This window comes from Oncorhynchus mykiss, chromosome 30, assembly GCF_013265735.2.
Source record: "Oncorhynchus mykiss isolate Arlee chromosome 30, USDA_OmykA_1.1, whole genome shotgun sequence".
NCBI classification, from domain to species: Eukaryota; Metazoa; Chordata; class Actinopteri; order Salmoniformes; family Salmonidae; genus Oncorhynchus; species Oncorhynchus mykiss.
The window spans coordinates 36,632,199-36,751,454 of NC_050570.1; the positions used below are offsets into that span (position 1 = coordinate 36,632,199).

At 42.2% G+C, this 119,256-nt stretch overlaps 6 protein-coding genes, 2 long non-coding RNA genes and 1 other non-coding gene across 22 annotated transcripts; 4 read left to right on the plus strand and 5 right to left on the minus strand.

Annotated features, from left to right (window-relative positions):
• Positions 1 to 1,319: 1,319 nt before the first annotated feature.
• Positions 1,320 to 11,727, minus strand: LOC110521779 (protein mago nashi homolog). Of its 2 annotated transcripts, none has more exons than XM_036969163.1 (5): positions 11,305 to 11,727; positions 3,864 to 3,922; positions 2,193 to 2,303; positions 1,760 to 1,842; positions 1,320 to 1,543 (listed from the first exon to the last, which is right to left on the minus strand). In XM_036969163.1, the coding sequence occupies exons 2-5, from the start codon at positions 3,876 to 3,878 to the stop codon at positions 1,444 to 1,446; spliced, it is 309 nt and encodes a 102-aa protein (XP_036825058.1). In that variant the 5' UTR covers positions 3,879 to 3,922; positions 11,305 to 11,727; the 3' UTR covers positions 1,320 to 1,443. The 2 variants fall into 2 exon arrangements, with proteins under 2 accessions (XP_036825058.1, XP_021455307.1); XM_021599632.2 differs by lacking the exon at positions 11,305 to 11,727 and adding an exon at positions 4,307 to 4,512.
• Positions 11,728 to 12,357: 630 nt separating this feature from the next.
• Positions 12,358 to 28,637, minus strand: LOC110521780 (uridine-cytidine kinase 2-A). 3 transcript variants are annotated; one of them, XM_036968880.1, is made up of 8 exons: positions 28,485 to 28,598; positions 24,643 to 24,735; positions 24,206 to 24,365; positions 23,516 to 23,612; positions 23,291 to 23,433; positions 22,989 to 23,086; positions 16,247 to 16,295; positions 12,358 to 15,751 (listed from the first exon to the last, which is right to left on the minus strand). In XM_036968880.1, exons 3-8 carry the CDS (start codon positions 24,342 to 24,344, stop codon positions 15,615 to 15,617), a joined length of 663 nt encoding a protein of 220 aa, XP_036824775.1. In that variant the 5' UTR covers positions 24,345 to 24,365; positions 24,643 to 24,735; positions 28,485 to 28,598; the 3' UTR covers positions 12,358 to 15,614. The 3 variants fall into 3 exon arrangements, with proteins under 3 accessions (XP_036824775.1, XP_021455309.1, XP_021455308.1); XM_021599634.2 differs by lacking the exon at positions 24,643 to 24,735 and having other exon boundaries at positions 28,485 to 28,637; XM_021599633.2 differs by lacking the exons at positions 24,643 to 24,735; positions 28,485 to 28,598 and adding an exon at positions 27,322 to 27,483.
• Positions 28,638 to 38,001: 9,364 nt separating this feature from the next.
• On the minus strand, positions 38,002 to 43,579 carry LOC118945788. 4 transcript variants are annotated; one of them, XR_005040899.1, is made up of 5 exons: positions 43,314 to 43,579; positions 42,825 to 43,127; positions 40,630 to 41,389; positions 39,115 to 39,640; positions 38,002 to 38,725 (listed from the first exon to the last, which is right to left on the minus strand). It is a non-coding gene; the product is annotated as an uncharacterized LOC118945788 (long non-coding RNA). The 4 variants fall into 4 exon arrangements; XR_005040898.1 differs by having other exon boundaries at positions 40,630 to 41,375; positions 42,825 to 43,579; XR_005040897.1 differs by having other exon boundaries at positions 42,825 to 43,579.
• A 379-nt stretch (positions 43,580 to 43,958) lies between these two features.
• On the plus strand, positions 43,959 to 53,733 carry LOC110521781 (aldo-keto reductase family 1 member A1-B). 2 transcript variants are annotated; one of them, XM_036968902.1, is made up of 9 exons: positions 43,959 to 44,105; positions 45,161 to 45,262; positions 45,424 to 45,543; positions 49,564 to 49,715; positions 49,966 to 50,161; positions 52,063 to 52,262; positions 52,717 to 52,789; positions 52,974 to 53,060; positions 53,378 to 53,733. In XM_036968902.1, the coding sequence occupies exons 2-9, from the start codon at positions 45,167 to 45,169 to the stop codon at positions 53,441 to 53,443; spliced, it is 990 nt and encodes a 329-aa protein (XP_036824797.1). In that variant the 5' UTR covers positions 43,959 to 44,105; positions 45,161 to 45,166; the 3' UTR covers positions 53,444 to 53,733. The 2 variants fall into 2 exon arrangements, with proteins under 2 accessions (XP_036824797.1, XP_021455311.1); XM_021599636.2 differs by lacking the exon at positions 43,959 to 44,105 and adding an exon at positions 44,192 to 44,573.
• Positions 53,734 to 59,217: 5,484 nt separating this feature from the next.
• On the plus strand, positions 59,218 to 73,291 carry LOC110521782 (histone-binding protein N1/N2). 4 transcript variants are annotated; one of them, XR_005040896.1, is made up of 15 exons: positions 59,218 to 59,420; positions 60,833 to 60,877; positions 61,048 to 61,161; positions 65,402 to 65,482; positions 65,811 to 65,929; positions 66,280 to 66,651; positions 66,999 to 67,039; positions 68,293 to 68,360; positions 68,463 to 68,536; positions 68,752 to 68,940; positions 69,410 to 69,579; positions 71,890 to 71,994; positions 72,132 to 72,209; positions 72,637 to 73,016; positions 73,072 to 73,290. XR_005040896.1 is itself a non-coding variant. In XM_021599639.2 (15 exons), exons 1-15 carry the CDS (start codon positions 59,362 to 59,364, stop codon positions 73,131 to 73,133), a joined length of 1,680 nt encoding a protein of 559 aa, XP_021455314.2. In that variant the 5' UTR covers positions 59,218 to 59,361; the 3' UTR covers positions 73,134 to 73,291. The 4 variants fall into 4 exon arrangements, 3 of the variants coding, with proteins under 3 accessions (XP_021455314.2, XP_021455316.1, XP_021455315.2); XM_021599639.2 differs by having other exon boundaries at positions 72,637 to 72,762; positions 73,095 to 73,291; XM_021599640.2 differs by lacking the exon at positions 59,218 to 59,420 and adding an exon at positions 59,503 to 59,867 and having other exon boundaries at positions 72,637 to 72,762; positions 73,095 to 73,291.
• On the plus strand, positions 69,172 to 69,307 carry LOC118945913. Its single transcript, XR_005041066.1, has one exon. It is a non-coding gene; the product is annotated as a small nucleolar RNA SNORA16B/SNORA16A family (small nucleolar RNA).
• Positions 73,292 to 75,704: 2,413 nt separating the features above from the next.
• On the minus strand, positions 75,705 to 88,465 carry ccdc17 (coiled-coil domain containing 17). 2 transcript variants are annotated; one of them, XM_036969186.1, is made up of 13 exons: positions 88,075 to 88,465; positions 87,874 to 88,008; positions 87,552 to 87,756; positions 86,619 to 86,763; positions 83,715 to 83,822; positions 83,330 to 83,466; positions 81,871 to 81,993; positions 81,468 to 81,664; positions 81,305 to 81,381; positions 80,922 to 81,137; positions 77,994 to 78,216; positions 77,660 to 77,770; positions 75,705 to 76,021 (listed from the first exon to the last, which is right to left on the minus strand). In XM_036969186.1, the coding sequence occupies exons 1-13, from the start codon at positions 88,273 to 88,275 to the stop codon at positions 75,875 to 75,877; spliced, it is 2,025 nt and encodes a 674-aa protein (XP_036825081.1). In that variant the 5' UTR covers positions 88,276 to 88,465; the 3' UTR covers positions 75,705 to 75,874. The 2 variants fall into 2 exon arrangements, with proteins under 2 accessions (XP_036825081.1, XP_021455320.2); XM_021599645.2 differs by having other exon boundaries at positions 81,468 to 81,670.
• Positions 88,466 to 92,056: 3,591 nt separating this feature from the next.
• Positions 92,057 to 109,351, minus strand: LOC110521784 (fibronectin type III domain-containing protein 7-like). Its single transcript, XM_021599646.2, has 14 exons — positions 109,232 to 109,351; positions 108,859 to 108,874; positions 108,350 to 108,607; positions 107,737 to 107,997; positions 106,781 to 107,038; positions 106,260 to 106,514; positions 105,699 to 105,953; positions 103,541 to 103,798; positions 103,100 to 103,357; positions 102,654 to 102,908; positions 102,084 to 102,344; positions 101,718 to 101,747; positions 101,526 to 101,563; positions 92,057 to 92,460 (listed from the first exon to the last, which is right to left on the minus strand). The coding sequence occupies exons 1-13, from the start codon at positions 109,283 to 109,285 to the stop codon at positions 101,532 to 101,534; spliced, it is 2,451 nt and encodes an 816-aa protein (XP_021455321.2). The 5' UTR covers positions 109,286 to 109,351; the 3' UTR covers positions 92,057 to 92,460; positions 101,526 to 101,531.
• On the plus strand, positions 103,727 to 108,358 carry LOC118945805. Of its 3 annotated transcripts, none has more exons than XR_005040947.1 (6): positions 103,727 to 103,833; positions 105,701 to 105,768; positions 106,262 to 106,558; positions 106,795 to 107,527; positions 107,701 to 108,043; positions 108,215 to 108,358. It is a non-coding gene; the product is annotated as an uncharacterized LOC118945805 (long non-coding RNA). The 3 variants fall into 3 exon arrangements; XR_005040946.1 differs by having other exon boundaries at positions 106,795 to 107,350; positions 107,450 to 108,043; XR_005040945.1 differs by having other exon boundaries at positions 106,795 to 108,043.
• Positions 109,352 to 119,256: the final 9,905 nt, after the last annotated feature.

Below are 119,256 nucleotides of genomic sequence, written 5' to 3' on the forward strand. Positions count from 1 at the left end.
AGCTGGAATTCTTCATTTCTACCTAGATTTTTGGACTTGTGAATTAATATACCCATTGATTCTTGAATTTAACTTATAAAGCCTCATGAGCTTAGTTCAACTGTCATACGTACTGCACCATAATCTAAAATACAAGCTTGTTTTACTGCAATGTTTGTTAAACATGTAAATTGAAACATACCGTATAGCCTAAAAACATGGTCATTTTGATACCATGGGTGGTCATCCTTGCATCCATAGCTCTAGCTCTGTCTATTAATTTCTCCAGGCTCATCTCTCAGCTTTGTACCAAAACATAAGCGGGGTGACCGCATTGTTTTCTACGTAATAAACAACTTCTCATGTTTAAAACAGCCTGTGGCATCAATGAGTCAAACATTTATTCTAGTGTCAAAATGTACTACAAGGTGTAAATAGAATTTGTCAGAAAATCAGTCTCGTCCTAAACGGAAATTTGCAAGACAATTAGGAAAATATGGTTTGTCATGGAATGAAGGGTACCGTAAGTTTTCCTTTGGTTGGGTTTACTTCAACCCTGCCCACAGCTGGCAGCACCCAAGTAATCATCAATTCAGTGCGCAGCTGCACGTGATTTGACATTCGATATCCCTATGGAGCTAAATAGAGATCAGTAAATTATACTTTTTAAAATGTCAATAGCTCCAAATGTCAATGACTTAACCTCCAACTATAAATGGTAGAAAGTCATATACAAATATTAAAAGCATTTGAGAGAAAGGTGTACAACATGAAGTCTCATTTACATTGCATTATTTATTGACGGTCCTTAACTAGCTCCACAGACTCCACAGAGGCTATTCAAAGTCTAAGTCGCCCCACCCCCAGCTGTGTAGTGCTAGGACAAATCCAGAACGTACACCCAGGGGTGAGTTTGGGAAACCCTGGTCTAGGCTACTACCAGACAAGACCTGGTTAGACAGTTTCAAGTTATCTAGAAGGGTGACTGACTGTGTACTGTTTTGGCAGTGAAAATACAAACGCTTCTCATATTTGAACACACACACACTTTCAAGTGACACCCAGACCAAAGGACACAAAATCTCATTCTCAGTCACATTTCCTAATGAGAATTGAAACAGAGGCCAAATCAGGAAGTTCAGCCCACCTTTAACAACTTCCTGTTCATGTGTGCTCAGCTAAATGCTGAAATAAACTGACCTCTGTAAGACAAGAGCAACAGAGTGTAGTGTGCAATTTTCCAACCTGTTTTTCATACTATCAAGATCAACCAAACCACAGCTATGGCTTCCAGTAAGTAACTTTAAAAATGTATAGATAACCAAGGCTATTAAAACATGCCATTTTTCCAATCATTTATTTAAAATTTAAAAAAGAACAGATCGACCAAAAGCAAATGTACAAATGTTGTAATCGGCGCAAACATAAAACATTTTCCAACAGAGAAAAAAACATCCACTCCTCTTAGATGGGCTTGATCTTGAAGTGTAGCCCGATGAGACTGAAGACAAGACATTTCAGATCCTGGACCAGGTAGTAGAACACGCGGAGGCCTTCTGGGTCCCTGGAAAACACAACTCGTTTTTAGGAAGCTGGCCCCCAATTCCACATCAACCCCACTATGCAGAACTGAGAGCATTACATAGGTGTAAGCTAGGTATAATTTACACTATTCTGCTTATATCTATGAAATCTTCAGTTCTCAACCAGTGTCTACTAAATAGAGGCTAGGGGTCAAATAGGAAATTCCCAGATCATTTGAGGTAGTATTATTACTTACTTCGACTGGTTGACATCAATCAAGGAACCAATCTTGGAAGTTGTGAAGGAAATGTGCTCATCCCCAATGACGATCTCCAGCTCCTAAGAGTTCAGAAAAGTTAACTCTCCCCAGACACGATTAGTAATTCAAGCCACGAATAAAATAACTTTTACTAAATCATTGTAACTTTCTGGGGTTATGCCCAGGTCCCATCTTGTGCTGAAAGGGTCAGAATTGAACACCGGTTACATTTATTTTGTTGGACAGATTTGTTTAAGTCTGATGAGGACCGAGGTCACAACCCCATGAGGGCTAAAATCACTAAGTAAACAGGCGTGGCTAGACATTACCAAGAGCACAATAAGTAGGAGACGCTCTGCTTTCCTCAACATACACCATGCTTTTACAAGTATCAGTATTTATTTAGGTATGTGTGAGTGAATGGACAGACCTGTCTGCCCACTCTGTCTGGGGGTGGCCACAGTGCATCATCTTCCTTGGTGATCTCACTGTCATCTATGATCCTCTTCAGTTCCTCCATCACACTTTTGTGTACGTACGCCTGTAGTGGAGAACAATCCCAATAAGGTTTTGATGGCATTTTCAATCGTTTTAAGCAGCATCCCACATAGAAATTGGATTGATGGGCCATACACTGATCAATGTAACCAAGAATTCCTTTAAACACGAAAGAAAAAAAGCTACATGTATAGTGTTGGTCCCATGTTTCATTAGTTAAAATAAAAGATTCAAGAATCGTTCCATAGGCACAAAAAAGCTTATTTCTCAAATGTGCACAAATGTGTTTGCATCTCTTAGTGAGCATTTCTCATTTGCCAAGATATGCCACACCTGTCACGTGGATGGATTATCAAAAAGCTGATTAAACAGCATGATCATTAAAACAGATGCACCTTGTGCTGGGAATAATAAAATACCACTAAAATGTGCAGTTATCACAACACAATGCCACAGATGTCTCAAGTTGAGGGAGCATGCAAATGGCATGCTGACGGCAGGAATGTCCACCAGAACTTTTGCAGAGAATTTAATGTGCATTTCTCAACCATAAACCACCTCCTTTGTCATTTTAGAAAAATGTTTGTAGGTCCAACCAGCCTAACAACCGCAGACCACGTGTAACCACACCAGCCCAGGACCTCGAAATCCAACTTCTACACCTGCAGGATTGTCTGAGACCAGCCATTGACAGCTGATGAAACTGGGTTTGCACAACCAAAGAATTTCTGCACAAACTGTCTGAAACCGTCTCAGAGAAGCTCATGTGCGTACTAGTTGTCTTCACCAGGGCCTTGAGTTGACTGCAGTTCGGTGTCATAACCAACTTCAGTTGGCAACTGGAGAAGTGTTGCGCTTCACAGATGAATCCTGGTTTCAACTGTACCGGGCAGATGGCAGACAGCATATATGGCGTTGTGTGGGCAAGCGTTTTGCTGATGTCAACTTTATGAACAGATTGCCCTATGGTGGTGGCGGGGTTATGGTATGGGCGGGAATCAACTACAGACAATGAACACAATTACATTTTATCAATGGCAATTTGTATGCACAGAGATACCGTGATGAGATGTTGAGGCCCATTGTCGTGCCATTCATCCGACACAATCACCTCATGTTTCTCCATGATAGCGAACGGCCCCATGTAGCAAGGATATGTACACAATTCCTGGAAGCTTAACATGTCCCAGCTCTTCCATGGCCTTCATACTCACCAGACATGTCACATATTGAGCATTTTTGGGATGCTCTGGGTCAACATGTACGACAGCATGTTCCAGTCCCCACCAATATCTAACAACTTCGCACAGAGATTGAAGAGTGGGACAACATTCCACAATCAACAGCCTAATCAACTATGCGAATGAGATGTATCGCGCTGCAAATGGCAGTCACATCAGCTACTGACTAGTTCTGAGCTATGCCTCTACCTTTTTTAAAGGTTTCTGTGATCGATACAAATCTGTATTCACAGCTATGTGAAATCCATAGTTAATGGCCTAAGGAATTTACTGATTTCCTTATGAACTCTAACTCCGTAAAATATTTTAAATTGTTTCATGTTGCGTTTATATCTTTGTTCAGTGTAAGTTTGATAAGTTACCTCTTTCCTGATCATGACATCATTCTTGTAGTTGCTGTTGTTCGCGTATCTCAGCTTACCTGAAAAGATAGTTACATTTATTGCGTTATCGTCACGTTTGTTGTGAATGCTGATACACTGCTATTGTTGAATAGTAGTTATTTGTTTATAACTAGTTAACGTTAGTTCACAGAAGTTTTTAAACCTACTGTAAACTAATCAAGCATTTTGGATACATTAGTTTGCTAACCAGCATCATAGCTAGCTGGATACAATAAATGAGTGAGGTTATGGTTAACTATGCAACTGAAGTATTTCTGAGATCATGTTATAAATGAACACACGAATACAAAAACTAGCTAATTGCGATAAAATCAATTAGGAAATGCCGCTAGCAAGCAGTCGTTTGCATGCTTAGCTAGCTGGCTAATGTTGCTAATTAGTCAAATTGCCGCCTAACTTACCGTCTGGTCTAAACTCAAATTCCAAGAACTCGTGTCCAAACTTTCCCTTGTGCCCGACATAATATCTCAAATAAAAGTCACTCGTTGACATTTTAAACTGCAAATTCAGTGTTTGCGCGGTCCTTGAGAATCAACGAAAGCACACTGCTTCCTTGACGGTATTTTAGAAAATCTGAACGCGCATGCGTGAGTGGGCGCTTCTTTGTGATCTCATACGAGTTGTCGCATTGCAGTGATGTCATCTTCTTCGATGAGGTTTAACAGAGGTTGGCATCCAATACATTTTTTTATTTTTTTATTTCACCTTTATTTAACCAGGTAGGCAAGTTGAGAACAAGTTCTCATTTACAATTGCGACCTGGCCAAGATAAAGCAAAGCAGTTCGACAGATACAACGACACAGAGTTACACATGGAGTAAAACAAACATACAGTCAATAATACAGTAGAAACAAGTCTATATACGATGTGAACAAATGAGGTGAGAAGGGAGGTAAAGGCAAAAAAAGGCCATGGTGGCAAAGTAAATACAATATAGCAAATAAAACACTGGAATTGTAGATTTGCAATGGAAGAATGTGCAAAGTAGAAATAAAAATAATGGGGAGCAAAATAAATAAATTCATTAAATACAGTAGGGAAAGAGGTAGTTGTTTGGGCTAAATTATAGGCTATTATGGGCTATGTACAGGTGCAGTAATCTGTGAGCTGCTCTGACAGTTGGTGCTTAAAGCTAGTGAGGGAGATAAGTGTTTCCAGTTTCAGAGATTTTTGTAGTTCGTTCCAGTCATTGGCAGCAGAGAACTGGAAGGAGAGGCGGCCAAAGAAATAATTGGTTTTGGGGGTGACTAGAGAGATATACCTGCTGGAGTGTGTGCTACAGGTGGGAGATGCTATGGTGACCAGCGAGCTGAGATAAGGGGGGACTTTACCTAGCAGGGTCTTGTAGATGACATGGAGCCAGTGGGTTTGGCGACGAGTATGAAGCGAGGGCCAGCCAACGAGAGCGTACAGGTCGCAATGGTGGGTAGTATATGGGGCTTTGGTGACAAAACGGATTGCACTGTGATAGACTGCATCCAATTTGTTGAGTAGGGTATTGGAGGCTATTTTGTAAATGACATCGCCAAAGTCGAGGATTGGTAGGATGGTCAGTTTTACAAGGGTATGTTTGGCAGCATGAGTGAAGGATGCTTTGTTGCGAAATAAGAAGCCAATTCTAGATTTAACTTTGGATTGGAGATGTTTGATATGGGTCTGGAAGGATAGTTTACAGTCTAACCAGACACCTAAGTATTTGTAGTTGTCCACGTATTCTAAGTCAGAGCCGTCCGTTTTACTTGTATTTAAGAGCAATTGGAGGCCACGGAAGGAGAGTTGTATGACATTGAAGCTTGCCCTCTAGGGTTATTAACACAGTGTCCAAAGAAGGGCCAGAAGTATACAGAATGGTGTCGTCTGCGTAGAGTTGGATCAGAGACTCAACAGCAGCAAGAGCGACCTCATTGATGTATACAGAGAAGAGAGTCGGTCCAAGAATTGAACCCTGTGGCACCCCCATAGAGACTGCCAGAGGTCCGGACAGCAGATCCTCCGATTTGACACACTGAACTCTATCAGAGAAGTAGTTGGTGAACCAGGCGAGGCAATCATTTGAGAAACCAAGGCTGTCAGGTCTGCTGTCGAGGCTGATTTGTAGGGGTCCAGATTTTGCAGCTCTTTCAGAACATCAGCTGAACGGATTTGGGAGAAGGAGAAATGGGGAAGGCTTGGGCGAGTTGCTGTGGGGGGTGCAGTGCTGTTGACCGGGGTAGGAGTAGCCAGGTGGAAAGCATGGCCAGCTGTAGAAAAATGCTTATTGAAATTCTCAATTATGGTGGATTTATCAGTGGTGACAGTGTTTCCTATCTTCAGTGCAGTGGGCAGCTGGGAGGAGGTGTTCTTATTCTCCATGGACTTTACAGTGTCCCAGAACTTATTTGAGTTAGTGTTGCAGGAAGCAAATTTCTGCTTGAAAAATGGCTGTGTATAATGGTTTCTAGTTTCCCTGAACAGCTGCATATCACGGGGGCTGTTCGATGCTAATGCAGAACGCCATAGGATGTTTTTGTGTTGGTTAAGGGCAGTCAGGTCTGGGGAGAACCAAGGGCTATATCTGTTCCTGGTTCTACATTTCTTGAATGGGGCATGTTTATTTAAGATGGTTAGGAAGGCATTTGAAAAAAATATCCAGGCATCCTCTACTGACGGGATGAGATCAATATCCTTCCAGGATACCCCGGCCAGGTCGATTAGAAAGGCCTGCTCGCTGAAGTGTTTCAGGGAGCGTTTTACAGTGATGAGTGGAGGTAGTTTGACCGCTGACCCATTACGGATGCAGGCAATGAGGCAGTGATCGCTGAGATCTTGGTTGAAGACAGCAGAGGTGTATTTAGAGGGCAAGTTGGTTAGGATGATATCTATGAGGGTGCCCGTGTTTAAGGCTTTGGGGAGGTACCTGGTAGGTTCATTGATAATTTGTGTGAGATTGAGGGCATCAAGTTTAGATTGTAGGACGGCTGGGGTGTTAAGCATGTTCCAGTTTAGGTCGCCTAGCAGCACGAGCTCTGAAGATAGATGGGGGGCAATCAGTTCACATATGGTGTCCAGAGCACAGCTGGGGGCAGAGGGTGGTCTATAGCAGGCGGCAACGGCGAGAGACTTGTTTTTAGAGAGGTGGATTTTTAAAATTAGAAGCTCAAATTGTTTGGGTACAGACCTGGATAGTAGGACAGAACTCTGCAGGCTATCTTTGCAGTAGATCGCAACACCGCCCCCTTTGGCAGTTCTATCTTGTCTGAAAATGTTGTAGTTTGGAATTAACATTTCAGAATTTTTGGTGGTCTTCCTAAGCCAGGATTCAGACACAGCTAGAACATCCGGGTTGGCAGAGTGTGCTAAAGCAGTAAATAGAACAAACTTAGCAAGGAGGCTTCTAATGTTAACATGCATGAAACCAAGGCTATTACGGTTACAGAAGTCGTCAAAAGAGAGCGCCTGGGGAATAGGAGTGGAGCTAGGCACTGCAGGGCCTGGATTCACCTCTACATCGCCAGAGGAACATAGGAGGAGTAGAATAAGGGTGCGGCTAAAAGCAATAAGAATTGGTCGTCTAGAACGTCTGGAACAGAGAGTAAAAGGACGTTTCTGGGGGCGATAAAATAGCATCAAGGTATAATGTACAGACAAAGGTATGGTAGGATGTGAATACAGTGGAGGTAAACCTAGGTATTGAGTGATGAAGAGAGAGATATTGTCTCTAGAAACATAATTGAAACCAGGAGATGTCATTGCATGTGTGGGTGGTGGAACTAATAGGTTGGATAAGGTATAGTGAGCAGGACTAGAGGCTCTACAGTGAAATAAGCCAATAAACACTAACCAGAACAGCAATGGACAAGGCATATTGACATTAAGGAGAGGCATGCTTAGTCGAGTGATCAAAAGGCTCCGGTGAGTGGAGAGGTTGGTTGGGGGTCACGGCGATTTAGACAGCTAGCCAGGCCATCGGTAGCAAGCTAGCATAGGATGGAGGTCTGTTATTAGCCACCTCTTGCGTTCGGTCAGTAGATTAGTGGGGTTCCGTGTGGTAGAGGGGATTAATCCAAATCACACAACAACAACAAAAATAAAAACAATAGATATAGTTATAGAGGCCCAAGAAGAAAACATAATAATAATAATAAAAATAAATAACTAAATTGTCCGATTGTCTATTCAGATAGCAGCCGATAAGACAGCTAACGGTTAGCAGGCCGCAGATGGGCGTTCAGGTAACGTCGCGACGGAGGAGCCAGCCGGATAACTCCTTCGGGTAGATAACGTCGGCAGTCCAGTTGTGAAGGCCCGGTGGGGCTCCGCGTAGGCAGTAAAACGGGTCCGGCGGCACACAATGCAAATAGTCTGGGTAACCATTTGGTTACCTGTTCAGGAGTCTTATGGCTTGGGGGTAAAAACTATTGAAAAGCCTTTTTGTCCTAGACTTGGAACTCCGGTACCGCTTTCCATGCGATAGTAGAGACAACAGTCTATGACTGGAGTGGCTGGGGTCTTTGACAATTTTTAGGGCCTTCCTCTGACACCGCTGGGTATAGAGGTCCTGGATGGCAGTCAGCTTTGCCCCAGTGATGTACTGTGCCGTACGCACTACCATCTGAAGTGCCTTGCGGTCGGAGGCCGAGCAATTGCCGTATCAGGCAGTGATGCTCTCGATGTTGCAGCTGTAGAACCTTTTGAGGATCTCTGGACCCATGCCAAATTTTTTTAGTTTCCTGAGGGGGAGTAGTCTTTGTCGTGCCCTCTTCACGACTGTCTTGTTGTGTTTGGACCATTCTAGTTTGTTGTTGATGTGGACACCAAGGAACTTGAAGCTCTCAACCTGCTCCACTACAGCCCCGTTGATGAGGATGGGGGTGTGCTCGGTCCTCTTATTTCTGTAGTCCACAATCATCTCCTTAGTCTTGGTTACGTTGAGGGATAGGTTGATATTCTGGCACTACCTGGCCAGGTCTCTGACCTCCTCCCTATAGGCTGTCTCGTTGTTGTCGGTGATCAGGCCTACCACTGTTGTGTCGTCTGCAAACTTAATGATGGTGTTGGAGTTGTGCCTGGCCATGCAGTCGTGGGTGAATAGAGAGTACAGGAGGGGACTGAGCACGCACCCCTGGGGAGCTCCAGTGTTGAGGATCAGCGTGGCAGATGTGTTGCTACCTACCCTCACCACCTGGGGGCGACCCGTCAGGAAGTCCAGGATCCAGTTGCAGAGGGAGGTGCTTAGTCCCAGGTTCCTTAGCTTAGTGATGAGCTTTGAGGGTACTATGGTGTTGAATGCTAAGCTGTAGTCAATGAATAGCATTCTCACATTATCACTTTTGTCCAGGTGGGAAAGGTCAGTGTGGCGTGCAATAGAGATTGCATCATCTGTGGATCTGTTTGGGCGGTATGCAAATTAGAGTGGGTCTAGGGTTTCTGGGATAATGGTGATGTGAGCCATTACCAGCCTTTCAAAGCACTTCATGGCTATGGATGGGAGTGCTACGGGTCTGTTGTCAATTAGGAAGGTTGCATTTGTGTTCTTTGGGCACAGGGACTTTGGTGGTCTGCTTGAAACATGTTGGTATTACAGACTCAATCAGGGACATGTTGAAAATATCAGTGAAGACACCTGCCAGTTGGTCAGCACATGCCAGGAGGACACGTCCTGGTAATCCGTCTGGCCCTGCAGCCTTGTGTATGTTGACCTGTTTAAAGGTCTTACTCACGTCGGCTACGGAGAGCGTGATCACACAGTCGTCCGGAACAGCTGATGCTCTCATGCATGCTTCAGTGTTGCTTGCCTCGAAACGAGCATAGAAGTGATTTAGCTCGTCTGGTAGGCTCGTGTCACTGGGCAGCTCGTGGCTGTGCTTCCCTTTGTAGTCTGTAATAGTTTGCAAGCCCTGCCACATCCGACGAGCGTCGGAGCCAGTAATCATTGCAATAAATGCCAAAAATCTAATCTTACTGAAACATATATAACTTGTTGGTTTATCCCTTTGTACAGGTACAGATCTACTACTCACACCACTCTTCTCAGGATCCCTCCCCCTTAACCCATCTTCCTCTACTTTCTTCACCACCTCAGCATATGACAACTCCTGCACTACTCTATCCCTGGAAACCTCAGCCTGCCTGTCTCACACGGGACATTTGTGAATCCCAGCCCCATGGGCACCCCTACAATTAACACATACAACTACTTTCCCCAATGCTATACATTCCTTTGTCTCATGACCTTCTGCACACTTCTCACACCTAGGGACCTCCCACCTACATACACACTGCTGCCACATGTCCATAAGCTTGACACCTGTAACAACCTAATGTATTCGGCACAAAAGCTCGCACAGGATAACTTATATATCCTAACATCACTTTGTCGGGCAAAGACTCAACATCAAAACTCAAAAGAACATTTTTTTAAATTTCACCTTAATTTAACCAGGTAGGCCAGTTGAGAACAAGTTCTCATTTACAACTGCGACCTGGCCAAGATAAAGCAAAGCAGTGCGACAAAAACAACAGCACAGATACACATGGGATAAACAAACATACAGTCAATAACACAAAATAAAAATTATCTATATACAGTATGTGTAAATGTAGTAAGATTAGGGAGGTAAGGCAATAAATAGGCCATAATGGCAAAATAATTACAATTTAGCATTAACACCGGAGTGTTAGATAATGACTTCTGTTTCAACACTCATGCCACACTGCCTGCGTCGCACCAAACAACGAGCATCAAACACTGGGAATCTTCCCCTTTAGTTGGTCAGCTTTCACAGTTACCGCTACCCCAGTATTCACTCCTTTCAATGGTGCACTTTTCTTGAGAGCAAAACAATTCACATCTCTTGCCCCCATTCCTTGAACACAGAGCGCCTGCGCCGTCTGACCAGCAAAAAGACAAACAATTATTACAACACCACTTCTGGTTACCTTCACCGATTCCACAGCACTCAACTCTGTTTTCACCCACCCTGACACCACAGGGTGGTATTCCAGCAGCATACCACCCTGCATCCCACTGCTGGCTTGCTTCTGAAGCTAAGCAGGGTTGGTCCTGGTCAGTCCCTGGATTGGAGACAAGATGCTGCTGGAAGTGGTTTTGGAGGGCCAGGAGGGGGCACTCTTTCCTCTAGTCTAAAACATATCCCAATTCCCCTGTGTAGGGTGCTGTCTTTCGGATGGGATGTTAAATGGGTGTCCTGACTCTCTGAGGTCATGGCACTTATTAAGATCCCATGGCACTTATTGTAGGGGTGTTAACCCTGGTGTCCTGGTTAAATTCCCAAGCTGCACCTCATACCATCATAGTCACCTAATCATCCCCAACTTACAATTGGCTCATTCATCTCTCCCCTGTAACTATTCCCCAGGTCATTGCTGTAAATGAGAACATGTTCTCAGTCAACTTACCTGGTAGAAAAAACGTATCATTCAAAAGGCAAGGGTCCACTTTTTCCAAAAACTTCACTCCGACTGCCACAGACTCATCTTTATCCTGACCCTCGGTGCAAGCCTCCAGCTCCGAGAACTTCACCACACCTACCACCTCCAATATTTCTGCAATGATGTCAGGATCAGCCGTGTGTTGCTGCGTTCAAAACAACTGGTTGCATGGAACAATATGAGGTCAAATCATGACGTCAGTGATCTTCTGGTCGTAAAGTCCGAGCTCTAGAAATAGCACCGAGTTGCAAATTCCGAGTTCAAAAAGATTTTTCAGAGTCGGAGCTAGTTTTATTCCAAGTTCCCAGTTGGTTTGAACGAACTGAGGTCGGAAGTCAGAGATTTCCATGTTCCCAGTTGTTTTGAACGCAGCATGTGGATTTGAACAGATACTTAGAATGGAGGAAATAGGAATCCCACCAGCCGAGAATAGAGACGTATTACGCCCCACCCAGCCGACTGTTAACCAATCGCGTTCCCGTGGTTATGCTGTGTCAGGCGGTTGCTAAGAGAATCGTCACGCAATTCCTTGCCTATTTTCTTCGAAAGTACGCAATGTCACGATTTTAAAGCTATATTATTTTACAGAAAACAAGTTAATTATCTCACATCTCGGAAAATATTCGAAATATTGTAGTTATTGTTGAGGTAATACATGCTAATGTTGTGTTTCTGCGCAAGCGCCCAATTGACTCCCATTTACTGCTTGAAGGAGTGCACTCCTTGTCCCGGAATCGCAGAATGCAGCGCGCAGCCCATTGACGACGCGTGGGCAACGTTAATATGATTTCTAATTGAGTTTCTCCATCTCCTCAAAACGATCTCTGATTTTAACCAGCGATGTCACTTAAACCAAAGTAATAGATCGATCTTTCCATGACTAAAACATGTTATTTCATGATTGGGTTTCACTGATCTTTTATATTACTCTATTCTGCATATTCCATATTACTGGCAATCCAATTCTATTGTTTTCTCCATCTCTGAATCTCGTAAAGAAAGCACATACACATAGCATACATAGTACAAAAACTTTATTTCATTATTTGATTGCAGTTTCTTGATACACAACCTGTTTGATAATACATGTACATTATAATACAGTTATGAATGCTCTTGTATTCATGTAGTCATATCCAGGTGTGTCAACCAGAAAATCTATCCCTACTTTTTACTGTTTAATAACTTCAACTTTCAGGTAAACCAGTAAAGTCATGGTCATCACAACTTGATAGGTAACCTGGTTTTCTGTTTTACTTGTTGGTCTGGTAACAGTTTTGGTTATAGTCATACTATTTATTCCTCTCTCATCACAGGTCTCTTCCATGCTAGAGCCATGTACAACAATGCCTGAGCTATGTGTCAAAGGCCTCATTCTTCACATACTGTATAGCAGTGGTGTAAAGTACTCAAGTAAAGATACTTTAAAGTACTACTTAAGTCGGTTTTTGAGGTATCTGTACTTCACTATTTATATTTTTGACAACTTTTACTTCACTACATTCCTAAAGAAAATAATGTAATTTTTACTCCATACCATACCTGACACCCAGAAGTACTCATTACATTTGAAATGCTTAGCAGGACAGAAAAATGGTCCAATTCACACAGTTATCAAGATCTGCCTCTGATCTGGGGGACTCACTAAACACAAATGCATCTTTTGTCAATTATGTGTGTTAGGAGTGTGCACCAGATCAGAGGCAGAAGGGATGGGGTACTTTTTCCACCACTGCTGTATAGCACATTACTATTTTCAATGTGTTTGATTCTAAAATACATACAGTTAGTGTTCACACTGAGGCAGTTGACATTACTGTCTCATTGATTCACTGTTACACCCTGATCATGGAACAAATACAGTACAATAGCTAGCTAGCTCTTGCAAGCAAGTAGCACATATGGTATCATGTCATTGAGTTAAATGAGCAGACATTTACAGCAGATTTCATCACCAACATTGAAGCTAAATGTATGCAATAATACACAAAGCAACATTTGATTGACATAAATACAGACAATCCACAGCCTTTCGGACTATAATATATTTGAGCAAGGGAATTAATTTGTTACTGAACGTCTGCAAGATGGCTGCCTATGATAGATACTACTTGACTGACTTTTTGAAGGCCTTTAAAATTAAAATTAGGCCATTTCCTCCACACTTAAGTGAGGCATCGTATTACTAGTGTTTAGGGTTATATTCATAGTCTTCTCTTTCTCTTCAAAGGCAAAATCTCAAGTTCCTGTGCTGTGTGAATTAATAAGTTCACTTTCTCTAGTTCTACATCTCACAAATTAGATAGCTAACTCATGGAGTGAACACAGTACTTTAGAAACCATTTCTCATTTCAATGATCAATCAATTTGAAGCTAATAATAAAAGTATTGATGATGCACTGATGGACAACATTGTGACATGCCCATCATTGGCCCTAGAAATTAGAAGAAAAAAAAACTACAGTATACACTTTGCATACAGGTATCAAATATGTTGAGGTAGGAAACATCACAGCAGTCAGGACTTTTTAAAAATATCTATGTCTGAAAGCAAAACAATCTATTGTAACCGTAGACTACCCATTGCAATACAGTACAACCTTTAGTATAACACTATTAGCACAATTCAGTGAGTGAATGTTAACAAGACCATAACCTCACTTTTTATATCAGTCTGGGAATATTGCAGTATATTTTGATTGACTTGAACACATCACTGATAAATGAAACAATATATGGTGGGCAATTTGATGTGGAATTAAAGTATATGAATGGCCCGAGAGAGAGCCTACTCCTAAAGGAAAATGTTTTGGTGGTGCAAAATAGTAGAAAAAAAACAAAGCAGTTGTACGTTGATGAAATACACTGTTAATTAGTTCTAAAAGAGCAATTATATAGAATGTTTGTTGAGTCAATTGTTACTAATGTGGACAATCACCATCTTTTTTAAAGTGCAAATTTACCTCAAATCCTGCAGTTCAAGACAACCTACAATATTTGTAGGCTTAAAACACCACTATCAAATGAACCCTTTCAATGATAGAATATTATGTAAAGAATATGTACTTCACTGATGTTCAGACAGAGGCATTCTAGTGATCTCATCATTCAAGAGCTTTAAAATAAAAAAATGTTACAAGTAGGAACCCTGAAATAATTATATTGTCATGGGGGCATTACAAACTACAGCGTAACGGTTTCAGAGGGGCCATGTGACCAAGTACAGAACGCGGTTTATTTATTTGGTGGGGTTGTCAGCCACCATACACAAAACCGGTCGAGGTAAAGATTAATTTGTCTTTTTCAATCTCAGTTACGTTCTGAAATGTAGGTTGTTTGTTCCAAGATGCATGGTAACAAGCAAATACTGTGAAAACACTGAAAAATGATTGAAAAAGTACAACATCAGGAGGGTAAATAATACTACACTATGTACAAACTAAGAACACTGCTTTGATTTGTGAAGTCAAGTAGTTCCGTTTTTTTTCTTCTTTCAGATGGAGAAAACATTAAGTTGCTTTGACCCATTGAATTGGTGAGCAAAGGCAGATAATCTGTGTAGGGCCTGAACATTTCCCCTTTCACTCGCTCAAGAGTAGGCTTGTAACACTGAGGCAAAGGATAAAGGGGGATAACAGAGTAAAGGAATGTGAGAAGTGGTATCCTATACCATGTCAAACATGATTAGTGCTCTAAGGTACATACATGTACGTCAGTTAATCAAATAATTGCTAAATCAGAATCTACAGAGGTGAATTGCATTCAGTTTTGCATCTCGGTTCTTGGATAGTTTCCAAGATCATGTAGTGTGTGTCTTGGAGTTCCCTCTGTAACAAATAAAATCTGTCACACGTCCTTCCTTCCATTCCAAACCAACAGTACAGAAAGACAGACAACATGACCAATCAAAATGCACTGACCACTGAACACACAGCAAGGTCTCAAGCTCAACCCAACTTCCTCCTCATTTATTAACATCTGCAAGCTCAAAAAGGGGCCAGAATATCAAATAAAAATACATAAATAAAATAACTGCTTCACCTTTGAACTGAAACAGTTCCTTCCTCCCTTACAAAACATTTCATCATCCAGTCAAAAAAAAAACTAATCAAATGAAGGCCTTGCATATTCTTGCTAGAGAGTTTTTTTTTTTAAGTTGTTTTTTTTTTATATATATTTTTTTTAAATACAGTGTAGCAGACAGGTGGTAGGTATGTACAGATGAGCCCTCTTCCATCGATCCCTAGCTCCCTGGTGTTCAGAGAGGGCCGGTGCGGTTAGTGGGGCCGACTGCTAGACTCTGACACCTGCCGTTTCCGGGGAGTTCCGTAACCGTTAAGGCTGCCGTTAAGGCGTTTGGTCAGACCACCGTTCAGAATGTCCTGGATGTGCTGAACTATAAGGTTTATGGCAACTGTTAAGGAGAGAGAGAGAGAGAGGGGGCACATTCAGAGGACATTGAAGGATAATCTGTAACGGTGTTCCATTCCTCTTTTATTCAGATAAAATTTAAGCAGAACAAGTTCGAGAGTTTAAAAGCACCACTCTTTGCAAATACATGTTGTTTTGAAAAATCTACAATTGACCTTGCCATTCCAAAACAGAGATAGCTGTTTTGTCCTGGGAATGTTTCAGACTAATCTAGTCTGCTTCCCATGTATAGGTCTCACCAATCACAGACCACAACAGCTATCTCAAGACAGTAGAATAAACAAAACAGCCATCACATTCACATCCGCCTTTAGTAAGTTTACCATCGCAGGGTAAGAGACTGGACTGATTAACAATGTCAATGACAGACTCTCTATAGGGAGATGTGTCCAAGAATGAGTCAGTGAAGTTTGTCACATAACAGCCTGCTTGCTTACATAAGGCAGCAATCTTGAGAAACAAACAGCCAGAAACTCACCAAGATTATCTGCTCCTCTAGGAATGATCACATCAGCACACTTCTTGGTCTACAGAGGGAGAAGAAATAAACATGTTTAGCAATACGATCTGAATCACATCTTAACCAAGATGGTTAGCAGTAAGACGTGTTTGTTTTTTGTCCCATGTAAATATTAATTTTCTTGTATACATTTCTTCCATTTTCAAATTAAATATACCTTCCTGCAACCCGCCTCACCCAATGTGGTAAGGATCTGCTATTTTTGAGACCTTATAACTGGATCTCCATCAAAGGCTAGCCAGCCGATTAGCTATTCGCTATTTAGTCATTGTTAGCCACTGCTAGCGGCCTTTACCTTTAGCGCAGACACCAGACGCTTTAGCCCTGCCAGTCTGCATACCGCAACACCTGCCAGTCTGCACAGTGCAATATCAGCCCTGAGAATATCGGACTGCTTTTTTCCACTACATCACCGGATTCTTGCTGCAAGCTCTGGACCATTACACCGGATCACCGCACCTAGCTATCTGCTACCGAGTGGTTATTGTGGCTAACGCCCTTGTCCAGAAGCAAGCACCAGTTAGCTTCAAGCTAGGCCCATCTTCCGGCTAGGAAATGAAGTACAGCAAATACAATAACGCTTGCCAATTGGCCTGAACCCTTTGTCGACACGGAGCCCGGCCGATCCATCACGACTGGTTTGCTGACGTATTTCGGCCGATGTGCTCTCAACCGGCCTCTGCGTCGTGGATGTCGGTGAAGACCCTTCTCTGCTAGCCCCGGCCCGCTAGCTTCCTGAACACCGCGTCTCCCGCTCGCCTAGCATAGTAACGGCTACCGAACGGCTCCCTGTTTCATCTATTGCTGCTCATTGGACCCTATGATCACTCGGCTACACAGCTGATGCCTGCTGGACTGTTCATTAACACGCCATTTCATTTTGTTTATCTGTTGGCCCCAGCCTCGAACTCAGGCCCTGTGTGTAGCTAACTGACCCTCTGCCCAGTCATCGCCATTTACCAGTTGTTGTTGTCTTACCCGTTGTCTAGCTCTCCCACTCAACACCTGTGATTGCTTTATGCCTCTCTCAAATGTCAATATGCCTTGTATACTGTTGTTTAGGGTAGCCATCACTGTTTTATTTTACTGCGGAGCCCCTAGTCCCGCTCAACATGCCTCAGATAGCTCCTTTGCCCCACCCCACATGCGGAGACCACATCTAGCTTAACTGGCACCTCCAGAGATGCAACCTCTCTCATCATCACTCAATGCCTGGGTTTACCTCCACTGTACTCGCACCCTACCATACCCTTGTCTGTACGTTATGCCCTGAATATATCCTACCACGCCCAGAAATCAGCTCATTTTTTTGCTGTTCCCAATGCACTAGACAACCAGTTCTTATAGCCTTTAGCAGTACCCTCATCCTCGTCCTCTGTTGATGTAGAGGTTAACCCAGGCCCCTTGTGTCCCCAGGCGCTCTCATTTGTTGACTTCTGTAATCATAAAAGCACCATTACAACATTTTCTGTCAAGATAAAACTGCTAAAGGGGGCAGAGTTGCAATCTACTGCAGTGCCTGCAGTGTTCTGTCATACTATCCAGGTCTATGCCCAAACAGTTAGAGCCTCTACTTTAAAAAAATCTCTCTCCAGAAATAAGTCCCTCACTGTTGCCGCTTGTTATAGACCCCCCTCAGCCCCCACCTGTGCCCTGGACACCCTAAGTGAATTGAACTGGGATATGCTTAACACCCCGGCCGTCTTACAATCTAAATTAGATGCCCTCAATCTCACACAAATTTTCAAGGAACCTACCAGGTACAACCCCAAATCCGTAAACATGGGCACCCTCGTAGGTATCATCCTGACCAACCTGCCCTCTAAACACACCTCTGCTGTCTTCAACCAGGATCTCAGTGATCACTGCCTCATTGCCTGTGTCCGTGGTCAAACGACCACCCCTCATCACTGTCAAACGCTCCCTAAAACACTTCAGCGTGTAGGCCTTTAATTGACCTGGCCCGGGTATCCTGGAAGGATATTGACCTCATCCCGTCAATAGAGGCTGCCTGGTTCTTCTTTAAAAGGGCTTTCCTCACCATCTTAAATAAACATGCCCCTTTCAAAAAATGCAGAACTAAGAACAGATAAAGCCCTTGGTTCACTTCAGACTTGACTGCCCTTGACCAGCACAAAAACCATCCTGTGGCGTACTGCACTAGCATCGAATAGTCCCCGCGATATGCAACTTTTCAGGGAAGTCAGGAACCAATATACACAGTCAGTTTGAAAAAGCTAGCCTTTGCTTTCCTAACAGAAATGTGCATCCTGCAGTACTAATTCCAAAAAGTTTTAGGACACTAAAGTCCACGGAGAATAAGAGCACCTCATCCCAGCTGCCCACTGCACTGAGGCTAGGAAACACTGTCACTACCGATAAATCCACGATAATTGAGCATTTCAATATGCATTTCTCTACAGATGGCCATGCTTTCCACCTGGCTACCCCAACCCCGGCCAACAGCTCTACACCCCCCGCAGCAACTGGCCCAAGCCTCCCCCACTTCACCTTCACCCAAATCCAGAAAGCTGATGTTCTGATAGAGCTGCAAAATCTGGATTCCTACAAATCAGCTGGGATAGACAATCTGGACCCTCTCTTCCTAAAATAATCTGCCGCCATTGTTGCAACCCCTATTACTAGTCTGTTCAACTTCTTTCATATCGTCTGAGATTCCTAAAGATTGGAAAGGGGCCGCGGTCATCCCCCTCTTCAAAGGGGGAGACACTCTAGACCCAAACTGTTAGACCTATATCCATCCTGCCCTGCCTTTCTAAAGTCTTTGAAAGCCAAGTCAATAAACGGATCACTGACCATTTCGAATCCCACCGTACCATTGCCGCTATGCAATCCAGTTTCCAAGCTGGTCATGAGTGCACCTCAGCCACTCTCAAGGTCTAAACGATATCATAACCGCAATTGCTAAAAGACAGTACTGTGCAGCTGTATTCGTTGACCTGGCCAAAGCTTTCGACTCTGTCAATCACCGTATTCTTATCGGCAGACTCAATAGCCGTGGTTTTTCTAATGACTGCCTCGCTTGGTTCACCAACTACTTCTCAGATAGAGTTCTGTGTGTCAAATCGGAGGGCCTATTGTCTGGACCTCTGGCAGTCTATGGGGTGCCACAGGGTTCAAATTCTCAGGCCGACTCTTTTCTCTGTATAGATCAGTGATGTCGCCGTTGCTGCGTGTGAATCTCTGATCCACCTCTACACAGACAACACCATTCTATATACTTCTGGCCCTTCTTTGGACACTTAACAAACCTCCAAACGAGCTTCAATGCCATACAACACTCCTTCCGTGGCCTCCAACTGTTTTAAATGCTAGTAAAACTAAATGCATGCTCTTCAACCGATCGCTGCCCGCACAACCAGCATCACTATTCTGGATGGTTCTGACTTAGAATATGTGGACAACTACAAAAACCTAGGTGTCTGTTAGACCGTAAACTCTCCGTCCAGACTCATATTAAGCATCTCCAATCCAAAATGCAATCTAGAATCGGCTTCCTATATCGCAACAAAGCCTCCTTCACTCATACTGCCAAACATGCCCTCGTAAAACTGACTATCCTACTGATCCTTGACTTCGGCTATGTCATTTACAAAATAACCGCCAACACTCTACTCAGCAAATTGGATAGTCTATCACAGTGCAATCCGTTTTGTCACCAAAGCCTCATATACTACACACCACTGCGACCTGTATGCTCTCGTTGGCTGGTCCTCGCTACATATTCGTCACCAAACCTACTGGCTCCAGGTCATCTATAAGTATTTGCTAGGTAAAGCTCCACCATCTCAGCTCACTGGTCTCCATAGCAACACCCACCCGTAGCAAGTATATTTTACTGGTCACCCCCAAAGCCAACACCTCCTTTGGCCACCTTTCCTTCCAGTTCTTTGCTGCCAATGCCTGGAACGAATTGCACTTTTTTCTTTTTTTTTTAATCACTGAAATTGGAGACATATCTCCCTCACTAACTTTAAGCATCAGCTGTAAGAGCAGCTTACCGTTCGCTGAAGCTGTACACAGCCCATCTGTAAATAGCCCATCCAACCAACTACCTACTCCATATTTGTTTTTCTGCACACCAGTATTTCTACTTGCACATCCTCATCTGCACATATCACTCCAGTGTTAATTGCTAAATTGTAACTACTTCGCCACTATGGCCTATTTAGTGCCTTACCTCCTTACTTCATTTGCGCACACTTTATACAGATTTTTCTATTGTGTTGTTGACTGTACGTTTGTTATCCCATGTGTAACTGTTGTTTTTGTAACACTGCTTTGCTTCATCTTGGCCAGGTCGCAGTTGTAAATGAGAACTTGCTCTCAACCGGCCTACCTGGTTAAAGAAAGGTGAAATATATATATATTTTTTTTAAGAAATCAGGGCCAGGGTGTTCAATACCATTCAAGAGGAGGTCAGAGACAACTGACAATAACCAGGTTCCCTGCCAACCTTTTTATGTGAGTATAGTACATGTCAGAAAAAAAATTGTCACTACAGGCCAGATGGAAACAACAAATGTCTGTAAACTTTCCAACTGTCAACAAAATAAAATACGCTTGTCTGTAAAATGTATTGTGAGAAATGGTGATGGAAACTATGGGCAAACATTGATATAATAACCATCATATTTTATATGATAAACTTGGAGTCACGCAATGATATGCTGTGTGGTCCTCCCACTATGACTCAGGAAAGCATGCAGTTTATTAGGCTACAATTTAAATAAGCTACGATGAACTTCACAGGGTGGTGAAAATGCAGCTTGATGCTTCTTTCCAATAAATATCGAGCGTCTTATTCTGCTGACATGATCGAGTCTTGGCTGCCGTTTGACAAATAAAAATAAAATCATACTTTTTTTAATCCATAATAACTCATCATGTAGGCTATACCTGCACTGTATCTGAGAGCTGTTGGCTAAAGCGCACGTGCCAAGACCAGAGTGGGTATATTCGCTAAATAACTTTTGTAGCGACAAAACCATCAGTAGAGTTGAAAATGCAATGGAAACCCATTGAACTTGTATTTTTTATTTGGTACATGGGAATTTAACCGCAAAAGTAATTTTTATGTGCACTACATCACGCACAGCCTTTTATCCACAACAAGTCAATTTAACTTCTTTGGGATAGGGGGGGGCAGTATTTTCATTTTTGGATGAATAGCGTGCCCAGAGTGAACTGCCTGCTACTCAGGCCCAGAAGCTAAAATATGCATATTATTAGTAGATTTGGATAGAAAACACTGAAGTTTCTAAAACTGTTTGAATGATGTCTGAGTAGAACAGAACTCATATGGCAGGCATAAACCCGAGAAAAAAAATCCAGACAGGAAGTGGGAAATCTGAGGTTTGTAGTTTTTGAACTCAGCCCTATCGAATACACAGTGGCATATGGGTCAAGATGCACTTCCTAAGGCTTCTACTAGATGTAAACTGTCTTTAGAAACTTGAATGAGGCTTCTACTGTGAGGTGGGACCGGATCAGAGCTCTTTGAGTCTGTGGTCAGGCAGAGTGTCACAGCCTCATGACGCACGGTCACGAGAGAGTTAGCTCTCGTTCCATGGCTTTTCTACAGGCAGTGGAATTCTCCGGTTGGAACATTATTGAACTTTTATGATAACATCCTAAAGATAGAGACTTGTCAAACTAAGTATAGAATCTTCGAACTGTAATATAACTTTTTGAACGTTTCGTCAGACTGGACCAGATCGCTCTTTTGGATTTGTTTACCAAACGCCCTAACAAAAGAAGCTATTGGACATAAATTATGGACATTATCGAACAAAACAAGCATTTATTGTGGAACTGCGATTCCTGGGAGTGCATTCTGATGAAGATCAAAGGTAAGTAAATATTTATAATGCTATTTATGAATAATGTTGACTACCCAACATGGCTGATATTTCTCTGGCTGGTTTGGGCTCTGAGTGCCCTTCTCAGATTATGCTTTTTCCGTAATTAAAAAAAAAAAATCTGACACAGCGGTTGCATTAAGGAGAAGTGTAACTTAAGTTCCATACATAACACTAGAATTTATCAACATTTATAATGAGTATTTCTGTGAATTCATGTGGCTCTCTGCACAATCACCGCATGTTTTAGAACTACTGAACGTAACGTGCCAATGTAAAATGAGATTGCATTTTATATAAAACACTTTATTGAACAAAACATACATAAATTGTGTAACATGAAGTCCTATGAGTGTCATCTGATGAAGATCAAAGGTTAGTGATTAATTGTATCTCCATTTGTGCTTTTTGTGACTCCTCTCTTTGGCTGGAAAAATGGCTGGGTTTTTCTGTGGCTTGGTGGTGACCTAACAATCGTTTGTGGAGCTTTCGTTGTAAAGTATTTTTGGAATCAGACACTTTGGCTGGGTTAATGAGAATTTTATCTTTAAAATGGTGCCTAATACTTCTATGTTTGAGAAATTTGATTTATGAGATTTGTATTTGGCTCCCTGCAATTTCATTGGCTGTTGGCGAGGGGTTCCGTCAGTCCTAGACAGGTTAGTGGAAACATATCTTGCAGGAAAATGCAGATTTGAGAATACTTGCATGAAAATCTGTCAACAAGTGGATGGAAACCTAGCTATTGATATCATTTGGTTGGTTGGTCCAAGGCTCTTAGAATACGTGTTGTGGCAGTATCACAGCTAGGTACTCACTGGCAGACAGAACTCTTCAAAGGCGGGCTTAACAAAGGTTATGTATTGCGTTAGCACCTGCTCCAGGTCCCTTCCTCGCTCGCTGATGTCTCGGAGCACTGGGGAGTGAACACAGAACAGGAGTGGAGCTTTCAGTATGATTTCACAGAAAATATTCTTACAAAACTAATAGACTTCTACATCTGGTTCCCATTCATGCCCTCCAGGCCCTGTATTGGAAGCCCCCTGGTATTTTTGTTCAACTCACAAGTATGATGCGTTTCATCCAATGAAATAGTGAATATATATGTCTAAGATTTCACCCCTGCGTGAGAGCCGTGTGTCTGCGTCTGTGTCCACAAACAGCTTCATCTGGAACAGGTCCCTAATCTCCTGGGAGTAGAACATCAGGATGCCCTCGAACAGCACCACATCTGCTGGGTACACCGTCACCGCCTCTTCCTTCCTGACACACACACACCAGAGAGAGGACAATGTGTATGACATGAGATGAGTGAGTGAGTGGAGTGAGTGTCCTAACCACTGACCTGGAATGGGTGACAAAGTCATACACTGGGATCTGCACTGTTTGGCCCTCCAAAATGTCCCACAACGTTTTGACGATGAGCTCATTGTCAAATGCATCTGAGAAGAGAGAGAGAGCAAAGGCACTCAGAACAATGTCTACGTTTCTGCTGGTGCCACTGTGTCAGGCCATAGGATCTAGATCTAATCCCACAAGGTGGCAAGTTGTTATGGGGGATAGCATCTGTGCTGATATGCAACCTATTTAGTGAACTACTTTTGACCAGGGCCCAAACATTATCTACCACACTGTCTGAGACCGACAACTCTGCTACCAGACTACAATCTACCAGAGGCACCGCTGCTAAGTATGTACTCTGAATGAGACAGATTTTCAATACAGCAGTCATTGGCCCCAAGGCAGGACATGTAGAAACCTTTAGTTCTCTCCAGTTCTCTCCATTATGGTAATTATATTTCTAAGAACTAGGGGAAAAAGCCCAACAGAAGTATCCTTTGAGTATAAACTCAACAACGCAACTATTTATCTTCAATGAGAGAGCAAAGGGATGTGAGAAACTATTCGTAATTTTTTTTACACTGGAAAGCAAGCAAGGGATAAAGCTACATTTGCCAGTTGTTAACATATACCATATGACTACGATTTAGCGATTGACACAGTATCCAGATAAATATATAGATTAGATAAATACCTGGGTGGTCGAAGTTGAACTGTCCCTTCAGTGCCTTGGCCTTCTGGTCCGGTGTGAGGACCCTGTAGAAGCTGTCTTGGCTGAGAATGGCCACCTGGCGCTGGTGATGGTCAATCTTGTTCTGGCCAAGCAGCTCCATGATCTTACCGCAGACAGACGACTGGCCATGGGCAGAGGGAGGAGCGAGAATGACAGTTAAGTCTGTCAGATAGATAACACTATCTGAAGTAAATTGTAACCCATAAAGATGTAAGAGTGGAGTTGTGTTCACTGAGCTATGGAGATATTGAATATATTGGTACCAGACTATTACATAGACGTACAGACAGTACAGAAGAAGCCAAATCTGCAGCAATGTGCAATAGCTCTCATTTAAAAATTTTCTTAGATGTTTGCAATACTCTCTGACCTATTTTATAACTAGAATCCTCACTTACTCATAGGGCCTCTCTATGACTTAGGGCCCCTGGGTGTGGTCACCTTGCTGGCTTCTAGTTGACTACGTCACACGTGGCTAACCTCTGCACTTCCTAAACGAACAAGGAGGAAGTGACAGCGTTCTTTTACATTGGAAAATAAACGAATATTAATAACTCCAAAAGGGCACTACCCCATCCCTACTGATCTCGCAGTACAGCCCAAAAGACATGTCGCTATGGTTCATTAGCCAATTCAAGGAAGAGGAGAGTGGGCCTACAGCAAATAGGATAATAAGATCAGTAAGAAAGATCTCACATTATGACAACACTGTTGAATGGAACTTTAAAAAATAAAATGTTCAACACATGAAGTCTTGTAACATTATTTAACACATGAAGTCCGAACCAGACTTGTGTCATTGAGAACAGTAAGGCTGCTACTGACCAAGTCTGAGGCACACCACAGTAGACAGGATGTCGGTCAGTCAATATCGAGGTGCTATTCTTAGACCACTGCACCTACACGTGTCACCAGCCATGATAATCTAACTGCTTGCTCCAGGCCTAATAGAGAACAGAATAAGAGATGACTGGCAACAGATATTAGGGTCAAGTTGAACTTGTTGTTAGAGAAGGGAAAATGTATGCCAGCAACCAGTGAAAAATGCATTAGTGTCTCCTTGAAAAGAGCTCAGACAGGGTAAAGATAATACAAGACGATGAAGCAGAACACATTTGTCTGGAGTCAATCCACGTTTATAAATGAGAATACAGTCAGAGGGAATAGTTCAAGGATGACAAAGGGGCATTACAAGATGTTCATGCAGCCACAATGTTATTTGATGAGACTCACTGTACTTAGTCACCAGTCCGGGTCACACTCAATCCATTTAACTAATAATCTGCAAGTTGGGCCTGGGCCCTACAGACTTCATACACACAGCCTAAACTGAAACTGCATTGTCTCTCCAGACTTCCCAGAAAAGTGTGTCAGAAGAAGAAAAAAACACTGTCGGATAACCAGGTGGCTCTACTGGTAGTTTCTCACTTTCGTTTGTTGTGGGGTATGATACCAAGAAATATTACACGCAAAGGAACGTCAAGTGGACCACAATTCATGCTCTAGAACAGCCTTTCATAGAGGATGTGAATTACTCAATTTCTTATCTGCATTTAATTTCTTCCCAAACTTTCCTACAAAAAATTACAAAGCAAACAAATGTTAGCGAGATGATTGTCAGGTTAGTGCTTGTGAGGTTTCTGAGAGCTCTAACTCTCCCAATACCAGACCCCTTTGTCGTTTCACATTTCTTCCAAGCCCTTAACAAAACAGTGATTGCCGAAACTGCTCTTGGTTACAAAAGACCAGGCCAGGTCTCTTACCCAAGCTTGGGTCAGTCAGACATACATTCAAAGTCTGCCTCTTCTATTGCCAACGCTGACTAAACATTCCCCTGCCCCAGTTAAAAATTCTATTGTGTCCAAAAAAGCTAAACTGCAGTTTACCCAGCAATCCTACGTCAGAGGTACATAAAGACAATTGACAAGCTATGTCATGATCAGTTACAGTGGGTATAGAAAAACGTTTTTAGGGGAGAAAAATCAGGACATTTTTTTTCTCTACATGGTTAGCTCATTGGCTGTTATGACAAAACACAGCTGAAGGTCAAATAAACATCACTGGGAAGGAACAGTAAAATTGTGCCTGACTGACAGTATGCCTACTAGTGATGGGGGATTATTATTTCTGATGACAAAAAGTATCATTTTGACCATATTGCAATATTATTTTTGCGCTGGTTTACTGTACTCCAGTATTTTTCCTTCATAGCTTGTACTCCATCTTATTTTTTAAAATAGGGAGCCCATTTGTTTTCAGAACTTTTATTTCTCTCGTCACTCTGCAGTAGACATATGGTGAGCAATATGTTTGGAACATCGAATCGCAATAAAATTACAGAATCGAATTGCTATATATGGTATTGCAATACATAATGTATTGGCACCTAAGTATCGTGATGAGGTCCCAGGCAATTCTCAGCCCTAAGGCCTACTGTGCTAACCCGAACTGTAGGCTATTGTGCTGGCTTGGATATTTCAGGAAATATGGTGGATGCATAACCAGGCTAGCAGAGTGAAGCTCTCCCCAGCTCAGTAGGCCTATAGTGTATACAGTTCCACAATATGACTCGTGACAAGAAATGGGTTTGACCATAATAAATCCTCCCTTTTCTTATTAAATACTATTCAAAACATTATTTAAAAAATAACGTATGCAACCTTCGAAAAAGATAGAGGGATACTCATTCAAAACTTTGAGACAGCAGACTACACAATACAGCAGAGGACATAGCTGCAAGGCCATCAGCCATTTCAGGGGACTGTTTAGGACTATCTCAGGTAGACAGTGAAAAACAAAAATAGAAAAACAAGAGATAACAGTCACTTTCTTCAGAGGGGTGGGGGAGGTGCATTTGAAAGGCCATATGTTTAGACTACCGGTTTACCTAACCAGACAGACAATTGTGAATATAAGTGTGCTAGATTATAAAGTGATGTCTGTATTATTCACAATATGACTTTGGCATGGTTGAATTCTTGATTCTTGAGAGAAGAACACTTATTATTTACTGTACCATGATGAACAGTAGCATACATGGAAAAAGCGGCAACACATTGACTTAGACTGAGGCTCACCTCCTTACACGTTATGAGGTAAGATGTGACACATATTACGCAAGACAGTAGGCTACCGTATGAAGACGGGCTAAAACAGCTTTTCCAATCGAAACTCCAGTTTACACTAAAGGCAGTGTCATGGCGACGCTGGATGGCTAAACGCATGCGTAGTTACACGTCATCTGGTCTAACGGTCGTATCGCGCATGTGCAAGCCGTCAACTCAGACACTCCGGACCGACGCTGTTTGACAAAAATGTTTGTCCCTTTGGAGTAATAACATGTTCAAATAAAGACATTACCTCGAATCTACCTTCGTGCCTTTTGATTTCTAGAAAACTAACTACTAAGATGTTTTTTTTTACTTCTCTCATCGACTTTTCAAACCCTGACCAAGTCTGTTTGGCAAGCGTACCCGGAAGTCTCGCGATGTTGCGCCTCTGGGTTTAGAAATTTTATTTATTTTACTGTGCCGCGAATTATGCGCATAGGCAGTTTTCACTGCTTTGCCAGGTGTAATCAGCTGGTCCTGTCGACGCATTAGAAAGTGAATATTAACAGTGGGCGGACTGGAGCTCGACGTCACTTTTTTTTATGAATAAGAAAAGTACTGATTTCAGCACCCGTTCTGAAATCAGTAGTTTTGTGATAAACTAAAATGGTATATGCTGTTTTAGCTCCAGTCCGCACACACTAGTCGCCGCTCAACTCCATCGTAAATCGTTGAGTTTAGTTGGCTAAGCGAAGTATTGCTTTTCGGTTGTCGGTTGTCATAAATGCCCTTTCTGAATTGAATAAACCACAGGAGTAGATTCCTCTCAAAATCCTTGTTTCATATAGGTTTATATTAATATTTAATTATTTGTACACGAATTGATAGGGCTATAGATGTTATAGACAAAGACATGAATGCAAGTTGGATTAAGGTCAGTTCTCTACAGCCACATAAGTGGGATAAATTATTGCCAAACAGGGCCTATTCCTATACACGCTTTAAAAATGTCAATGTTTTTCCAGAAATGATTAAAAAACAAACTAGCTTTAATGGAACTAATTAATTCATTGGTCTGTCATGACAGGAGCCACGCGGTCAATGAGTTCTCATCTTTCAACCACGTTGACAATTCAGTGTTTCAAATAAAAACATGACATTTCTAATTCATTCAAAATCACAATGCCAACCTTGCCGCTGGCAGTCCCTCCGGCTACCCCGATGAGGAAAGGTTGCCGAATAGCATTCTCGTTTTCGGCTTGACTGTCCACCCTTGTCTCGCTGTCGCCTGCCATGCTTGCTATAAACGCATACAGAAGCACGGAGGTGGTTTTGCTCCAATAGCGCTCCTCCCCTCTTTTCAGTTGTGCGTTTGCTTTGATGCTATGAGTAAGCCTGGATATCAATCCGTTATTTTGTAAACTACTTGAAATGCAGAACCTTCACATCAGGTTATGTGTTATTGCAATTCAGTTATCAGACTCTAGGCCCATATATCAGATTTCTGGAAATTTTGTGGCCTACATTTATATCAGCTCAGTTAAAGATGCACTCCGGGATCTTAAAGGTGACAGGCAAAGGGCTCCATAAATACCTTAACACTTAATAACAATGCTCATGCAGGCTTCATTAAAAAGTCCTCAACAGCATTTTTGTGTATCACAAAACTTTTCATTCCTAGTTTTTGGTGAAGATGTCATTTTCTGGGCATAAATTGCAATGATTATTAGGCAAAAAGAAAGAACAATGCCCTTACTGCAAGCAACACAAGCTACAGACATGGCTTTTGTGAGCCCTTTTCTGGATCAGAAATTAAACAAATTATACTGACACGATGTGAAAAGACACTTGCACATCTGGGGAAAATACATATATGTCAACACCGATCACTCATATACAGATAATGAGATCTGGCTAGTTAGCTAGCTATAGCCAGTCAGTGAATTCCCAATCAATCTGATGTTGTGGCTGCAGTTCTAACAGCCAATACTAGCTAGCTAAAGTTTTGAGTTGATAATAAATTATTGGATGACACAACACATGTATAAATTGGCTAGGAAATAAATTTAGCAGAAATAGCTATTGCTTCCCTAGAATATAACTATAGGCTATAGCTAGCTAGCTAGCTACAATCATTGATGCTGTGGCAGCTAGCTAACTAACTAACCAAAACGTGGCTAACTACCACATGAAAATAATACAGCTATGGTAATTCTGGTTAGCTAAATGTTACCATATAGCTAGACCCTTTCTGTTAAATGTACTGGTTAGCTTGCTAGCAAATGTTAGCTAGCCCAAATGTGTATAGATTATAGTTAGCTAGCATAGAAATCCCCAACAATAATCCATGTGCCTACAATAAATACTCAGTTTAATTCACACTTAATAGACAACCAACAAATTTGAATTTGTTTTGTGACAGCAATATTACAGACACGACAAATTGTAGACTATAGCATGGGATACAACATTACAGTAACATCTAGATAAATACATTAGATACAGTATATTGTCAAAAGTAGGATATTTCACGTATTTATGTTAGAAATGTGGATCACATGTAATGATCTATGTAATTAGATAAGGATGTAAGGATAAACATGTATTTAAGCTGTAAATAGTAATCCACCCAAAACCGTTAACATGCATTGATAATAACCAATGATAGGTGGCCACATCAACTATTTATGAGCATGTAGTTAGTGCCTTTTGCTTCCAAGAAAACAGAATAAGGTTGTCTCCCACAATGCTTTGGCTCCGACTTCAAGTTGTAGTTGGTGAGGAGCAACAGCAGAAATTTCCAGTCGACTGCAGTCGAAATATTTTGCAGGACATTCACTGGACAGTGTAGCCTACAATAATATTTTGGGGGGGAAGCACCCCCCATCCCAGACACATAAAAACTGCACTGAACAAGCTAATGGAAGAGCGCCTACAGGCTACTCCCTTGCCTTGCGAAAAATGTGGTCATGTAGGAAATATGGGAGGAATACTTGTCCAAGGAAACAGTTCTGGTTGGTCTCAGGGAATGTAAAACAGTTAGGAAGGCAGTCTTTGAAAACCAGCTTGAGTGAAGTAGCAGCAAACATGTTAAATTAGCAACGAATGAGCATGGAGAGCCTCACAAGTTTGACAAAATCCACCATATCTTTTCAGTTTAATCACATTATATATTTTTTCAGTCTAATACAGCTATTTATTTACTTTTGTAAATCTTCCATAGAAGCATGCTTTTTTAACTGTCCTCTCCAAGTTTAGCTGGAATTTAGACCGAAAGGATTTTACAAATGTGATTGGTTGATGATATGACATTGGCCTATGAATCGCTTGGCGAAATATCAGATCTCAATGATTTGGGAAGTGTTTAACATCACCAGTACCACATCCTTATGATATATATATTTTCAAAAAAGCAATGTGACTGTAAACAGAGATCTGTATAAAATGACGAAATGCAATTTTCTCCGCCCTAACAATGGGAGTCGTTATCCCACAGGCAGGAAGGCAGGCGAAAACGTTAGGTCCAAAATTAGCTAAAAGAAACGCAATGGGAACCTCTCGCTTCACCTCATCCTCTCTGCAAAACAGACATGAGCCTGAATGAAATACAGAACAAATCTACCTTTTTTTTAGAAATTAGTGGTGTTTTTTAAAATAAAAATGTATTGATTGAATTGATTAGACAATTTAAAAAAGTATAATACATAAGGGCGCTCCAGCTGGTGACGCCTCCACATACAATTTAAGAAAATCATTAAGGACTTCATCACGTCATCCAAAAAACATGGCGGATGAATTTAAAATGTTAATATCTTCAGCTGTCAGTGATGAAAATCAAATTGGCCTTAATTCAATGGATGTTTTGTGCACAAAGGTAATGACTAAAGTGTCTTATTATGAAGTTTCAAATCTGTCTTCTCTATGTGGCCATGTATGGAAATTGTCTTTCTGGGCCAGGTGTCAGTTAAACTGGAGTACCGAAGAAAAACTGTAGGAGCAGTCGAAACCATGCTTCTAGACCGGAACCCTGTGTCATTGGTCATTCAAATCAAATCAAAGTTTATTTGTCACGTGTGCCGAATACAACAGGTGTAGTAAACCTTACAGAGAAATTCTTACTTACAGGCTCTAACCAATAGTGCAAAAAAGGTATTAGGTGAACAATAGGTAAGTAAAGAAATATGCAGTCGACATCACTGAGGTATAATAAAAACTGGAGACTGCATCCAAGATGTCTGACCATTGTTTTCAAGATAATCTACTAACATTCACATATGCCGATTCATGGACCGTCTATATCCGGGTTACATCTGGTTTATATGGACCAACATCACATGCTCACAAGCACACAGGGAGCAGCGGCGACATCAACACTTCATCCAAAAACATGGCAGACATTGTATGAATATAACATGTTAATATCTTCAGCTGTGAGTGATGGAAAACAAATCGGGCCCCAGCTACAATTATTTGAATAATGAAATGTATGTCTTGTGCATATGTTTTATTTGCATATTTCCATTAGGGACCGCCTCATCTGTGAAGTGTGGGTGTGCAGAAATTCAATTCGACCTTGCACTCCTAGGAAACTTTTGCAAAGCATCAAGTCTATAAAACGTAGTGCACTGTCTTTGTAACAGATTCTAGTTTTGTGAACATAAAAATGTATTGAGATCAGATTAGGTGCATACATCGCCACCTACTATACTGGTGTGTGAGGCCATTCACAGCCTACCTACATTAAATTATTTGAAACAATAATTCAAAACTAACAACTATTAGCACTCAAAAAAAAACGAACACCACATTTTGCCATTTAACCAACGGTCTGAGAGGACATAACACTGTCATTCAACACCCCCTGCAGCTGTTCTGCTGTAAATCCTTGCAATCCCAAGTACTTCTCTGCCACTACAACCTCTATTTTCTGTTACTTTCAATCCATTTCTGCAGATCAATTGACAACCATGGCTATAAATGCTACAATGCCCACCTTACATAAGCACATATTCATCCCATCACTCTCTTGGTCTCTGCCTACTCTCAGGATCCCTCACCCTGTACCCACCTTCCTCTGCCACTCTCTTCACTGCTTCAGCATACAACACTTTCTATACTACCCTAATCCGGCAACCTTGGTCTGCAGCCCCATGGGCACCTCCACAACTAGCACACATAACTTTCGGCACCAATTTAACAGATTCCTTCGTTTCATCCCCTCCTGCACACTTCTCATATCTAGGCATCTGCCTCATACACACTGCTGCAACATGTCCATAAACTTGACACTTAAACCACCCATTGCTGCACCCCTGCCCAGTCCTGTGAAATCCATAGATTTAGGCCAAATTTATTTATTTTAATTGACTGATTTCCTTATATGAACTGTAACTCAGTAAAATCGTTGAAATTGTTGCATGTTGAGTTTATATTTTTGTTCTATATAGACTCAGCCGCAGGACAATTTCTTCTTGAGGGGATGGTCGGGGGGCCAAGACACAATTACAAATAGTTGTAGACGACAATTTGACTACAAGAAGCCCAAACAAATATAATTGTCACGCCTACTCCCGCTCCCCCTCTCTGGTGCTCGAGGGCACCAGGTGGGCCATCATTACGCGCATTTGCTCTCCATTGGACTCACCTGGACTCCTTCACTTTGTTGATTGCCTACTCTAAATCTGTCTTATCCTCAGTTTGATCCTTGTGTCAGCATTAATATTGTTTTGTTCCCCCTGTCCAGATGCAGTCCGTGTTTCGTTTCATGTCCTTTATTCATTAAAATGTTCACTCCCTGTACTTGCTTCTTGTATGCCAGCGTCTGTCCTCACAGAATGCAGACACCAATATTGGAAGCAACAGGGAGTTTTATTTTTTGGGGGGGTTGGTGACGTCGGGTTCAGGTGCCGCTGCCGAAGGAACCGGGGGTACCTCAGCTGGCTCGTCAGGCTTCCAAGCCTTAGCTGGCTCAAGAGTTTGTTTTTTTTGCCTCGGTTGGCTTATCATACTCCCATCCCATGACTCAGCCGGCTCGTCGAGCTCCCACACCTCAGCTGGCCCATCAGGCTCGCCCAAGTGGAACGGCGGGTGGTGCCCCTAAAGGGGGGGGGGGGGTACTGTCCCAGACGACCCATCATAACGCACACCTGTCACCATCATTACGCGCTTAAGCGCTTCATTGGACTCACCTGGACTCCTTCACTTTGTTGATTGCCTCCTCTATATCTGTCTATTCCTCAGTTTGATCCCCATGTAAGTGTTAATGTTGATTTGTTCACCCTGTCCAGATGCTGTCCTTGTTTCATTTCATGTCCTTTATTCATTAAATGTTCACTCCCTGTACTTGCTTCTCATCTGTCCTCACAATAATGTTTGACTAAAACATAATAATTTCAAACCTTGCTTACATTTGTATACGATCACATAGCTCTCTCTATTATGTGTGGGAATACGTTGGAACAAATGTCTTATATTAAAATCACTTGGAGCTGATTTCCTGGTGTTTTTAGTCTAATATGTCCAACAATAAAAAATACATTTTTTTGCTCAGAAAAGTTAGGTGGCCAAATAAAACCGCCAGTTGGGGCACACTGCATTACAGCCATGACCATGTAACAAAAGACAGACAACACACTTTGAAAATGGTGACAAATGTTGGTCAACAACTGGACAAGTGATCCACACTCACAATGAAGCCTATTTTCTCAGATTTCCTCTCCGTTTGCACTGTGCAGTTGATAACCAAAGTAATAAATGCTACAAAGTCCACCTTCTTAACATGCAACATGTCAGGATCCCTGTTGACATGAAACATCATCTTGTATCGCTACTCCTACTACTTCTTCAACTTCACGCCTTTCTTCCACTCTTCTCAATTCCTCCGGACAGGAGGAATTCTATACAGCCCTTATTCTTGCCACCTCCGTCTCCTTCACCCTAACAGGACACTTCAGAAATGTGGGTGCGTCTCCCGAGTAGCGCTGCGTTCTAAGGCACTGAATTGCAGTGTTCGATCCCAGGCTGGGAGGGTTTGGTCTGCTGGGGTTTCCTTGTGCCATGGCGCTCTAGCAACTCCTTGTGGAGGGCTGGGACGGCCGCCTGCAAGCTGACACTGGTGGTCAGCTGGACGATGTTTCCTCCGACACATTGGGCTTCCGGGTTAAGCGAGCAGTGTGTCAAGAAGCAGTGCAGCTTGGGAGGGTCATGTTTTGGAGGATGCATGGCTTTCGACCTTCGCCTCTCCCGAGTCCGTAGGGGAGTTGCAGAGATCAGACAAGACTGTAACTACCAATTGGATATAACAAAATTGAGGAGAAAAAGGGGTAAAAGCTCAAATAAAAATAAAGAAAGGAATGCGGGTGCATGTTCACCACCACAATTGTAGCATTTAGGCTCAGCTGGCATATAATACTCCTACACACACTTGACACATGCCCAAATAATTTACATTCATCACACTGCATGGGTTTGGGCACAAAGGCTCTCACAGGTAATCTCATATAACCCAAATACACGTGAGAAGGGAGACCCTTCATCTAAAAAACAATAGAATGGTTGGAGTGGTCTTCTACACTCCATCTACCATGCGGGTCAGTCATTGTTCACCAACCACTTGATCCAATTCTTCACATATATCCTTTGCATTTACTTCTAGCGCCACCCAAGATATAACACCCTTGATAGGTGCCCTGCTTCGAAGATCCACACACGACACATTCCAATCTGACATCTTCTTGAGGCGCAAAGCATGCTCCTTCAGTTCCATAGAAACACAAAGAAACAAAATAAGCCCACTTCTCGTTATTGTCATCGACGCCACCTCATCCAACACATCCACAATTTTAAGAGACTTCAAACGGATCTCCCAGGTAACAAGATCGATCCAAAGATTTACTCGTTTCCACTACCACTTTACTTCTCTTTTTACTTTTTTCATTCGCCACTGTAATCCAATTCTTCTCCCTCTCATCTACACTTGACACGCCATCTGAAACAGAACATCCGCTTCCGCCATTTTCCCAAAACACCCCCCTCAAAACATCTGAGATGACCAGCTAGCTAGCCTTGCACAGAATAGAGATCCTACTAAATTACTAAAGGGGCTATGTCATGAACCCAAAAAGCTCCATACTGGGGCGAAAATGGTAGCCATCTTGGTCAAGGAGAAATCCAAAACCTGTCTAATGGCGAACGTGCATAAAGATGGCAGAATTCACTTTGTTATGTAGCACAATATTGGATCACTCCAACATGGTATCCGTCCGCGTGGCAGGATACATTCTGAGTAAGAATTTCCGATTAGTCCCGTATACTGGGTAGTGCTGCGGCGGACCCCCTTAAATAGCTGCCATCGCACTACTTCGACCTATTCCTTTTCTATGATCGTTCCAGAGTGGATTCGCTTGATAAGAGGTCTATGGTAGTGTATAAGCGCGGACATAAACCCGCAGCTATTCAGTAGCTCGGTGCAGATAGCTAGCTAGCCCCACCAGCCACTCCGTCTGGGTGTTCTGCTGTCCCTCAACTCGGTTTGGCTTGTGCCATCTCATTTGGGTTTTGTCTTAGTTTTTATTACTGGTGACAGTGAACCAAATCTGGGCGACACTCGGTTTGGTCTACCAGTATTGGTGCGCTGAGGGTTTGTCTTCATTGTTTGTGACTTGTCTGTCCACCGGAACCCTCAAGTTTTTAGCCGTAGGGGGACCACGCCTACCATGCACTATTGTAAGATTATGTTTCGCTCCAGCGGGTTTGCAGTTCTGCCCTGAGAGTGAGTTAGGTGTCGCGAGGCGCACCACTTTAAATCTCGCACAGGCCACAGCCATCTTGCCTAGACTCTTGTGTGTTCCATGGTGAATGAGCTATGCAAAGTAGCTAGTTTAATGAGAAGTGACCATTGCAGGACTAAGCATGGTTATTAACCCGCCTTCCCCAAGTCCTGCCAACCTGAACCCCCGTGGATATAGCAAGAGATGAGCTATACATGTGGCGTGAGTTAGTCGACCCACATGTATAAAGCAAGAAATGAGCTAGAATGCCCTGCCTTTAACAGCCAGGCAGTTTACACAGTTGGCGTAATTATTTTTTCCACAAGAAAAAGCTACTGCCAGTCATATCTCCTTTCCTTCATTGAGTTTATGATGTCAGGAAAACAACCTCTCACTCAACGTCAACAAAACAAAGGAGATGATCGTGGACTTCAGCAAACAGCAGAGGGAGCACCCTCCCCATCCACATTTAAGTTCCTTGGCGTACACATCACGGACAAACTGAAATGGTCCACCCACACAGACAGTGTGGTGAAGAAGGTGCAACAGCACCTCTTCAACCTCAGGAGGCTGAAGAAATGAGTCTTGTCACCTAAAACCCTCACAAACTTTTACAGATGCACAATTGAGAGCATCCTGTCGGGCTGTATCACCGCCTGGTACAGCAACTACACCACCCACAACCGCAGGGCTCTCCAGAGGTTGGTATGGTCTGCACAACGCATCACCGGGGGCAAACTACCTGCCCTCCAGGACACCTACAGCACCCGTTGTCACAGGAAGGCCAAAAAGATAATCAAGGACAACAACCACCCGAGCCATTGCCTGTTCACCCCACTACCATCCAGAAGGCGAGGTCAGTACAGGTGCGTCAAAGCTGGGACCGAGAGACTAAAAAACAGCTTCTCTCTCAAGACCATCAGACTGTTAAACAGCCGTCACTAACACAGAGAGGCTACTGCCTACATACAGACTTGAAATCATTGGCCACTTTAATAAATAGATCACTAGTCACTTAAATAATGCCACTTTAATAATGTTTACATATCTTGCATTACACATCTCATATGTATATACTGTATTTTTATACCATCTGCTGCTTCTTGCCTATGCCGCTCAGTCATCGCTCATCCATATATTTCTATGTATATATTCAAATTCCATCCCTTTACTTAGATTTGTGTGTATTAGGTAGTTGTTGTGGAATTGTTAGATTACTTGTTAGATATTACTGCACTGTCAGAACTAGAAGCACAAGCATTTTGCTACACTTGCAATAATATCTGCTAACCATGTGTATGTGACCAATAAAATGTGATTAAGACAGATATTTCACCACATGTATAAATGTGAAGCATCCGGTTGGCTTTCCCATTCACTACCTATGGTGGTGAGAGGAAGACCAGTGGTCGGCAGTGGGAGCAGATGGAGCGACATTTGATCTCAGTACAGTTTTCTGTTTCCAAAACTAGAATCTGTTACGAACATAGTGGACCAGGTTCTGTAGACTTTACCCTTTGCCAAAGTCTCAAAAATGGCATTCTTTAAAAGGAGTGCACGGGCAAATCGAGTTTCTGCACAAGCGCACTTCACAGAACGAAAATATGCAAATACTCTTTGGTGTCGACTTGTTAACCCTTTCCCGCTCTCATTAACGTCAGTATTATACACACCTGGCATGGTACATCAGGTGAGCGGAAGCACTAATTAAGGTTATACGACATACAGTTAGTATGATAACAAAGGGAAAGGGAAACCTAGGGTCCATGCAAATAGTACAGTTTACCACCATGTTCACGGGCCTGACAAAATACAGGTGGAAAAAAAAAAAGAAATATGAAGAGAATGTGTTTTATACTTTCATTTTGTCTTAGATCTGCAAAGGTGTAGGGAAGAAATAAGCAGATTAAGTCTAAATGAGATATTAATAAACAACAACTGACTTTGGAAACATAATTTAATAAGTATTCAAGTACAGGAAAGAACATGACAGGTTTTTTTTTTAAATGTAACTATTGAAAGAGGTGTATGTGCGTGTAAAAAAAACAATTAAAAAAATGAATGTGTAGCCTGTAATTTGTAAGAGAACAACAAGAGCACAACTGCAGACCGATACAGGGACAACTCATTAAGCCTAGACATAGTCGGGGAACTTCAGACATGGCCATAAAGAGAGAGAGGGCAGGGCACTGGAGATCTGAGGTACAGAGAGGAGTGGAGGAGAGGTGTGTGTGTGTCTCCGTCTCTGAAAAAAATAAAAATAATGTGTAACCATAACACAGCTAAACAAACAAATGGCCCCTGGACGTCATGGACCAGTCGATGGAACATAACTTCACATACAGGTTCAACATCCTGGTTTTCAAGTGGTTTTAAATTAAAGAAATATATTCACCATTAGTCTTGTAAGAGACCAACAAGAGCATCTGTGAATTCTCCGGTGTATGCGTTTCAATTCTGTCAATTCAGAAATCTATGTAACACTAATAATGGATGTTATCCTAAGACTTTATAAACAAATTACTTTATGAATTGACTGAATTTAAATGGAACTGACATGTGTGAAAAGAAAGGTACAATGAGGGAGGTCAAGACAACAACCAGACAACTCATCTCTTCTTCCTGTCCTTCCTGTGAGCTGGTCGGCTAAATTGACTCCATTTCTGATAGGGAAGAGAAAAACAACACATTCAAGCTTAACATAATATAACCCCATAAAAGGTGAGATTTATGTTAACTAAATACTGCTTGTATAGCGTAGTTAGTGGCATAAATATTGGAACAGTGTGGTAAAGTTGGTAATACTTGCTGTTTACTCATGGAATTTGTATTTCAGATCAAAAGATGAATATGACAGGCAAATATTTAGACAGCAAACTGTTATTTTAGGATATTTTCTAACCCAGAAACAACAGCTATTCATTTGCCTCATATTAATACTTTGATCTGAAATACCAATTAGCCTACATGACTATACTGTAAAAATGACCTACTTTACTTCACTGTCGCACACTTATGACACTACCTGTGATGTGGGGAGAAAAAAACGTACCATTGAACTCGGCTTCGAAAAGCAGCTGATACATTTGATCCTTGACTGCTGCTTTTCTTTGCTGAGGCAGCCTCTTCAGTGTTGGCACCAGGCTCATGGCAAAGAGGGTCTCTTCATCCTCCTTCCTGTGAGCATCAGGTTGGGCTGCATCCCTCTCGACGGCTTGGAGGAGCCTCTGCTGAAATGAGTTGAGTGGATCTGGGGGGCTAATACCTCCGATGACGCCTGGTGTGACGTTGTTCCTCTTCGTTTCTCTCTCTGTTTCTCTCCACGGCCACATCCTGTTCAACAAGGTCCTCAGTGGTCACTTCCGTGAGGTTCATAATAATCTCAGGTGGTCCTAGATCCAGAGGTGCTTCCTCCATTTCATCATCTTCCATGGCTGCACCGGTGGTGGTCATACTTGTGGATGATGTAGACGTTGTAGAGGGTCTCGCTGCACCGGTGGAGGCGATGGTCGCACTTGTAGGTGACGTTGAGGGTCTTGATGGACCGGTGGCGACAACACTTGTGGATGTTTCCTGTACTAGAGAGGAAATGCACATTTAGGTTCCACCTCCGAAGAATGAGGTTACCACAAGCATAAAGTAAAACATTTGCTATATCGTCAAAATGTGTGCAAACAAAAATGTAAGGTTATGGTTTATGATTGACTTTTTATGACTTCGGAAGAATGATGAAGGTTACTTCACAGGAGGTTTGTGGATCTTAATTGGCATAGGCTGGCTCGTGTTATTGACTGGTGCGGAATTAGTGGAATGGTATCAAATACATCAAGCACATGGTTTGATGCCATTCCATTTGCTGTATTTGATACCATTCCACTTGCTCGGTTCCAGCCTTTATTATGAGCCATCCTCCCCTCAGCAGCCTCCACTGCTACTTATACATATTCACAAATTGAGTGTGGGAATCTCCACATGGAGTTGATAAACATCAAGTAGGGCACTGACAGCTATCACTGTAGCGAGCTAGCATTAACCTTATCTAGCTAGTTATCTGGCTAACCTTATCTAGCTAGTCATCTGTTGTTGCGTGTTTTTTTTTACTACACCATATTCCAAAGATGAACCAGCTTGATCTATGGCTGGCTCTGGAGCTGGATTTGTCATAAGCATTGGTTTAGGGAAAACTTCACCACAGATGGAAACCACTGGCCTTGCCAGAAGATACCAACTCTACCGTTACGCTTGTTTACACTGAGCTGCATTGGGGTCGGAATGCAATCATGGTTACATTAAGACACCATCAAATTTGGAGTATAGTGGCATATCCCATCCCTGCATTGAGGTATGTTTTCCAACCAATATCTCGCACCGGCTCCACGGTGTCACAATGTAACCATGATTGCATTCCGACCCCAATGTAAAATGCAATTTTATGGACAATGGTGGATGGTTCTTAAAATAATCTTTGTGTTAGGGGGCTCTTAGAAGAGCAGTTTCACTCCACGGCATACTGCCAATGGACTTCACTTTCTGGCGATGAGAAGTAGGTGGTCAGCTTCTCCCTCACCTGGAGTTCCTGTCTAGGGGCGTTGTTAGACATCAGGTAGGTGACCATTTGGCGTTCCCATCTCCATCCCAAACGGCTCCTGAAATGACCTCCGCAGGTAGTTGTAGACAACACATGTGGCCTTCACGCAGGCATTGACATTTGAGAGGCTGAGACCAAGCACTCTCCAATACATTCTCCACCGGGCTGCCAGAATCCCAAAGGCGCATTCAACAACTAACCTTGCCCCGGACAGTCGTTTGTTAAAGATCCTTACAGGCTTTGGCAATGGCAGTTGGCGTCCAGTGTAGGGCCTCATGAGGTTGGGTCTCAAAGGGAAGGCCTCGTCATCGACGAAGACGTGGGGAACAGGTCCCAGGTCTTCAGCCCCAGGGAGTGATGCGGGTGGTAGAATCTCCAGGGTGCGATCCTGAAGTGCCTGACCGAAGGCAGAGTCCCGGAGGGTCCCGCCATCACTTCCCTTGCCGTAAGCACCAACATCAACAACACGGAAATAGTAGATTGCGAACCCGAGCACGGTGGAGCCTGGATTACTACATGTTTCCCGTCAATGGAGCCAAGACAGTTGGGGAAATTCCACCTCTCCAGGAACTCAGCAGCGATGGCCCTCCAGTCTTCCTCCTTGGGGACAGGCATGTATTCACCAACCAGACAGTCCCAAATGGCTTGTGCCACAGAGGGGACAATGCCTGCCACTGTGGACCATCCAACTCGGAAGCTGAATCCACTGGTACTGTAGGAGTCCCCTGTCGACAAGAATCTAAAATATAATTCCAAATAATTATCAATATTGTGTGTAACTTGAATTCCACCCACATATTATATCCACCCACTGGCTCCATGTGATCTACAAGACCCTGCTAGGTAAAGTCCCCCCTTATCTCAGCTCACTGGTCACCATAGCATCACCCACCTGTAGCACACGTGCTCCAGCAGGTATATCTCTCTGGTCACCCCCAAAACCAATTTCTTTCTTTGGCTCTCCTTCCAGTTCTCTGCTGCCAATGACTGGAACAAACTACAAAAATCTCTGAAACACTTCTCTCCCTCACTAGCTTTAAGCACCAGCTGTCAGAGCAGCTCACAGATTACTGCACCTGTACATAGCCCACCTATAATTTAGCCCAAACAACTACCTCTTTCCCTACTGTATTTATTTATTTAGCTCCTTTGCACCCCATTATTTTTTATTTCTACTTTCCACATTCTTCCACTGCAAATCTACCATTCCAGTGTTTTACTTGCTATATTGTATTTACTTTGCCACCATGGCCTTTTTGCCTTTACCTCCCTTATCTCACCTCATTTGCTCACATCGTATATAGATAGACTTGTTTCTACTGTATTATTGACTGTATGTTTGTTTTACTCCATGTGCAACTCTGTGTCGTTGTATGTGTCGAACTACTTTTCTTTATCTTGGCCAGGTCGCAATTGTAAATGAGAACTTGTTCTCAACTTGCCTACCTGGTTAAATAAAAGGTGAAATCTTTAAAAAATAATAATATTATATCTACTCATATAGCTACCTCATTACTGTTTATTATGCTATACTAATTATATTGTAATACCTATCAACCATCATTAACAATTCCATGAAACAGTACAATTCAGTCTATGACTATATCAATAAACTGGAGCCCAGGCCAACTCTACTCTTAGAAAGAATGGTACTGTCTACTTAAAAGGGTTCTCAGACTGTCCCCATAGGAGAACCCTTTTAGCTTCCAGGTTGTACCCTTTTTGGTTCCAAGTAGAACCCTATTGGGTTCCATGTATAAACTTTTCCCCAAAGGGTTATACCTGGAACTATAAAGGGATTTATCCTATGGGAAAAGCAGAAGGACACTTTTGGAACCTTTTTCTCTAAGAGTGTATGTGAGTCCAATAGGAATGTAATGAATGACTGTAACTGTCTTGAACAACAATGGGTCCTGGAGAAGACTAGCCTACCTTCATCAGGGCATCAACTTTATTTTCATTTGGTAACATTGCATAATTAAAAAAGGATTATAAACCAACTTTGGGAAAAGTTATAGTCCTAATGAACATTCTGTAAAAGGATATCGGATGTCAAATAGGGCCTATTAACTGGAGAGCCCTTTAGCTAGCTAGGTTGCACATAAAAACAATGTATCAAATATCAATCAATTATGGTAACAAATGCTTTAAAAATGTACTTGAATTTAGCTTACCGGAGACAAATCGTCAGGAGTTCAACTGGGCTGATGGACTCCCGGGCGATCTTGGCTCCAACCATCTGGAGCAGGTGATCGAACTGGCTTCGGTCCAGACGAAAGTAATGTCGGAATTCCTCTCCAAACAGTCGAAGCTCTTGAATGAGACCGTGGAACTCCCCTGCCTGCTTTCGGGACTTTAACCATCTCTAGACCTCTGCTTTCGGCGGGGCTGGTCCCGGACCAACAGGCGCGATCAAGACCAACTTCCTCAACGTTGGTCTCATTGTGGACTATTTATTATTGCATTTCGCTCCAAAACTGCATTTTGGGGGAAATTATATTATAGGCTCTCACAATTAATTTGTGGATGTCATCGAATAAATGATGTACTTGGCAAATAAATGAATAAAACATTTAAAGAAATTATACAGTCAAACTGTTTTTATTATATGTTATCCCACATGTGTTTACTGGATAAGTGTGCATCAAAAATTCAACACTCACATTTTGCTGCTTTCTGTCAAGTAAGTCCACGCATACAATTTGATGCATTGGTTCGATAAATCCATGCTGCAAGGCAAACGCAGGGTTCCATTGGAAATGAATGTACTTCTGGTGAATCAAAACGTAAAACACAGTCGGTGTGTTCGAAGCGTAAAACGAAAAGTCAAATTTGAAGTTAATTTGACAAATATTGGATCCTTTCTAGCAAAGACAAAAGTTGGATCCCGTCTACCCATGACCACTTCCTGTTCCTTGCACAGCGGAGACAAATGAGCCCTATCTGTGGACAGTCAGTCTACGATCGTTCTTTATGCCGCATTCAAATCAACTTGGAACTCGAAAAATCGGGGAAAAAAATAACTCCGGCTGGTAAAATCGTTTTAATGATCATACAACTCGGAAATCCAAGTCGGGAACTCTGGCCTCTTTCGAGAGCTCCAACTTTCCGGCCTGAAGGTCACTGACGTCATGATTTGACCTCGTTTTTCCGATTTTAAATCAGTGATCTTCAGGTTGGAAAATCGGAGCTCTAGAAAGAGGCTCGAGTTGGATGACAGTTCAAATCAATTTTCCCAGTCGGATCTCGCTTTCTGTGAATTCCCAGTTTTTTGAACGCGGCATTATAACTCAGTGTAATACCAACGACTGCATCAGGAGAAAAATGCGATCAAACCCCGGAAACGGAAATCTTAGCAAAATGAATTCAGATTTTTTAAACAGCTAATTATTTTATATTTGTGACCGGGCCGTTGAAGATTATATAGGTTGTTTTACAGATTGATACCTGTAACAGTAAGTGGGAACTGTTTGAATACAGCTGCTTGTCGTTTTGTTATGGCAGTGTATTGTTTTGATATAAATTACTGTAGGTGGAAGTGGGTAGAAAATCTGCAAATAAAATATAATTGGAATAGATTCTGTTCTCAATCGTGTCAAATGTAATGTAAAACAGGTGAGATGATTAAAGAGATACATTACGTTAAACGTAATGTAGGCGAAGGGAATGTCAGTGAAATGAAATCGAAAACATTTGGGTTGCTTATTCCAGTATTCATGGTTATTGCACGATGCAGTGCCATTGCGTGTCCGTTTGTTGGAGGATTGCCTAATAACTGGCATTGTAAATCTGACAGACCGCAACAGTTATACAGTTGTCCACCCTACCTCGTTTATTGCAAGTTGATTGCAGACAGGCCTTGTTTAACTGCAGCCGGCTTCCGATTGCACACCTTGATTTTTAAGAGTCACCATGTCTACTGGGTAAGTGGAGCGATTATTGGACTAATTTCACTGTGACTTTAGTTCCATCTATTAGAAGCGGGTCTTATTTCGAGTATCGAGTATTAGCTAAGAAAAGGTGCAATAGGCTAGCCTATTGTAGCCAGTGATTCTAGATGACTAAACTCAACTGCATGGCGAAGGAAGTAGTTCTTAGACCAGTGACTGAGAGGTCCAGGTGTGGACTCAAATCTCGTGCGTCTGTGGAAACAGCAGCTCGCTGACAGTTACTCTCTTGTGGACCGATCTATGTAAACCTAACTGGTACCATGGAACTGTAATTAAGCAGCTGGCCAATTACGCAAGCCTTTAGTTCTGGTTAATCGAAATGAGCTGACAGTCAGAAGTTCTATGAACCAGAGGCAGGAGGATCAGGCCAGGGGGAGTGCTGGGCAGGATATTTGGTTCCTTTCATTGTCTCCCTTTCTTTACCACCCGCAGATGAAGGTACTGGTTAGGTTTTCAGCATGATCATGGAGACGACACAATAATAGCTACTTAACACTATTGAGATGCTCAATGTGAATATCCCAACGGCTGTGGCATCTGTCATCTGCCCTGTCTTTCAGGTACACATGGCAGTGGCAGGTAAAAATGACTTTGCAGTTCTCAACACCGGGCGGAAAATGCCTCTCCTCGGTCTAGGAACATGGAAGAGCGAACCTGGCAAGGTAGGTGCCTCACACGTGATTGATTAACCATTCCTCTTTTGGATCAAATATTTATCCCGACTAATTTAGGTTTTTATCAAAATGGAGTGTACTATCAATATGGGCTTGCTGTTGGGGTCTTTGTAACAATGGCTGTCGTCTTGGGTTGTGCTGTATTCCAGGTAAAACAGGCAGTGGTTTGGGCTTTGCAGGCTGGCTACCGTCACATCGACTGTGCTGCCATCTATGGCAACGAGGTGGAAATTGGCGAGGCTCTGCAGGAGACACTTGGCCCTGACAAAGTAAGCCAACAGCAAGGAACATGGTAGCTCTGGTCCAGGGCGTTACATGCGGCTTGAGTCGTCTTCTTATTTAATGGTTGTTGAAGAAGGCTCAAGCGAACACTTAACAACCTGGCCCAGAGCTATGAGTATGGTATCTAAGGCTTATCAATGTGGACACCATAGACATCATCGGGAGATACTGAGAAGGACAGAGATGTGCTAGTCCAGTGGTAGCTGCTGATTGGCTGAATACCCGGGGTGTGAGGTGGTTGGAGTTGTCAACAAAGCAGCATGACAGAATAATGGTGCCAAGTTTTCAAACTACTGGTAGTTTGAGAAGATATTTTAATTGATCTGTGCATTTGAACAACAGCATAAATACACATATTTCACTTTGAATGTCAAACTGAATGACAACTGCAGCATTTGCTGCCACTGTTTTGAACAGATTAGATTATACTATTTAGAATGAACAATATTCAGACCCCTTGAATTTTTCCACATTTTTTAAAGTTAGTCTTATTCTAAAATGGATTCGTTTTTTTCTCCCAGGATGCACCTGAGCTCAATTGAGTCTCATAAGCAAAGGGTTTGAATACTTATGTAAATAAAGTATATAATTCTTTTTTATACATTTGCACAAATTTATAAACTGTTTTTGCTTTGTCATTATGGGGTATTGTGTGTATATTGCTGAGATTTTTATTTATTTAATCCATTTTAGAATAAGCCTGTAATGTAACAAAATTTGGAAATGTCAAGGGGTCTGAATACTTTCTGAAGGCACTGTACATATCAAATTGTATTCGTCACATGTGCTGAATACAACAGGTGTAGTAGACCTTAAAGTGAAATGCTTACTTACGAGCCCCTAACCAACAATGCAGTTTCAAAAAGTACAGATAAGAATAAGAGATAATAGTTACAAGTAATTAAAGAGCAGCAGTGAAATAACAATAGTGAGACTATATACGGGGGGGTACCGATACAGAGTCAATGTGCAGGGGCACTGGTTATTTGAGTTAGTATGTACATGTAGGTAGAGTTGTTAAAGTGACTGCACAGATGACAACAGAGAGTAGCAGTGGTGTGAGGGGGGGCACTGCAAATAGTCTGGGTAGCCATTTGACTAGATGTTCAGGAGTCCTATGGCTTGGAGGTAGAAGCTGTTTAGAAGCCTCTTGGACCTAGACTTGGCACTCCGGTACCGCTTGCTGTGTGGTAGCAGAGAGAACAGTCTATGACTAGGGTGGCTGGAGTCAATTTTTAGGGCCTTTCTCTGACATCGCCTGGTATAGAGGTCCTGGATGGCAGGAAGCTTGGCCCCAGTGATGTACTGGGTCGTTCACACTACCCTCTGTAGTCTGACCGCAAGGTACCCGATGGTGCAGCTGTAGAACCTTTGAGGATCTAAGCACCCATGCCAAATCTTTTCAGTCTCCTGAGGGGGAATAGGTTTTGTCGTGCCCTCTTCACAGCTGTCTTGGTATGCTTGGCCCATGTTAGTTTGTTGGTAATCTGGACACCAAGGAACTTGAAGCTCTCAACCAGCTCCACTGCAGCCCTATTCATGAGAATGGGCGTGTGCTCGGTCCTCTTTTTCCTGTCGTCCACAACCATCTCCTTTGTCTTGATCATGCTGAGGGAGAGGTTGTTGTCCTGGCACCACACGGCCAGGTCTCTGACCTCCTCCTTATAGGCTGTCTTGTCGTTGTCGGTGATCAGGCCTACCACTGTTGTGTCATCGGCAAATTTAATGTGTTGGAGTCGTGCCTGGCCGTGCAGTCATGCATGAACAGGGAGTACAGGAGGGGACTGAGCACGTACCACTGAGGAACCCCTGTGTTGAGGATCAGCATGGTGGATGTGTTGTTATCTAACCTTACCACCTGGGGGCAGCCCGTCAGGAAGTCCAGGATCCAGTTGCAGAGGGAGGTGTTTAGTCCCAGGGTCCTTAGCTTATTGATGAGCTTTGAGGGCACTATGGTGTTGAACGCTGAGCTGTAGTCATATATATGTGTGTATGTGTGTGTATATGTGTGTATGTATGTGTATATATATATATATATATCAGCGTGCTGCTGCTTCCAAACACACACACACACACACACACGTGTGTATCGAAGTATGTGAACACCCCTTCAAAAATGGGTTGATTCGCTATTGCATTTGCTGACAGGTGTATAAAATTGAGTTCAGTGACTTAACGTGGCACTGTCATAGGATGCCACCTTTCCAGGAGCAGGAGCAACAACGGCTCAGCCACAAAGTGGTAGGCCACACAAGCTCACAGAACGGGATCGCCGAGTTCTGAAGCGCGCAGCGCGTAAAAATCGTTGACATCAGCAAACCCCTCACCCACAGGACTCCCTACACGCCGTCTGTCCAGTTAAGTTGAAACTTGGATTCATCCGTGAAGATGCATGCCAGTGGCCATCAAAGGTGAGCATTTGTCCACGGAAGTTGATTACGACACCAAACTGCAGTCAGTTCAAGACCCTGGGGAGGACGATGAGCACGCAGATGAGCTTCACTGAAATGGTTTCTGACAGTTTGTGCAGAAATTCTTCATTTGTGCAAACCCACAGTTTCATCAGTTGTCCAGGTGGGTGATCTTAGACGATCCCGCAGGTGAAGAAGCCAGATGTGGAGGTCTTGGGCTGGTGTGCTGATGCGTGGTCTGCAGTTGAGGCCGTTGGACATACTGCCAAATTCTCTAAAAGGGCATTGAAGGCGGCTTATGGTAAAGAATTTAACATTTAAATTCTCTGGCAAGTGCTCTGGTGGACATTCCTGCCGTCAGCATGACAATTGCACATTCCCTTAACTTGAGACATCTGTGGCACTGTGTTATGTGACAAAACGGCACATTTTAGAGTGGCCTTTTATTGTCCTCGGCACAAGGTGCACTTGTGTAATGATCATGCTGTTTTATCAGCTTCTTGATATGCCACAGATTTTTTGGTGCGTATGGAAAATGTCTGATCTTTTATTTCAGCTCATGAAAAATGGGACCAACACTTGTTACATACATACATAACTAAAAAGGTATGATCTTTGTCCCCATGTGCAGTTGCAAACTGTAGTCTGGCCTTTTTAAGGCGGTTTTATAGCAGTGGCTTTTTCCTTGCTGAGCAGCCTTTCAGGTTATGTCGATATAGGACTCGTTTTACTGTGGATATAGATACTTTTGTACCTGTTTCCTCCAGCATCTTCACAAGGTCCTTTGCTGTTGTTCTGGGATTGATTTGCACTTTTCGCACCAAAGTGTGTTCATCTCTAGGAGACAGAACGCGTCTCCTTCCTGAGTGGTATGACGGCTGCGTGGTCCTATGGTGTTTATACTTGCGTACTATTGTTTGAATGTGGTACCTTCAGGCATTTGAAAATTGCTTCCAAGGATGAACCAGACTTGTGGAGGTCTACAATTATTTTTCTGAGGTATTGGCTGATTTCTTTTGATTTTCCCATGATGTCAAGCAAAGAGGCACTCAGTTGAAAGGTAGGCCTTGAAATACATCCGCAGGCACACATTCAATGGACTCAAATTATTACAATTAGCATATCAGAATTTTCTAAAGCCATGACATCCTGGGGATTTTCCAAGCTGTTTAATGGTACAGTCAACTTAGTGTATGCAAACTTCTGACCCACTGGAATTGTGATACAATGAATTATAAGTGAAATAATCTGTCTGTAAACAATTGTTGGAAAAAGTACTTGTGTCATGCTCACAGTAGATGTCCTAACCGACTTGCCAAAACGATAGTTTGTTAACAAGAAATTTGTGGCGTGGTTGAAAAATGTTTTAACGACTCCAACGTAATTTATGTACATTTCTGACTTCAACTGTATGTATGTATGTATATTTATTATATATTTCTTTTTTGGGACAAGTTATCCTTTGTGCCACTAGCCCGATGATGGGGTCAAGTAAAGGGGTGTGTGTGTGTTTCTGTTTACACCACTAGCCTGATGATGGGGTCAAGTAAAGGGGTGTGTGTGTGTATTTCTGTTTACACCTGTCTCTGTTTACAGGCCCTGAGGCGAGAGGATGTGTTTATCACCTCTAAGCTGTGGAACACACAGCATCACCCAGAGGATGTTGAGCCCGCTCTGCTTAAGACACTGAAGGAGCTGAGGCTGGAGTACCTGGATCTCTACCTCATCCACTGGCCCTACGCTTTCCAGTGAGTAGCCTCCATCATGGGTTCTGGAGAGTCACTAGCCTCACTGAACATGATACAGTAAAACATTTATAGGATTGCCAGACACTAGCAGAATTTCCTTTTTAAATTCATTTCAATCTGGGTATTAAACTTGCTATAATAATTTTAACAATGATCAATTCACATGACAGGGGTTGTGTAACAAACTGTATGGGCTTCCTACTGTTCAGTGGTAACATTGTGCCCGTACTTCTCATTACCTTTCCCACAGACAAGGTGACGCTCCTTTCCCTAAGTCAGAGGACGGCACCCTGCTGTATGACGACATCGACTACAAGCTGACTTGGGCTGCCATGGAGAAGCTGGTGGGAAAGGGCATGATCAGGGCTATCGGCCTGTCCAACTTCAACAGCAGACAGATAGACGACGTGCTGTCTGTAGCCAACATCAAACCCACTGTGCTTCAGGTAAGGAGAAGATGTGTTGACTGTGCGTACATTGTACCTTGCTACCAGGATTTCCATTATGAAAATGCATTTTAATTTACCGGACAGTTGAGAAATGTACCAGACCCATATACATTGGGTGCGTAACCTGATTAGGGTTTCCACCCACGGTGCTCAGAATGATAGAAATCACATTTGATATAATTCATCTTAACAGAACATGTAAGTCAAGGATGCAATGAGGTGTGTCCTTGCTGCACATGTTGAAGATGGTATAACTGTCCATTTACTTTTCCTCAGCCAACAAGATGAGTAACAAACAGAAAAATCACTAGCCTACTTACTGTATGCTTAGGCGGCGCACGGCTTTCACGTTTGGGGAAGCAATTTTCCATCCATCTAAACTGGAGGAGGAAATTATTGTCCAAAAACTTAAGAGGCACTGACCCAACAATAACGATTGAGTATGCGCAGTGCACACTCACCGGGGATATAGCCGATGCTCTCAGTTGGTGCCAATAAGATGGGCTATAGGACTACTGTTGTTCGCTCAATTAAGTTGAGAATTTTTATTACTAAAAGACATGTCTTTTCATTCATCTCCTCTTTACAGCAATAGCCATTTACTTTCCAAACTGTCTGGCTACTGGACAATGAAAGAGAAATTAAAAACAAAAGAACATGAGAGAAATAGGCTACTGGTTTCAATGCAATATGGAAGTCTATATAAAATAATTGCCTCCTAATAAAATAAATAAGATTTTGCCTAAGCTACTTTGAAGCAAGGTAAAACATGCCTCCTAATATTTTGTAAAACATTCAAGTTTCAAACCATTTAAGTAGCTATATGTTTTAAAAATGCATACTGCCACCAGCTCATCCAAAGAGGTGTGATGCGCTGATGAAGCCTGCCTTCCGTTGACTATGCATTTGAGTGGCGAATGGGAAGAATGCCTCAATTACCGGCTGAGAAATACAAATATTAGCTATTTTTAACACACAATTGCAATTAGAATTATTGCACTTAAAACCATGTCTGACAGATTTTCTGCTTGAAGTATCTGTATGCAGTGCATGAGATACATAAGATGCATAACGAATAAATATTCCACAAAAATTATGCAAATTAACCCATGACTGGTCAACTGGTGTTCCAATCAATGAATAGGCTAAAAAGCATTAAACGGCTTAAAGCGGGCTGTTATCAGCTAACGGAAACCCCGCTAGCTACCTAGCTGAAGATCAGTTGAGAAACTATTTTTGTTTATTTAACTAGGCATGTCAGTTCAGAATTTCAGTTAAGAACAAATTCTTATTTACAATGACGGCCTAACCTGGCTAATAATTGTAATTGTAGACCCCTACCCTAACCCGGATGACGCTGGGCCAATTGTGCGCCGCCCTATGGGACTCCCGATCACGGCCAATTGTGATACAGCCCGGGATCGAACCAGGGTCTGTAGTGACACTCGGGAGCAAGGAGTCAAATCTAGAATGTTCTGATCCGTAATCAGGCGCGCTATCCATTGCGCCACTAGCCCGCTGAAAGGGGTGGCGTTTGTATGTTTGTCACTACCACAACCAGTCTTCTCACAGTCCATCGCTCCTCCAATATCCTTGCATACAACCCTCCCCCTACTGTCTCTTCGTGTCCCTGTCAGAAATACAGCAAGTGTTTGTTTGTTGACAGTTAAATATTAGAACATACGAGTTTGTTTTTGTTTGGTTTGAGTTTTTCTAGGTAGGGAGATCTTGATATGTGGCATGTGCTGTGTGTACATTATTCCTCCTTACCTAAAGATCAGTTGGTAAAATATTGAAAAAGTTTAAGCGCTAGACAGGAGTCAAACCTAGAATATTCGGCTCCATAGTCATCCATTGCTAGCCCGCTGACAGTTGTGGTTTCTGTTTCTGTTATTCAGGTGGAAAGCCATCCGTATCTGGCTCAGGTGTTGTTGCTGCAACACTGCCGGGACAGGGGCCTGGTGATGACAGCGTACAGCCCACTGGGGTCACCGGATCGGGCATGGAAGCATCCTGACGAGCCCGTCCTCCTGGATGAACCAGCCATCGGCACCTTGGCCAAGAAGTACAACAAGTCCCCAGCACAAATTATCATTAGGTGAGTAATGTTATATAATGTTCTAGCCTAGTACTCTTTACTCAATGATAACCCAGCATCCCCATCCCCAGAGGTGATGAACCCATCCTCTTGCATCTGTACAGTGAAACGGGTGTAAAATAAATAAACAAACAAAACCACACACCTTGCCTTGACCCAATCTGGGGGCTAGTTGAGCCAAATGTGGCACAATGGATAACAATGTGTCTGATTACGGATCAGAAGATTCTAGATTCGACTCCTGTTTAAATCGTAACTTTTTTCAAAATCGCAATTTCTCTTTAGGTAGGCAGAATAAATGTATCAGTACGATATATCAAGACCTCCTGAATTTAGCACAATAATTCCTAAAATAAATTAATAAAACACTCATATGGTCTAGTGATTAGATCTTGCTTTTCATGTAACCTCTTTGGCCTCAAACCAAACCATGTACATCTTGTCTCTTTGCTAGATGGCAGACGCAGCGAGGAGTGGTGACGATCCCTAAAAGTGTGACAGAGGCTCGGATCAAAGAGAATATCCAGGTGGGTTATTCTGTTTGATGACGATCTATAATTGTAAATTGCTGCACAATTCAGTCTACTACTGCAAGAAACCACAGCTCTATTACTACTATTTCTACCCATCAAAACTGTTTTCATAATTCCCATCGTGTAATTATTTGACTACTGAGTGGACTCGTAATCTAAAATGCGTGTGTATCCTCAGGTGTTTGACTTTACCCTTGCAGCAGAAGAGATGAAGTGTATAACAGCATTGAACAAAGGCTGGCGCTACATTGTACCAACCATCACAGTGAGTGACTTTAGAGCTCCCTCTACTGGTACATGTGTACAATGGATGTGAGACCAGAGAATGTTATTGAAGTTCTATGGGTTATGTGATAGCCAGCTCACAATGGTTAAATGTTTCATAGAGAGCTAATACTATATATGCTGTATGTAATCAGTTGGTTGAATTAAGCAACCAAAATGTAGTGTCTCTGTTGATATTCTACCATAGAAGTTGTCAGTGGGCTAGTTGGGCAATGGATTACACGTCTGACTACGGATCAGAAGATTCTATGCCCGACTGCTGGCTAGCTTGTGACATTTTTCCAATTGTTGTTGCAGGTTGATGGGAAGCCCGTCCCCAGGGATGCAGGACATCCACACTACCCCTTCATTGACCCCTACTGAGTAAATCCCCAACTGCTGCCCACTTGTGCCTTGGGAACCCCCCCCCCCCTTCCTCAACCCCATCCTAGGCTGTGTCCCAATTAAATAGCTTCATTTTGTCATAATCCTCCTGAGTGACAACTGATTTGAGAAGTATTATTTTTAGGGGAAAGAAGGTTGGTAGAAAAAGTCCAGCTCCTGTCAGATCAGTTTTCATGGTGGTGAGGTGGCGGGGAAAGAGTGCTTTAGAGTGTATTAGGACATAGCATCTGTGTTCTTCGTAATAAAAATGTTTTGTTACTGCCCTTGAATTATTTGCTTCGACTGATTGGTAATTAAAATGCATCTTTACTTGGAGGGAAAACTAGTCTAAACAATAGTGTAAATACTAAACTAATTTACTTTCTGACTCGGGCTGCACAAAAGCTGACGTGAAATGTTTATGGAAATGCAGTGTTATAAACCATTTTACAGCTGTGTTTTGTAATGTATTTATCCCATCTTTCACCAAGCCCAGTACCTACATCCCACTAACTCAACATGTGTAAATAACAATGTATATGTAGAGACTAGTATACAGCTGCAGCAGTTTTATGCTCTTGTCCCAGACAGAAGATATCCCAGCTAGACAGACAGATATCCTGTTGGACTTCCTGTTGCACACCACAAACCCAGACCACCTGGATGGAAAGAAGGATTCTGATTATGAGTTGTTTTGATTAATTTTACTAATCGTGCTAGGTGGGGAGCTTTTTATATAAATGTTGCACGTTCAAAAGTACATTTTGATTATTCCTATCTACCTAAAGACCAGTTGGGAAGTGAAACATGTATTAGATTAGGAGTCTAATCTAATCTAATTAGGAGTCTACAATCTAATGATCCATAGTCAGCCGTGTAAAATTACGTTGTCGGGGCGCCAATATGGGATCAATATCATGCCAAATGTAAATTGCTATCCACATGCAATTCACTATCCACAAACAACTTTTGATTTGTAAATCGAGGGCCTTAAGTAAAATGAATGCCATAAAGATTTGCACATAGGAGAGATATGTGCAAACATGACATATGGCAAACCTGCAACTCCATATTTGGAAGCGCTTAGGTCACCTAACTTTTGGCAGGAATTTGACAAGAAAAAAGAGAACGCCTAGACAAAGTTCTCACACAATTGTTTCTATCCCGGTAGAAAGTGTTAGGGTTGCATCAATTCGAATCTGGTATCAGGATAAATATGACATTGGTCACCGATTGTATACAATGTATTTTTTATTAGCTAAGCAATAAGTGGTAAATGCAATTTTCGTATATACGGGCTCTCTGTCCCACCTCGCAGGGCAAACAGAACTGAACCGTTCCTGACAAAGATATTATAATATACTCTGAACAGAGGTAGTTCCTGCTTCCGAGCCGGCCTGTCAGAGTAGAGACTGGGTGTGGTTTAGACTCACCCAGCCTATCGTTGATTGTTGGCGTATGAGCTGGTACCAGCCCCCGGGCGCTCCAGTTGATAGATGTAACTGTTGCTGTGTAGAGTATCTATGCGCTCATTCCCTAGATACCGTTATCACATATCTGGTTTCTGTTATTAAGTTTGAGTTCTAACAAAAAACAGTCTGTTTAACTGCCTACGTGCTGTACGTGTCTCCCACAATTCATGATAGTTGCCTATACCTCAAGGCCAGCCACAGCCTTTCCGCTAGTCACATCATATGTTGGAAAATGTTGATTTTAACATACACAGACACCCTCATGATAGGCCAAGCATATTTTCAATCCTCACGAAAGCGATTTGTAGTTTAAAAAAATGGTTCTCACGTGTAGTCGTATAAAAAAAGTTGATCCCATTGATGCTGGTGACCCGGATCACTGGTTGATGCGGAGAGAAGGGGGTGAGTGTAACCGGTGTGAAATGGCTAGCTAGTTAGTGGTGCAGAAATGCCCTTGACCACAGAGTGAATTGCACACTGCAGTCAGGGGTACTTGGCTGTGCGCGCCAATAGCGTTTCAATCGGTGACGTCACTCGCTCTGAGACCTTGGAAATAGGTGTTTCCTTACTATTAAATGATACAGTTAAGTTTGAGGTTAAAGATCTGCTTTCACACTTTTGGTAAAGGGCTTGTGGAGAAAAATCTTATTGCAAGAACTGGGAGCTCTTTAAATTTGAGGTGTCCAAATACCTTAGAAAATATGGTAGTAATCTTGCTAAGACCAAAAGAGGTGAGGAGGAAAAGGTGATCATTAAAATAACTCCCCTTTCTCAGAGGTCCCCAGTCGGCCTCTCGGGGAGGAGAATATGGAACTAATTAGGTTACAAAATAAACTGGATAATATATATCGATTAAAAGCAGAAGGAGCCTTTATTAGATCTAGGAAAAAAATGGATTGAGGAGGGAGAACAGAATTCATCCTACTTCTTTAGACTTCAGAAATGTTATTCGAAAAATAACACTATCCATAAGTTAAACATCGATGGTGTTATTACAGATGACCAAAAATGAATTGCAAAATATTGTAGCAGTTTTTACAGAAAGTTGTATAGCTCTACCTACTGTCAGGAATCCATAGATATGTTTTTTGACTCACTGAATGATGTTCACTCTATCAGTGATATAGAATATAAACAGTGTGATGAACCCATCAAAGTTGAAGAGATTATAGAGTCTATCAAACATCTAAAGAACAATAAATCACCAGGTGTTGATGGAATTATATCAGAATTTTACAAATTACTTCCTGAACAAGTAGCTCCCTATTTGAAGTATTTTTAAAGAGTATTAAAAACAATGTTCTCCCTCACAATGAGTCAGGGGTTAATAACACTGACACCTAAGCCTAAAAAAGAAGTGCTGCTCATCGATAACTGGCGTCCAATTTGTCTTTTTAATTAATAATGACTATAAGATATTAGCCTTACTACTTGCAAAAATAATTAAAGAAGTCCTGAATGCAATCATTGATGAAACACAGTCTGGCTTTATGAGGAACAGACATATTTCTAACAATGTCAGACTAGTATTAGACATACTTGACTACTCAGACCTAATAACCGAGGCTAGCTTCATATTATGTTTAGATTTTTATAAAGCATTTGACACAGTAGAGCATCAGTTCCTCTTCTACTCCCTTGAGAGACTTGGCTTTGGGGATTTTTTTCTGTAAGGCTCTATACAATGGTAACAGCTCTATGGCACCTATATGGCACCTCACCTAGATTTGAGTTAAAGAGAGGAATTAGGCAAGGTTGTCCTATCTCTCCATACCTGTTTTTATTAATCACCCAACTTCTTACCAATTCTTTAAATAATAGTCCTGTACAAGGTATTTCCATAGCTGGTAAAGAAATTATTATAAGCCAGCTGGCTGACGATACTACACTTTTTCTGAAAGACGCTAACCAATTCCCATATCAATCAATGTGATACAATCCTTTTCCAAAGCATCTGGTCTATATCTTAACATTAATAAATGTGAACTCATGGCTGTCAAAGATTGTGTGACACCTTCATATTATGATATTCCAGTAAAAGAAGAACTTACATATTTAGGCATAACCACTACAAAGGATCAGAAGTCTAGAGGCTTACTAAATTTTAATCCTCTTATTAAAAAAAACCAGAAGAAGCCAAATCAATGGCTACAGAGGGACTTATCTTTAAAAGGAAGAGTCCTAATAACCAAGGCTGAAGGTATCTCTAGACTAACATGTGGCGCTCTATCTTTATATCTTGACAGTAAAATAAGCAAGGAGATAGACCAGATGCTTTTCAACTTTCTGTGGAGAAACCGTAAACATTACATTAGGAAAACTGTTGTAATGAACACTTACGAGATTGGTGGGCCGAATTTTCTGGACTTTACTACCTTAAATAATACTTTAAGATCAATTGGATAAAACAATTCCTAAGAAGACCCACTTCTATGTGGAATTGTATTCCTCATCATGTCTTCTCTACTTTTGGTGGCCTTAACTTCATGTTGGTTTGCAATTATAATATTGGCAAAGTTCCAGTGAAACTTTCTGCTTTTCATCAGCAGGTTTTCTTGTCATGGTCCTTAATTTATAAGCATATTTTTTCTCCACACAGATATTATATATGGAATAATCGAGATATATTGTATAAAAAACACTTTGTTTTTAGAATATTGGTTCCGAAATACTATCCTATTGGTGAGACAACTGGTAAATGCAGAGGGTCTTTTACTCAGTTATAAGGAATTTGTATCACTTTACAAGGTCCCTGTAACACCTAAAGATTTTGCAATTGTTTTAGATGCCATTCCCTCAGGTTTTGCTTTATTATTCAGGAACGTGTCAAGACCTGACCCTCAGAGCCTACTTTCCGTTGACCCTGTTGACTCATCAGTAGGAAAGATTTGTTTCTCTTTTGGTCCATTCAACAACAGAGAGATATGAACCTTGTTTCAGCAGGATGTTGTATGTATCTATATACCTTATGTCATGCCTTATTGGAATGGATTTATTTATAATATCTGTTGGAAAAGAAGTTTGGATGTTGGTTCACACATACCTACTTGTTAACAAAATGAAGGAAGTTTCCTTTAAAATTATTCATAAATATTATCCTGACAACAACTATATGAAGAATTTTAAGGTAAACATAATTGCTCCTTTTGTAATGACCACCCAGAAACAGTGTTGCATCTTTTTTGGCATTGTATTCATGTAAGAAAACTGTGGCAAGACATCAGTAGATTTATAATTGAACACATTTATGAAGATCTTAAACTATTGTGGAGAGATGTACTGCTTGGATTCTTGACCTATGATAGAAATAAGATGAAACATTTTTATGTAATTAATTTCATTATTCTTTTGGCCAAATTTCATATTCACAAATGTAAATAAAAAAAATAAAAAAATAAATGTTCTTAACTTACAAAAATAAATTGAACTATATTTTAAGACAATTAAATACTCTACTAACAAAAAAGCTGTTCGAATTATAAGTGTATGTACGTCCCTTAAGGTCCTTGTGTAATGTGATATTGTACCCCCTAGCCCAATTGTCCATAGCATATTATTCATATATACTTGTGTTTCCACATGTACTTCCTGTATTGATTTGTTGTTAATAAAAAATAAAAGGTGTTTCCCTACCCTGCAAGGGCCGCGTCTTTTTTGGAGCGATGGGTAACGATGCTTCGAGGGTGACTTTTTGATGTGTTTAGAGGGTCCCTGGTTCAAGCGAGGAGAGGGACGGAAGCAATACTTTTACAAAGTCTGACCCCATAACCTACACCACCCCTCTACCTTTTGCATGCCTCTCCAGGGGAAAGTCCCATATGTAACGGATGTGAAACGGCTTTTGTGGAGCGATGGGTAACGATGCTTCGAGGGTGACTGTTGATGTGTGCAGAAGGTCCCTAGTTCGCGCCCGGGTATGGGCGAGGGAACGGTCTAAAATTATACTGTTACACATACAGGGGAAGAAATTCACCCGTTTTAAACAAAGTCCTCTACATGCAATGGATTGATTTCATTTTTATTATTACCAGTTGAACGGCATTCTTTCAGATCATTTAAGAACGTTACATTCGCAGGTAGCCTAGTGGTTAGAGCGTTGGGCCAGTAAACCGAAAGGTTGCTAGATCGAATGCCCGAGCTTACAAGGTAAAAATCTGTCGTTATGCCCCTGAACAAGGCAGTTAACCCACTGTTCATAGGAAGTCAATGTAAATAAGAATTTGTTCTTAACTGACTTGCCTGGTTAAATTAAGAAAATACAAAATTGTATCATGTTACTTTCCCTTTAATATTTTCTCCCGCGTTTAATCAAGTTGAAAGTTCAACGGAAGTGTGCACGGTGTCAGCAAACGCGCCAACAAAGAATAGTGTCAGTGAAATAAAGAACCTGACATTTTCCTAAAAAATCTGTTCATTTAGCTAGCTACACAGTTTACACCACGTTGTATGCTGAGTCAGTTACGTAACATGACAGAGGAAACAGCAGTTGCTTCAAGCTCAGGGAGGTGAGACATTTTGTAGGACATTTGTTTGTGTGCCTTCTCCTATCCCTCTGTGTTAGCTAGAAGCTAGCTCACTTGTGTTTTGATAACTACCTACAGTATATAGCTAATCACCAGTGTCTTTAAGCCGTTGTGTACTAGCTAGTTAGCCGAAACTTGTTCATGTTCCCATTCAATAAACAATGCAATATATAGTAAGCTAACAATAAGTTCCGCTCCAACACCCAACCAGCTACTTAAGGTGCGTTCGTAAATTCGCTCTAGCTACACTCCAATTTCGGAGCAGTTTCGTCAGTGCCAGACAGAGCGCAGAATAACTTAATTTACGAACGTACAACACCCGTTGAATATAGCCGGTGTCAGTAAACGTCGTCAAAGCTTAATTAAATTGCTGCCAGCAACACAGTTAGTCGCCAACACTCGGGATAACATGGAACCAGCTCTGCTAGGGTGAGTAAGAAGGTCAGTGAGCCAACGTTAGCTTGACTGCCTTTGAGGTCAGAACGCTCGGATCTACTCCTCGGCTAGAGCGTCTCGTGTGCGCTCCAATAGCGAAATAGTGTGAATTTTACGAACGGACAACATGACAATGCTCTGAATTTACGAACGCCCACAGCGCACTCCAGATTGACTTTACGAACACACCCTTAGTTAGCTCAATTGATGCTATTCGTGGGTGGTTAACCGTAGCCAGCTAATTGTCGTTAACTGCGTTACACTATCCTCTAGCTAACGGTACCGATTATTAGTTAGCTACCTCGAATTGAACGTGACGATCTGTTGCACTTGCTAGCTAATGTTAATTTTCTTCGCCAAGGTAGCTAGTTAGAGCTAACTAGTTAGCCCAAAATTGTTAGATAATTGGCTGCGTTGCTAATTGGCTAGTGAAACTAGCTAGCAAAGCATGAATCAATTCGCCTACTTCCTGGTACTCAAGAAATGCACGTGCTTGCTGGCGTGACATAGCTATGATGCTAACTAGAAACATTTTTCCAAAGCTTTCTATATCTGAACGAACGCCAATTTGTTTTGCTATCCAGTTCACCAGTTCAATTCAACGTTATTGTCAAGACACGCCAGTGTCAACTTGCAAAACGTGTTTTTTTTCTAACACTAACGTTACCTGGATGGCTCCTATCTCCTAGAAGCAACACTTCCGTTCGAAACAGGATAGAATAATAGTCACTGGCATACTGAGATTACCGGGGGGGCGGGGTGTCTGACTAAATTAATACAGTTACGTTGCTCGAAGGACATTTTAACCCCTCCTGCACTTGGAGGTTTAACCCTAGCCTCATGACCTCTGCAAAAACAATTTAACGTTCACAATAATGTAAATGTACCTAAACGGTACTTGACTAGACAATGTTTTGTAGCCTTTATTCTATAATTCACTGCATGTGTCACTGTTTCAGCATGGATGAAAAGCCTGGGTCATCAAGTGCTATGGCAGCAGACAGGTGAGGAGGAACTGTGCTTTTTGATTTTGCTGGTTTGAATTTATACAGCTTTTATGATAAGGTTCCTCTTGTACCTTTTTTAGTCTCAATTCCACACTGATTTATCATGCAATAGGTTTGTTTGAGTGAAGTACAAAATATGTATTGTGGCTGTCTTGTCTGTACCACAGCTCTGTCGACGTGATGGCGGAGGCAAAGAAGCTGATCGGCGCAGGGAACAGGCACCTGGTGATGGGAGATGTCGTTTCTGCAGTCCATGTGTTCCAGGAGGCTTGTGGCATGCTGTGAGTACTGAGAACAAATGGCTTGGATCCAGGGCAGTCACCCGAGTTTCATAACATTCGTAACTCAGTCCTGAAGACCATGGGTTTGAGGAAGGGGTCTGAGGAAAGAATGCCTTTTCTAAAATTATTTTCTGCAATCTGTCATTTTACATGACTGCAGACATTATATATGTTTTGTTTTTATACCACGCAAATTATCAAAATGGCAAGCTCCTCCTGACATTTGCACACTGAGATCAATAAATTACCCATGCCTTAAGTGTAGCCAATAGCATGGGCCAATTAAGAGTGGATACACTGATGTTAGGCCTATAATATGAGGAGGAAATTATAGTCCACCAACTTTCCAGTGGCACTCACCTGTTCAAACAGATTTTTCCCTCAAATGTATTTTGAAATATTGCCAAACAGCTTCTAGCCGCTGCCTGCTGTTCATTGAGTTGTGGCTGTCAATCAGCTGTTTTATATTTCCCACGCAGGCTGCCTATGTGCTCATGATGTGACAGCACAATCTACAGCAAATTTTTAAAATAAGCTATTGATCCTCAGTGTCTCTTATGCTGGTGTAGTATTTTCAATGATTTAATTTATTAATAGACAGGTGTAGCCTAATTATATAATTTTGCAAATGTATTTCAATTTATCTCCAGCACCCCTTTCTGCAACATTGTTTTCTTCCATGTTTTCAATTAAGGCCAAATAAGTTAATCAACACGTATTAATTCAATCAATTGTGGTCAGTAACCCCATATGAGGTTATTGTGTAGGTAGGCCTACTGTTAAAATAATCAGCAAGTAGCCTAGCCTACAATTACGATAATTAATTCAGTAAGTCAATGAAGCGTGGTTTCAGTTATATTGTTATTGAAACGATGTAGGTATTTTTGAACAATGCAAACATATCAAATTACTTGAAGAGCTTATGTACAAATGTTTATTTGCATCAGTAGGCTAACTGACTGAAAAGTATCAATGTTCAGGGAAGCTCATCGGGTAGGCTATAGACTAGAGGTCGACCGACTTAATCGGAATGGCTGATTAATTAGGGCCGATTTCAAGTTTTCATAACAATTGGAAATCTGTATTTTTGTACGCCTATTTATATATTTTTTTACACCTTTTATTTAACTAGGCAAGTCAGTTAAGAACACATTCTTATTTTCAATGACTGCCTAGGAACGGTGGGTTAACTGCCTCGTTCAGGGGCAGAACGACAGATTTTCACCTTGTCAGCTCGTGGGATCCAATCTTGCAACCTTACAGTTAACTAGTCCAACGCAATAACGACCTGCCCCTCTCTCGTTGCACTCCACAAGGAGACGGCCTGTTACGCGAATGCAGTAAGCCAAGGTAAGTTGATAGTTAGCATTAAACTTATCTTATAAAAAAAATCATAATCACTAGTTAACTAACTACACATTGTTGATATTACTAGATATTATCTAGCGTGTCCTGCGTTGCATATAATCTGACTGAGCGGTGGTACGCAGAAGCAGGCGTGTACACATGAATTCAAACAGCACTTTTGTGCGTTTTGCCCGCAGCTCTTTGTTGTGCGTCAAGCATTGCGCTGTTTGACTACAAGCCTGTCAACTCCCGAGATGAGGCTGGTGTAACTGAAGTGAAATGGCTAGCTAGTTAGCGCGCGCTAATAACGTTTCAAACGTCACTCGATCTGAGCCTTCTAGTAGTTGTTCCCCTCGCTCTGCATGGGTAACGCTGCTTCGATGGTGTCTGTTGTCGTTGTGTTGGTGGTTCGAGCCCAGGAAAGAGCGAGGAGAGGGACGGAAGCTATACTGTTACACTGGCAATACCAAAGTGCCTATAAGAACATCTAATAGTCAAAGGTTAATGAAATACAAATGGTAGAGGGAAATAGTCCTATAATCACTACAACCTAAAACTTCTTACCTGGGAATATTGAAGACTCATGTTAAAAGGAACCACCAGCTTTCATATGTTCTCATGTTCTGAGCAAGGAACTGAAACTTTCTTACATGGCACATATTGCACTTTTACTTCTCCCATCACTTTGTTTTTGCATTATTTAAACCAAATTGAACATGTTTCATTATTTACTTGAGGCTAAATTGATTTTATTTATGTATTCGATTAAGTTATAATAAGTGTTCATTCAGTATTGTTGTAATTGTCATTATTACAAATAAACACATTTTTAAAATCGTCCGGTATCGGCCTTTTTGGTCCTCCAATAATCGGTATCGGCGTTGAAAAATCATAATCGATCGACCTCTACTATAGACCTAGTGTGTGTGTGTGTGTGTGTGTGTGTGTGTGTGTGGAGAAGATATGCATTGCTTTCAATTGCTAGAATCACATTTATTTATATAGCCCTTCTGATATCCCAAAGTGCTGTACAGAAACCCAGCCTAAAACCCCAAACAGCAAGCAAGACAGGTGTAGAAGCACGGTGGCCAGGAAAAACTCCCTAGAAGGGCTGAAGCCTGGTTCCTCTCTAGGTTATGAGGGGTGGCCAGTCCTCTTCTGGCTGTGTCGGGTGGTGATTATAACAGAACATGGCCAAGATGTTCATAAATGACCAGCATGGTCAAATAATAATAATCACAGTAGTTGTCGAGGGTGCAACAGGTCAGCACCTCAGGAGTAACTGTTAGTTGGCTTTTCATAGCCAATCATTGAGAGTATCGCTACCGCTCCTGCTGTCTCTAAAGAGTTGAAAACAGCAGGTCTGGGACAGGTAGCACGTCCGGTGAACAGGTCAGTGTTCCATAGCCGCTGGCAGAACAGTTGAAACTGGAGCAGCAGCACGGCCAGGTGGACTGGGGACAGCAAGGAGGCATCATGGCCAGGTGGACTGGGGACAGCAAGGAGTCATCATGCCAGGTAGTCCTGAGGCATGGTCCTAGGGCTCAGGTCCTCAGAGATAAAGAGAAAGAAAGAATTAGAGAGAGCATACTTAAATTCACACAGGACACCGGATAAGACAGGAGAAATACTCCAGATATAACAGACTGACCCTAGCCCCCCCGACACAAACTACTGCAGCATAAATACTGGAGGCAGGGACAGGAGGGGTATAATCAAATCAAATCAAATGTATTTATATAGCCCTTCGTACATCAGCTGATATCTCAAAGTGCTGTACAGAAACCCAGCCTAAAACCCCAAACAGCAAGCAATGCAGGTGTAGAAGCACAGGTGTAGAACTGATCACAATCAGTTTCATGGTGTTAGTTTCTACATTTTCAGAGTAAATAACTCACGGACCCTAGACCCTTAACCAAGTTTAATTCTTCCCAAAGGGCCGTTACAGCTTTGGAAACTCCTCCTTTCTAATCCTTACATCTTATGAATCGGCAGCAAGTAACAGGATAATAAACTATTATTTATCCTTTCAGGGGATCTGACTTGACCTCAACCCCTCCTTCGCCTTATCCACAGATGTCCATCCATTTCCCCTATAGCAATCCTGTGACCACCTCCTGCCCACCCAACACATTCCAAAGCCATCTGTCTTTCTACAGAGACCCATTACCTTCTGACATAAAACCCAGTCTTTTTCACTTCTTATACACTGTGTCTGATCTCTCATGTCTTTGATCTCTCAATGGTCAAAGTTTACCCCGACTCCCAACAATGGGAATATGCGTTTCGACCTTCTTGAATGATGTTAGGGTGGCTAACCAGCTGAACTCATCCACTTTTTACAACAGATGGAGTTAATCACAGCCACATGATGGAGAAAAAATGCAATATTTCAGCACAATCATCCTAAATTGTCATAATAAATTACATGGTGTTTCTGGTATAACAGTAGCCTGACACGATCACGCTATTATATTCGGTTTGTTATGTAGGATACTAATTCATCATGAAGTGATCTTGTGAGACACGGCTCCATTCTGAGATGTGGCGGAGCATCGCTCCGCTGTCCACCGGCAGCACTACACCCCTGATTTATAACGGTTGAATAACTTTGAGTTTAACGTAACCACATCTCTATGAACTAAGTGGCACATTCAGTTGACTACAATTTATTTACACCGTTGCAGCAGTGCAAAAGATTTGGGCCTGACCCAAAATTATTCGGTGCTAAAGCCCTCGAAAGCCAGGTCCTGGTGAAGTCCATGCTTGGATTGACTGGATTTGTAATGCTATGAGGGTCATGTAATATCAGAAATACACAATCAATACAAGGAGCATTTAATTTATTCTTTACCTGACCAGTACTGCTAATCTGACATCTCTTGTCCTTCAGGGCTGCGAGGTATGGGGACACCGCAGATGAGTGTGGAGAGGCCTTCTTTCTGTGTGGGAAGTCTCTACTGGAGCTTGCCAGGTAAGTGGAAGAATGATACTGTTACTGTATGGGTCTTTTTTGACACATTTTCTAGTTACATTTTAGCAGACTTTATCCAAAGTGACTGGAAGAACTGTTGAGAATGAGTGACTTGTGTATTCACTATAGATGGGGTATGTCCAGGTTTGGCTGGTGTAGGCCGTCATTGTAAATAATAATTTGTTCTTAACCTTTTTATTTAACTAGGCAAGTCAGTTATTAAAACAATTGTGGCCCATGTGGGATTCAAACCCACAAGCCTGCTGTTGCCAGCACCACGCTCTGATTTATGAATATTTATGAATTAAATTGTTGTGTGGTGTTTCAGGGTGGAGAACTCTGTCCTAGGTAATGCTCTTGAGGGAGTCCCTGAGGAGTCCTCTGAGGAGGAAGGAGAGGGAGAGAAGCTGGACAACTCAAAGATTGAGAGTGCTGACAACTTGGAAGGTGAGGAGTAGCCCATCTTAACCTGACCATCACTGTTCATGGCTGCTTGTCACTTAACTCCTAGCTAGCTAGGACAATTGACTTGTGCTGGAGCAAAAACTAACAGTTGTTAATTTTTTTTCATTGGCATTAGTAGGTGTCTTCAACATGATATCAAGTATTTACATGCCCCCTGTCAATGGGCTTATCTGACATGGGAAGAGGGAATTACCCAGTCAGCTCTGTTCAGTGAGGGGGGGAAAAGGCTGGTTCATGCTATGGTCGCAGATTGAACATTTATTTTGACATGCACTCTTTTTGGGGAGAATGATTTAACATAAGTTTTCATGCCCCATGTATCTCTGGTGTAGACAAAACAAGGGACGAGCTAAGAATGCAGGTTTATGATGCGATGGCAGAGAAAAAAACTGATGGGGAGGATGGCAAAGCTGAGCCAAAGGAGGAAGGGAAGAGTGAATCTGAGGCAGTGGCAGAGGGGGAGAAAGAAACCATGGAAACAGAAGCAAAGGAAGAGGACGCTGCCAAGCCTCCTGCCAAGAACGGGCGTGATGAGAAGTCTACGCCTCCTGTGGATGGGGTGGAGGAGACTCTTTTTGCTTCTGAAGATGAAGCTAGAAAAGATAAGGAGGCTGGGCAAGAGGAAGCTCTGAAGGAGATTGGCGTGAAGGCTTCTGAAGATCGAAATGGAGAGGAGGCTGCGGAGGAGAATATGGAGGAAGAGGGTGAAGTTAAACTTATGTCCTGTGTAGGAATCTGTTCGGGTGCACCAAGTGGATTGGAACTAAAAGACTATAAGAATGGCTGTTAAACAAATAGTTGTTGAACCTGCAGTAGGGTTGTAAAGGGATTGTAAACTCAAGTCTCACTTCTCTTGCTAATGGAAGTTTAAGCTGCACTGTTGGGAACGGCCGCTGTCACATTATTACTGGAATCACAAGCTCTTCCTCTTCCACTTGTCTTTCCTAGCGAACTATCACACTCTGGTTTTGTACAGTTGGTCTTTGGTTTTCCTGAAGTGTAGGACTGCTGCAGTTTAGGCTTACTGTATTCTCTTGGCCTCCACTCTTAGATGATGACGACGATGAAGGGGAAGGCACTGGTGAAGACAAAGTAAGTTATCCTTTAACCTCACTAGGGGGTGAGGCCAGGGGGTTGGCTAGCATCCCACCTGGCCAACATCCAGTGAAATTGCAGAGCACCAAAAACAGAAATACTCATAAAAATTCATGAAACTTACAAGTGTTATACATGGGTTTAAAGAAACTTCTTGTTAATCCAACCACTGTTAGATTTCAAAAAGGCTTTATGGCGAAAGCATACCATGCGATTATCTGAGAACAAAGCCCAGCAGCCAAATCATTACAAACAGTAACAAGCCAAGTAGAGGAGTTACACAAGTCAGAAATAGTGATACAATTAATCACTTATGATCTTCATATGTTTGCACTCACAAGACTCCGATTTACTCAATAAATGTTTGTTTTGTTCGATAATGTCCCTGTTTATATCCAAAAACCTCTGTTTTGTTCAATAATCCACTGTTTCAAACAACATCTGGTGGAATTGCAGAGCGTGAAACTCAACAAAACAGAAATTATCATAATAAACATAAGGTACAAATGTTATACACCGGTTTAAAGAAACTTCTTCTTAATCCAACCGCTGTGTCCGATTTCAAAAAGGCTTAACAGCGAAAGCAAACCAGATGATTATCTGAGAACCGCGCCCAGCAGACAAATCATTACAAACAGTTAGCCGCCAAGAAGAGGAGTAACAAAAGTCAGAAATAGCGATTTAAAATGTATCGCGTATATTTGCTCTTCATATGGTTGCACTCCGAAGACTCCGTGTTACGCAATAAATGTTTGCTTTGTTCGATAATGTCCCTGTTTATGTCCAAAAACCTTAGTTTTGTTCAGCAATCCTTTGGAACAAAGTGTAGTCGCACAGACACAAAATCAAAAAAGTACCTTAAGTTCATAGAAACATGTCAAACGATGTTTTGTCATAAATAATCAATAATATTTCAACTTGACGAAAGCTTTGTCAATAGAAAAGGAGAAACAAGAAAGGCGCGCTCCCGATCGTGCGCTGGACTCATGTCTGGAAATTTCCACTGTCCTCTCATTGAAAGAGCTGTATCGCCCTCATTTTTCAGAGTAAAAGCCCGAAACGATGCCAAAAGACTGGCCACGTGTAAAGGAAGCAGTTTACTTTAGGCGCACTTTTCATCCAAAATTCCAAATGCTGCCCCCTACCCTAGTGAAGTTAAACAATGTCCCTTTGTCACAATGTACTTATTTTGTATGAAAATATTTCACGAACATCTAACCTTTTTGTTTGCTTCTTCCCATCTCTTGTAGGAGGAGGAAGTGGGTAACCTGCAGCTGGCTTGGGAAATGCTGGAGGTCGCTAAGGTCATCTACAAAAGGTAAACGCTCCCTGTAGAAAGCTACCATGAAACTTTGTTTTGGGTATACATTATTCCAATGGACTACCTTTCACCTGTTTCCCTCTCTCCTTATACAAACAGAAAGGAGAACAAGGAGGACCAGTTGATGGCTGCTCAGGCCTATCTGAAGCTGGGAGAAGTTGGAGCAGAATCTGGTATGATCTCCATTTGCTCTTTCTTGCACGTTTTATTTTTTGCTCAATGCAAAATGTTTTGCTACGGCTTGCCCTACTGAAAGCGCACGTAGTTAATGTTGACTTTATACATCCCATTTCTGATCACCTTGCCCTTACCCCTCCCTCAGGTGTTAGACCCTTGCACCACACACTACAGATGTTTGTTTCATATTCACGTGCCTTCCCTCTTCTAGGTAACTACCCTGCAGCTGTGGAGGACTTCCAGGACTGCCTGTCCTTGCAGCTGAAGCACTTGCCCCCCCACAGCCGCCTGGTGGCCGAGACCCACTACCAACTGGGCATGACCTACTGCATCACAGGCCAATACAGCCAGGCCATCCAGCACTACAGCAGCTCAGTCAAAGTCATTGAGAGCCGCCTGGGTAAGGTGGATAAATAAAATGATACATGCCACGTATCTATGCATTTTAGTATTTGAACCTCCAACCTAGCCGTCGCTAGCGTCATGTTACCAATTTGGCCTTACAGGATGGATGGCGGGAGTGGGGTCTAGGGGACTCCCCTCTGACCTTCTCCAATGGGTTTTAAAGAGGAGAGAGAGAGAGAACGTGACGAGTATGCAATTGAGATTTTCCCTAAGTTTTAAGGAACTGACTGGCCCTCATCGAAGCCGATTTGGCATACTCTCTCAGCGGCGTCGGTCAACAAAGGAGCTAAAAGCGTCTTTTACCGACGACCGCTGTTTAGATCTCTTGTAGCTTTTCAGCAACAGTTTGGGAAAGAACATCAACTTTTTGCACTTGATTCGAAGCTACCTGCAGTCACTACTGCACTAGGTATGACTTGTCAACCTCTGACCTGTTACTTACAAACCTTGTTTCTGGTTTCTAGCCATGCTCCAGGAGGTGATAGACAAGGCGGAAGGTGAAGACGGAGCCAAAGAGAAGACCGAGCTGGAGGAGCTGAAGCAGCTGCTGCCTGACGTCGCTGAGAAGGTAGAGGATGCCAAGGAGAGCCAGAGTATGGCAGGATCAGCATCTGTGGCCATACAGCAGACATTGGTGAGTCCCTGTGGGATACTGGCTCGTCTCAGGGTTGTGTTTATTCGTCACCAAACAGACTGAAACTGGCAGGAACTTGTCCAGTAAATGCTCCTTTTAACCCTCCTGTTGTGTTCGTTTCATGTTAACAACTTACGTCTCAAATCCCCCTAACGGGGTCGATATGACAGCCAGTGAAAGTGCAGGGCGCCAAATTCAAACATCTCATAATTAATATTCCTCAAACATACAAGTATTTTACACCATTTTAAAGAAACTTAGTGTCCGATTTTTCAAAAGGCTTTATGACGAAAGCATACCAAACGATTGTTAGGTCAGCACCTAGTCACAGAAAAACACTGCCATTTTTCCAGCCAAAGAGAGAAAATGAATCACTAACCTTTGGTCTTCATCAGATGACACTCATAGGACTTTATGTTACACAATACATGTATGTTTTGTTCGATAAAGTTCATATTTATATCCAAAAATCTCAGTTTACATTGCCGCGTTATGTTCAGTAATGTTTTTCTTCCAAAACATCTGGTGATTTTGCAGAGAGCCACCTCAATTTACAGAAATACTCATAATAAACATTGATAAAAGATACAACTGTTATGCATGGCATTATATAGATCCACTTCTCCTTAATTCAATCGCTGTCAGATTTCCAAAAAACTTCAAAAAAAGCACACCACGCAATAATCTGAGTACAGCGCTCAGACACAAAAACAAGCCATGTTGTGGCGTCAACAGAAGTCAGAAATAGCATTATAAATATTCACTTACCTTTTGATCTTCATCAGAATGCACTCCCAGGAATCCCAGTTCCACAATAAATGTTTGTTTTGTCCATTTTGTTCGTGTTTAGTTCACAAATCCAAATTCATGAGGCGGGAGCACTAGGTCCAGACAAAGTGTAAAAAGTTCCATTACAGTTTGTAGAAACATGTCAAATGATGTATAGAATCAATCTTTAGGATGTTTTTAACATATCTTCAGTAATGTTTCAACCAGAGAATTATTTTGTCTTTAGAAATGCAATGGAATGCAGCTAACAAACCCCTGGTTGGATTTTTTTTTCTCAGGTTTTTGCCTGCCATATGAGTTCTGTTATACTCAGACATCATTCAAACTGTTTTTTAGAAACGTCAGTGTTTTCTATTCAAATCTACTAAGAATATGCATATCTTAGCTTCTGGGCCTGAGTAGCAGGCAGTTCACTCTGGGCACCTTATTCATCCAAGCTACTCAATACTGTCCCCCAACCATAAATACATTTATTAATTCTGTGTTCTCGGTCCAAAATGACCACCCCATTATAGCTGATTCTAAATCCATAATAATACATGTTATCACCTGATGTTGTGTTAGATCTTTTTTATCAACTTAAGTTGTTGTGAACGTTGAGTTTTGAACTTCTATTTGCTATTTATGGCCTGTAGGCCTCATTGACCTGAGCTCACAACTTGTTTTTGAGAGAATAATAAAAAATAAAAAAAAGCAGTGTATGGATTATTTTCACTGTAACAAATACTCAGATGAACCTTATGCTATTTATCACAGGCTACTTTGTGTCAAAGTTTGACAAGGACTCTCGCATCACCCGCGTGTCATGATCAAGAGCCTCACATACAGTACATTGTTTGGTCATTGTGCTGCCACAGAATGAATTGTGAGCAAGACCTCAAAAGCTTTATATACCAGAGCTGTGAGAAAAGTTCTATATAATGTTGTTGATCCCATATAGGATCGGTTCCCATGGGGGTTGCCATGGAAGCCAAGAAGGGGAGTGCGGTGTGTGTGTGCTCAAACACACATTGCATGTAGGGGTCTGAAAGAGGAAGTGTGTCCATCTGATGAATGGGAATGTGCCTGAACTCATACTATAATTGTAGTCTCACCCATTCATTTCTAATGACCGGGAACACCACAGGTGTACAAAAGTTAAATAAAACACCCAAAATGTAATGAAAATCATCAAAATGTATTTTGTGTTCATATGCCCCTTTGTGGACAAAGTCATTGACACTTATGACAATCAGATTAAATTAACTACATTTTTCAGAGAACTTGTAAATCGGTCCAATTTGACCGGAACACAGCAGGAGGGTTAATTTACTGTTGTAAAGTGTTTTGATACGTGTTCTAATGAATGACTTAGTATAGCAGGTCTACTAAATGTTTATCACCAAGCAAGGAACAAGTTCAGTCCACTTCTCAATTGCTAATGAGAAGAGAAGTTGACATGACGATTTAGCCAGCTTGTTTATGCCATTGATCTGTGGATGTACTGTCTTTCTTCTACTGATCATGTCTGATCTCTTCCAGGCTGGAGCTTCTACTTTGTCAGCATTCCCATCCTCTTCCTCATCAGCGTTTGCAGAAAATGGTGGACCTTCATCTTCCTGTTCATCAGCATTTGGAACCAGTCAGGTAACTACAGTCTGTAAATTTTTTTTTTTTCTTGCACCTGGAATGAAACTTTGTGCTAATTCAAACAAATGACTTGGATGTGATTAACTTCAGTAAGCAGCGGCTCTCATGACCAATTCCCTTGTCCTGCGTTTTAGATTTCTGTCAGATCGGCAGCCGATGGCGCATCTTCCTCCAAATCTGCGTCAGACATTTCCCACCTGGTCAGGAAAAAGGTGAGATCCCTCCCCACCACCTCTGCGTGCTACTACACCCAATCCCAGCCTGGGGTAACAGGTGGCGAGGCTGCTCATACCCTGGTCTATACATCATGCTGTACATTACTGTGCTCTGCTTGTAGTAGACCCCCCCCCTTTGTCAAATTGGTTCATGCCCCCATTCCTAGTATGCTCATGTTGCATGAATTTCTTGCTTGCTCTTAGTTGTGAGGGTGACTTCTCTTTTTAATGGTGTTTGACTACTTTGCTTTCCATTCCAATCTCCCCTTTTGTGGTTGAGCGTTATGCATGTTTAGTACATGTTTTGATCATGCTTGAATTCTGATGGCTGTGTGTGTATTGTTGTGATTGTGTAGCGGTGACTTTTGGCTTTTGTGATTGTGTGGGTAATGTTGAAGTGACTTTGGTTTGTATTCCTGAACAGAGGAAAACTGAGGAGAGCCCCGTAAAGGACACTGATGCTAAAAAGACCAAGCAGGAAACTACAGTTAATGGCAGCGGCGATTCCGGCTCTGGCAGTAATGGAGTCCAGGAGAAAGGGGCACAGGAGGCGAGTTGATAGGTTTATAAGTCATTCTCAAAGGGGTTAGGTGCAGCAGAGGAAGTTGGTATTGGTGGCATCATGTGAAAGGGGGACCCCCACTTTGAACTGTCTGTTTTAAACATTTGAACAGACTGGAGTGCTATGACATATTTGACCAAGACTCATACAGGGGGTTTAAGTTCTCAAACTGATTCATCTCTACAGTGTTAATGGACCCCTGATAAGAATGGCAGGTTTGTATATGTGGATTAAAGCAGAGTCCAGGCATTTAACATTCTGAGCTACTTCTGCTGTCAGATTGGATGACACTTCCCCCCCCCTGTTATTTATTTGTATAGCCCGGCAAGCTGTCCGCCTCTGTGGAATCCTCGGTGTGAAGTAACTTCCTCTCCCTGATCTTCCAGCCAGCAGAGCAGGCCTGCCCCTTACGCCGATTTACACTTTTGTTTCTGTAAATATGACAATTTTTCACATTTGTTTGTCTAGTTTTTGTATACTTGTTGTAATAAAAGTTAATTAGAGTATTTGCAAATGTGAATCACTTGTCTTTGGAATTAATTCCACTTTTTCCAGAGCTAGTGGAGATGAGGCATCTTTTGTCTCATCTCCACTAGCTGTGCTGTTTGGCCACGGCATCACTATAGGGCTCAAAGGGATTCCTCAGGCAGGTCTCAGGCTAACAAGCTGATGCAGACACCCAAATATGAGAATGTTATCCATGGAATGGTTGCCCACCTTAAAGACAATATTTAACTGGGGCAATATGTGTGAGAGGTTTACCAGAGTAGTGAGAGCCATGGCATGGGGACACTGGACCCCCCCCAGACTGTTAGGAGCTCCCCCCTCTTGGCCAGGTTCCTTGGGTTAAATGCGAGAGGCATTCAGTTGTACAACTGATTAGGTGCGCCCCAACCTGACCTGGACCTAGTACCTCCTCCCATGGCGGAGCCTCTTTTTTTTCTTTTTTTTCTTTTTATTTTTTTTGACCATCCCACTCCAGGAAACACTGCTCCCTGCTGGCTAGTGGTAGATGCACAGAATCAGAACTATGTCCTTGCCAGGTGAGAGCCCACCAAAATAAATCTGAGGGGTGGGGAGAAAGGAGCTCTGTATGAAACAGAATCGCACTTGGTTGACTAAGTAGGTACTGGCACATTGCTAAAAACGAAGTCGCCATAAGTGATGGAGTAGCTTGCTGTGGAAGTGCAGCAGTGGAATACTGAGTCCCCACACCTGTGAGGCAACAGGGAGGGAAGAGTCACTGCCTGCCTGATAGACAGATCTACTGTCTTACTAGTAGACAGTTTTTTAGAAATGTTTGCAAATGAAAACCTTGTTTACATAAGTATTTAGACCCTCTTGCTATGAGACTCAAAATTGAGATCAGGTGCATCCTGTTTCTATTGATAATCCTTGATGTTTCTAAAGCTTGACTGGAGTCCACCTGTGGTAAATTCTATTGATTGGACATGATTTGGAAAGGCACACACCTGCCTGTAAGGTCACACAGTTGACCATGCATGTCAGAGCAAAATCCAAGCCTTGAGGTGAAGTAATTGTCCGTAGACCTCTGAGACAGGATTGTGTCGAGGCACGATCTGGGGAAGGGTACCAACAAATGTCTGCATCATCGAAGGTCCCCAAGAACACTTAAATGGAAGAAGTTTGGCACAACTAAAACTCTTCCAAGACCTATCCACCTGGCCAAACTTAGCAATCGGGGGAGAAGGGCCTTGGTCAGGGAGGTGACCAAGAACCCGATGGTCACACCTTTGCTCACCTTTCCTGCCTTTTGGTTGTAGCCAAAGGCTTCCTTCTCCCTGAGGGGACACCCAACCCTTCTACCTCCTTGTCCTCCAAAAAGAAGGGGTTGATCTCACTGAAACCCAAGTGCAGTAACCGAGCAAGGTTGGTAGGTGTGTATTGTGGAAATATATTAGATTCCAGCTAAATTATATTGAACAAAAATATGGATGCAATATGTATAGTGTTGGTTTCATGAGCTGAAATAAAATATCCCAGAAATGTTCCATATGCACAAAATGCTTATTCCAAATTTTGACCAGAAATTTGTTTCGATCACTGTTAGCATTTCTCTTTTGCCAAGATAATCCATCCACCTGACAGGTGTAGCATATCAAGAAGCTGATTAAACAGCATGATCATAGCACAGGACAATAAAAGGCCACTCTCTAAAATGTCTTGCCACAACACAATACCACAGATGTATCAAGTTTTGAGGGAGCGTGCGATTGGCATGCTGATTGCAGGAATGTCATTGTATGCCGCAGCATTAAAATGTCCCTTCACTTGAACTAAGGGGCCTTGCCTGAACCATGAATAACAGCCCCAGACCATTATTCCTCCTCCACCAAACTTTCGTCCGTCAGACTGCCAGATGGTGATTCATCACTCCAGAAACTAATGGCGGAGAGCTTTACACCATTCCAGCCAAAGCTTAGCTTTGTGCATGTTGATCTCGGCCATGGAAGCCCATTTAATGAAGCTCCCAACGAACAGTTATTGTGCTGATGTTGCTCCCAGAGGCAGTTTGGAACTCAGTGAGTATTAAAATCGAGGACAGACGATTTTTACTTGCTTCAGCACTTGGTGGTCTTGTTCTGTGAGCTTGTGTGGTCTACCACTTCACAGCCTAGACATTACCACTTCACAATAACAGCACTTACAGTTGACCGGGGCAAAAATTTGACAAACTGACTTGAAGAGGTGACCTCCTAAGCCGGTGCCACTTTGAAAGTCACTGAGCTCTTCAGTAAGGCCATTCTAAAGTAAATGTTTTTAGCTATGGAGATTGCATGTCTGTGTGCTCAATTTTATACACCTGTCAGCAATGGGTGTGGCAGAAATAGCCAAACCCGCATACCTCTGTGTAGTGTGTGTTAACGGTCTTCATCATAATACCATCATTGAAAACTGAAAAATAGAGTCATGGGTTTTTGTCTTTATTTGCTCATTGTAAATGAACAACACATCCAGACAACTTACAACAATCAATGGAAAAGGTCAAATGAAGTAACAGGTACACCTCTCTCTCTCCTAAATAATCACAGTGATTATTTTACTTATTTCCATGCACTAAAATCATCAGTGTCATCAATCACCTCTGATTGGGGTCCTCCATGGGGGGAGGGTCTTCGTGATCAGTGTAGGGAAGGAGAGAAAAAAGGTTATTGGCTGCGGAGGGCTGTAACGTTGACAAGGAAAGGGGTCTATTTCCTTGAAGAGTTGCAGGGATATTGGACACCTGTAATGACAGAGTACACATAACTACTATCAACAGAATAAACTCTCTGAAGCTTTATGTAGGACTGAACACACCAGGTCAGGATCTACAGCATTTTTTTAAATGCTTACAGTGCATTCGGGAAGTATTTAGATCCCTTGACCTGTTCCACATTTTGTTACGTTACAGCCTTATTCTAAAATGATTTAAACAAAAAAAAACATCCTCAGCAATCTACGCACAAAACCCCAAAATGACAAAGCGAAAACAGGTTTTTAGAAATGTTTACAAATTAAAAACCTTATTTACATAAGTATTTAGACCCTTTGCTATGAGACTTGAAATTGAGATCAGGTGCATCCTGTTTCCATTGATCATCCTTCAGATGTTTCTGCAACTGGATTGGAGTCCACCTGTGGTAGATTCAATTGATTGGACATGATTTGGAAAGGCACACACCTGCCTATATAAGGTCACACAGTTGACAGTGCATGTCAGAGCAAAAACCAAGCCATGAGGTCAAAGGAAATGTCCGTAGAGCGCCGAGACAGGATTTTGTCCATCTGGGGAAGGGTACCAACAAATGTCTGCAGCATTGAAGGTCCCCAAGAACACTGGCCTCCAACATTCTTAAATGGAAGAAGTTTGGAACCACCAAGACTCTTCCAAGGGCTGTCCACCCGGCCAAACTGAGCAATCGGGGGAAAAGGGCCTTGGTCAGGGAGGTGACCAAGAACCTGATGGTCACTGACAGAGCTCTAGAGTTCCTCTGTGGAGATGGGAGAACCTTCCAGAAGGACAACCATCTCTGCAGCACTCCACCAATCAGGCCTGTATGGTATAGTGGTCAGACGGAAGCCACTCCTCAGTAAAATGCACATGACAGCCTGCTTGGAATCTAAAGGACTCTCAGACCATGGGAAACAAGATTCTGCTGAGCATCACTTCTAAATGCTGAGTGTCACTTCTGGAGGAAACCTGGCACCATCCCTACGGTGAAGTGTGGTGGCAGCAGGGACTGGGAGACTAGTCAGGGTCGAGGAAAAGATGAACAGAGCAAAGTACAGAGAGATCCTTGATGAAAACCTGCTCCGGTCCTCAGAGTGGGGCGACGGTTCACCTTCCAACAGGACAACGACCCTAAGCACACAGCCAAGATAATGCAGTAGTGGCTTCTGATCTAACATCTCTGGAGAGACCTGAAAATAGCTGTGCAGCAATGCTCCCCATCCAATCTGACAGTGTTTGAGAGGATCTGCAGAGAAGAATGGGGGAAACTCCCCAAATACAGGTGTGCCAAGCTTGTAGCGTGATGCCCAAGAAGACTCTAGGCTGTAATCGCTGCCAAATGTGCTTCAACAAAGTACTAAGTAAAGGGTATGAATACTTATGTAAATGGGATATTTACATTTATTTTTACAACCCTGTTTTTGCTTTGTCATTATGGGGTTTGTGTGTAGATTGAGAGGGGGAAAAAAATAATTTTAATACATTTTAGAATATGGCTGTAACCTAACAAAATGTGGAAAAAGTCAAGGGGTCTGAATACTTTCCGAAGGCACTGTAAGTCACCACACAACTGGCAAACAGAGTCATGTTGAAACAATACAATGATGTGGTCAGAGAAGGGTGATTTTTGGGGAATATAATTAAATGTACCATGGAGGGGTACTTATAGTGGCTGGTGTTGCTTGGGTCAATCTTGGCGAGCGACTGCACATCCCGGTCCCGAGCATTGACCACCCGTAAACACAGCTCCATGTTGCCCACCTAGAAAACCCAGACACACAACTTAGACGTCTGATCCCTTCTTGTGTGTTTCATCATGTGTCATTGCATTCTGCATGGCTTTCACACCTCATGACTTTTGACTCATGAATTGTATGTCATCCTCAACTGATATTGTCATTTTTAAGACATTATGTAGAATGGATTTTTCAATCCAACTTCATTCTAACCACTAGCAGTCAGCGAGACGGGTGTCTGCCCTCACCTGGGGGACTGAGTTGAGCTGGACTGGACTGAGGGATGGTCGGATGGGGAGGGCACGTACTGGCACTCTCCAGTATCCGCTCTGGACCTGATTGTGCTGGTCGAAGAGCTCCAGCCGTGCCCAGCCCCGGGACACCAGCCTCTGGACCTCCTGACTGTAGGCGTCCAGACCTCCGGCAGCTTGAAGCTCAACCACCAGAGACAGGGAGGGAGACGGCTGCATCCTGAAGGTAGAGAGTTTTGTCTTTTATTAATATTAATATATATAAATACACACACACTACCGTTCAAAAGTTTGGGGTCACTTAGAAATGTCCTTTTTTTTTTTTTTTTGTCCATTTAAAATAGTATCAAATTGATCAGAAATACAGTGTAGACACTGTTAATGTTGTAAATGACTAACTGGAAACGGCAGATTTTTTTATGGAATATCTACATAGGTGTACAGAGGCCTATTATCAGCAACAATGTGTTCCAATGGCACGTTGTGTTAGCTAATCCAAGTTTATAATTTTAAAAGGCTAATTGATCATTAGAAAACCCTTTTGCAATTATGTTAGCACAGCTGAGAACTGTTTTTCTGCTTATAGAAGAAATAAAACTGGCCTTCTTTAGACTAGTGAGTATCTGGAGCATCAGCATTTGTGGGTTCGATTACAGGCTCAAAATGGCCAGAAACATAGACCTGTCTTCTGAAACTCATCAGTCTATTCTTGTTCGGAGAAATGAAGGCTATTCCAAGTGAGAAATTGCCAAGAAACTGAAGATCTCGTACAATGCTGTGTACTACTCCCTTCACAGAACAGCGCAAACTGGCTCTATCCAGAATAGAAAGAGGAGTGGGAGGCCCCGGTGCACAACTGAGCAAGAGGACAACTACATTAGTGTCTAGTTTGAGAAAAAGACACCTCCCAAGTCCTCAACTGGCAGCTTCATTAAATAGTACCCGCAAAACACCAGTCTCAACGTCAACAGTGAGGAGGCGACTCCGGGATGCTGGCCTTCTAGGCAGAGTTCCTCTGTCCAGTGTCTGTTCTTTTGCCCATCTTAATCTTGTATTTTTATTGGCCAGTCTGAAAAATGGCTTTTTCTTTGCAACTCTGCCTAGAAGGCCGGCATCCCGGAGTCACCTCTTCACTGTTGACTTTGAGACTGGTGTTTTGCAGGTACTATTTAATGAAGCTGCCAGTTGAGGACATGAGGCAGCTGTTTCTCAAACTAGACATATGAAAATGTAGATATTCCTTAAAAAATCAGCCGTTTCCAGCTACAATAGTCATTTACAACATTAACAATGTCTATACTGTTTCTGATCAATTTGATGTTACTTTAATGGACAATTTTTCTTGCTTTTCTTTCAAAAACAAGGACATTTCTAAATGACCCCAAACTTTTGAACGGTAGTGTATGTACAGTGGCAAGTAAAACTATGTGAACCCTTTGGAATTACCTGGATTTCTGCGTAAATTGGTTGTCAAATTTGATCTGATCTTCATCTGAGTCACAACAATAGACAAACAGTCTGCATAAACTAATGAAACACAAACAATTATACGTTTTCATGTCTTTATTGAACACACAGTGGAAACATTCATTCAGTAACTGGTTTACCCTCCGTTGGCAGCAATAACCTCAACCAAATGTTTTCTGTAGGTCAGGAGGAGGAATTTTGGACCCTTCCTCTTTACAAAACTCTTTCAGTTCAGCAATATTCTTGGGATGCCTGGTGGGAACCGCTCTCTTGAGGTCACTGTTGAACATCAAGGCTTTTAGAGATACTTTTGTAACCCTTTCCAGCTTTATGCAAGTCCACAATTCTTACTCTTGGGTCTTAGATCTCTAAAGTTCGAGGCGGGCAATGCTTCTTGTGAATAGCAATTTCTCATTTTGTGAGTGTTTTTTTTTTTTTATAGGGCAGGGCAGCTCTAACCAACATCTCATCTCAATGATTGTACTCCAGGTTAGCTGACTCCTGACTCCAATTAGCTTTTGGAGAAGTCCTTAGCCTAAGGGTTCACATGGTTTTGCCAACCTACACTGAATGTTTAAATTATGTACTCAATATAGACAAGAAAAATACAATAATTTGTGTGTTATTAGTTTAAGCAGACTGTGTTTGTCTGTTGTTGTGACTTAGGTGAAGATCGGATCTAATTTTAGGACCAATTTATGCAGAAATCCAGAGGGTTCACATACTTTGTCGCGTGTGTGTATACATGCATACATTTATTTTGCCTCTTTTTCTTAACACGAAATTGGTATCTAATTGGTAGTTAGTCTTCTCCCATCGATGCAACTCCTGTACGAACTCGGAAAGGTGAAGGTCGAGAGCCATGCGTTCTCTGAAACATGACCCTGCCAAGCCGCTTCTTGACACACTGCTCGCTTAACCCAGAAGCCAGCCGCACCAATGTGTCGGAGGAAACACCGTCCAGCTGGTGTCCAAAGTCAGCATGCATGTGCCCGGCCCGCCACAAGGAGTCACTAGAGCGCGATGGGACATGGGCAGACCAAACCCTCCCCTAACCCGGACGACGCTGGGCCAATTATGGGCCGCCTCATGGGTCTCCCGGTCGCAGCTGGCTACAGACCCGGGATCAAACCCAGGTCTGTAGTGATGCCTCTAGCACTGCGATGCACTGCCTTAGACCTCTGCGCCACTCGGGAGGCAGAGAGTTTTGTCTTAGACAAATGTGAAAGAGTGCATTTTCATTCCACCCCAAGTTGTAGTGAACATGCAACCTTCTGAACAACACCACACACAACTCAAAGGAAACCTTAGCTAACAGAGCACGAGACAAGTCTGTCACTCAGTGAGCAACAATTGCCTTTTGATCTCAGGGAAGGTGGGCTGTCACCGATAGACTCCAGCCAACATGCTATGGACGAGTTTCACATGTACTTTTTCTTCGCCGGGTGCGTTGCTTACCTGGGCATAGGCTGTTTGACTGCCAGGAGGGCATAGTTCCCAGGGGGCACAGTTTGACTGTAGGGCTGGCCCCCTCCAGGCTGGCACTGTGTAGCGGGCAATGGGGTAGGCCGCCCCACCTCCTGGCCTCCAGAGTAGAGACCAGCCACCGGACGCAGAACCCTCAGCGTGGCATCTACCCCAAGCATCAAGTCATAAAAGACAGCAAAACCAGCCCTGCAAATCAACAGGGTTTTAGAGTAGTTTAGAGGTACTTCATACCTGCACATCTGAGTTAGTTACATAAATGTGTGTCTAATAATGTATGTGAAGGTAATGTTTAATTTTAATCATATAGAAAACTGAAATAGCCAACATAGATGTGCTAGTCATAATGGACTCACGCAGGGTCATAGGGCGCAGGCCCAAGGGAGTTGAGTACATGCCTTTCCTTGAGCGCGGAATGGGGCCTGGGATGGGTCTGAAACAAGAACATATACTATATGGGCCTAATGTCGTCAAAGAAAACCAGATAGATAAACAGCAATATTAACATAATAGCTTTACCAGGGCTGGAGGGGCATATATCTGGGCAAGGGGATGCATGGCTGGTGGGGCAGGGAATGGAGGGGGTGGGGGCAGCCTCCTGTCCCTAGGGCCCTCTCTGGCTCGCTCTACTTCCCTGCGAAGGCTCTCAAGCTCAGCCTGAATGCTGGCCATGTAGTGGGTGTGTTCTCTTTGGATCTGATGGAGCTCAGACCCCACTGTAACTGGATCAGAGGAATATAGAATCCCAACGAATTAGAATGACTCTACAAGCATTGGAATGGATAGTAATTCTACACATCCCATGGTAGTCACTGTGAATGTGGTTACTCCAAACTGACATTGTTTATCAGCAATGTTGCTTGTCTATGTATATAATTATGTGCATGTTAATCACAGAGATGAGATGGAGAGGACAACCCACCGTCTTCCCGACGGTGTTTGTCTCTGGCCAACTGGATTCTGAAGATCTCTTCCTCCAGTCTCTGGTTCTCTTGCTCCACAGCCAGCACCTCTGAGTTCCCAGCCTGCTGAGGAGGCTTCGTCCCTGGGCAGAGAGAGCGGGAAAGAAGGGGTGGTTAGAGAGGCACCAAAGTTAAGAGGAGACAGTACTTTTTTATTTAAAAAACAAAGAGTATACAGTTATTTGTCTCTTAAAGATAACAGAAAGACAAATAGGTGCAGGCACAGATCTCAGAGACCAAATGGTAAACTCTGATTTACCACCCCAAGATATTCCTGAACAACGTCAATTTGCGCCCCTACTGGATGGAAATTACAAATGTAATGGCTGTGCTCAATGCAATGGCACTTATACATGTAGATCCTTCAAACACCCACAAACAGGGAAATCGATCCCAATAAAAGGTGTTATTACGTGCTCCACTAAGGCAGTTATTTATCTTATAACTTGTCCTTGTGGTAAAAATGATGTAGGTATAACAAAACGCGAATTTAAAGTACGTATCTCAGAGCATCGTAGCACCATTAGGTGTAAAAACTTTACTTATCCAGTTGAGGCCCACTTCTTGGAGGCAGGCCACTCGATTTCGTCTCTGCGTTATATTGGTATCGAACATGTCACCCTCCCTAGGAGAGGGGGTGACCTTGATAATTTATTGTTAAAACGAGAGGCTGCCTGGATCTTTAATTTAAAGACCCTTGTGCCCTTCGGTCTCAACGTAGACTTTGATCTGAAGCCATTCTTGTGATTATTGTGACTTTGCCATTGTAATTGTTTGTAATGTAAACTTGTATAGTCAAATTAATCTATGATCGTATGCTATCCATTTGTTTGTATGCTGTTCTTTGTATGACATTTTAATATTTGATAATTAACCAATGATATTAGGCCACTCTTGGGCATGATTACAGACACCTGTGTCTTTTAACACTATATAAACGAGTCATCCCGCAGTGTTTGTGATTATACAATGATAAAGACAACTTGGCTGTCGAAACGTTGGTAAATACATTTTTGCATCTGAGCTCCTAGAGTGTGCGGCTCTTTTTTATTTTCAAGTTTTCTACTCCGCTAGCCAGCACCTCGTCTTAATAGGTGTTCTACTCCGCTAGCCAGCACCTCGTCTTAATAGGTGTTCTACTCCGCTAGCCAGCACCTCGTCTTAATAGGTGTTCTACTCCGCTAGCCAGCACCTCGTCTTAATAGGTGTTCTACTCCGCTAGCCAGCACCTCGTCTTAATAGGTGTTCTACTCCGCTAGCCAGCACCTCGTCTTAATAGGTGTGCGTTTCTTTTTCTTCTAGCAGGCACAGACATAAACATGCACAATAGAAACAAATCACTCAAGGTGGCACTAAAGCACCAAATGGATGTGACATCCTCCATACCCCAATGAAGGACCATGCAGGACTGACACTCACTCTTCCTCCTGCCATTGTTGTCAGCCCCAGATTGGGCCTGTTGCTCCAGAGTGTGGGCCTCTGCCTGCATGTCATGCATCTGGGCCAGGACAGCCGGATCAGAACCACCTGACTGCATGTAGTCCAGCCTCAGAGCTCTGTCACACCAACAGACACAGTCAAACACAGACATAGATACAGATATGTTGCAGGATAGTAATACCGTACATTGCTACTACTAACACTACAGCAACTATTTAACCAGGTTAGTCATTGAGAACACATTTTCCTTTTGAATAATGACCTGACGGCTACTTACTTGCTCTATGATTACAGCTTCTAATATCACCAACATTGGTGCTAATAATAATGTGTACTTTTTGTAAGACATACACACAGTACTTACCTTATTTGGGTGGAGAGGGGTCCATCCACAGAGGATATTAGGTCAAAGTTGGCATTATGTCCCTTCCTGTGGTCAGGGTTGGGTGAGTCAAACGTGACCTCTTTGACCCTATGAAAAGCACAGAAGAACATCTTTGTTTGTATGCTCCTTTTTTTTCTTCTAGTTTATAACCATGTCTATTTATAACTTGTTATAACTCATCACTTACAGTTGAAGTCGGAAGATTACATACCCATTTTTCAGCCACTCCACAAATTTCTTGTTAACAAACTCATTTTGGCAAGTCAGTTAGGACATCTACTTTGTGCAAAACACAAGTATTTTTTTATTTTTTACTTACAGACAGATTAATTCACTGATCACAATTCCAGTTGAACAGAAGTTTACATACACTAAGTTGACTGTGCCTTTAAACAGCTTGGAAAATTCCAGAAAATGATGTCATGGCTTTAAAAGCTTCTGATAGGCTAATTGACATAATTTGAGTCAATTGGAGGTGTACCTGTGGATGTATTTCAAGGCCTACCTTCAAACTCAGTACCTTCAAACTCAGTGCCTCTTTGCTTGACATCATGGGAAAATTAAAAGAAATCAGCCAAGACCTCAGAAAAAAATTGTAGACCTCCACAAGTCTGGTTCATATTTGGGAGCAATTTCCAAACGCCTGAAGGTACCACGTTCATCTGTACAAACAATAGTACGCAAGTATAAACACCATGGGACCACCTAGCCGTCATACCGCACAGGAAGGAGACGCGTTCTGTCTCCTAGAGATGAACGTACTTTGGTGCGAAAAGTACAAATCAATCCCAGAACAACAGCAAAGGACCTTGTGAAGGGTACAAAAGTATCTATATCCACAGTAAAATTAGTTCTATATCGACATAACCTGAAAGGCCGCTCAGCAAGGAAGAAGCCACTCCTCCAAAGCCACCATAAAAAAGCCAGACTACGGTTTGCAACTGCACATGGGGACAAAGATGGTACTTTTTGGAGAAATGTCCTCTGTTCTGATGAAACAAAAATAGAACTGTTTGGCCATAATGACCATTGTTGTGTTTGGAGGAAAAAGGGGGAGACTTGCAAGCTGAAGAACACCATCCCAACCGTGAAGCACAGAGGTGGCAGCTTCATGTTGTGGGGGTGCTTTGCTGCAGGAGGGACTGGTGCACTTCACAAAATAGATGGCATCATGAGGGTGGAAAATTACGTGCATATATTGAAGCAACATCTCAAGACATCAGTCAGGAAGTTAAAGCTCGTTTGCAAATGGGTCTTCCAAATGGACAATGACCTCAAGGATACTTCCAAAGTTGTGGCAAAACGACTTAAGGACAAAGAAGTCAAGGTATTGGAGTGGCCATCACAAAGCCCTGACCTCAATCCTATAGAACATTTGTGGGCAGAACTGAAAAAGCGTGTGCGAGGCCTACAAACCTGACTCAGTTACACCAGCTCTGTCAGGAGGAATGGGCCAAAATTCAACCAACTTAATGTGGGAAGTTTGTGAAAGGCTACCCAAAATGTTTGACCCAAGTTAAACAATTTAAAAGCATTGCTACAAAATACTAATTGAGTGTATGTAAACTTCTGACCCACTGGGAATGTGATGAAAGAAATAAAAGCTGAAGTGAATCATTCTCTCTACTATTATTCTGACATTTCACATCCTTAAAATAACGTGGTGATCCTAACTGACCTAAGACAGGGAATTTTTACTATGATTAAATGTCAGGAATTGTGAAAAACTGAGTTTAAATGTATTTGGCTAAGGTGTATGTTAACCTCCGACTTCAACTGTACAGTCGTGGCCAAAAGATTTGAGACTGACACAAATATTAATTTTCACAAAGTCTGCTGCCTCAGTTTGTATGATGGCAATTTGCATATACTCCAGAATGTTATGAAGAGTGATCAGATGAATTGCAATTAATTGCAAAGTCCCTCTTTGCCATGCAAATTAATTTAATCCCCAAAAAACATTTCCACTGCATTTCAGCCCTGCCACAAAAGGACCAGCTGACATCATATCAGTGATTCTCTCATTAACACAGGTGTGAGTGTTGACGAGGACAAGGCTGGAGATCACTGTCACGCTGATTGAGTTTGAGTAACAGACTGGAAGCTTCAAAAGGAGGGTGGTGCTTGGAATCATTGTTCTTCCTCTGTCAATCATGGTTACCTGCAAGGAAACACGTGCCATCATCATTGCTTTGCACAAAAAGTGCTTCACAGTCAAGGATATTGCTGCCAGTAAGAATGCACCTAAATCAACCATTTATCGGATCATCAAGAACTTCAAGGAGAGTGGTTAAATTGATGTGAAGAAGGCTTCAGTGCACCCAAGAAAGTCCAGCAAGCGCCAGGACCATCTCCTAAAGTTGATTCAGCTGCGGAATCGGGGCACCACCAGTACAGAGCTTGCTCAGGAATGGCAGCAGGCAGGTGTTAGTGCATCTGCACACACAGTGAGGCGAAGACTTGGTCTGGTGTCAAGAAGGGCAACAAAGAAGCCACTTCTCTCCAGGAAAAATGGCAGGGACAGACTGACATTCTGCACAAGGTACAGGGACTGGACTGCTGAGGACTGGGGTAAAGGGTTATGTGGCCCATAAGTTAATTGACAGCATGCCAGGGCGAATTGCAGAGGTCTTGAAAAAGAAGGGTCAACACTGCAAATATTGAAACTTTGCATCAACTTCATGTAATTGTCAATAAAAGCATTTGACACTTATGAAATGCTTGTAATTATACTTCAGTATTCCATAGTAACATCTGACAAAAATATCTAAAGACACTGAAGCAGCAAACTTTGGAAATTAATATTCGTGTCATTCTCAAAACTCTTGGCCACGACTGTATGTGTGTGTGAGATGGTCATTTGCTGCCGTCTAGTGGACTCACCCAGGCTGCAGGGTAGTGATGTGGTCTTTGAGCTGCTGTAGAGCCTCTTCGTTTCTCTCCTCCCGATCCCTCAGCTCCAGCAGCAAGGTCTCCAGGTGGGCCGTGCTGCCCTGCCCTGCCAGGGCCCCAAGCTGCCATGCAATGTCTGACACACACATACTAAATGTAATCCATTACAGTTACTAGTTACCTGTCCAAAATTGTAATCAGTAATTTAATTTTGGGATTACCCAAATTCAGTTACTTAATCTGAATACTTTACCTTTGGATTACTTTCCCCTTAAGAAAAACACAAATTAACCATCAAGCACATTTGGTGTGTCATGATAGTGGTCTCTGACTTGTGGTCAGACTCTCTCAGGTAGAATAAACTTAACTTGAATGTCATTGAGAAAACAGAAAAGTATCAATGTATTTTTTTTTGTTGCAAATATCCTTTCTGTATAAAAAAATGATACAAGAAGTTATCTTTTTTTTTTTTACCCCCTTTTTCTCCCCAATTCCGATCTTGTCTTATCGCTGCAACTCCCCAATGGGCTCGGAAGCCAGCTGCACCAATGTGTGGAACACCGTTCACCTGATGACCAAGGTCAGCCCGCAGGCGCCCGGCCCAGCACAATGAGTCGCTAGAGCGCGATGAGTATAGCCCCCTGGCCAAACCCTCCCTTAACCCGGACAATTGTGTGCCGCCCTATGGGACCAATCACAGCCAGTTGGATCATACCTAGGTCTGTATTGACGCCTCTAGCACTGCGATGCAGTGCCTTAGACCGGCTACGCCACTCGGGAGGCAATCTAGTTTTTTTGTATTGTATCTGTAAAGTTACATGGAACTGATCACACTAGCCAATTTAACCTTTCTACATGAAAATCTGTATAAGAGATTCCTTCCTCCATATCTCTTTGTGTTGACGGATCTCTATGGCCCCTTACCCTCTCTCTGTTGCTCCAGGAGGTGGTTGTGGGTCTGTATCTCTGCCAGCTCCTGGTTGTGCTGCTCTGCCATCTCTCTCAGCCTCTCCCTGTGAGCACACTTTCTCCCCAACACCTGGACCTGGTCCTCCAGACCTTCGGTCTCAGTAGGCCATTTCGGCAGGTTGGGCATACTCCCCTCAATCGACATCCTCAGCTTGTGAAACTATAATTTCAAGCATGACATTTGTCTGAGTCTGTTAATTAATATTAAAGGGACTACAAAGGTGGCTATAGGTTATATTGCATGTCTAGATGGTTCAGATTAAGCGTTGGTAGGCACCTCATTAGTAAGGTTCCTCAATGCTAGGCTCTCTGACACACTGCCCTGTAGGTTATCTTCTTTCCCAGCTCTCCGTTCTGTGTCATTGGTCCTCCCCTGCATATTCTGTAGGTGCGTACCCCGCTGCTCTCTCAGCTACCAGGAACAATCAATGTTAGACAGACACACTACAAGAGCCACTATAACAGCTAACACACTTACCCTTATAAGATCAGGGGTGCGTGCCGGCTTTGGATAGAGTCCCTTTCGCTCAGGCTGCTCTTGTCTCAGCACCATAGGGTCTCCAATGCTGCTCCCGATACAGAATAATGCTTTATGTTTCTCCAGAAGGCCAAGGGAGCGGAATGCCATACTACACTCCCGACAACGGAACTCTCCCAATGACTCCATCACTGCGTCCATTTTAGTCAAGTTCGCAGGGTAACAACAAAAGGCAAACACCACATGTCCCAAGAGTGAAAAATGAAATGTACTCCTAAATGAGCTAAACAATAATCATTAGACTATTTACCCCTTCCCCCCCAAGTAAACATAGGTATGCGGTAACAGGACTGGATATTCTTCTGGTGATTTCCCTGTTTGTTGGTTACTGTCACCATGTCAACGACTGTGTTGTGGAGGACGGAGGGCCACAACACGGAATTCTCAAATCAGCTCTATAGTCTTTGACTGCGCAAATTGCTTTTACAGGTGTCACTGGATAAGTCTAGTACTAAACATATCACTTCTGTATGATTTGATTCTTTTATACAGAGAAGCAGACAACTGTTTGGCAATCTGATGCTAAATATTTATTGAAATGTTCTTTTTCTAAGATGCAGTAGTTTCTTTCTCGTACAGTACATGACGCCAAATCAGTAAATAATGTTCTCAAAATAATCTGGAATCTTTCAAAAGTCACACTTTATATTTTGTACAGTCCACCTTGAATAAAGGCTGCAAGAACAATATGCAGACAAAATAAATTAATGTTTCAAAATGTACCAAATTAGAAAATAAAACAAAAAACAAAGAGCCTTACATTTGTGGTAAAGCTGTCTGAACATTCTACCAGCCAGGATTTTTTTTCTCCAAAATCTAGTACTGTAAATGCATACATTTTACAACAGTAGTTTCTCATGTAAGAAAGCAAACACGTTGTATCTTAATACAAGCAGTAAGGGGATTTGGGAGACTAAGTTTACAGTCTATCAACCAAAGAACTTTAATTTTGCATGTCTGAAAATTAAAAAGACAACAGCTACGATGAGAAGTCACACTTAATGTTGGTTAAACATGAAACTGACATTACTTCTGAACTTTTGTTTTATTGTTTATGCCCCAACTGGCTACATTCAAATCAGTATGGAATTAAAAAGAAAATGTTGGTCCATTACTGCAAATTACAGTTTTTCTACCACGTACGAGAAATATAATGATAAGCAAATGCATGCCTTACACTGTTCAAATAAGACAGAGACATTAACATTTGTCGACCTTAAAAATCGACCAAAACAAACCTAAATCCTCATAGAAGGGTTATTTAGGGGACAGGAAGCAATGTTAATATCAACTGCTCACAATGATAGTTTCCTCAACACAAATGCTACAAATTGTTTCAGCAAGAGCAGGTGTCAAAGCCACTTTTCAAAATAAAATATTGATTGAAGTAATTTGCCAGTTAAATCATTGTTGTTGATTTGCCAAAACAAAATAGCAATTCTGATGTGTTTTGTGTTCATGTAACGGTCGTCGTATGAAGGAGAAAAGGAGGACCAAGGTGCAGCGTGGTATGTGTCCATATTTATTCAAATGAACACGGAAATAACAAAGAGAAACAACCGAAAACAGTTCTGGCTGGTGCAGACACAACAGAAAACAAACACCCACCAAACACAATAGAAAACAGACTACCTAAATATGGTTCTCAATCAGGGACAACGATTGACAGCTGCCTCTGATTGAGAACCATACCAGGCCAAACACAGAAATAGCAAATCATAGAAAAACTAACATAGACAACCCACCCAACTCACGCCCTGACCATACTAAAACAAAGACATAACAAAAGAAATAAGGTCAGAACGTGACCGTTGAATTGACATTTTAGCTCCTGGGAAAAGACAAAAACGTATCAAAATAAAGAAAAGCCCTAAGGAAGGCGTCACCTCTGAACCCTCTGTCACACCAGTGTTTGTATGACCAGTCTCTTGTGAATGAGCAGGAGAGTGCAATTGAGCAAGGCACCGTGACGTGAGGAGGGGTGTAAAGCCACGTTAGGTGTCTGTGTCGTCATCTGATGTCTGGCTGCTACTGGTGCTCTCGGTCTCTGTAACCTCTTCTAATTCAGGCTCTAAAGGGTTTCTCAAGGACAACAGCAAGGGCAGGCCCTTGAGAAGAGGCTTTAGGTGAACACTGTTCTGGCCAAACCTGTTCCTCTTCAACTAGAAAACAGATCGTTTTGCACCAGGTGAAAGTTGATTGTATTAGTTTTGGAACAGGGCTGCCTCTTGGGCGCATAAAGTACTTAAGTAAAAATACTTTAAAGTACTACTTAAGTAGTTTTTTTGGGGTATCTGTAATTTGTATTTGACAACTTTTACTCCACTACATTCATAAAGAAAATAAATGTACTTTTTACTCCATACATTTTCCCTGACACCAAAAATTCTTGTTACATTTCAAATGCTTAGCAGGACAGGAAAATGGTCAAATTCACACACTTATCAGGAGAGAATCCCTGGTCATCCATTCTGCCTCTGATCTGGCCTGGCTATCCGTAAATTGAAAACAAGAAAATTGTGGCATCTTGTTTGCTTAATGTAAGGAATGTCAAATCAAAATCACATTTTATTAGTCACATGCACCGAATACAACATGTGTAGACTTTACAGTGAAATGCTTACTTACGAGCCCCTAACCAACAATGCAGTTAAAAAAAAGTCTGGGTAGCCATTTGATTAGATGTTCAGAAGTCTTATGGCTTGGTGGTAAGAAGCCTCTTGGACCTAGACTTGGCCCTCCGGTACAGCTTGCCGTGTGGTAACAGAGAGAACAGACTATGACTAGGGTGGCTAGGGTCTTTGACAATTTTTAGGGCCTTCCTCTGACACCGCCTGGTGTAGAGGTCCTGGATGGCAGGAAGCTTGGCCCCAGTGCAGTACGCACTACCCTCTGTAGTGCCTTGCGGTCAGAGGCCGAGCAGTTGCTATACCAGTCAGGTTGCTCTCGATGGTGCAGCTGTACAACCTTTTGAGGATCTGAGGACCCATGACAAATGTTTTCAGTCTCCTGAGGGGGAATAGGTTTTTTCGTGCCCTCTTCACAACTGTCTTGGTGTGCTTGGACCATGTTAGTTTGTTTTGAAGAGGGCACGACAAAAAACCCAGTCCTGGAGGGCCGACACACTTGTGGTTTTCATCCTGTCCTTCTAATAAGGGACTAATTCAGACCTGGGACACCAGGTGAGTGTAATTCACTACGAGGTAGAAACAAAAAAAGTGTTTTCGGCCCTCCAGGGCCGTAATTTAACAGCCCTGGAGGCAGACAAAAATCAGCGGCAGAGCAGCAGTTTAAGGGTTAAGAGTCTTACTCAAGGGCTTAATGGTAGCAGATGGCACCTGAGATTCTGATGTCAGAAATCCACTGGTTGCCAGCTCACTCCCACCAAATTTCTCCATCAGCCCTGGGATTTGAACCGACAACCCTCCGGTTACTGGCACTGGAGATGATGAATACATTACATTATTCATTTGTTTAAAAGGTTTCATCACTTTAGAATACGCTTTCTTAGGAGTTATTGCGTTCATGTTTGTACGAAATGCTTATTTGCATTTGATTATGTGATTAAATAAATTTCAGGCTGTATGAAGAACAACACAGCATGAACATTTGGAATTGGTTGCAGCCAGGTTGTGGTTTTGAGAGCTTCAAAGTTGAGAACCCATAGACCTTCAGAAGTGTGTCAATTTATTGGAGGAAGTATTAGAGGAGGTCCAGCCATGGTGGATTGGGAGTTGAAGGGAAGTGAGTGGTGATTGGGTTGTCTGCAAGTCCATCAAGGAGTGTGGTGCTGGAAGTGAAGCATGATGGGGTTGGGCTTGGAAAGTACTTTTCTATAACAGCCTGAACTCTTTTTATCAATCTCTGAAATGATATTACAAATATCCAATCAACAAATAATTAATGTAAGAAATGTGTTTTATTGAAAGGAATATGCAACAGTTTTATACAACTCAAAAAATACATACTCCAAAAATTCCTTATCTTTTAAGTAGCAGTAGTAGTAGGTACTTTTTATTGCATTTTGCTGACATAAAACATTTAATTTCTCATTCTTATTAAAAACGATGCAATCACTTAATAAAAAAAGTGTTAGATAAAAAATAAAGCTACTTATTCAGGATGAATTTGTTGTTTAATTCAGTATATTTGTTCAGATCAGTAACTGTAGATGTTTTGCACATCCAAAAAACAGGTCTTCAACTAAACTATAATGTAGGCTGGGATATTTTGTAGAGAGGTTCACTTCCTCTTGGGGATTAGGTAGACTTGTTGGGGGAATGAGAAGCTTGTTTCTGCTCCTCCTGATATCTACGGGACTGGGAACTGTGAAAGCAGAGAAGAATAACATGAAGGAAAAAAAACATTTATTATGCATGTTAAAAAGACAATTGCACTTCCTGATTTGGCCCAGTTTTGAAGATTGCTCATTAAGTAATGATGGCGGCCATGACTGAAGCCAAACGAGAGTTGTCTTGGTGGTGTGGTTTGATGTGGGTATGTTATGTTTGGATATTGTACCCTGGCAGGTTATGTTTGTCCCTCCTGAGTCACCATAGCAACAGCATAGCCATTTCTTTAAAATAGCCAGAATTAATTTAAGATCAATCAAAAAAGCTGTAACTAATTTAGACGTTTTAGAGGTCTTAGTAGTGCAATTTGACATCGAGCTAAGGTATTTGGTGCAGTATTTCTGAAGTTAAAACATGTGCATGAAAAACTGGTCAGTGCACTGCTTAGCATTCTTTCGAGTTGGGAAAGTCTGGCTGCGTGCTCAGGACTGATTTCTGAGAACAATAACATGTCTACAACTTCATAATCGGCAAGCAGTAAAACTATCATAGATAAAGCACAAGCTACACACTGTTTATCAGTACCTGAATCACTTAATAGCTAGCTAAGTTCCAACTGTTTGTCAATGAAGCTAGCAAGTAGTAGCGAGCAGGCACATTGAGCAGCCAGGCCACAATCAACTTATTAAGTCAATGGCAAATGGTGACTATACTTCAGTGCTGTTTAAAAAAACAAAAACGTTTACACTATCTATTATAGGCCTGCCGACTTTTGAAGATAGGACATTTCACTCCAAGCTATCTTGAATGTCAATGCTCCTCCCCTAGCCGGGTTAGCACCCCTACTTCCCACGGTTATGAATGCAACAGGTGGATTGATGTGAATATAATGTAGCCTATGGATCTGGGCTAATGCAAGTGGTGGGTTAAATCACTAGTAAGCCTAGTAGGCTGTATAGCCTGTTATCACATACTGTCATAAGCAGAGATGTAGTGCTGCCATAGCGGGAGGAAGAGGTGTCACTTTTTTCAGTTTGAGAATACACGGAGCTGCATGGTAAAATAATTGATGGAAAATTAATTTTGATAAATTCTAAATAAAATATATTTAGGCCTGATTTCCACTAAAATGCCATGAAAATGATAGAACGCCAAACTAAATAAATATGTAGGCTATAGATGCCTATTGGTAGCTAGCCTAAATGGCAGTCTGGTGTCATAGACTGGACCTAACATAGTAAACATAAATCCCGGAGACTCAAATGAGTTTGATATGTTGCGTTTGCTATGGTTACATAAGACAGATGGTTACTTAAGGCAAAAACGAAAGTAGGGTGGTTGCTCGGGGTGGAAGGTGGTTGTATAAAAGGAACGTCTAGCAAACAAAAGTTTACGAGTTTGAATCTTATCATGGACAACTTTAGTATTTTAGCTAATTAACTTTTCAACGACTTATTACTTTTTTTATCTACTTTGCAACTACTTAGCATGTTAGATAACCCTTTCCGTAACCTTAACCCTTTTAGCTAACCCTAACCTTAGGTTAGATTGGAAAGCTGCCTCGGTCATCCCCCTCTTCAAAGGGGGAGACACTCTAGACCCAAACTGCTACAGACCTATATTTATCCTACCCTGCCTTTCTAAGGTCTTCGAAAGCCAAGTTAACAAACAGATCACCGACCATTTCGAATCCCACCATACCTTCTTTGCTATGCAATCTGGTTTCAGAGCTGGTCATGGGTGCAGCTCAGCTACGCTCAAGGTACTAAACGACATCATAACCACCATCGATAAGAGACATTACAGTGCAGCAATATTCATCGACCTGGCCAAGGCTTTCGACTCTGTCAATCACCACATTCTTATCGGCAGACTCAACAGCCTTGGTTTCTCAAATGATTGCCTCGCCTGGTTCACCAACTACTTCTCTGATAGAGTTCAGTGTGTCAAATCGGAGGGCCTATTGTCCGGACCTCTGGCAGTCTCTATGGGGGTGCCACAGGGTTCAATTCTCGGGCCGACTCTCTTCTCTGTATACATCAATGATGTCGCTCTTGCTGCTGGTGATTCTCTGATCCACTTCTACGACACCATTCTGTATACCTCTGGCCCTTCTTTGGACACTGTGTTGTCTATCCTCCATACGAGCTTCAATGCCATACAACTCTCCTTCCGTGGCCTCAAACTGCTCTTAAATGCAAGTAAAACTAAATATATGTTCTTCAACCGATCGCTGCCCACACCTGGCCGCCCATCCAGCATCACTACTCTGGACAGTTCTGACTTAGAATATGTGGACAACTACAAATACCTAGGTGTCTGGTTAGACTGTAAACTCTCCTTCCAGACTCACATTAAGCATCTCCAATCCAGAATTAAATCTAGAATTTGCTTCCTATTTTGCAACAAAGCATCCTTCACTCATGTTGACAAACATACCTTCGTAAAACTGACCATCCTACCGATCCTCGACTTCGGTGATGTCATTTACAAAATAGCCTCCAACACTCTGCTCAGCAAAGTGGATGCAGTCTATCACAGTGCCATCCATTTTGTCACCAAAGCCCCATATACTACCCACCACTGCGACCTGTACGCTCTCGTTGGCTGGCCCTCGCTTCACATTCCTCGCCAAACCCATTGGCTCCAGGTCATCTACAAGTCTCTGCAAGGTAAAGCCCCGCCTTATCTCAGCTCACTGGTCACCATAGCAGCACCCACCCGTAGCACATGCTCCAGCAGGTATATCTCACTGGTCACCCCCAAAGCCAATTCTATCTTTGGCCGCCTTTCATTCCAGTTCTCTGCTGCCAATGACTGGAACGAACTGCAAAAATCACTGAAGCTGGAGACTCATATCTCACTCACTAGCTTTAAGCACCAGCTGCCAGAGCAGCTCACAGATCACTGCACCTTTACATAGCCCATCTGTAAATAGCCCATCTGTAAATAGCCCATCCAACTACCTCACCCTCTCTTATCCTACCTCATTTGCACATGCTGTATATAGACTTTTCTACTGTATTATTGACTATGTTTGTGTATTCCATGTGTAAACTATGTGTTGTTGTATGTGTCAAACTGCTTTGCTTTATCTACGGCCAGGTTGCAGTTGCAAATGAGAACTTGTTCTCAACTAGCCTACCTGGTTAAATAAAGGTGGGGGGGGAAATCATAACCCCTAGCCTAGCTAACGTTAGCCAGCTAGCTCACTTTAGCCACCTAGCTAGAATTCATAACATATCGTACGTTTTTGAAAATTAATGAGCATCTCGAATTTATGCACAGAATAATACAAAATGCTCTGAGACCAGGTTGTAAATGGTGGTTTCTTCCATGTATTCTTTCTCTATGGCGGTGGCACAAATGATGAACTGTAGGCGTGTGTGCAAAGACCAATCGATCGGAGGCTTGACCACTGTGTGGACCAAATCCAACGTAACAAGACAACCACAGGCAGAAAACTCCACCAGGGGCTTGCTAAAACGGCTGTCATCAAAAGAGTCTTCTACAACGCACTTGAACTCGCCCTACTGTCCGAGTACTGTCCTTACACCAACGAGATCTAGGATCCAATTCACCGCGTGTCTGCCATGAAGTTCCTAAAACTCCATAGACCCCCTTGCGCAGTGGAACCCAGAATAATACAGTGACCACTGCTGCCTTTCAGCACCACAATTCGAAGGCCGCTCAAATCGTTTAAAATAACCCTTAAAACCTTTTGTGACTAGGGGGCAGTATTTTCATTTTTGGAAAAATAACGTTCCCGTAGTAAACGGGATATTTTGTCAGGACAAGATGCTAGAATATGCATATAATTGACAGCTTAGGATAGAAAACACTCTAAAGTTTCCAAAACTGTAAAAATATTGTCTGTGAGTATAACAGAACTGATATTGCAGGCGAAAGCCTGAGAAAAATCCAATCCGGAAGTGCCTCATGTTTTGAAAGCGCTGCGTTCCAATGCGTCCCTATTGAGCAGTGAATGGACTATCAACCAGATTACTTTTTCTCCGTATTCCCCAAGGTATCTACAGCATTGTGACGTAGTTTTACGCATTTATGTTGAAGAATAGCCGTAAGCGGCTACATTGCGCAAGTGGTCACCTGATGCTCTCAGAGTGATTCTCGTGTAAAATACAGAGGTAGCCATTATTCCAATCGGTCCTATTGAAAAACCAATTGTCCCGGTGGATATTTTATCGAATATATATCTGAAAAACACCTTGAGGATTGATTATAAACAACGTTTTCCATGTTTCTGTCGATATTATGGAGCTAATTTGGAATATTTTTCAGTGATTTCGTGACTGCAATTTCCGGGTGATTTCTCAGCCAAATGTGAAGAACAAACGAAGCTATTTCGCCTACAAAAATAATATTTTTGGAAAAAATGAACATTGGCTATCTACCTGGGAGTCTCGTGAGTTAAAATATCCGAAGCTCATCAAAGATAAACGATTTAATTTGATTGCTTTTCTGATTTCTGTGACCAATTACCTGCTGCTAGCTGGACAAAATGCTATGCTAGGCTATCAATAAACTTACACAAATGCTTGTCTAGCTTTGGCTGTAAAGCATATTTTGAAAATCTGAGATGACAGGGTGATTAACAAAAGGCTAAGCTGTGTCTCAATATATTTAACTTGTGATTTTCATGAATAGGAATATTTTCTAGGAATATTTATGTCCGTTGCATTATGCTAATTAGTGTCAGTCGATGATTACGATGATTACGCTCCCTCATGCGGGATGGGAAGTCACTAGAGTAAGACTAGTAGGCGTAGGCCTCATCACTTATTATTATTATTATTACTAGCAATACAAATATGATTACTTCTCATAATGGTGCTCGCTGCTCATTTAATAAAGTTAAATCAAAGCTGAATCAGATTCTGACAAGATCACAATGATAAATTAGTATTTTACATAACAGATCCAAATATAATAATAGCATATAAGCAGGGGCATAAATTTCACTGGGGACGGGGACATGCGCCCCCCCCCCCCCCCCCCCCAAACACACACACATTCTGAAATTGCATTTTTATCCCCCCCAGTTTTATCATTGGAATGTGATATAAAACTAGGCAATGGTGTGGTTTACAAAAACACCTGTCATTTTTTATCTGAAGCTGCACATTCTTTCATTTTTTCTCATGCAGCCAAAACTCAACGCGCCGCAGACTTTGATTGAAACAAAATAGGCCTACAAGAAATGATAATAGTTTGTTAACTTGTTGTTGAAATGACGTATGTGCCCAGTGGATACCTTGTCTGGGACCTGCTGTTTCAACCTTTTCTCTCGCTCTTGCTCTCTCTTGCTCTCACGTGTATAGAAGAGGATGTTGGAGCATTTGTCAAATTATTTGATATCAGTTATTTTGCCACGAAGTCCCTCCAGTCCCCCTCCATATCAATCACTGATTGCAAATCTTCATAGTTTGTCACCAGATCTGATTAGCGGGGTGTCTGAGGACTCCAAATCACCCCCCCCCCCCCCCCCCCCCTTATTGGAGACAACTTCTATAGAATTAACAATACAGTGGCAAATAGCTGTATATTGCTATAATGAAAATGTTTTGGGAACAGTTGACAATAGGTTTTCCTCCAAAAAACGATTGAATTACATAAATCTTCATAGTAAGACACCAGAACCTGTTAACAGAGTGTCTGGGGATTCTAAATCACCCCCTTTATTGGCAACAGTTGTATATAATTAACAGTACAGTAGCAAATAGCTGTATAGTGCTATAACTTATTTAGTTTAAATGGTACAGAAGCAAACGTGTAGATCAATCAATCAATCAAATGTATTTTATAAAGCTCTTTAAAGTGTTTTACAGATACTCAGCCAAAACCCCCAAAAAAGCAAGCAATGCAGAAGCACAGTGGCTAAGAAAAACTCCCCAGAAGGCAGGAACCTAAGAACAGACCTAGAGAGGAGCCAGGCTTGGAGGGGTGGCAAAGTCCTCTTCTGGCTTTGCCGGGTGAAGATTTTATGAGCACATGTGGCCATTAAGGCAAGATCGTCAGTCAAGATGTTCAGAGATTACCAGTAAAGGCAAGTAATAACCATAAACACGTTGTAGTGCTGATCATTGTCTCTGAATATACTGAAATTGTCTTTAAGGCCTTCGACTCCTCTTTCTATTCTGGTTAGAGGCAGTTTTTCGCTGTTCTATGAAGGGAGTAGTACACAGCGTTGTATGAGATCTTCAGTTTCATGGCAATTTCTTGCATGGAATAGCCTTCATTTCTCAGAACAAGAATAGACTGACAAGTTTCAGAAGAAAGCGCTTTGTTTCTGGCCATTTTGAGCCTGTAATCGAACCCACAAATGCTGATGCTCCAGATACTCAACTAAAGAAGGCCCGTTTTATTACTTCTGTAATCAGCACTACAGCTTTCAGCGGTGCTAACATCATTGCAAAATGTTTTTCTAATGATCAATTAACCTTTTAAAAGGATAAACTTGGATTAGCTAACACAACGTGCCATTGGAACATAGGAGTGATGTTTGCTGATAATGGGCCTTTGTACTCCTATGTAGATATTCCATTAAAAATCATCCGTTTCCAGCTACAATAGTCATTTACAACATTAACAATGTTTACACGGTATCTCTGATCCATTTGACGTTATGTTAATGGACAAAAAATGTGCTTTTCTTTCAAAAACAAGGACATTTCTAAGTGACCCCGAACTTTTGAACGGTAGTGTATGTGCTGTCTTTCCAATTGATGTAAACTTTTCAAACAAATATTCATTTGAAAGAATCTAAAGACTTTCACAGTGTAGGTCTGTTGTTTTAACAATGTAATAACAATTTCAAATGTTATAAGTGTCTTTAACATTCAGTAACAGTAATAATACGTTTATAGCAGTGTAACAGAACTGATCTACCAAGGCACAGATGCGTTTCAAGAGCATAAACTATTTTGTTACTGAATCCTCAGACCTCTGACTGGGAGCAGCATGGGGGACGGTGTCATCTAGCGGAATAGAAATTAAACTATTACTCAGATATTATTTAATGAAGATTACTGAACTTCCAATCATTCATTCCTTTTCAACTAATTCATATTTAGCATTGTTTTTTTTAATACACATTTTGATGTCCCCTGATTTACATAATGTTAATTACCTTTTTGAACATGTACTTAGGGCATATTTAATTTAATTTACCCACCTTGGCAGAGCGCCTATTTACAAATAACCACCAGAACTCAACAATAAGCCTCAATAGCTCTAAAATAGCATGAAAAGTAGAGGGTAGGATTAGAGCAACAGAACGCATCTTAAAGCATCAATCAGCAGTAGAAACAACAGCAAAGTGGCTTCCCCGCACCTGGTTCAGTAAAAAGCTGAGGTATGGGACTGGAGAAATTGTATCATTCAAATTCATAGACAGAGCTATGGATGCAAGGATTGACCATCAATGATATCAATGTTATAGTTTTAACCATGTTTTGAGGCTATATTTTCTTTGTTTACATTTTCTTTGTTTACTAACATTGGATTAAAAAAAAGCTTAAATTTTTGGTTCTGATGGGGTAAGACATTTGAACTAAACTTATGAGTTATTTTCTTCTAGCCTTTTAAAACAGGCAAAATATACTACGATTTGTGAACTTGTGTTCAAGTAGAGGGAGGAATTTTATTTTGAAGCTTTTTGCATGATGTCGCTGATTTCACGGAGCTGTTCTAAGAGGCAGTTGACTATTAAAGAGTCAAGTGAAAATTTCACTGTGAACTCAAATGTAATGTGGAAATGTTGCCTTCCTTGCAATGTCTGTGTATGACCAGCAGAAGGAAACTGCTACTCTTAATCCCGAGAGAACCACTACAGCAATGCACTCAATAGGACTCACATTTACACCCTAAAGATATGAGTATATTTGTTGGGCCCCCATCCTACACACATTGGTCATTTTAAGGCAGGAGCGGACTGGGACCAGAAATTGGCTATGGCATTTCTAACATACCAGCCCATTTTTCCCTTGAGGCACCCACACTGGACCATTTTCTCCCCTCAAGGCCTCCACACCGGACCATTTTTTCCCCTTGAGGCCTGTGTTATTAGCCAGATAATTATAATTTCACCCCCCAAAAAAACTAGTTAGACAGGCCCATTGGGCAAAACATTCGCACAAAATGCCAGATGGCCAGTCTGCTCCTGTTGTAAGGTGGAGACTTGTAGGGAGGTGGCTATCTGAGTCAGTTTTTGTAATTCTCATAATAGTGTTTTATATCAACTATCTATTTAATAGAAAGTTTAATTTTCCCTATATCGATTTTGTTACTTCAACTATACTACAGCTGTCCCTGTAAAATAACACACCCTGATCTGTTGCACCTGTCTTTGAGATTGTCTCCACCCCCCTCCAGGTGTCGCCCATCTTCCCCATTATCCCCTGTGTATTTATACCTGTGTTCTCTGTTTGTCTGTTGCCAGTTCGTCTTGTTTGTCAAGTCAACCAGCGTTTTCGTTCTCTGCGCCTGTCTGTCTTTTTCTCGCCCTCCTGGTTTTGACCCTTGCCTGTCCTGACTCTGAGCCCGCCTGCCTGACCACTCTGCCTGCCCCTGAGCCTGCCTGCCGACCTGTACCTTTGCCCCACCTCTGGATTATTGACCTTTGCCTGCCTGCCGTCCGGTACCGTTGCCCCACCTCTGGTTTACTGACCCCTGCCAGCCTTGACCTGTCTATTGCCTGCACCTGTTGGACTGTTGTTAATTCAACGCTGTCTGCATCTGGGTTTTACCTTCATACCTGGTACACTGGATAGGTGCAGTGAAATGTGTATGTGCCAATAAAACATATAAATACTGTATATAAAGGTCTATGGCTGAAAACCCTATTCACTCTGACAGGGTATTGACCCATAAATTCAGTTTAATACTTCCTGTTGTGCTCTGCTGTGATTCGATCTGCCACTCAAAGACTATTTATTCCTAGAGTGTGTTCAGCTGGGATGACACAGGAGCTACTTTGGGAGATAATGGTAAATGCAGTAGTTATAGTATTATGAGTGTATGTTTGGATTGTGTACTAGGGGTGCTCTGATTCAAACTGATGAGAAATTGCATGATACATACCATCTGCTAGTCCAGACTTCTCTTTCCTCGATAGATTACTGTGGGAAAGAATATATTTGAGAAATGTTAGAGAAGTGAATACATTTTGCACTGATGCATAATTTCCCCTCCATTTTATCCCACAAAATACCATAGGCTTGAGTCTATGAAAACCAATACTAGGCTACAGATCATTTAGGAAAAAAAACATACCCATTCCAACATTGCTTCCCGAGCAGGAAACTGAAATCAGACAAGAATATGTTAATCAATCAATCAATCAAATGTATTTGTAAAGCCCTTTACATCAGCTGATGTCACAAAGTGCTGTACAGAAGCCCAGCCTAAAACCCCAAACAGCAAGCAATGCAGGTGTAGAAGCACGGTGGCTAGGAAAAACTCCCTAGAAAGGCCAAAACCTAGGAAGAAACCTGGAGAAGATAATAATCTGGTATATGCCAATGACTTTGTAAAACCATGCTATACAAACAAAGCAAAATGAACTTGACTGAAATGTAATTTCCTTTTAGATTATGTATTTAGATCTTTCAAGTGTTATTGTGGTATTGAGTAGCCTACCTGAGTACATCCTCTGGGGGCAGAACTGGACCATGGCTCCGTCCTGGGTGAGAGGGGCCACCACTACGTTGTAGACGTCCCCACACATGATCTCCGGCACTTCACAGGTGTTACCCCCGGGGGGAGGGGTGCAGGTGTAGTTGGACTGGCTACCAACCATCTTGGCTGTGTAGTTATGGAGACCGCCAGTGGAACGCCAGTATACACGCAGTGTGTTGTTGGCCATCCTGTACAGCTTCACGCCCGATGGACAACAAGCACCTGGGAGGGAAAGATAGTTCAGTAAGGCACTAGAGTGGCAACTGTGCAGGGCGCAATGGTATGTGGATGTTAAAATGTACTTGGCTATGATCAAACTCTGACACTCTTCTGTAACTTAATGCTATAGAAATGAATTGTGTGTAATTCACCTAGAGTGTAATTCACCTAGAGTCAGTAATTCACCTAGAACGTTTTCCATTTTTCGATTCCACTGACTCAGTGGTCCCATTGTTGCTATGATAGGTGCTTCTGTCTTTCACTAATTGGATGAGAAGCTGGGATATATTAGTCTATCTATCTGTCACTCACTGGATGAGAAGCCATGATAGGTGCACTCAGACATGTGTCCAGTGCGGCTGATGGCCTCCATGCTGACGGTGTAGTTTGTTCCGCAGGTGATGCATCCCATCAGGCAGTGGGTGTCCAGGGTGTGGCAGCGGGCGGTGCCTTTCGGTGAGGTCAGAGAGGTCATGTAGGTGTGTGTGCCTCTCGCCATCGACCAGGTGACATTTGTCATGGCCTGAGTCACCTGTTCAACGTTAAAGGTTGCCGGGCAACAGGGTGCTAGAGGGCGAATGGAAAGCACAATTGTGAGAAATGTGTACTTCTTTTTTTTTTTATCTATCTGCAGATAGCTGAATGAACAACTTCATAAAATGTTCACCACAACATCACCAGTAACAAGTGATACCAGTAGTCCAAACGAATTAACCAAAACCTTTCCCTTTCTCCATATAGTTTCCATGGTTCCCTACCTGTTTCCAGTGGAACACTGTAGCTGGGAAAACTGTCGCCCACGGTGGTGGTTGCTATGGCGCTGACCTCATAGACCTTGCCACAGGGCAGGTCAAGTATCTCACAGGACGTTCCTCTGGAAGTGCAGGTGTTTCTGTTGTCCTGGGCCACTACGCTCACTTTGTAGGTGGTACCTGCTCTGTTGGGAGTACTAAAGCTGACATTGACACTGGTGGTGTTGATCTGGGTCACATTCAGGATCTCTGGCATACAGGGAGCTGAGAAAGAGAAAGTGAAGGAGAGAGGAAGTGGCATGGGGAGGGTTAGCGTCACAGTGATCTTTTACCTGTGGGTGTAATGACACACATCATGTTTTCCCATTCATCCAAATAAACTGGTGATATGATTAGTTAGCAGACACTTTTCTATGTGGCAATTTTTCTTAAAGATGTTTGTGTTACCTGTCTCCTTAGTGTGTGATCTGCAGGTGTGGTTGCACCCTCTAATCTCATTACAGGGGATCACCACCACACTGTAGGGGCTGTTACAGGTGAGGTCGGAGAGAGCGCACACTGGTGCCGTGTCGTTACACAGGATGACCTCTGACCCTTCCACCGCCCGCGTCTCGTACACCTCAGCCCCGCGCACTGCTGACCACATGATCTCCAGGGTGCCGGGGGAGGCCAGGGAGATGAACACATCCTCGGGACAACAGGGTACTGGGGACGGACAGAGAGAGAGAGAGAGGGAGAGAGTAAGAAAGAGAGAGAGAGACATTGAATATATTTATTTCAGTATTTCTATCATTGTCAATATGAACTGACGTGGGCTATCTGAAGAACATCTATCAGCATTCATATTTATTTAGATCCCCCATTCAATGAGCTGATTATTAACTTATTTTTAAATTTTTTAAATAGCTTGATTTCAGAGGCACATTACAGTGCCTTGCGAAAGTATTCGGCCCCCTTGAACTTTGCGACCTTTTGCCACATTTCAGGCTTCAAACATAAATATATAAAACTGTATTTTTTTGTGAAGAATCAACAACAAGTGGGACACAATCATGAAGTGGAACGACATTTATTGGATATTTCAAACTTTTTTAACAAATCAAAAACTGAAAAATTGGGCATGCAAAATTATTCAGCCCCTTTACTTTCAGTGCAGCAAACTCTCTCCAGAAGTTCAGTGAGGATCTCTGAATGATCCAATGTTGACCTAAATGACTAATGATGATAAAAACAATCCACCTGTGTGTAATCAAGTCTCCGAATAAATGCACCTGCACTGTGATAGTCTCAGAGGTCCGTTAAAAGCGCAGAGAGCATCATGAAGAACAAGGAACACACCAGGCAGGTCCGAGATACTGTTGTGAAGAAGTTTAAAGCCGGATTTGGATAGAAAAAGATTTCCCAAGCTTTAAACATCCCAAGGAGCACTGTGCAAGCGATAATATTGAAATGGAAGGAGTATCAGACCACTGCAAATCTACCAAGACCTGGCCGTCCCTCTAAACTTTCAGCTCATACAAGGAGAAGACTGATCAGAGATGCAGCCAAGAGGCCCATGATCACTCTGGATGAACTGCAGAGATCTACAGCTGAGGTGGGAGACTCTGTCCATAGGACAACAATCAGTCGTATATTGCACAAATCTGGCCTTTATGGAAGAGTGGCAAGAAGAAAGCCATTTCTTAAAGATATCCATAAAAAGTGTCGTTCAAAGTTTGCCACAAGCCACCTGTGAGACACACCAAACATGTGGAAGAAGGTGCTCTGGTCAGATGAAACCAAAATTGAACTTTTTGGCAACAATGCAAAACGTTATGTTTGGCGTAAAAGCAACACAGCTGAACACACCATCCCCACTGTCAAACATGGTGGTGGCAGCATCATGGTTTGGGCCTGCTTTTCTTCAGCAGGGACAGGGAAGATGGTTAAAATTGATGGGAAGATGGATGGAGCCAAATACAGGACCATTCTGGAAGAAAACCTGATGGAGTCTGCAAAAGACCTGAGACTGGGATGGAGATTTGTCTTCCAACAAGACAATGATCCAAAACATAAAGCAAAATCTACAATGGAATGGTTCAAAAATAAACATATCCAGGTGTTAGAATGGCCAAGTCAAAGTCCAGACCTGAATCCAATCGAGAATCTGTGGAAAGAACTGAAAACTGCTGTTCACAAATGCTCTCCATCCAACCTCACTGAGCTCGAGCTGTTTTGCAAGGAGGAATGGGAAAAAATTTCAGTCTCTCGATGTGCAAAACTGATAGAGACATACCCCAAGCGACTTACAGCTGTAATCGCAGCAAAAGGTGGCGCTACAAAGTATTAACTTAAGGGGGCTGAATAATTTTGCACGCCCAATTTTTCAGTTTTTGATTTGTTAAAAATGTTTGAAATATCCAATAAATGTCGTTCCACTTCATGATTGTGTCCCACTTGTTGTTGATTCTTCACAAAAAAATACAGTTTTATATCTTTATGTTTGAAGCCTGAAATGTGGCAAAAGGTCGCAAAGTTCAAGGGGGCCGAATACTTTCGCAAGGCACTGTATGTGTGCTGGGTCTCTGGCACACCGCTAGACTGTAGAGCTAAAGCTTCTACTTACAGGTGGTGTAGTTGAGCACGGGGCCCGGTGGGCTGGATCCAGCCAGGCTGAAGGCGAACACAGTCATCAGGTAGGTGTATCCACACTGGCAGTGATAGTTACAGCTGGTGGAGCTGGTGTTGCACCTCTCCTCCTGACCATCATCCCTCTTGATGAAGGCCACGTAGGTGTCGGTGTAGGGAATGGCGTCCCACAACACAGAGCAATTACCTGCCTTGGTCTCCTCCACACGCAGAGGCTCTGGTGGGCAGGGGACTGAAGGGAAACACGCGGCAGGGTGTGCAGTTATTAGATGTTCATCATATGGTTATTACATGTCTGTAATAGTGGCTAAAGGTTGAGTTATTCATGTTACTTTCAATGAATTCCTGTGTTGTTAGTACCTTACATATGCATCTCAAGCATTGATGAAATAGTAGAATGATCTCAAGTGTATCAATATGCTGTGCTTTACATAGCAGGTTTGTGTCTTCTATTACTAGATGTCACAAACCTGCCTGATAACAAACAATCGATTTGTTTGCTTGATTGATTGACTGATTGATTGATATGTCTACGCACAGGTGATGAACTCCTCAGGAGCAGAAGGGATGCTGGGTCCTCCCTCGTTGATGGCTGTCACTGTGACGGTGTGTCTCTGGCCACACCCCACGGGGGCCAGTGTGCAGGCGCCGGTGGTAGAGGTACAGTTCAGCCCCTCTGAGCTGAAGGCCAGGTACTCCCCTGCCCCCTGAGATGGAGCCCAGGACACCGACAGACCGGCCTCAGAGCCCACCATCCTCACCTCCAACTCAGTGAGCACAGGGATGCATGGACCTGGAGGGAGGAGAGAGAAACAACATGAGCACACACACAATTAGGTACAGACCTAGACGAATCCTAAACGTGCTTACAAATATACTGCACAAATTGGCGCTCTTGCTTGCCATTTGCTCCACCTTATCCCTATCAGGTCTCGAAAAGGCCTCATTAACTGAAAGTTAAATAAAGCTAGATCAGGTTCATTTTCTGAAGAAAATTAAACAGGGCAGTGTAACACTGAAGAGTGTACTTGCTAACCAAAAATCCCCTCTCTTCCTTACGTGTGATCTGGCAGACGGTGAAGTCGTCTCCCTGTCTTTTCTCGGGGTCCCAGGCGTTGCCCTTGATGCAATAGGTTGTCCCAGCCTCCAGGCCAGAGAAGGTCACGCTGGTGTCAGTGGTGTTGAGCTTCACCCTGCTGTCTGAGCCCTCCATGATGATGCTAATGGTGTACAGGAAAACGTGGTCCACAGGCTCCCACTCCACCACAATGGTGTCATTGCTGGGAGAGGTGGAGTTGAGCTTGGGCGCAGCAACCACTTTAGGAGAGAGTCAGCAATGAGACATGTTATGTAGAGTGTGTATTTGTTTGTCTGTGTTGGGGGTGTTCATGGTTTGCCTTTTAATTGTGTGATATCATTCAGAAAGCTCTAAAGTGTATTTTCTGTTCTGTGGGATCACTTTACAATGTATTTCTACATGACTGAGATTTGAGACGATTAACATTCTCTCCCTCTCCTCTGCCTTCTAAAGAAGGTCAAACCACAACACAATAGGATGAAACTGCTGGTGGCTTGTTTTGGTACATGAAGATATCCGATAGGCTGACTAACTCAGGTCCTATTCCCAGGGTAACCAACGCAGTGTTCTCAGTTGTCAACCCAGTTAGGTTTATTCTTTGTGTATGGAGAGGGGTCAGATATAATTACAGCGGATACCTCCCTCCTCAGGGCAGCAAGATCATCTCACTAATAGAGGAAAGTACCGGATTTGCAATACCTCATCTGAAATCAAGTTTTTAAGGTCAGGTATGTAGCTACAATCCTCTTCCTGGCTTTGGCTCATTTACGTCAGCAAAGAGATCGAGTGACTTATGGTGGGGGCACTGGAGATAAAGGTTGTTACTGTTTTCCCTATCAATGACTAATTTCTTTATACCAGGCTTTCATACTCTTGTGTTTTTTTTTCTTTCCCCCAACAGACGGTGAATGTGAATGTGAGATACAAGGGACAATACCTGTCTTTGCTACCACAGGGAGGGAAGGCTGGCTCCTGCCTCCGCTGTTGATGGACATGACACTGAGAGTGTAGTCGGTGTAGGCCTGAAGGTTGAGCACGGTCCCAGGGGAAGAGGGCACCTCGGTTTCGTAGAAGAAGGACATGTCGGCGGTCTCGGCACGCAGGATGTAGGAAGTGGCACCGGACACCTGAGTGAACTCCACGGTCATGCTCTCACTCTGTTTTGATGTTGCCATGTTGATGGTGGGCACCTCAGAAGCTACAGAAGGAGAAAAAAACAAGAAGAGGGAATTGTTGAAACTCACGTAAGGAGATACCCACATGAAAATGTAAAGATTGTAACCAGTTACACCACAATAATCATACCTGGTTTTATTTTTCACTATAAGCCCACTGTTATAATACACTTTATATTTCTTATGAGAGGTTGTACCTTAACATTGCTCTAAAGACAAATTGTATATATTCCCTTATAGCTCTGATGAGAGAGAAAAACAGAACTGGCCCTGGAGCGGTGATTAATGACAGAATGTTACGAGATCACAACATAATGTATAGCCTATTGTTTCACCATCATCTCCTTAGGGTCACATAGTAGACACTGATTTTACCGGTGGTCTCTTCTACTTCAGCCTGGCTCAAAACATTCAGGCTGTTATCCATGGCCTCAGCCCTGATGATGTACATGTTGTTGGGGATTAGAGAGTTGATGGAGCCCATCACAGAGTTGGCACCGAACTGGGCGAAGGCTGAGGCATCCAGGGAGTTCTTGGAGGTTGCTGTGATCTTGTAGGAACTGGCTCCTGAGCATCTGCTCCACTGCACTGTCATACTCTTAGATGTTACGGTGAATATCGACACTGTGATTTCTATATGAGGTGAGAGATAGAATCACTGTCAAATGCTGGGTTCATGTCTGGATCAAATTAGAAAATATTATAGCACTACTATTGCATACATGTATTATAATTACATGATCATTCTAGTGTAATAATCAGGATTCTTTTAATCCACTTTCATCTGACCATCATTTTCTGCAGTTGAAAAAACTGTTTAGGAATTGTATTGTGGAATTGAATTGGAATTGAATTGTATTGCGACAAAAATATAAATGTTTTACCTGATGAAGCTGAACTCTGGAAGTAAAAACAGAAAAGGAAGTAAAAAATATATATAATACTTTTAAGGGAATGTAAAACAAATTATATTACACAATGTTCATACCATGAGAAGTTTTATGAAATTCAAGCAATCACTTTCCTGGAATGAATGTTCCCTACTCAAGGTTAATCTTACAGTACACCTGATGACAGGTATGCCAGTCAATAAGGCAGTGTTCCCTCTAGATAGCTCATTCCTTTTCCTCCAACAGACTATTCATGTTCTTCTGATGTTATTGCAATAGTAATGTATTTGAAATATATGCTATGTCCTACACAAATAGCACAGGTATAAAGCTTCACAGTAAAAAAAAAAGAAGTAATCCTTCTTACCTGAGAGCCTATGCCTATCAAGGCGAAAATCACCATCCAATGAATAAATCCCATTCTGTTTTTTTCTTCTTGATGTTATTTTTTTCTGTTGTTTCTTGCACTCCAGGGCTTCTCTTGATTAGTTGAAAGGAGCTATTTGAGAATTGCTTCACGTTCTACGTTTATCCTTTCTTTAACACATTTCTGGTCTGTGTTGACTGAAATACCTATATGTGACCCCGCCCACTGCAGCCAATCATTGGCAGGGCCAGAACAGCTACCTGCAGGCAGGGTTGTGTTCAGTTCGCTCCAACGTTTGCTATGTTTGTATTGAATGACACATTTCCCCCGAAACGGTGCACGGGTACGTTTCTGTTTGCTCCCGTTTGGTGGGTGTGGTGAGGTGTGGCCTGATCAATATGGGTGTGACCATATGGGTATGACATTGTCTCACATTTATTTTAGACTAACATTAGTTTTCAGCAGCCAATCATTGGCAGGGCTAGAATTTGTATAAACCTTGCTGTCTGTCTCTCTGATATTTGCAACATTGTTTCAATATTAAAATTTGATTTGATGTATCCAAATAAATGTTACAAGAAAACAGCATAAACAATTAAAAATGCAGCTACTGTTGTTATTCTGGCTGCACTGTTTGACGTGACTAAGTTAGCCATAGTTGGCGAGCTAGCAAGCAAGGGATAAGAACATTGCCAGCCAGTTTGGCAATAAAAAAATTGAACATTTCGAACAAAACAACAAGACTGAACTACTGGTTTGTGTCTCTGGCAAACGGATAGAAAACGAACGACCACCCGACTTGGGTAGCAACCCTAAATTTGTGTCGGGACTGTTTCTTGTGAAAGGATGAAATAGTATGAATAAATGCATCCACATTTTTTTTTAAATTAAAATATGTAAATCATTATTTTAATATGTTGGTAACCCATTGTATAAAAGTAATAATGCCATTTAAGTCAGTGTTTGGAAAATACAGTAAATTGGCATGGGTGTTGTTAGGCCCGAGATGAAGTCGAGGGCTGGCAAAACGTGCCACTATATCCTCCAAAGACCGGCTTCTCTGGCATTATCACTTAATTATGAGTGCGATATCTCATGTGGGGATTTGCTAGGATCACCTACTCTCGGAATAACCTTTCAATAGCATTTGTTGGAGACAAAACAGGTAGAATGGTGAATTAGGTTGTCCCACACATCCTTTAATAGGAGGTATTTTCCCGCCTTCTGGTTATTCTCAAGCATCCTTCTCTTCCTCATGCTCTTGTGAGCAGGGGAATACGGTGAGATATCTCACCCCTAATATCAGTGAAACTGGGGTTATGCAAGTAACCTTAAGATGTCCTTCAATTATTTGTTTTGATATCTCACATATGGGGATATGGCCAACTCCCATATCGCAAAGACATGCTCTACAAAGCAGTGTTAATTTCATCAACAACAATAGTGGGAAAAATATTAGTTAAACACCTATTTTTCTGTGGCAATTGAGAAGACTATAACTGACTATGTAGACCCAGAAAAAACTAAAAACAAAAATAATTTTTCATTTCAGTTGACTAAAATGAGACGAGAGGAAATTACCTCTGTGACAAAAATCTGACCAGAGAGTTTTTGGACAAGAGTTGAGAGCTTTTCAGTGATAAGCACAATGAAATATTAGCAGTACAGATGCGCAGCTCTGTTCAGCAGTGGGAAGGACATGCCACACCCGGCACACACAGCCTACATCAGCTGTTGAGTTGCGGGGAAGCAAGCGATGAGTGTAGGCAGACAGGCAGACAGGTGCCTCCAACTATACACATTGTGCAGGTGACTCTCTTGCTTCCCCGTAGCTACACTGTTAGCCATTTTTGCAATTTTATCAGTAGCTTACTGTATTAATCAACTGTATAAACTGAACACAGTAGATTGCACAGTAAAATATTAAAAAAACACTGCAAGAAAAAAACACTGCATCTACTGTGACCTTTCTGTAATTTCAACAGTAAAACACTGTAAACTACTGTAAATGTGTTTTACAGTATTAATTATGGTGCATTGTGGGAAAATGTTGTGGGTGGGGAAAGAGTCTCTGCCCCATTAAAATATTTTAAGGCGTGCCTTGTAAAAGGCTATATTTGTCAAGTACCCCTGACTGCAGTGGCCAGGCTCAATGTGGATGGAATCAAACATTTGACTCCATCCAAAACGTTAGACTTTTTTTTTGTCCATCTGAGGTCGTTTGCGCAAGGCACACGTTGAATACAAAAGGTATTTCATTTTTGAAGATCGTAAGAAATATTATATGAAGTGGTAACAGCAGATGTGTTGTAACACTTTTTGCTTCATGCTATATTTGAGACAAGCTACTGTTGTTGCAGTGAACAACAGACTTGTTATGTATGTCATGTACTGTTAAAATTTTATTTATAAATGTTATAACGTTCTAATTATATTATTTAATTGAGCACATATAAACATACAGTTACTACCTATCCTGATTTATAATGCTATTTACTTTCCTCATGAGAATGGACACAGACTATACCATATAGACATACTGACAAGCTGAATGTGCTTTGTACATTAAGTTATACCGGCTCCAGTAAAGAGATCAGAGACTCGGGTGACTTCTACAAGTGATTTTAAGGATGCAAATGAAACTTCCGGCATGGGAAAGTTCTGCAGGAGAGCTAGGCACCACCATTTCCTAATTTGCTGCATGTTTTCCTTTGAAAAGGAAAATCACACAATCGGATGGGTATCCCAAAATGATGAGAATTTCATAATATATTACATACCTCAGTGAATAAATCAGGAATATATTTCAGGATGTAGAAGACATCGCCCCCCCCCCCCCCCCCCCCCCCCCCCCCAAGAAGTCACAGCATGTCACAGCATGTCACATCAGCATCCACTCTGCTGGAGTTTGACTTATGAATTGTGTACGTAGTGTAAAAACTGTAGGAAATAGGTCCCAAAAAGTGTCAAGAATAATAAACAAGAAAAAGTATGAGCAATAACAGTCGTGTGCTTTGCGTGCTGCAAGCACAGAAATAATAATCACTTTTCATATGTTATAACAGAAAATAGGACTAATATAATATACTGAATAGCCAGCATCTTACCGTCACAACAAACACCCCACAGTTGTTTGTGAAACCTTGCTTTGGTAGGCCCTGTGGTGTGAACAAGGTACCATATTTAATAAAGGAATGACAATCAAGACTTTTGGTACAGTTCAGTGGAATCATTTAAAGGAATATCTAACCTGTACATCATCCACACCAAAAATCCTCAAAGGTCCAGGGGACAAGATCCGAGCACTGTTTCTGTGAACAGTGTATGTGAAGTAAAGGAAAAGTACAATTCAACAGCTTTTATTCTCCAGCGTGCATACCAGGTTTGAACACAGTTGGAACTGAATTAGCCCAAGTATGTTTCACAACATGTAGGGATGTTGCTGGACCAGAAAATGTATTTTCGACTGCAAACACACCATTTCTCACATCAATGCACTCACATGTCAAAGATCTTTCATTGGACACTGTTTCAAAGCAATGTGTATGCTTTCTTCGTAAATGTGTTTTGAAGTTTTTCTTATTTAACTTCAGTTTGCAGTGTGGACAAATTACAATGACTTTTCTTGACTTGCCATGTATGTTGGGACCAGGTGATTTCATTATTGTATATACTATGTGTAGGCTGTGTAGACACGCTATGTGTAACTAAGGGAATGGCATCAACGATACACATTTAGAGTCAGCCAAACACAACAAGGCAGACATTGAAGAAACACAGAAAATCAACGCTCAAATCGATTGCATAACTGTACTTGTAAACCTAGGCTTATTGCTCAAGTAGGCAAATTTGTCCAAATAAGATTCCCTCATTGTGAGCAATTAGCTAGCTCACGAGCAAATCGGTGCTAATTAACACTATGCTAACATCGGTACGGTATTTGGTCATATAAAAATATACCACTGCACTGGTATAACATGAATATTACAAAGTACATTACGCATAATGACAGTCTCAGTTACTTCCATGGTTTAATTTTTATCCATGTAGGTTAGGTTTGATTAAGATTTGCTTTCGTTGACGTTGATACCTTCGACGTTTACCTCAACTTGGGTGACCTTAAAGGAGCCGGGAAGGGTTCGGGTTATATGCGTTTGACTCCGCCCACATTGAGCCCGGCCCGACGTTTGACTCCGCCCACATTGAGCCCAGCCCCGACGTTTGACTCCGCCCACATTGAGTCCAGCCCCGAACTGCACACTGCAGTCAGGGGCTTCTCATATTTTTTGTACCCTTGAGTGAGAATGCTGTGCCCTCACAAAATATGATATTATAGTGTATTTCAGAAATTCTACAAACCTCTACAGTGACTTACTGGCCAATTGCTGCCAGTCATTTACTGTAATTCAGAATACATTTTGGAGCGCCAAAAACCTTTTGAACATTAGTGGGTGTGTGGTATTGGTTCTCACTCATTAACATATTTTGAGGCGTGTCTTGTAAGAGGCGTGTCTTGTAAGAGGCTATATATGTTGCTGCGGTAAGGGAGATTGCTGTACAGATGTAAGTGATACTTGAGTGTTTCCCCAACAAATACATTTATATTTATAGGGGACACATCAAAGTGGCAGGAAATCTCAAACCTTTAATGTTTGAGTGGCTAGCCATATCCTTTTGATCTGTTTTGCCCTGTAGTCACTGTCATTTTAGAAGCCTTTGTTAAGGCCTAAAATGCAAGCGATATAAAACCACCAAATATAAGTTGGTATGCTGTAATATATCATTAAAGTGGAACTAACAGCGTTTAAACTACTTTGCAGATATGAAATAAACAGATAATTATATCAATAAAAAAAATCTAATTCACAGTTTATGCTGCAAAACCAACTTTATAAGAGGTTTTAGAAAAAGGTTATATTTGGCTCAACATTCCATGACATACACTAAGGCATTGTTGGCTGAATAGATGGATGCAGTTCAATGCATGATTAATATAATTCACCAATACTTTTCTTGGTAGTCCAAACAATATTGCTATCAGGTTGTAAATCACAGTTGGCCTGGTACATTGTTTGCTGTCTCTATTCGGGATGCACTGTTTCAGTTTCAATGACTCAATATGTTCGACAAAAACGGACGATTGTAACTAAGGCTGGGAATATCAATACAATCAAACTAGCAAGGGCAATGGTCACAAGTCAGTCATAACTTTGCTAATATGCTAGTGTACATATTTATGGATCAAGCTAGCTGCTAGGAGGACATCATGTCATTGGGTGAGTGACTGACTTTTTCCCCTCGTATTGTTTTTCAGTGGCTACCCAGCTAGAGATGCACGTGTCATTTGGTTTGGTGGCAAGAAATGTGAATCACTTTGCTAGCTATGCTAAATGACTGTTATCCAATTAGCATATCTCTTGTGTTTTAAAATTCACTCTGGCTAGCTATCTACTCTGATTTCAGAGCACTCTTGTTTGAGTGTGCCAGAGTGCAGAATAACTGATGAATTTACAAAGGCACAAGACTCGCTGAATATGACTGGTGTCAGTAAATGTATGCAAAAAAGTAATAATTATTGTTAGAGTTCTGGTATCTGGATAAATATGACAATGAGTCACCGATTGTATACTATGTATTTTTTATTAGCTAAGCAATAAATGGCAAATGCAACTTTCGTATATACGGGCTCACTGTAATACCACGCAGGGCAGAACAGGGAACTGGCAGGATGTACGTAAACAGTGTTCTTATACTGTGATAGACGTAGTTCCAACCCGTCTGTTGGCCTATCCCAGTAGAGGCTGAGCGTGGTTTAGACTTGCTCAGCCTATCGCGGGCGCTCAGGCTGGTTCCCGCCTCTTGGCGCTTCTTGGAGTCCTCCCTCCATCGATGTATAGATTCTTACTGTTCTGGTATCACAGCCTAGTTATAACAGTTGCTCAGTTCCTGCTATTGTGTTGTTCAGTATTTGTCCATCTCAGTTAAACCTCGTGATGACCACCCCTCCCTATACCTGATTAACCACAACTTTGTAAGATACAGCAAGTCACACCATGTGCTCAATATTGTCACATACAAACACAAGGACAAAGCATCTGCTGGGCTGTTATCTACAGTTTTGCAACATGCAGGTCACACCATGTTACTCAGTTCTTGTCACACACACAAACAGGCAAGTAGATGTAGCAAGCAGTTGTTTAATCTCAAGGATATGCTCAAGTGCACAAATGCAGATACTTCACACAGCCAACATCAGATAATATTTAATCATATATACAGTGCCTTGCGAAAGTATTCGGCCCCCTTGAACTTGGCGACCTTTTGCCACATTTCAGGCTTCAAACATAAAGATATAAAACTTTTTTGTGAAGAATCAACAACAAGTGGGACACAATCATGAAGTGGAACGACATTTATTGGATATTTCAAACTTTTTTAACAAATCAAAAACTGAAAAATTGGGCGTGCAAAATTATTCAGCCCCTTTAAGTTAATACTTTGTAGCGCCACCTTTTGCTGCGATTACAGCTATAAGTCGCTTGGGGTATGTCTCTATCAGTTTTGCACATCGAGAGACTGACATTTTTTCCCATTCCTCCTTGCAAAACAGCTCGAGTTCAGTGAGGTTGGATGGAGAGCATTTGTGAACAGCAGTTTTCAGTTCTTTCCACAGATTCTCGATTGGATTCAGGTCTGGACTTTGACTTGGCCATTCTAACACCTGGATATGTTTATTTTTGAACCATTCCATTGTAGATTTTGCTTTATGTCTTGGATCATTGTCTTGTTGGAAGACAAATCTCCGTCCCAGTCTCAGGTCTTTTGCAGACTCCATCAGGTTTTCTTCCAGAATGGTCCTGTATTTGGCTCCATCCATCTTCCCATCAATTTTAACCATCTTCCCTGTCCCTGCTGAAGAAAAGCAGGCCCAAACCATGATGCTGCCACCACCATGTTTGACAGTGGGGATGGTGTGTTCAGCTGTGTTGCTTTTACGCCAAACATAACGTTTTGCATTGTTGCCAAAAGTTCAATTTTGGTTTCATCTGACCAGAGCACCTTCTTCCACATGTTTGGTGTGTCTCCCAGGTGGCTTGTGGCAAACTTTAACCGACACTTTTTATGGATATCTTTAAGAAATGGCTTTCTTCTTGCCACTCTTCCATAAAGGCCAGATTTGTGCAATATACGACTGATTGTTGTCCTATGGACAGAGTCTCCCACCTCAGCTGTAGATCTCTGCAGTTCATCCAGAGTGATCATGGGCCTCTTGGCTGCATCTCTGATCAGTCTTCTCCTTGTATGAGCTGAAAGTTTAGAGGGACGGCCAGGTCTTGGTAGATTTGCAGTGGTCTGATACTCCTTCCATTTCAATATTATCGCTTGCACAGTGCTCCTTGGGATGTTTAAAGCTTGGGAAATCTTTTTGTATCCAAATCTGGCTTTAAATTTCATCACAACAGTATCTCGGACCTGCCTGGTGTGTTCCTTGTTCTTCATGATGCTCTCTGCGCTTTTAACGGACCTCTGAGACTATCACAGTGCAGGTGCATTTATACGGAGACTTGATTACACACAGGTGGATTGTTTTTATCATCATTAGTCATTTAGGTCAACATTGGATCATTCAGAGATCCTCACTGAACTTCTGGAGAGAGTTTGCTGCACTGAAAGTAAAGGGGCTGAATAATTTTGCACGCCCAATTTTTCAGTTTTTGATTTGTTAAAAAAGTTTGAAATATCCAATAAATGTCGTTCCACTTCATGATTGTGTCCCACTTGTTGTTGATTCTTCACAAAAAAATACAGTTTTATATCTTTATGTTTGAAGCCTGAAATGTGGCAAAAGGTCGTAAGGGGGCCGAATACTTTCGCAAGGCACTGTATATATATATATATATATACATATATATATATATATGGTAATGGCTATAATGTAAATCACAGAATCCCACATTAGTCAGGAATGCTCTATAAAACACGTGTATAGGCTAACCAACTCTGCTAGGGCGAGTGAAAGAATAATTGAGATGTTCTCTCATTTGTGTCTGGAAGTAGCTAGCAAGCTAGTCAACTTCAGCCAGTTAGCTTGGTTGCTTGATTGGGACAACACATGCATTATTAGCAGGCAAAACCGCATTGTTGCTTAAGGGCTTGTAAGTAAGCATTCCACTCTAAGGTTGTATTCGGTGCCTGTGATAAATAACATTTTATTTTATTTGAAGCTGCAAATCAAATTGCATTTGTCACATACGCCGAATACAACAGGTGTTGACCTAACAGTGAAATGCTTACTTACAAGCCCTTAATTAACCGACAATGCTTTAAGAAGTTAAGATTTTTTTTCAAACTAAGTGTTAATAAGTAGAACATAGAAAATAAAAGTAACAGATAATTAAACAGCAGCGGTAAAATAACAAGCGAGGCTGTATACAGGGGGTACCGGTACATAGGGGGTACCGGTACTCTTAATTAACTCAATGTGTGAGGGCACTGGTTAGTCGAGGTAATTGAGGTAATATGTACATGTAGGTAGAGTTAAAGTGACTATGCATAGATTATAAAAAGAGAGTGGCAGCAGCGTAAACGAGGGGTCTGGGTAGCCATTTGATTAGCTGTTCAGTCTTATGGCTTGGGGGTAGAAGCTGTTAAGACACTTTTTGGACCTAGATTTGGCGCTCCGGTACCGCTTGCCGTGCGGTAGCAGAGAGAACAGTCTATGACTATGGTGGCTGGAGTCTTTGACAATTTCTAGGGCCTTCCTCTGACACCGCCTGGTGTAGAGGTCCTGGATGGCAGGAAGCTTGGCCAGTGATGCACTGGGCCGTACGCACTACCCTCTGTAGTGCCTTGCGGTGCCTTGCGGTTGGAGGCAGAGCAGTTGCCTTACCAGGCAGTGATGCAACCAGTCAGGATGCTCTCGATGGTGCAGCTGTAGAACCTTTTGAGGATCTCAGGACCCATGCCAAATCTTTTCAGTCTCCTGGGGTGGATAGGCTCTGTTATGCCCTCTTCATGACTGTCTTAGTGTGTGTGAACCATGATAGTTTGTTGGTGATGTGGACACCAAGGAACTTGAAGCTCTCAACCTGTTAAACTACAACCCCGTCGATGAGAATGAGGGCGTGCTCGGGCCTCCTTTTCCTGTAGTCCACAATCAACTCTGAGGGGGAGGTTGTTGTCCTGGCACCACATGGCCAGGTCTCTGACCTCCCCCTATAGGCTGTCTCATCGTTGTCGGTGATCAGGCCTACCATCGTTGTGTCATCACCTAATTTGATGATGGTGCTGGAGTTGTGCCTGGCCATGCAGTCATGAGTGAACAGGGAGTACAGGAGGGGACTGAGCACGCACCCCTGAGGGGCACCCATGTTGAGGATCAGCGTGGCGAATGTGTTGTTCCCTACCCTTACTACCTGGGGGCGGCCTGTCAGGAAGTCCAGGATCCAGTTATAGAGGGAGGTGTTTAGTGGTGAAACAGAAGATATTACAGTTTTTAATGCCCCGTTGGTAGGATATACGTGCTCGTAGTTCGTCTATTTTATTATTGATTGATTGTACATTGGCTAAAAGGACTGATGGTAAAGGTAGATTGCCCTCTCGGCGACAGATCCTTACAAGGCACCCGGATCGGCGTCCACGATAACTCTGTCTTTTCCTCCTGCGAATGACAAGGATGAGGGCCTTTTCGGGTGTCTGGTGTAAATCCTTCTCGTCCGACTCGTTGAAGAGGGGTGTGTTATTGATGGAGTTTGATGCGCCATGAGTTTGTGCTCATGGCGCATCAGAACATAACAGAACATAAAAACATTGTGGTTATTTATACATATAGAACATAATTAATGAGAGACTGGGTTAGCGAATCGTACTTGCAACCACGAATCTCAATGTATGACCATGAAATTCTAAGTACAATCTCAGGTAGTTCTGTCATCATTATAATCCCAATTAAAGTTGTGCTGTTGCAACTGCTTGTACACACACAGTCCAGTTCAAAGTGAATGATAGCAGGCCCTTGTGGCAAA

Bases quoted from the DNA above. Each gene is read 5' to 3' on its own strand.
- LOC110521779 (XM_021599632.2), bottom strand. From the start codon at position 4,397: ATGTCAACGAGTGACTTTTATTTGAGATATTATGTCGGGCACAAGGGA. The intron at 1,843-2,192 runs GTCTGTCCATTC...CTGAACTCTTAG, and splicing joins CAGACAGAGTGGGCAGACAG to GAGCTGGAGATCGTCATTGG. The intron at 1,544-1,759 runs GTAAGTAATAAT...TGTGTTTTCCAG, and splicing joins ATTGATGTCAACCAGTCGAA to GGACCCAGAAGGCCTCCGCG.
- LOC110521780 (XM_021599633.2), bottom strand. From the start codon at position 27,468: ATGCGTTTAGCCATCCAGCGTCGCCATGACACTGCCTTTAGTGTAAAC. The intron at 23,613-24,205 runs GTATTTATCTAA...CTCTCTTCTCAG, and splicing joins GTTCAACTTCGACCACCCAG to ATGCATTTGACAATGAGCTC. The intron at 23,434-23,515 runs GTCAGTGGTTAG...TGTGTGTGTCAG, and splicing joins GACTTTGTCACCCATTCCAG to GAAGGAAGAGGCGGTGACGG.
- LOC110521781 (XM_021599636.2), top strand. From the start codon at position 44,271: ATGATTAAAGAGATACATTACGTTAAACGTAATGTAGGCGAAGGGAAT. The intron at 52,263-52,716 runs GTGAGTAATGTT...TCTCTTTGCTAG, and splicing joins CCAGCACAAATTATCATTAG to ATGGCAGACGCAGCGAGGAG. The intron at 52,790-52,973 runs GTGGGTTATTCT...GTGTATCCTCAG, and splicing joins GGATCAAAGAGAATATCCAG to GTGTTTGACTTTACCCTTGC.
- LOC110521782 (XM_021599639.2), top strand. From the start codon at position 59,362: ATGCTGAGTCAGTTACGTAACATGACAGAGGAAACAGCAGTTGCTTCA. The intron at 66,652-66,998 runs GTGAAGTTAAAC...CTCCACTCTTAG, and splicing joins GGAGAATATGGAGGAAGAGG to ATGATGACGACGATGAAGGG. The intron at 68,941-69,409 runs GTAAGGTGGATA...TCTGGTTTCTAG, and splicing joins AGTCATTGAGAGCCGCCTGG to CCATGCTCCAGGAGGTGATA.
- ccdc17 (XM_021599645.2), bottom strand. From the start codon at position 88,275: ATGGACGCAGTGATGGAGTCATTGGGAGAGTTCCGTTGTCGGGAGTGT. The intron at 81,671-81,870 runs GTGGGTTGTCCT...CCTCTGATCCAG, and splicing joins CAAACACCGTCGGGAAGACG to TTACAGTGGGGTCTGAGCTC. The intron at 81,382-81,467 runs GTAAAGCTATTA...TTCTTGTTTCAG, and splicing joins TATATGCCCCTCCAGCCCTG to ACCCATCCCAGGCCCCATTC.
- LOC110521784 (XM_021599646.2), bottom strand. From the start codon at position 109,285: ATGGGATTTATTCATTGGATGGTGATTTTCGCCTTGATAGGCATAGGC. The intron at 103,799-105,698 runs GTAAGTAGAAGC...GTCCGTCCCCAG, and splicing joins CGTGCTCAACTACACCACCT to TACCCTGTTGTCCCGAGGAT. The intron at 101,748-102,083 runs GTAGGCTACTCA...GTCTGATTTCAG, and splicing joins CCCCCAGAGGATGTACTCAG to TTTCCTGCTCGGGAAGCAAT.